The sequence below is a fragment of the Pollicipes pollicipes genome, unplaced genomic scaffold, assembly GCF_011947565.3.
Source record: "Pollicipes pollicipes isolate AB1234 unplaced genomic scaffold, Ppol_2.1 Scaffold_1693;HRSCAF=1982_pilon_pilon_pilon, whole genome shotgun sequence".
Classification (NCBI taxonomy): domain Eukaryota; kingdom Metazoa; phylum Arthropoda; class Thecostraca; order Pollicipedomorpha; family Pollicipedidae; genus Pollicipes; species Pollicipes pollicipes.
The window spans coordinates 1-112,879 of record NW_023595978.1 but is presented as its reverse complement, the minus strand read 5'-3'; the positions used below and the strand labels follow the sequence as shown (position 1 = coordinate 112,879).

The window sequence follows — 112,879 nt, the reverse complement described above, 5'->3', positions numbered from 1 at the left end:
TCGAAAGGTGCGTTGTTCCTTCCAGTTTTGGACGATCGTGTCACGGGAGATCGTGTCCGAAACACAGGACTCGGCAGGCACCGAAACATCGGACTCGGCTGGCGTGGAAACATCGGACTCGGCTCGTGTTGAAACATCGGACTCGGCAGACACCGAACATCGGACTCTGCTGGTATCGCAGCATCGGACTCGGTTGGCGGCGTGCATGTCTTTGTAATGACCCCAGACGGCATAGTGCTGACCGCAGGGAGATCGGAGCGTGTCGAAGCAAAACTACAACAGAGTTTTACACACATATAGTCGCGTAGGATATTATTCATATCTACTCACCTGGAGCATTCAAAGCCGCCTGTAAATATAGGGAGTTGGATCGATCGCGTTTAGCAGTATTGATGGAATACATTCAAACGAACCCAAGCATTGAGATTCATCGTCGGCGTTGTTTAGTGAAAACGACCTGTTGGCGGAGTTTACTGAATGTGGGCTGTCACCAGGCGTGTGGGGAGAAACACGTCACACAAAACATATATGATCGCGCGAAGGGTGGAACCATGCACTTTCGATAACACTGGCTCAGAACTATCGAGCGTCATCAAAATATTGACGTTGTTTGGCGTAGCCTGTTTGTTGGTTATGAGGCACTGCTGTTACATTACTGTGTAACTGCTACTGCCCGAGACAAAGATTCAACACTTTTAAATAAATAAAAAAAAATGTTTCTCCCCTATTCTGGAGGGTGGAACTTGGCGCCACTCAGAGCGCGCCTTCCAGCACATCAAACGATATGCATTGACCCAAGCATTGAGATCGGCTGAAACCTCCAGTCAACTTATATGACTACCTGACCTGGTGCGACTGTATGCAGTCGGCTGTTCGGCGCGTGGAGACGAAGTTAATACAGCGCTTTAAAGACGTCTTAAATCGTGCGCAGCGGACGGCCCCGCGTTGGATGGCGCTGGCGCAGGACTTTCGAACAAAACCGAACCATCGAAATCGGCCGTTCTTTGTCGAAGAACGAAGGACGCTGAAGCATCGAGATCAATTGGCGACGCCTGTTTGTGTGACCCTCTTACATGGCAGGCGGTCGCAATGCTCAATGGACCACACCAAGGCTACAGAAAATATTGAAAGGACGGAACTATGGACGAAACCACGATTACTTAATCAATAGATCATGAGAACCTGGCGTCCAGTGGCGTACTCGCAGTGGATTAAGCTTCCTACTGGATACGGCGACTCAAAGGCCAGGTTGCTGTGGTAATGCAGCTTTCTCAATAATATGACATCCTATGAAAATATAATCTCATAATGTGTGACATCTTAGCATATGTTTATATATATATATATATATATATATATATATATATATATATATATATATATATATAAGCCGCGTACGAGCCAAGCCATTTAGTATATTGCTGTTTGATGCCAGGCATTTTAGTAAGGCTGAATGAGATATTTGTGCAAAGCTGCTGTCGTTGTAGTGGTTACGAGTCTCCACAAATTTGTGGCACGACACAAGTTCACGGAATGATATTCAGGCGTATAAAACACCAGTTTGATCTGATTCTCTTTGCTTAAAATTTGCAGCACAGAATCGTGCCACGGTGCCCCGTCGAAAGAGAATATGGCGGCCATCGCTCATTATCATTTTTTGCAATAAAATCAGACGACGCGCAGGACGGCGTGGTTTCGTGCCTTCCGTTCGTCACACAGGGAATGCGTCGCCTGGATTGCATTAATTTTTCATTGGAGCAGTTTTACTGGCGCTAGCTCAACGTGTTCGATGTGTGCTGCTCAGTCCGTTCTTCGTTTCGGGTATTCTGCGCGTAGAATGTCACGGTGGTAATTTTTCTTCCGAAAAGAGGGGCATACCTTGCAGAAGACCATGTAGAGAGCATGTTCAAGATTTCTCAGGCATTTTATGGCAAACAGGCTATGAGCGCGATTTAAAGTTTGAACTACTCCTTACCGCGAAGGATTCAGATTCATTCCACGCACGTAAGCCCGACGTGAAAACGCGAAGGGAGCAGTTCTAGTGGCGGCGCCAGCCCCTGGGCAACTTAGGCGCTGAAGCGAAAGCTGGCTATCCAGTAAGATGCATGGCTATGGCCTATGTATGTTTTTTCTTCCATGGACTCTCATGCTAATTAGGCCTTCCCTGATAGTAGGGTAGATGACATGGAGAATATCGTCGATGCGCCCTCCCCTCTAAGGCCTTCTGGGGATATATTCCCGATATGTCAAGCAATCGTGCCCAAGTTTTCTGTGTTATCTGGGGCATCCATTACCCCCGCAGTGGCACACGGCTTCTCGGTCGGTGTAGGGGACTAGCGCCCCTCGGGTCCCAGCTCCGGTAACGGGTGGACAGCGCAAGCTGTTGCTCTCAGGGCGTAGCGACCCTGCCGGTACGTGAGCTCCCGCTCCCTGTCCCGCCCGCTCCCTCCACATTACCCGCACTCCCGCATCGGGCCCTATCACCACTCCTCATCCTCGTTTTATCGGGGTCGCCGTGCCCCCTCGCCCACGTCCCCGAGCTGACCGGTCATGGTAGCTAAGGGGCGCATCGTGCGGGTCAGTCGCGGCGCGTCCCAACACTTCCACCTGGGCCAGGATATCCGGGGGCGTGGGGGGCCCATGGGGCCCCACACGGATCTAGCGGCTTGTCGCTCGCGTTGCGGCTGGGTTCTCCTTGTGAGTTTCCGCTTGAGGCGCCTGGCCGCGCGCAGCGGCTTCAGGAGTCGAGGGGAGGCGGCGATAAACCACGGTCAGGACGGGGAGGGGTCTCTCGGTTACACCTAGCCGTGTGGGAAGCGTCGTTCGCCCCGTATAGCACCGGGGTAGCCCTGACGGCACTACCACTACCTGGGTGAGTGGGCCGTCCCCCAGTTGGGCTCCGAGGTGGGTGGGGACGCCGGTGCCGAAATAAACAATTAAACTGCATGACATCTATAAACCCGAAAAACACCCGCCTCCCGAGAGGGGAACGGACTGCTATGAACTTAGGGCGCAGCTAGGAGTCAGTTTCAACCTGCCCCACGCGTTCTTGTCTTCCGGAGTGATGTGAGAACTCAGCATCGCTTTCACCGTTTCAGCGCCGGAAACGGATTGCGACAGGTATGGCAAAAGGTCACCCGCTGTGATGAGCTGAGGGATGGCGCGACCGAGGTGGAGTTCGCAAACGGCACCGATGCGACTCGGGCTATGACAGCCACTGAATTTGTGTGTGCCGCGAGAACCGATGGTGGAAAACGAGACGTAAGCGTGCCAATACGGTCACACCTTACCACACGAAAGTTTTTTTTCTCAAAAGGCATCCTAAACTGCTGTGACCTTCGTGACGTCAGCGAGGGGAAGTCGTACAAGAGTTTCGAATCTTTGGGGTTACCGCAGCGCGCAGGATCACGTCCAAGAGGTCGGAAGACCAAATCCCTACAAACAACATTATATTGACATTTAACCGGCCTGATCTACCTTCAGATATCCCCATTGGCTACGCCGTTGTCCAAGTCAGAGTCTTCGTTCCGAATCCGATGCGATGTTTTCAATGCCAGCGCTTTGGTCATACAAAACCACGCTGCGGCAATCGAGCTGTAGGTGGGAAGTGTGCATCTTTCGAGCATTCGGGAGACCAGTGTGCTTCTGTGCAGCCCTGGTGCGTGAACTGTGGCACGGGGCAGGTACCGCACACAACTTTCCATCGAAGTTGTTCAGCCCTCATGAAGGAAAAGGAATTATGTCACTCAAACTTCAAAGAACATCTCTTTCAGCGAGGCGCGTGAACAGTACGAGGCTAATCACCCCAAAGTATCTTTTCGCCGCAAAATCCCAAACCTCTGTACTACAGTCCATCTAGCGTCAATCACGTGTCAGCGGTCCATTCATAGCGCTCCTACGATCCTTCGTTTTGTCTGTGGTGCCGGCGGGACGGGTGACGCCAAGCCCAGTCGGATCCTCCGGGGTCTTCCAGCTGCGTCTGCTCTTCGACCAACGCTGTACCCGCCGGGCCATCAGGTGTCGTCGGGGTCGCTAGCAGGGGAGGAGGAGGGATGGACAGTGGTCAAGCGCGGCCATGGTCCGCAGGCTCGGCCGTCCTCGTCTTTTGGCGCTCCGCTGCCCTTGTCGCCTCCGGCAACACTGGCGAGTGCGTGTGGACGGGCAGTGGAAACGATGGAACGGCACGAGGCAGACAGGCGCACCCGCGACGCCAAGCGGGCCCGCTTGGCCGAGTTGGAGAGGGCTAAGGCGGCCATTTGTGTGTCCGGTGCAAGAAAGGAGCCCGCCCCTCGCAATGGTACACCACTGCCGAGAAGGCCAGTGGAGGCCCCCGCTTACCCCCGCACGCCCGGTAGAGGCCCTCCGATGGGTCCTCCCCTGCCGCCACCCTGGACTGGGTACGCTGGCGTGAAGCGTGCCCCGGCCGGTCCCCCGTCTCCATCTAACGGAGGGAGCCCCAGGATTCGTCCCAGAGTGGGGCGCGTTGCTGCAGAATCGAGCCGTGGCTCTCAGTCTGAAACGTCTGCTCCTGCAACTGGCGCAGCCTAGTTCTTTAGGACGTGTCCGGTTTTAGTATGTGACCTCCAACCGCCTTTTCGACACGCTCCCTTTACAGGCCTCTTACAGTGGAACTGTAGAGGAATGAGGGCGAATGCCCTCGACCTCCAGGCTGTCGTCAGCAAGCACTGTCCTGCAGCCGTAGCGCTGCGAGAGACCAAACTGGCTTCTAGTCACCACTGCGCGCTGAAGGGCTACGCCCTGTTTCGCACGATATGTTAACCGACGGTTATCGCACACGGCGGCGTCCTCCTTGCAGTCCACCACAGCGTGCCAGCCAGGAGGTTGAACCTGCGGTCTGTGCTACAGGCTGTAGCAGCACGCCTACATTTTAATCACCGTTACATCGCTGGTGTGTTCCTTATATTTTCCCCCTGGCGTCGCTTTTTCCATTGGAAGAGATGAGACGTTTAGTGCATGAGTTGCCTTCACCATTTCTTCTTTTAGGCGACTTCAACGCTCATCACACTGTGTGGGGCTGTGATAGCACGAACACCCGTGGAAGGATTTGCAAACGTTTTATCCATGACTTGTCACTGTGTATTTTAAACACAGGGACTCGTACTCATTTTACACTTCCGTCTGGTCAGACTTCCGCGCTTGACTTGAGTCTTTCTAGTCCTGGGCTGGTGGAGAGCCTCGAGTGGTCCGTGGCAGAGGATCCAATGGGCAGTGATCACTTCCCATTGTGGCTTCGATTCCAGATAAGGAAAACGTTGGGTGTAAGACCACGACGTTGGAATTTAAAAAAGGCTGACTGGAGTGAGTTTGAGTCTCGACTAAAGACGTTCAAACCGGAGGTGAGGGGGCGGCACCCTCTATTGAGGATTTTACTCACCGACTTCTAGACTGCGCTGGCGATTACATCCCGCGCAGTTCTGGATTTCCCCGTCGTACTTCTGTGCTGTGGTGGACAGAGAAGTGTCGTGACGCAGTTCGCGTTCGCAAACGTGCTTTCCGAGCTTTTGACGCCAGAAGTACCCTGGAGAATTTAGTAGCTTTTAAGAAGGCAAAAGCTTTCGCCCGTCGCGCAATAAGAACGTGAAACGTGAATCCTGGCGTGTGTATGCAAGCACGCTTAACCGGTTCACGCCAACTTCGCAGGTTTGGCCTCGGACCAAACGCATCTCTGGGCAGCTGTCATCCGTGCCACTTCCTGCGCTACATTTTAACGGCCAGGTGGTGACTCATCCGTTGGATGTGGCTAGCGATATCGCCCGAGCACTCTCCCACTGTAGCGAAGGTGCAAACACGAGCCCACAGTCCTTGCAGCAAATAGCACGATGCGGAAAAATCGTGGTGGACTTTTTCACAAGGCAACCACAGGCGTACAATGAGCCTATCACTTTGGTGGAATTGGAGTCGGCAATCGCAAACCTTCGTAGTGTATCGTAAGGTCCTGATGACATCCACAATGAGATGCTCCGACATCTGCCACCGTGTGCACGTCGTGTACCATTGGCGGCCTTCAACAGGATGTGGTCAGGTGGTGAATTCCCTCCAGTCTGGCGGGAAGCTGTTGTGGTGCCTATTCTAAAACCGGGAAGATGTGGGATGGACCTTCTTCATTACCGACCCATTTCACTGACGTCATCACTGTCCAGGCTCATGAAAAGGATGGCAAACGCTCGACTCACTTGGTTTTTGGAGAAAAACGATATTTTTAGTAACTCGCAGTGCGGGTTTAGGAAAAGCTGTAGTACGGTGGACCACCTTATAACTTTGGACACTACGATTCGTAAGGCTTTTCAAGAGAAAGCACATATGGGGACAGTGTTCTTTGATATTGAAGCCGCCTATGACACCACATGGCGCCATGGTATTTCTCAAAAGTTTTTTTTAAATTATGGTATACGTGGCCATATGGGTACTTTTTCCAAAGGTTTATAGTCAAACGATATTTCCGTGTTCGGGTCGGCAACGTCCTCTCCGATAGGTACCAACAAATAAACGGCGTGCCCCATGGCGGCGTGTTAAGTGTAGCGCTGTTGGCAGTTATGATAAATTATATTTGTGATGTGCTCCTCCAGTCGATCGGACGTGCCCTTTTCGTTGACGATTTTACTATTTGGACCAGTGCAGCGAGGGTACCAGCGATCGAGCGATGTCTCCAGCTGGATGTGGACCGCGTTGAAAGATGGGGCGACATAAACGAGTTTCGTTTTTTTCAGGCGACAAGACCGTTGCGATGCATTTTTGTCGTCTCCAGCGATGTGATGATCTGAGTATCCGTCTTTTCCAAAAAGGGCCGTGGCCAGGTACCTTGGGATGCACTTTGACCGCCGTCTTACATATGCACAGCTTAAAATGTTACACGGTCGCTGCTTTAAATCTCTCAACATGCTAAAGTGTGTGTCGCGCACATCATATTGTGCAGACAGAAGCACGGTTATGCTTTTATGTCGTTGCCTTGAAGGTGCGGCAGTTCCCACTTCATGCGCATATTCTGCAGTATTTTCTCGGTTTACCATAAGTTCCCATCGTCATGGGCCACAGCAGCACGCTTTAACTTTTGGTTTCCGGATGCGAGCCTTATTGCTCGAGGGCAGAATTCCTCTCAGAGCTGTAAAGCAAGTAAGCCACCTGGCTTTTCCTCCCTGGCAAGTGACCATACCCTTCATTGACACCTCGCTTACAGAAATCAGGAAAAAAATACGTCACACCACACCTAGTGTGTGTGTTCACAGCATCTGGCTGCTGAAAAGGAACCGCTTTTTAGGAACTCTGCACGGCAATCTTCGACCGGCCCGGGGGTTGCACGGGGGTAGCCGACAAAGCCGCCTGTCGTGGGCGTCAGGACGTCAACTATTATTTCAACAAAACCCACCAAACTGCATACCAATATGCTGATATTGAAACAGGCAACACTTCTGTGTAACATCCATGGCAGGGCGGGTCGCATCAACTCTCTCCTCCCCATCAGCTCACGTAATGGAAAACAACGAATCGTTGCCAGGGTTGAACCCTCAACTGGCGTTCAGACCAGGATTTTATTTTCCTTTTTAGTTCGGAGGTCTTCAGCTCCCCAAGCCCTGGCAGTAGAGCAGGGAGCTAGAATCGCTTTTGAACTAGGGTGGGAGTGAACAATTCCATCGCAAAAAGACTGTGCGGGAGTGAAAAAAATCAATTAACAAAAGATGGAACTTGTGAGCTCGTGCCTGATGCTTCAGCAAACAAAGACATCTATTTCAAGTTGGCATGGGCGTTATATCACAAACCTGACAAAACTTTCTGGTTTTAACATCTTAGGCCATTAAAGTGAAACAGAATATATTAACACGCGTTTGGATGGGGGGGCAAACTGCTCCCCACCCCGAGGGCTTTTCCGGATGGTTTCTGAACGGCACGGCGTAGCCGCGCCGAATTTGCATAGCATAGCTGCACGGCGGATCATTTGACACACAAATTTTAGATGTACCTTGCAACGCCGCTGACCTATGACAGGTCAAAGGCATCCATGGTTTCAGAGAAGGCAATTTCTAGGGAATCGTTCAATCTGATACAATAACAGAGTGTTTGACGAAGACATACATCTATGAGATGCTTTCTTAGGCACCACAAATTTTGAATAAGCAAACTGCATTGACCTAAGGTTAGGTCTAAAGGCCGGCCCAAGGTTTGAACCAACCTGATCTGTTACTATATGGCTTGCTGTATGGGATAGTTTCTGGTGCTCATTTCGAACTTGTTGACAGCAGGAACCGCCTTATACTTCCTCAATTGACTTCTTAGAGGTCAGAACAGGCTATTGGCCTAAGATGACCCAGGTCGAACGCTTTGTTTTAGGAGCATGCTTGTCGCATATTCAAATGCAAAACGCAGAGCAGTCTTGTATCATTTTGGTCACCATGACCTTCAAAGGGTCAAACAAGGTCAATGACCTCCCATGGGCTTGTTGCCTTTTGCTTAGAGACAGTTACCTAGGTTCTAGGGGCCCTGCAGGGGCACCGGCTTTGGCCAGTGTGGGGGACTAGCGCCCCCTCGGGTCCCACCTCCGGTAACGGGTGGACAGCGCAAGCTGTTCCTCCCAGGGCGTAGCGACCATGCCGGCACGTGAGCCGCTGCTCCTTGTCCCGCCCGCTACCTCCACATTACCCGCACTCTCGCATCCGGCCCTATCACCACTCCTCATCCTCGTTTTATCAGAGTGCCGTGCCCCCTCGCCCACGTCTCCGGGTTGATCGGATCCTGGTGGCTGAGGGGCGCGTCGTGCGGGTCAGTCACGGCGCGTTCCAACGCTCCACTTTGGCCAGGATATCCGGGGGAGTGGGGGCCCGTGGGGCCCCACACGGGTCTAGTGGCTTGTCGCTCGCGTCGCGGTTGGGTGCTCTTTGCGGGTTTCCGCTTGGGACGTCTGGCCGCGCGCAGCGGCTTAAGTGGTCAAGGGGCGGCGGCGCTGAACCACGGTGAGGACGGGGAGGGGTCTGCCGGTTACACCTGGCCGTGTGGGAGGCATTGTTCGCCCCGTATAGCACCGGGGTGGCTCTGGCGGTGACCACCTCTCGAGGGAGTGTTTGGCCGTCCCCCAGTTGGGCTGCGTGGTGGGTGGGGAGCCCCGGTGCGGAATGCTCCAAAAACTCGCATGGGTTTTCACTCAATCAACCCCAACGGAAATGACGCGCCAGCTCAGACGGCTCGGCTGACGACGATGGACGACCGTCGCTCTGCTTCGGCGGAGGGGCGAAGCGGTCCTTCCGACACGGGTGAAATACCGCTACCGCGGACTGATTCCCGTTCCACCCCGTTGGAGCGGACTAGAGGTGGGAGAGTGGGAGTACCGGGGACCGCCGGGCAGGCTGCTCGGTCTTGCCCTCGGGTTCTTGTGCTTGCTAGTGGTGAAAATGATTTGTGTAGTCTGTTGCCCTTTCAGCGGCGTAGCGGATGTGATCGGCTTGGCAAGGTGACGCGCTGTGACAAGCTTTGAAATGGGGCGATCGAGGTGGAGTTTTTGAATGCAGCGGAAGCGGAAAATACAATGCAGGCAACCTCATTCACATGCACGGTCAGGGATACAGATGGAAGGCGAGACGTCACTTTACCCATCACGGTGACGGCTCACAAAGCGAAAAACTGTTCTCGCGGGATCATTAACTGTTTTGACCTGGAGGGTGTCAGCGAGGAGGATACCGTGGATGGTCTGTCTGGTTTCGGTGTCACAGAAGCTCGTCGGATCAGAGTCAGGAGAGGAGAGCACCTGGTCCCAACAAACAATATTATCCTTACTTTCAACCGTGTGGATCTTCCTTCAGAAATAATAGTCGGTTACGTAAAAGTGAAAGTTCGTTTGTACATTCCCAACCTTTGCGCTGTTTTCGGTGACTTCGTTTTGACCATACAAAAGATTACTGCACGAACGAGCCGTCTCGTGTGAAATGTGCGGAGGCTGACCACACTAGCGAGACCTGCAGCGCTGTGCGACACACGACACATGATCGTGCTTGTCCGGCGTACTCCCGACAGAAAGAGATTATCTCCATCAAGTGTTCCCGGCGCATCTCTTTCCGAGAGGCACGGGAGATTTACCATAACTCGCATCCCAAAGCATCTTACGCGAGTGGAATGACTAGCTCCCACTCAAACGTGGTTCATCGTGAGGTCAGCTCGGACCGTATGAACTTGACGTAGTTTATCGTAATTTTCCAGTCATTTGGGTTGACTTGCAGACCGGCAGCGGGTTCGCATGCTTCGCCGGCGTCCGCGGCGCCCGCCGCACCGCCGGTAGCTGCGGCGCCGGCGGCCCCCGTGCCGCCGGCCTCCCCGGTCGGAGAAACAGTGGAGGGGAGGGGTGGACTCTGGTTGGTCGGGGTCGGGAGGGGCGCCCCTCCCGAGCAAAAGCGGACACATTCTGGGAAAGAGGCGCCGACCACGGCACCTCCCCCAACTTCGAACCGAACTTCACCTAGCGAGACAGTGATGGAGGTCTTGCGGCGCGGTGAGGTGGAGAGGAGGGCCCGCGAGGCCAGGCGAGAGCGTCTGGTCGAGCAGGCGAGGGTGGCCAGGTGGTCCCCGGGGGCTACCGATTCCTCGGCCCCGGCGGGGGACGGCGAAAAGTCTCCTCCCTTGGGGTTTGCCGGGGCGTCGGTGCCGGCGATGCCTGGCGGCACGCCATCCTCTGCGGTGGCTAATGAGGTGCCGTCCTCCATGGGAGGGACCGCTTCCACGCCTAGCAAGCGCGTTGAGCCGCCGCTTGTTCCGTCCCGAATGGGTGCCCCGCCGCCTCCTCCACCTTCCGCTGCGCCTGCTCAGTCCCTGCCGCCTCCGGCAACCCCGCTGTCGTCCCCGAGGCGGTTGGATCCTCCTACCACCCCGGGCCACCCCGCTAAGCGCGGATTGCCCTGGACAGGCTCGCCGACGGACGAGGGAAGTCAGCGAGCGTGGCTGAAGCTTCAGTCAGGCTCGAATGTAGGTCGTTCGAGTTCTGCGGACGGGAGGTTGCGCCGAAGTGAAGGGATGCACCCCCGGGTACACTTCAGGGAGTTGGACCATTCGTCCGGTGCAATGGAACACTTCTAGCCAGCTTAGTCATTTTTACCGTCTGTAACAGTTTTATGCCACCTTTTTACGCAGCCCAGGTTTTTCTTAGCTTCATAGTTTTAAATTTCATTTTTTACCAGGTTTTATGCAGGTTATTCTGCAATGGAACTGTAGAGGCTTACGAACCAGTGCCCAGGATTCACACGCCGTGCTAAATCACCGCTGTCCGGTTGCTGTCTGCCTCCAGGAGACGGAGCTGTCGCCGGATTCTCACTGCACCATCAAAGGTTGCTCAATATTTAGAAAAGATGTGCTACCAGACACTGTGGCGCACGGTGGTGTGCTGTTGGCAGTGCACCACAGTGTGCCTGCGCAGCAGCTGGGGCCGCAAACCTCGCTCCAAGCTGTTGCTGCACGTGTACACTTTAATCATCGTCTTGTAACCCTGTGCTCAGTGTATTTGCCACCGGGGCTCAGTTTTCCATTGGTGCAGCTCAGACAGTTGATCGCAGAACTCCCTCCGCCTTTGGTTATCTTGGGAGATTTTAACGCACACCATACCGTTTGGGGTTGTGATGACAGCAACGCGCGGGGACGTTCTTTAGAGCAATTTATTCACGAGGAGTCGCTCTGTGTTTTGAATACGGGATCTCGGACGCATTTTACGTTACCGTCAGGTCAGACGTCGGCCTTGGACCTAAGCCTGGTGAGTCCGCAGCTCGCGCAGCTTTTTAGGTGGACTATAGCCGACGACCCTATGGGGAGCCACCACTTCCCAGTGTGGTCGGAGTACTGTGGCGGGGAGGTCCTCGGCCCTCGGCCACGACGATGGAATCTTAAAAAAGCAGATTGAAGTGAGTTTCAGTCTCAGGTAGAGATGGACTTTGGTGCACAGGCCGTGGATGGTGCAAACTACTCGATCAAACATTTCACGTCCGCGCTTTTACGTAAGCGAACGCAAGCATCCCAAAGACATCTGGAGCTCCTCGTCGCACCCCAGTGCTGTGGTGGACCGACGAGTGCCGAGCTGTTGTCCGGGCACGTAGGCGGGCCTTTCGGACCTTCGACCGTCACGCCACAACCGATAATTTAATCGCATTTAGGAAGGCGTGAGCTTAGGCCCGGCGCACCATGCGGGAGGCAAAGCGCGTCTCCTAGCAAGAGTACGTGGGACGCCTAAATCATTTCACGCTTATGTCGCAAGTATGGTCGCAGATGAAACGTATCTCTGGCCAGTTTTCCGCGGCTCCGATACCGGTTCTTGCGGTTGGTGGGCGGGACATTTTACATCCTGCTGACGTTGCCAACGAGATCGGTCGTGCGCTTGCCGAACGATGTGGAGACGGCAACGTTGACCCCAGTTACTGCGTCATAAGGCGCGTTGTGATGCCAGTCCAGTGGACTTTTCCACTTCTGTGCACCCTGCCCTCAACGAACCATTTACAATGGTGGATCTGAGGGCTGCTGTTAACAGGCTTCGGAGCGTATCAGAAGGTCCTGACGAGATACATAACGACATGATTCGACATCTACCCATCTGCGTACTGGACGTTCTTTTGGCCGTTTTTAATCGTCTTTGGGAGCGAGGGGAATTTCCGATCCTTTGGCGAGAAGCTGTTGTTGTACCCCTTTTAAAGCCAGGTAAGAGCGGCAAAGATCCGCTTCACTACAGGCCCATCTCTCCTACATCTTCACTGTGCAAGCTGATGGAGAGACTCGTCAATGGCCGTCTTTCATGGTCTTTAGAGAAACATGCCATTTTGACTGATTCCCAGTGTGGTCTTAGGTAACACCGTAGCACGCTGGACCATCTTCTTAGCTTGGACACTTTTATCCGTGCTGCTTTTAAACAGCGTCGCCATGTGGGAGATGTCTTTTTTGACATAGAACGCGCTTACGATACCACATGGTGACATGGTGTACTTATGAAGGCTTTTAAGCACGGTATACGTGGTAACATGGGCTCTTTTTTACAGAACTTCTTATCGGAACGTTTCTACCGCGTCCGTGTTGGTTATCAGTTTTTTATCGTTTCTTACAACGGAGCGGTGTGCCCCAGGGTGGCGTTTTAAGTGTCGCGCTTTTTGCGTTCACGATCAATGACGTTGGAAATGCATTGCCTCAGTCTATTGGTCGCTCGTTGTTCGTCGACGATCTTGCATTCTGATGCAGCTCTTCTCTGACCTCAGCGATGGAACGTCAGTTGTAACTAGCTGTAGCACGTCTGGAGAGGTGGGCCACGCTGAGTGGTTTTCGTTTCTCCACATTGATAACGGCGGGTGTGCACTTTTGTCGCCGTCGTGGTCACTGCCAAGATGTAGCGATCCTACTGTATGGCGAAGCTATCCCATTTGAGCCCGTGGTCAGTTTTCTAGGCGTGCAATTGGATCGCCGCCTTACTTACAAAGACCATATAAAGGCGTTGCGAGCCAAGTGTTTTAAACCCTGAATGTCCTGAAGTGCATTGCTCGCACGCCATATGGTGCGGACAGAAAAACGCTCTTGCTCTTCTATCGCTCTCTTGTCAGATCCAAGCTCGACTATGCTTCTTTTGTTTATGACGGCGCTTGTGAGTCAGTAAAGCGCTCATTGGACACGACACATCATACTGCCTTACGTATTACAACAGGTGCATTTAGGACCTCTCCGGCAGCGAGCCTCCTTGTTGGGGCCCACGAGCCCCCTTTGTCCGCTAGAAGATAGATATTGGGCGTGAGATACGCCTGTAAGTTGGCACAGTTCCCCGATCACCCAACACCCAAGTGGGTCTTCTCCCGCCGCACAATACGCATGTTTCTGACTGGGACAGTACATCGGATCGCACCTTTCTGTGTGAGGATGTTCATAATTTTACAGGAGTGTGGTATTCGCACACGGCATGCGATACGTTGGGAAATTCATGAGATCCCTCCTTGGAAGCTCTACCCACCAGCGGTGGATGTCTCACTTTCCCATTTCGCGAAGGGGCGGATATTTCCGGATGAGTTTCGGCTGAGGTCTTTGGAGCTTATCACGTCGTAACCGGATCACAAGAAGACCTACACGGACGGTTCGAAAGTGGATGCCAGTGTCGGATGTGCTTTTGTACATGGTCCTGTCACACGGTCTTTTGCTTTGCCTGGTCACGCATCGGTCTTTACATCCAAGCTAATAGTCGTTCTCAAAGCACTCTATTTCATAGAAGTTGACAGTGACGATCAGCACCTAGTTTTATCGGACTCTTTTAGTAGCCTTTTGGCACTGCAGGATTCGGATTCATCGCATCCCATCGTTCAGAACATTTTAACTCTTACTATACTGTCCCAATTCGGGAAGCAGGTGTTGTTCTGCTGGATACCGAGCCACGTTGGTATATCGGGCAATGAAGTAGCTGATGCCGCAGGAACGCGTGTCACACATGCAACTGGCATCCCTACTGCGGCAGTCTCAGTTAACGACCTTTGTGCGGTAGTATCTGCATTCATGTTGAGGCAGTGGCAAGCGAACTGGGATGCGCGTGCTGCCAATAAACTAAAAGAGGTAAAGTCCCGGTTGGGACCAAGTCCCAGTTGGGTTGGGCGTCCAGTTGTAAAGTGAGGCAGGATGAAGTGACGTTATGCCGCCTGAGAATAGGACACACACACGCAACTCACCGATACCTGTTATGTGGGGAAGACCAACCGTGATGTCCTCGCTGCGGGGATCATTATACCGTAAAATATGTGCTAATAGATTGTGCCCACCTCGCATCGGAAAGCATGCGCCATTTTGGATCGGGGTCCGTGTGCCAAACGCTCTACCCTATGTTGGGAGGCCACTCGAGTTTAGTAAATGACGGCCATGTTTTTAGTTATCTTGAAGACGCAGAATTCCATGCAATATATCGGACGTAGCCTTACCTCCTCGCTTTTTCACGCATCTGTTAAATAAAAAGTAGGTTATGGGCGCCATATGCCCAACGTAGTCGGTGCGCCCGAAAGCCCAAATCATCATCATCATAGGTTGTAGGGGCGCTTTGGAGACCAACCTGGAATTTGACCTTGTCTGACATCATTCGACCTGAAGATCAAGACCTAGGAAGCTGAAACCTTATCCCAAGTGAGTTCACGTATAGGTCAAGACATCCTGCAAATTTGGTTTACCTAGCTTTCTTAGTTCCCGAGATTTCAGAGGGGGGCGGGTGTCAAATTGACCCCCCACCCGAGCGAAGGGTACCTAGCCAGCCAATCGGGTGCATTATGTTTAAGCATAGTAATTTCATGACAGCATTATGACCATAATAAATAATTACACCAATAATTTGATGCCACACTTTTCAATTCCCTTCCAGAGCACTTTTAAAACAAATCAAAGCAAAGGAATTCGATAACAAAATAACAACAGAAAATTCAGCAAGCATAAAACACTCAAGCAAAAAACCTCGTACTCCTACACATCAGGTCATCACCAAGTCAAACAGAATAGACATAATTCTGGCTTCTATTGGGATGGGTTCAGGGAAAACAAACATTTTGTCACTGTTTCTTACAAAATACCAATGCTTATTTCCATGAAAGTAGCCTATGCCTAACCTAAAGAGGCCTTACATCATCTCATCCTGTATAACCTGTTTGTATCACAGCAGCAGTCGTGAGTTACAGATTCTTGCACAATTCCTATTGCCACTTGCCATGCACTTGACCAACTTTACCTGACTTAGGGTAGCCCACATGATGAACATCAACTCAACTCACCTATCTGTTGACAGAAGCACTTATGATAAAAATAGGATATTTAAAGCTAGTTTTGGCTAGTTTCAACTTGCATTTTTATTCAGTTCAGTTGTGTAGGCTTGTTGACATCAGACAAAGTTGACAACACACAAATCAAAGCACTTTAAATCACTTTGAACAACTTATTTTAACTGCCATGGTTGACCTAATGTCAAGGGCAATAATGGGTATGCTGCACAAAACAATTTATCTTCTCCAAAAATAGCATAACTTTAAGATGATCATGTCAGTATTGCTGCTTGCCTTTTCAGCTGCAGCAAATGCATCCATTTTGGCTCCTTTATTCATTTTTAATGACAAAGTTTGAGCTATTGGCTTCACGTTTTAAAGGGTGGTCTGACTATCTGTTACATACCAACGTTTAACTCATATTATCATTGCTATGCAGGTAAGACTGTGTTCAAAATTTAGTGGGTATATACAGTACAGTCATATGCCGGTCAGCAAACCGTGACAACTATAGAAAACATCTTATTAAAGTAGCAATGAGGGACCACTTAAAGAAATTTGGGGCAAATAACCAAGAACATGGAACAACATAAGCCCCTTGCATGCCTTGAGGCATTATAATTTGTCTTATGGCAAAACCTGATGCATTGAAACAGAAAATAGCCAACTCCGGTTACCAATCATCTGTTGAAAGCAGGTAAGGTAAGCAATTACTTGGTCCACAGGAGACTTACTGGCTTCTTCTTGTTTCCCCAGAAACAAAAAATCGGTACATTTTGCATGGTCTGCTGGCAGACAGAGTCCTCCGACTAACCCCCAAATATAAATATCAATCATGCCTACCAACCTTCGAGATTAAAATGAGAAACAAGTAAGAGGTGTGCATGATTAACGTTTCCAGACGGCAGAAATTTGCCATCAAACGCCTCTGTATCAGCTGTGTCAGGTCTGGCCCAAGGCTCTATATGGCAGGATTAGAATAGCTTTGCCAAGTAGCTTAGTGGATCAGACACTCGAAAGGCTTGGAGTTATCGTTATTGAGCACCGCTATGAACGAAGAAAACGTTTAACCGAAGGTTCAAGAGGGCAAAAATGGCGGTAAAAATAAGTACCGTGCTTCAAATCGCCTCCTACATTCCCTGTGAATTGTACACGTTTGGGTGCGTATCAAACATGTTTGGGCGACTGGCAAATTAATCCAAATTATGTATTAAATACGTACAAGTTTGCAGTTGGAGAATCTTGCAGAGAAGTTGGTCACAATTTTAAGCAGCAGATGGTACCTCTAAAGACAATCGAAAGGGAAGGAAAGATAAAGCGGTATCACACTGGCATGATACTAATAAAAACAAAAGTAGCTTAACAGATATAAAGACTGGTACTTTTCCCGCCAAATTTTGAAATAAGCTGTTTTGACTTGAAATCTGTTCATATAAGTGCTCAAATAGTGACATTCATCTTGTAAGTTTAATTTAGAAGACATTTCTTGCACTTTTCATTCATGCATTTCGGGAGTGATGCACGCAGTGGTGAAGTTTCTTTGGGAAAAAAGAAATACGTGGAGTAAAATTTTCTACCAGGCCTTGTTTGTGTTTGCATCAGACTCTGCTCATGTAGTGTGGTGGTGAGATAAAAAAAAATGGTGGATGCGTGAAAATCTTGCATTTGGCGCACAGCTGCAGACTGTGACGCATTTTGTAAACAAACCAAACTTAATGCGTGCGGCTGGAGTCGCTGGGGTTCTTGAACTTGGAGGCACCTGGCGCCCTTGCTCTGTGCAAACATAGACATGATTCAGATGTAGGTGAGGCAGGACATAGCCAGTGGTGTCCAGATTCTGCGGAGGCTCGTTTATGTATGGTGGTTTCAAGTGAGCTCGGTTTTGGATGACATCCTAAGAACTCAGAAAGCGAAATAGGGGCTTGGCATGTGCGATTAGACGTCGGAGAGGGGCGTTTACATGGGCGAAAGCGGCTTTACGCCGGATTAACGGTCGGTAGTTCGATCCCGCTTAGTTCGAATCAAGGAACGGATTATGGGCGAAAACTGCGCTTTCGAGGCGAACTGAACAAAACAAGAAGAAAAAAAGCCGGTACTCTGCGTATGGATGGCGAATGTCACGAGCCATGGTGGGCGCGAGACAGCTTTGAGGGCGAGGAGAAAGGTGGACTCCGTTGGAAAAATGATATGTGCGGGCCCCCTAGGCTTTATAGCTACAGCACAAGCCATAGCACTTGAAACACAAGAGTTGCGCAGTCAGCACTGCCAAATCTGTCACATAAGCAGTGTTATATGCAAATTTTTACTAGCGGGAAACTTTGGCTAGCAGGAAATCAGTATTTTCTTGCATTGGCCAATGACACTCACAAACTTACCACACTCATATCAGTATGCCAACCAGCATCATGCCATCTACTTTGCACAGCTCAAGAAACACATTACCTACTCCCACACTAATGCATTTATGAGCAGCCTGCAACAGTGAGCTAAGCTACAGAAATGACTCATGAATGCTACATAGTTAGTGGCAAAAATTGTGTGACTATGTTGTCTTTCCCCATCCAATGCATCATCAGTACCTGAGGGCAGGATTGCCATTTAGACTTGGCACGCACTGGCAAGTCAGCATGCAGCTATTTGCTTTCTTGACATACTAGGGTTGAAATACTGCTTTGATATCCTTGCAGTCAACAGCATTGGCTGATATGGACTGATGGCTAGGTGGCACAAACAGCTGTGTCTGCACAGTCCAAAGATCATAACATGTGAACCAGCCCCAGAGCTGTCATGACAAAAGCAATCTGGGCTCAAAATTCATAACAAATGATTAATTATAACAACAGCTCAATTATCCACCTCATGGTTTGCAAAGATACATGTCACAAAAAAGCACCAAGGAAACATATTTACTCGCCAGTACAAAAAAAGGTAATTATGTGCACCACAGATGTTCTCTGCACATCATGCGACATTATGTTAGGTTTACTTAGTTTATGCAGTTTTCTTCCACATGAAATGCACAAACCTGGATTTGACAGAGTACTGATGACAGCTGTTTTCATCCAGCGCTCACAGTTGCTTTCTTGACATTCTGGAACCATCACTGGGCAATTTTGGTCCCATCATTAAAAATAGTTCACATTCTGCACTGACTGCAATGATCTATTGCCCATATTTGTTGATCCTTTGCATCATGCAGGAATTATTGAGTTACCTATCTCACACACCTTAAACTGACAAGCAGCAAACAGCTTAATCACATCAAAAACAAATATTCCAGCCCCCGCTTCCTTGCCAGTTGGTCTACCAGTGTGATGTAACTTCATATTTCCTTGATGAGCCAGTCACCAATATCCAGCACATCCCTCCTGCCGATAGGTGGCCAACCAAATGTTCAGGTCACAGGAGGGATGTCTGCAAGATCAATCCTGGGACATTTATGTATTCACTTAATGAAAGAAACTATTGGTACTCCCTGCAAGAATTGTTGGACAGTTGAATTACCTACCTCATGGCCTACAAAGACACCTGTCACAAAAAAGCACCTAGGTGACATATTTAATCACCAGTACAAAAACAGGTGATGATATGCAACACAGACGTGTTCTCCATGCAGTATGTGACATCGTGTTAGGTGTTAGTTTATGCACTGTTTTCCCGCACATGAAACACACAAACTTGGATTTGGCAGAGTAATGATGACAACTATTTTCATCCAGTGTTCACATTTGCTTTCTTGCCGTTTTGACCCCATCATTGGGCAATTTCGGTCCTACCATTAAAAAAGTTCACATTCCGAGCTGACTGCAATGATCTATATTTGTTCATCCATCATATCATGCAGCAATTTTTAAGCTAGCTTTCTCACACAAATTAAACTGACAAGCAAACAGCATCCTAATTTAAGGAACATCTTCAAAAACACTCCTGGGGCCTTTAGGTATTAACTTAATGAAAGAAACTTCGAGGCATTCTCTGCAAGAATTTTGAGCAATCCAAAAATTAAAGTGAGAACAAGTCAAAGCTATATAAAATGACCATATTACCTCCGTCCGGCTTCCGGAAGCATGGAGCCTGCCCCAGATGTAAATTAATCTAACCTTTAGGCGGAAAGATAACACCAAACACCGCCGACGCCCGCTGTCTGCATAGAGCAAGCGCCTAGCAAGGCTGAATTACGTGAGCATTTCTGTGCTGCTAGCCACTCAAGGCCCTCAATAATAAGAGTAGTTTTAGCACCATGGTGTCAACTTCACCTTCTTTCTCTTTTCCTTTACCATCTTGGTCTTGGACCGTCTCGAGCAATAGCTAAAAACCCGTGGAAAAGCGGCAACACCAAACAAAGCTGAAATGGCCATGAACGGAACTGCGTGCGCCAGGCATTTTTCTTTTTTTTTGTTTAGACAGCTGACGGCCGATAATTCGGACGAAATCCCTTCCTGAACGGATGATCCTCTCACGGGAAGGGATTTCCTCCGGCGCACGATTCGAATCAGCGGAACGGTGCGTGAATAGTGTGTACAATGTCAGGCAGGAGTGAAGAATCCACATAAAATATGGTAAAAAGAAAGCGAAATAGGGGCTTGGCATGTGCGATTAGACAATGTCAGGCAGGAGTGAAGAATTCACATAAAATATGGGGGAAAGGAGTGAAAAATTCCTCCTCATAGGGTGTTACTTTACACCCAAAGTCGGCAATTCTAGGACACTGCAGTAGAGTGAGCAAAATCTGGGAGAGATCGGTTGGTTGGAATATGTTGGTTATGGAGAGGACGGCTATTTTTACTGTTCAGCTCTGCTCGAACTTATGTTGCGAAATCTGTCTCTGGTTCAGACCTGTGACTGGCGTACCCTGCTCACTCGTATAGATGCCAAAAGTTTGGCGTGCGCCCGTTGCAGACGCAGGTTATAATGCCAAATAGATAGGCTTAAAACAGCAGCCGTTCGCCAAAATGTTTGTGGAATCTTGGTCCTAGCCAATACTTTTAGCACCAAAACTCCGTCCGTGAACTTAGCAGCTTTCTATTTCAAGCTGTCGATAGATACTTCGGACTGCCAGAATTTAGCTGAAAATTGACAGGTCAATAAAATTTGACAAATGCATCTTAAAATTCAAGACAGTGAGCTGGATATGCAAAAGCTTGCGAGATGAGGTATGCCCAAAACTTAAAAATTTCAAAGACTTGGGCCGTGATCTACGGGAACACATTTTAAACTCCGTCAAAAGGGTCCGCTCTAGCTGACCTTGAACTTCGACCTGTAGAATCTCGGGAAGTTACTGACCACCTGCCCAGTAAGGTTGCTTCCCACCTTACGCTTTCAGGATGTGAGATTATAGTCCCAATGCTATTAGCATACCAACTTTTAGCCAGATCGCCAGAGCTTTGAACATCAATGTACAGCTTGATATAAAACTGCTGCTTGTTCGACAGCCGTCCCAAAGCTTGGCTTCGGCCGGGTCAGGCATGCCATAGTGCCCAAGTTCCCGGCGCTCCCAGGCCGTGCTTCTAATGGAGTTAATCAAAGTAAAATGCCACCGAAATAGCATTTTGCATACGCATGCCATCGTGAAAAATTCAGCGCAAATTCCGACCATTGCAAGGGTGATTGTAGGTCTAGATGAGTTCAGGCTATTAGATGCATTGAAAATATGTCGTAAGAAGCAACGTTTGATCACTATTTGAAATAATGATAAAAGGCTTTCGAAAAGATGCTGCAGCGGCTCTAAAATTTGGTTATCTAGTACCCAAGGAAACTTAACACGCACTCGTGAGTGAATCAATTTGTCCCCCCCCCCCCCTCCCCGCGAATGCTGATTCGTTTCCGGACGGCGCGGCGTAGCTGCGCCAAATTTGTCATAACTCAAGATAATTAAATAGCAGATCGATTGGCATGATATATTTAGATGTTCCTTGTAAGGTCGCTGATCTTCGGCAGGTCAAAGTCAGACCATAGATTCGGCGAAATCAATTTCGAAGGAATCGTGCAATGTGATGCAAGAACGGAGCGTGAGACAAAGCCATACATGATTGAGACACTTTCTTAGGCAGCAAAACGACTGAATGAACAAATCCCATTCACCTAGAGTCAGTTATAAAAGTCAAACCAAGGGCAGGGCCAGCCACTTTAATTACCCTACGGTTTGCTGTATGGGGTAGTTTCTGGTGGTCATTACAAATTGATTGATGACAGGAACCGCATTATAATCTTTCACGAGCTTCCTTAAGTTGAGAATAGGTCACTGACCTAAAATAACCGGGTCATCATTTTGTTTTAAGAACATATTGCATAGAGAATGTTTGTCTCTCATTCAAACGCAAGACTCAAAGCGGGCTTGTATGATTTTGGTCATCATGATCTCCGAAAGGTCGAACAAGGTCGCAGACCTTAGATGAGAATGTGGCCAAACGTGGGTTTAGAACAGGTGTCTAAATTTTGGGTCACTTTAGACACATACGTGAAATTTGACCTTGTTTGAACTTATTTCACCCAAATATCATGACGTAGGAACCTCAAACTTGAACGTAAGTGAATTCATGTGCAGGCCTATACACCCTGTAAATTTGGTATGTCTAGCTCTCTTAGTTTCTGAGATCTTAGAGGGGTTAAATTGACTCCCTTCTGAGCGAAGAGTATTCAACTGGACACCCATGTGCGTTTTAATAAAAGCGCCGCCACAGACTAGCCACTGAGCAATTAATGCACACCTATTTGACTGGCAGTGAAAGCTTTGCGCCGACCGACATAATTATTCACTGTTTCGCGAGTTAGACGGAGGCGGGGAGGGGTTATCAGTTTTCGTGTCCTAGCAAGCTTCCTGGAGATGGTGACCATGTTTGTGGGACGCGCGGTTATGGTGCGTAGACGGCAGGCAAAGCCTCACGACTACATGTGGGGCACAGTTGACCTGGACGCAAAGGTTCCGGGGCAGCTCTGTGGGCCTCGATGCGGACAACATAACGCATTGCTTGTGCACTGCTATCGACCCCTTTGATATATTGCTGTTCCTCCACCTCCGGCATTTTGTAGGCACGTTATGGTATGACATCGTGTTGCAAATCTCCATCGTATTTATATTGATCTAACTTCTATTTTTACATGCATCTGATGTATTGCAACAAATGCGCCGAAATTATTAGTTTTCTCGGGGTTTAAACTTTGCATATGGCTCGCATCTCATATACGCAAGGTAGCTTATGTAGCTTGTATTCAAACACGTAGATCGCTTCGGGAGGCAAGATGTTTATATCTACCAAAGCTGGTTAAGTGTCATAAGCCCATGAGCAGCACTAGCGCCATCTTTAACGCAGGTGTTGGTACCAGTGCGTCACCTACGTTAGCGTTGCAACGCCCCTGCAAAAAGAACTTGCAATTTGGAGGCAAGCTTTAAATTCCAGAAACCACACCCAGCGTGGAAAAGACCAGAAAAGAAAAGACGTTTGGCCTGGCACAGAAAGCTTTTAGCCGCCTGTACCTTCTTAATCTGCCCAAAAATTGGGACCCTTATCCTTCGGACTTACAATACTGTGGGTTGCCAAGGAGCCCTGCGGTGACGTCACGACGTCGTTGCCAGATAGCTCTTTTGTTGGGGGGGGGGGGGAGGGGGCGAAGCGGGACGAAACCATGTTGCTATTTAATAATTAAAATTAATCGCATACATAGTTCCGGGCCGTGCCTTTTGGCCCTAGCTAGATTCGTCAAGCTGGAGAAGCCCCAGTCAACAGTGGATTCAGAACGTTGCGTGTAGAGGGTGGGGTGCTGGGGTGCCAAAGTTCAGATAGGTGGCCTGATTTAGAAACTTATAGGTGTTTCTGCTGTTACTCGTGTTTTCGAACAAGCCGCTCCTGGTGAAAGACGCTTAGATTTTTCGTCAACGTCCAGAATGTCGTGTTTTTGCACAACTTGGGACATCTCCAATGGGTTCGCCCTTGGTTTCAGCCACCAGCTTTGCCAGCCGCCCGCGCATCTTCGGAAGGGAAGGGGGAAAACCCAAGGACAGGGCATGGTGCGCAACTTGTTGAAATATATAAAGCCGACATACATCGCAGCTGGCACATGCCGACTCCAGAGCGATTCCAAAACTTCCCTTCCTCTTATCGGAAAAGCAGCACATGAGCTCGCCTTGTGACAGTTAAATGTGTTCATTTACTCTCTTAGATGATTTCCAGGTGCGAAAAAGAAGCTTAAAATGCAGACTCAAGCGCCATTATAGATGTGGGTGCGTGCGTGCGTGCGTGCGTGCGTGCGTGCGTGCGTGCGTGCGTGCGTGCGTGTGTGTGTGCGTGTGTGTGTGTGTGTGTGTGTGTGTGTGTGTGTGTGTGTGTGTGTGTGTGTGTGTGTGTGTTACTTCCCGTTCTTGTACGAAGAGGTCACTTCCCACTGCGTGCCGCCACCAAACAGCAATAAAATAACGATAAGTTTATTGTTCTCGTGGTCAGAAGCCAAAAACATCGGTATCATAGCATTGCCTGGAGTGGTAAAGTACCGACAACATCCACGGAATGGGGAGGTCACGTTCAATGGGCACAATAATATATGTTTATACAAGTGACCACAGGGCATACACCCTACTACAGCCGCGCCGGGCTGCATGCACCAGTGAGCCCGGACCGAGCGCGCCATCATGGGCTCCAGGCCGTCATGGGCTCCGGCGCCGGTCGGCGGGCGCGCTCACAGCGGTCGGCCCCGCGACGGTGTCTTGCAGACGGCGCCACCATCGCCCCCGCCCACCCCCGGGCACTCTGGCCGACGACGCGCCGCACCCCGGGCAGCCGCCCGCTCTACTGATTAAAGCTTAAACCAAACGGCTCCCTAGTACTGGGAGGGCCACGACAGGCAACACCAATGGAGAAATTACCTTCTCACCGGTCAACAGGGCGACGGGGCGGACGCCGGCGGAGGCTGGCGTCCGCGCTCGGCCGATATTGCATTTCAATACAGGGGGTTCGCACACCACTGCAGGCACACAACCAGGCCCCAAACCGGTGCGAGATGAATAACCGGGCCCCGAATCGGTGCGAGGAGGATAACCAGGCCCCGAACCGGTGCGAGGAGGAGAACACAGTGCTCACACGCTGGGGGCGCGACTGGGGGGCTTGTGTGATGTCAGGATCACGCGGTCGGGGTGGGACCTGTGTCGGGCGACTACGCACTGGGGGCAGGACCGGTGTCGGAGGTGCACTGGGCACACATTGGGTGGGGGCGGGAGTTGTGTCGGGTACGCTCGCGCTTGAGGACAGGGCCACCGATGAGGCTCCCTGGGCACACTCTAACGCATGACTCTCGCCGTGCACACGCACACGGACACGCACACACACGCAAACGCACATGCTCAGGACGGGCCGCGCGCATGCAGTCATGTACATAACAAGGACCCACGCATGCGTGCGTCGGGAACGCGCACTCATGGGGACTGGAACGCCGGCGCGGTGTCGACAACACGGTCCCGTGAGCACGCCAAGGCGGGTGGGCGGGGACGCCCGGTCCCGGCTGCTGCCACGCCGCCGCCGCCAGCCTGCCGGACGTCACCCTCACCACGTAGCCGCGGGCCGTCGGCGGACCGCGCCGCGCACCGTATCACGTGGCTGTTGACAAGCCCGGGCCGCGGCCTCAGGGGCAGGGGCACACGCGGGTACAAAGATGAAGGCATTCTGAAAGGCAGGGTTTACTGAACACCATCCCCTACGTTCGTCCGCCAATACATACCAAGGTGTGATAACGGGCTAGGAAAACACGTAAAAAGTAGGAAGCGGTACGTCCTCCCTCTAAAAATACAAACTTCATTGTTGGTGATTACAGGCTGTACACTAAATCCGGCCTGGCGTTGTGTGGAGAGCACGCTGATGCCGGTGACACGGCTCGGCGCCGGCGCCGGCCGGCCGCCTCTCTGGTATTGCTATGCCGTGAGCAGCCGCGGCCGAGGCGGGGCCGCCGGCCGACGAACGCCGCCGGCAGAGGTCACACGGCTGTCTCGTGGTCGTCCGGCACCACCAGCTGGAAGTGCTCCTGACCTGGAACCGGAGGTCAAGCCGTGGGAGCGTGCGATCCATCAGCGCCGGCACACGGCGGTTGGGGCGCGCCGCCTGTAGCTGACACCGATTTACGGGCTGTGACAGCTGGAGGCGTGACATTATATCCAGGCCAGTTTAAATCCGGCAGTGTTGGCGACTTATGGCAGCTTTGATCAAATCCGCCCGCGAATTTGTCTGTTATGTGCGCGCACGCTCTGTGAGCAAACCCGAGTCCGAAATCAGAGCATCCAGACGAGTGCCACAACTTCTCCATCGGTCGTCACCACACACGGAGAACCACCGACGGCTGGTTGGAAACGGTGTCAGGCAGGCATGCCAAGTTTGCGCAGCTGGCTAATAATTAATCAATTGTGATTCGAAACTCACATGCGACCCTAATGCATACTGTAAGTCCTATGACAAAGAGTTTCAAACTCCTCAGAACACAGACGCTTAAGCGCTCACGAAGTTAGCGTCCTTGGCGTTATTTCTTATCCGGTTATACGAATAAAGGAGCACATTCCGGGGTGCTGACGTCCACAGCCAAGTGACAGAGCCACTTCGTAACAGTGAACGGTTTGAGCGGGTATCCTAAACTTACTCACATAATGCCATACGCGACAAATTATTCTTGCCGGGGCCAGGCTTGCCCTCACTCCCCACGACCTTCCTTCAGGCTAGGGCTCCTCAGAGGCAGCCAGCTGGCGCCACTCGGCATCCGCCTCGCCCGGCGCCCACTCACTCTCGAGGTAGTCGGCCAGTTCGCGGTCGTCGGCCTGCAGCGCCAGCAGCCGGGGCGTGTTGCCCTCGCTGTCGGCCAGGGTCAGCAGCGCGCCGGACGCCACCAGCATCGAGCAGATGGTGCGGCGGCCGTGTAGGGCCGCGCAGTGCAGTGCTGTGTGACCCCTGCCGCAGGAGGATGCGTCACGGACAGGGTCACGCAGCAGGTGGTACGCAAGGCCATCCGGCAGAGAAACACAGCGTAGTGTGTGGAGGCGGAGCCAACACATAGCACCTCACAATAGCGCGTGCACAACAACAGGAAGACAAAAAAGACAGCAGTTTACACGAGATGACCAGCGGAGGACCGTGCGGACCCTGGATGGGATCTTGGACATCACCGCAGCGCGGACGCCACTCCCCAAACAACATCACGCTGTTTCCACACCGCCACACGGCGGCTTAAATGACGTCACAAATCAACTTTGACGTCGTCACGCAGCCCTGAACAGCATCACACGTCAGCTCCGGTCAGTCACGCAGTGGCCCTGAACGCCACAACAAAGCAGCTGCAGCAGCGCCACCCAGCGGCGTCTGGTGGCCGCGCGGTACGCCTGGGCCGCGCCACAGCGGCGTCCGGCGCAGCCGCCGCCAGCCGCTGCCCGCTCACTTGTCGTTGTCGCGCATGTTGACGACCGACGAGGGCGCGTTGGCCAGCAGGTAGCGCACCACGTCCTTGTGGCCGGCGGCGCTGGACAGGTGCAGCGCCGTCTGGCCCATGGCGCTGATGGAGAACAGCGACACGCCGGCCGTATGCAGCTCCTTCACCTATGGAGACGGCGCAGCGTCAGCTCCGCGGCGCGGCGCGGCGCGGAAGGATGGACCGCGCCGCTCGCGTCCACGCAGCGGCCGCCAGTGCAGCAGCCGGCAGCGGCCACACAACCGCCACTTTCACATCCTGGTTTAGCTCCCAGCTGCGGCGGCTTCCCAGCGCCACTCAAGCGCCAAACGCTCGCTTCCGGGATCAGGTGGGACGCCTTAAAATGGCGGCCACGGTGCGGTGGACCGGGACGACCGCTGGGTGTGCGTCAGATGAGTGTCCTGCCCTTCTCAGGCGGATGGCTAGCCCGTGTCAGGTCACTCACGTCGTTACATCGTTATGGGGCACACGCATTTCAGGTTATCACTGGTAACAACCGTGGTATTGGCTTGATTGCCGCGAAACGCCGCGAATGAGTGGTTTGATGCATCTCTTTTTCGCGTATTTCCAGAACGGCACTGTCAGGGAGACAGCAGAAAAATATCAATAATGTAGTCGCCATGCATGACGGGCACGCACTTGGCACGCTAGTTTGTCAGACGGCTTCCAGGTGGCGCCACTATGCAGTCGTAGGCCACGCGCTGCTGAGCGCGCTTCTGGCAGCACAATTGTTTTCATTTCATTGTTTTGACCCAGATAAAAAACGTAGTTGGAAGATGGGGTGTTTTGGTCACGTGGTCCGGGATTTAATAACATCACCGGACGAGTACTGTTTGCATCTGTGTGTCCGCTGCGAGAAGAGAACGTGGAAAGCAGGGTTATTTGGTTACATCGACCGGTCACTAAATCGTAAAATTCGAGCCGAGCGCGCAAACAAAGACACATAAAAACACATGCTGTACAGAATCGCGCACGCGCAACATCAGATCAATGCGTGTATGATCTGTAAGGACGCTATCGTGTTACCAGTGCCAGGTCGCCGATGTGTAAACAGCGTCTCTCACTGCCATCGCATGCCAGCGGCAACCGTCGTTCGCCCCTCCTTCACTTCGCTATTATTCGTGATGGAGTCCGCGATAAGGTACGGCACAGCCGGCTAGTTGCATCTCAGGTAATCACACGACAGTCTCAAGTAATCACATGACGGTCTCAGGCAATCACACGACAGCCTCAGGTAACTACATGACAGCCTCAAGCAATCACATGACAGTCGCAAGCAATCACAGACGTCGCGTCTGCACACCGGTCAGCACCAAACCCTTCAGACCGACTGAACGACACAGGCGCCAAGACCCACGTGAGCCACCCCCGGCAAGCCATGTCCGTGGACCCCAAGGACCACCCTGGCCGCTGCACCTAGCAATTCGCACTCTCCTGCAGCAGGTCTGACGCCCGCAACCAAGACCGACGATCGCAGCTGACAAGAACATGCAATGACCTCCGGAGCTGCGAGAGGCGAAATGGTAGGGTCCGCAGCGCGCGTGTCGGGTCGGCGTGTCCGGGGGGGGGGGGGGGGGAGGGGGCCTCGTAACTCCGGGCCCGATCGGTCAAGTTCTGCCGGCATGGATGGAGCGGCAGCCCGGGCCGGGATAGAATGGCCGAGGAGACCGTGACAGCCGGTTGTGACCGGCGTCGGGTCGCGACTCTCGGCGATCATCAGCCCCGCTCGCCTCCCCACCGGGCGGAGGTCGCACGCTCTCTCGCCCTCTACCCCCCCCCCCCCCCCCTCTCTCTCTCTCGACTCTCTCTCTCTCTCTCTCTCTCTCTCTCTCTCTCTCTCTCTCTCTCTCTCTCTCTCTCTCTCTCTCTCTCTCTCTATCTCTCTCTCTCTCTCCCCCTCTCTTACCCGGGCCAGGTCGCCATTCTGAGCGGCGTGGAGAATCTCCTCCGATGACCTCTCCAGAAGGTGACTGTAACCGGAACGATACATGTTAGCGGTTTACAAAGTGGCATGCGACTGTTAAGACTCCACTGGGGTGGTGCGCAGACAATTCTACCAACAATGTGTTGTTCGTACCACGTATCTGCCATGTGAGGCATCTGCGCAATTTTATTGGCTGTTCATCTGCAAGCCAGACGATGGACATAACTCTTTGAATCCCGAGACGGAAATCTTCAGCCGCATTCAGTGCTGAGCTGTTCAACAGATAGGGCCAACACACGGCAATAAATATATCCGTGATGGCAGGCTTAGCGCGGCGGAGCGGCCCGAAACAGTGCCGTCTTCGCGTCCGGCCGCTCCGTCTCAACCCGCGCATCTTACAAGAGGGCCGCAGACTCTCCGGGGTCACGTGGCCCACACCGGATGTAGGTAGAACTCCCCGCAGTCACGTGGCCCACACCGGGTGTAAGTAGAACTCCCCGTTGTTACGTGACCCACACCGGATGTGGGTGTAACGGGTAGAGCTGGCCCCGTTCTGGACCACGGCCTTAGTCCATGCACATCCCCTGTCCCCGCACATGCATCGCAGCCAACTCTTCACCAGGCGGACAACGAGTTACCGGCAAGTTACCAACGGCCCGAGCCAACGGCCAACGGAGAGAGCCAACGGCCCGAGCAGGAATCGTTCCTTGAGGGTCAAAGTATTCCAGACGGGAGGAAAACGTATCTAAACGACTGCACGATATCAAAGGAACACAACCCCCGACACATTTCGGTGTTTACGTGCCGCTCCTGGACACTTCGTGCGTCGTCCGCGCGCGATTTAGCTTCCAAAGACCGGGCGCAGTGCTGACCCGCCACAGACAAACCATCCTGGTCCGTCCTGCTGGTAAGCGCGGGGAAGGGACAGGGACATGGACCGAGGCAGGGCCAGGGCCAGTAACAGGGACAGAAACAGGGGCTGGAACAGGGACCGGACCCGGGCCAGTAAGAGGAACAGAAACAGAGACAGGGACAGGGACAAGGACAGGGACAGGGACAGTGCAGCGGACGCCCGACCTCCGACCGCTGGCGTTTTGTCACCGCTAAGGCCAAGGTCACGCTCAGACGCCCCAGCACTCAACAGTCCACCCCTCCCACCCAGCACCAGGTCAGCCCCAACTGTAGAGCGTCACACACAGAAGACTACTCGGAGAGTGCGGACTCAGACTGTGCTGGGCGACAGGCAGCCACGCTCGACATGCGAGAGGCGATCGACGCGGCGCCCGCTTACTTTCCTCCAGACGCCCACATCCATTTGAGCGTTGTCAGTTTCGCAGTCCGCCGAGACCTCCACACAAACACACTCAAAGCCAGCCCCGCCGGGCGGGGCGCCGCCGCCGCCCGCCGACACGACGTGCAGCTTGGCCGCGCCGGGGGCGTCGGCGCGAGCTCGTTCTGCCAGGCCGGCCCGGCGCCATCAGGCCGGCCGAGCACGAACTAACGCAACGAGCCAATCCCAGTTTCAATCATGATTAATGCCGGCCGGCAGCGGCTAACTGGGCCAACTCTTTATTTGAAGGTAACGCAAATGCGCCGCCTGATTGATATGGGTGAGCGAAATTCGTGTCCGAGATTGGGGATTAAGGGAGCGGAGCCGGCGGCGTGGAATGAGCGGAGCGGCTCACCTCGGGGGGCTGAAGGTGGCGCCGAACAGGCGCTCACGCAGCCTGCAACAGAGCGGCGCCGTCAGCCGACGCGTGCTGCGCCGGGGCCACTGGGGAGCGCGGGCCGACAAACAACCCACCGCCGCCTACGAGCAGCGGACAGCGCGCGGTCGCTCCAGAGAGCGCGAACACGCGAGAGGCGCCGTCGTCCCGCCCCGGGCGTCGGGGGCCGCTGAAACGGGCGGCGCCTGCCAGTCCCTCAGCAACGATCATCGGCCGTCAGCGTTCGAATGACAAGCGCTCGTGGGCCGACCGTGGCCGCTTCATCCGGCAACAGAGCTGCTACGGACACCCAGGAGGCGGAGAGGAGCGCCTGAGGACAGCGGGCTGAGGAGGCTGGGGTGGATGGCTGAGGAGGCCGCGAGGAACGTCTGAGGACAGCAGGTGCGTCGAGCGCCTCTCAAGGCGTCGGGAACACTGGGAGGGAAAGCGAGACAAGAACACATGGGAGTGGAAACCTCGCGTACACTCAGAATGGAGCACGAAATGCCACAACACGCCGCTGTGCAACGGAAGTGATCTTGACTACAGTGGAGGGGAATGAGGATATGCCGTGCCATAATGGCGAGTGTCAGCGAACAGGATGAAATGTTTCCCGCGAAGGCACGCTTGCGAAAGGAGTCAGTCGAAAGTACGTGGAGCAGCCCCGTTTGGTGGGTCGACTGCACCTGCTTTAAACAACTGCAGGGACCAGCTTCTCCATACGATAGAGAAATATTACAGCGTGGAACAAGGCTAGTACCGTAAACATTAAGGGGCTACCTGGACTATCACTATTCAGATCGTGACCTTTGGTACAGCAATGTAACCCGCGTCTTGGAGATTTATGCCACGCTAAGTACTCGGCAGCATCGCAGCAACAGCGAGGGAACTACAGCCAACTGCACCAACTGGTTGAAATGCTCTCACACGACTTCCGACCCGGAACTACACGCGAAGGCAACATCTAAGCTGAAGGTCACGTGACTTTAGTCCTGTCACCATGTGACCGGGCCGGTCAGGACGCCACCCACGCGGTAAGATCCAGCTGTCCGGAGAGGGCGCTGGAGCGACGGCGCCGGGTCAGCCGTGACGAGCCCGTCATTGAGGGCGTGCTGTGCCGGCGGGCAGAGACGATCGACGGCCGAGGCGTGCCGGCACGCCCGCCCTCCGGCGACGGCCCGCCCGGGCTCCATTGCTCGCCGTCGTCCCTAGGTGGCGGTGCGACGCGTGGCCCGGTCAGCGGTGCGCTCGCTTCCTTGTGTCCCGGTTTAGCGCACCAGGGCTGGACATGTCCAAATGCGTCGTGGTCCAGTGATGCGGAAGTCAGCACGTAAGGCGCGTGTGCTTCTCAAATCGCCAGAGACGCGCGACGGCATACAGCGCGACATGCCCGCGCCTCGCCAAATTTGAGAACGCCGCACGGTTTGCGCGCCAACTTCTGCACTAGCCGACTTACGCCCACCGGGACCCCTCCAGCCCGGGAATCGTCGGCGGCCCTCGGCGCTGACGTCAGCCCGTGCCGATCGGCGAGCGGACCGGCCTACCGGTTACCCTTGCGAACCAGCGAGGCGAGCTGGCGGCCGTCTGAGACCAGCGCCGGTCCGCATCCCTACTCACCAGCGCCGCGACCGCACCCCTACCCACCAGCGCCGCGGCCGCACCCCTACCGACCAGCGCCTCGGCCGCAGCCCCACCCACCAGCGCCACGGTCACACCCCCACCGACCAGCGGCTTACTTGTTGTTGGCCGAGGCCACCGGCTGCGGCGTGACGGCCATCGGGTCCAGGATGAACAGGTCCTCCGAGCTGATGTCCGTCACGAAGTGCAGGTGCTCCTGCGCCCGGTCGATCCGGAAGAAGCGTTCCGCCGTGCACGCTGTCGGAGAACGGGGTCAGGCGGTGAGGCGAGCTGTCATCTGGAGGTCTCTCTAGTGAGTGGTCTCTGGTGAGATCTCTCTCTAGTGAGAGATCTCTCTGGTGAGAGATTTCTCTGGTTAGGGATCTCTGGTGACTGGTTTCTGGTAAGTGGTGAGAGGCCATCTGGTTATGCAAGAGGGGTCGACCGGTGAGGGCCGGGGGGTCTCTGGTGGGGGGGGGGGGGGGTGAGGGGTCTCTAGCGAGCGCTCTCTGGCGAGGGATGAAGGGATCTCTGATGAGGGGCGAGGGGTCTCTGCTGAGGGGTGATGAGGCTCTGATGAGCAGTCCCTGGTGACGGCTGAGGGGTCAACGGTGAAGGGTGGGCGCCTCTGGTGAGGGGTAAGGGGTCTCTGGTGAAAAGTCTCTGGCGAAGAGTGAATGGTCTATGGTTAGCCTCTGTTGAAGCGTGAGGGGTCTCTGGTGAGGGGTGATGGAACTCTCGCGAGCGGTCTTTGGTGAGAAGTGAAGGGCCTCTGGTGAGCGGTTTCTGGTGATGGGTGAGGGGTCCCTGGTGAGGTGTCTCTGGCGATGTGTGAGGGGCACTTCGTGAGTGCCAACGGGTCTCCTGGTGGAGGTCAGCACAGCGGCGAGAGGACAGCCCACCCACAACCTGACGATGACATGTGCCACCACAGAAAAGCTGGCACGCCGGTAAACGACAACAGAGGTCGCATCATCGGGCTATGATGTGACCTCCACGCTCTCTGATGTTTTATACAATACTTACCAGGTGCGAACACACACCCGGGTCGGAGACAAGAAGGCTTATCTAATATGAACTCGAGAAATAGACTGTTGCTGTTGGAAGGTGGGTTTTCACCTAGCGGCCATCACAAGGTGGGCTGCGTTGAAAATCGAAATACGAGGCGAACTTGTCTATATCATCCAGCGAATAAACCCGGGACCAAATTACTTATTCCAACGAGCTCACGCCCTGTCTATCTCAGTGCACAGCTGTTTGCATCACTCTAGTTCAGCCGACTAGTGGGCTTAAGCTGATTAGCCACGCAGCAGTGTTCGGCTGCAACAATATTGGCCTGGCCCGATCTCAGCACCAGCTTCACAACCAGCTGACATCTAACCACGATGATGACGGACCGATTCAAGGCTGCGCCCTTTGAGATTCAACGCACACATTCAGTCAAATATTGGGTAGTTCAGTCCAATATACATTTTTATATGGGTCACACGTGACTAATCGGCTGGGGCTGCCCTGCCATTCTGCAGGGAGAGCGCCGTCGTGTCACACGCGGCCGCGTGACGCGGCAGCGGTGGGCGTGGGTCAGGGGTGGGGTGGCGTTGGCAGCCGTATGGGCCGTCAGATCATGCCGGCGCTCCAGATACCCTGACATCGCGGTCCAGGGTCAAAGACGCCGAGTGCTGGCGGGGCACTGCGCCCGCGACGAGGGATGAGCACTTCAGCTAACACGGGAGGCAGGCAGCGGCGTGTATCCAGTACAAGGCAGCGTGTATAGCGAAGACAAGTCCGCTGTGTGCATACCAAACGCAAAAGCACCCACTTCACTGTAGGGACAGCGGCAGGCGACGACAGTGACCCGCGAGATGGATTCCACCGGGCGCTTACAGCCCTTGGACCCCAGAAACGTCCCGGGACATGCTCACCCGCCCCCGCCCGCCGAGGTGAGCATTTGCTCCGCTCGAGACAGCAAACGGTCGACTGACTCACAGTCGACGAAGCACCACTCGGGGCTGAGTGGCGGGCTCTGCTGGCTTTCCTCCTCCAGCCGGTTGATGTGGCGCCGCACCTGCTCCAGGTCCGAGTCGTGGTCCACCATGATGACGCCCAGAGGCGTCGCTGCGTGGCAGAGCGCCAGGTCAGCGGGTGCGGCCCGCGCGACCGTGGCCGCACCTCGGCGCCGGCGGAAGGCTGCGCAAGACCCGCGCAGGGAGGACGGCGGTGCCACAAGGCCCGCGCAGGGAGGACGGCGGTGCCACAAGGCCCGCGCAGGGAGGACGGCGGTGCCACAAGGCCCGCGCAGGGAGGACGGCGGTGCCACAAGGCCCGCGCAGGGAGGGCGGCGGTGCCACAAGGCCCGCGCAGGGCGGACGGCGGTGCCAAGATACGCGCAACGCGCCTAGTTCAGCACTTCGCACCGATATAAGGGCGCATTCTCGACATACATTATTTTAGACTGCTTGCAAGAGCCGGCTGCCTAAAACGCGGTTCGTTTCGACCCCCATGTCATTCCGATGCAATGTACATGACACACATAACCTGATCACGTGGTTATCACGTGGACCAAATTAAACAGAGTGCTCTTTGGCTGACCACGAACATCAAGTCTCCGGACTTCGCCCGTGCCTGATGACGACGGGTCAACACCACCTTATTCTGGCCCGTATATAACCCTTGAACGAGCGCCGCAGGCCCCGGCAGCCACAAACAAACACAGCGCCACGTCAAAGTCAGTGTCAGCGTCAACGTCAGTTTCAGCGTCAACATCAGTGTCAGAGTCAACGTCAGTGTCAGCGTCAGCGTCAGTGTCAGCGTCAACGTCAGTGTCAGCGTCAACATCAGTGTCAGAGTCAACGTCAGTGTCAGCGTCAGCGTCAGTGTCAGCGTCAACGTCAGTGTCTGCGTCAACGTCAGCGAGCTTCCGATGACGTGCGGCGGAAAAGCGGACGGGCGAGGCTTACAGTGCTGCATGAGAGTCTCCTTGTCGTAGTGGTACTGCTCGTAGTCGGACATGGTGATGCGGTTGATACGCATCCGAAGCTGATCCTGTTGCGTATTCCTGCAAAGGCCGAAGGGCGTCAAGGTGGTCTGACACCGCCAGCGCTCTTCGGCAAGTGACACCATATCGGGACGGCTGCAGAATAAGGAGTGGTTTGGAATTTGGAACCATCTTTGAATGCATGGCACGAGCTTCTGTAACAATCAGTGTTTGTTGAATGTTTCTGAGGGCTATGCAATACATTATACATGCAGTTGGTCATTTCATGCAGTGGTGGTGCCACCCGCTTCAACGTTTCCATAATTTCTTCAAAGAGAGATCAGTTTCATTGGATCATTTCATTCCAGATGTGAAGGCAGGTCAGAAGCGCCAAGAACCAGCCCGATTGGCGCGTCGCGTCGTCAGCTCGCACATTCCAAATGCCGCTCAAAACAGAGCACCTCCACCTTCACTCACATATGACACAGAGCACCTCCACCTTCACCCACATATGACACAGAGCACCTCCACCTTCACCCACATATGACACCGAATGGCGCCACCTCGGTATGCCTTTCAGCTCGGAAAAGGCTGCGTGTCGACTCAGTGTCTGCGCGCCGGAAACTCTTTTGATTCGAAAAAGCCCGGCTGAATATTCCGACTAGACGCTTGACTCGACCTCGGCCTCATCTTGCGGTATCCAAAAACTTTGCGTAATGCAGCGGCACGGAGAGAGCGTCACCCGAGGAGAAGCGAGGGCGCGTAGTCAGAATGGCGGCGCCGATGCTCCCTCCCCCAGTGCGCAGCAGACGTCCGCAAGCCAGTCCAACGCACGTTCTGGCGTCGCCAGGCCGCTGCTGTCCATTATTACTGTATCGTTCTTATGGACTGCTGAGCTTCAAATACGACGTTGGCGGAGGTTCGGAAGTCCAGAATAGTTTAAAAACCAACCAAACGTGCGCCCGTAGATGTGAAAACCGTTCGGAAACCATTCGGACAGACGTCCAGGGCCTCTCACCGGGCGTCCAGGGCCATATCGACGGGTGACTGAGGTCACCCCAAGGGGCCACATTATCAAGTCCAACGACTGCTTGCTTGTCCGGTTGCCGGGCGTTCAGAGACATCGAGCCGGCCGTTAGCGCATGCAGCATGAGATATCTCCGCAACATTTACAACGCATTTCGATATCCCAAGCGTCCGATCCAGGTATTGCCTTAGCGGACTGCCCCCCCCCCCCCCCCTCCAACAATGCCCCGGCCGTGCCGCTGAGCGGCGTGAGTCAAACTTCCAACGTAATTGGCGGGAATCGAACCTCGCCTAAACTTTAAATTGGCGCCTATGGATGCTGCGTAGACAGCATCGACGTCCAATCCCAATGTGCTCCCTAACCACACTGAAGAAGTTTGACGTCTGCTGGGCAGACAGCAAATAAGACAAGAGGGACAGTGCACTGAGAGCAGAGGGATCAGCGGCTTGCGAGCGGTCCGTGCGCAGACAAACGGAGCCGAAGCCCGAGGTGGGGGTCTCGGACCCAGGGTCTGAAGACGCGTCAGATATCGGCAGACAACCACGTACATGGTGTGTTGACAGAGAGGTCACTGTCCGCCACATATCCACCTGTACAGCTCCGCGCTGGAGCGTATAGCCGTCTACTTCGGCCCCGCCGTGAACAGCGCAACAGTCCGGTTCAGCTCCGTGATGGAGCATGCTAGTCTGGTTCAGCTCCGTGATGGAGCATGCTAGTCTGGTTCAGCCCTGTGACAGGCAGCACGCTAGTCTGGTTCAGCCCCGTGACAGGCAGCATGCACGTCTGGTTCGGTTCGGCGGGGTTCCACATGCACGTTCGGTTTAGTTCGGCGGAGTTCCGCACGCACGTCTGGTTTAGTTCCGCGTGGTTCAGCGGAGACGTCTGGTTTAGTTCGGCAGGGTTCAGCATGCACGTTTGGTTTACGCGGGCACGGTTCAGCACACACATATCGTTTAGTTCGGCGTGGTTCAGCGCACACGTCTGGTTTGGTTCGGCGTGGTTCAGCATGCCGGCTGCTTCAGCTACGGACAGTGAAATGGTGGTCCGTATGCACAACGGACAGCATGCCAGTCCGGCTCAGAACCGCGGGGACAATATCGCGCCCGACTCAAAGCCGCGGCCCATCCTCTACATCCGCCACCAGATGACAAGTTCACTGAACTCAGCTTACAGCTGCCCGACAGCCGGCAAATAATGGGCCTTATCAGATGCCATTTCTCAGCTAGATGCCCATAAACACTGAAGGACTGCCCCGACTGAAACGAGCAACTGTTGAACGAAGGCCTGACGTCAGCAGTCTTTTTAATTCATTAGGGCTCATTAGATAGGCTGAATCCCATGATGTAATACCACGGTACTAAAATAACACTACAATCAAGCCAGTCAGACGACCCGTTCCCGGACCTCCAGTGCACACTTGCCCTAAGTGCGGAATGAGACTAGCGCCCATGAAAAGTCCTAGCACAAACACTGAAAGACCGAACCCGGGGGATCGGCTTGGAGCTCGCAAAAGGCCACAGTACTGTACTGCCCCACTAGCCGACTTATTTGCCGCGTTCTCCTGCGGCGCCACAAATCGGTAGTTAGGGACGTGGTTTCCTATTCGTTCTTTTTATCTCCATCACGAGGCGTTCACCATTCCCGACGTCCGTGTCACATTGTGTTGAAACTTAAGCAAACAGTGAGTATAGTGGCAGGGCAACAGAAGTTCCCCCAAATTTAACGGGTCCGAAATGCACTTCGTTCCAGTCAACGATCATACGGTAATGCCACATTTTCAGAAAGTTGGGGCTCAGTTCCTCTTCCTATTCTCGCGTCCCGCATGGTTGCCAATGCTCCTTTACGAAGCATTACGCATCGCACACTTCATACGAGAAAGGTTCTACAATGTTATGAACCACGATGCATCCATCACGCCTCGGATCACTGGAAAATTCCGCAGCGATACTTAAAATCGACACTTCATCAATATCTGTACCACGCACCTCAACAAATTATACCCTCCATGGACCCAAGCACATCGGGTCGGCGAAACCCAGCGGGCCCAAGCCATCCCGCTGGAGCATGTGAACAGGTCCATGGCTGCCGGGTTTCCTTGATGATATGTACTGAAAGCCATCCGATGGCTTGGTTTTGGCCGAGTCCTGGCAGTGGCGGCGGCAGGCGCTCTGGACACCTCAGCCGATATATGGATCCACCGCGTCTGACGTGCAGCTGCAGCCGCTCGCCGCCGATAGGAGATCGCCACACTCCGAGCTCTTCATCACACTAAACACATCCGACGGCCCGATGGGCTCCTCAAGTGGACACGAAATACGGACCATCCGGACGGCGCCACCCAGATGGAAGGGACGGAGGCGCGGCCCAGTTTCGACGTGAGGCTCGGCGGATCTGCCACTCTCCTGTTGGGCCATTTCTTTATACATTGCATCGGCGGGCCCCTGAGTCCCATACAGCCTCGGCCGTATCGACGGAGCTTATGCAGAGTAGGATCCCGAAGTGGGCAACGCTTGGGCGGCCGCATCCTACTCCGCCGCACCCCCACGCCGGGCCGGCGCGGACAGACCGGTCCGACACAGGGCCGCACGCTGATGCATAGATCCATGAACAGAGTATGTGACAGCTCCAACAGAATGCTGGACAGGGCACGTGACAGCTCCAGGGCAGTCCCAGACGGAGCACGCGACAGCTCCAGTGCAGTCCCTGACAGAGCAGATGGCAGCTCCAACGCAGCCCCGGACAGAGCACATGGCGATACCGTCCCTGGCGTGTGTCCTAGCTCCTGTCCGACGGACGACGAAAACCAGCCTGAGCCGGCAGCACACCACGGAGACCAACCTGAGCCGGCGGCGGACCACGGAGACCAGCCTGAGCCGGTGGCAGACCACGGAGACCAGCCTGAGCCGGCGGCGGACCACGGAGACCAGCCTGAGCCGGCGGCGGCCCGCGAGCCCTGACCACCGGCCGATCGGACCTCCCGCCAGTCGGTGACCTCTGACGGACCTCGGAGCGTCGCAGCCGCGTTAGTGAGCTGCGCTGCCAGGCGGCTTTCGTGTCCACCTCCGGGTCGAGACCATAATAAGAAGCCGCGGGTCGGGGCGCCGCCGCGGAGCGCCGTCGGCCGCGCGGCGTCGTCAGTCGCTTTCGGCGAGCCGTGGGATGGTATTACTCACGTCACGTCGGTGGTGAACTGTGTCCAATGCAGGAGCCCTTAGTGAAGGGTGGTCCTCACGCCTCCGTGAGACGTGTCAGCGACGGCTGCGTTTTTTGGATAGATTTGGTCAAGCACGCTTTGGAGAGAGCGCTTTTTACCAGAAGATGATATGTTCCAGAAAACATTCTATCAGTTCGGTAAAAGACAGGTTTCGTTCACTTAGAGTCAAGATTCAAGGGCCATCTTTTCAATAACAGCAAACTCAGCCAGGCGCTCCAAGAAAGTAAATACAACTCAAGAGTAAAATAAACTAACATCGCCGTAGTTTGCAACGGGAGCAACATTGCAGCAGAGTCATGCAATGGCTGCGCTGTGACGAGCTCGCTGGGCCCGAGCCGGCGCGGAGCTCGCTGTGGAGGACCGGGCGTCATCCGGGTGCCGTCCCACGCAGCTCGGCCCGCCGCCCGGCAACGTCGCAATCCACACCGCCGCGCATCGCTCCAGCCAAATCGAACGGCCGCGGTCGTAAGTTAGCCCACTCGGAATTGGAGCTGTCGACAACTTGAACGCCGCTCTACGGTATAGAAACTGTTGACGGATGCGGAAGGCCCAGACGGGTCCTGATAAATTGGTGACTTAGAATGGGCGGGGAAGTGGAAGGAGAATAGGGAGTTCTGCTAATATGGACACTGGGGGTAAATGCAGGCAATACGGAGTGCATTAGAAGCAAAGATGACGCGGCAGCATCGGAAAGGTAGCCTCGTGAAACGAGGGACGGGGAACTCAGTGAGCACGAACGCTTAAAAAACGATTCCGATATAAGCCTGAGCTGAGCGCCTGACGACTCCAGCAGACTGCGTGCCTGGTGCGCCTGCTACCGACTCTTTCGAAAGCCAATACCGCATTTGCGGCAGCCTCATCGACCACGCCGACGTGACCATCTAGCTGGCACAGCTGTCAGGTCAGTCGGGTCGGGAGCTGGCAATGCTGGCACCGGGTCCATTCCGTCACACACATACACACACACACAGCCCAGCAGCCGGGCGTGGGTACCCGTGTCCGGTGCCAGCCCAGTAGCCGGGCGTGTGTACCCGTGTCCACTGTCAGCCCAGTAGTCGTGCGTGCGTGCGTGCGTGCGTGCGTGCGTGCGTGTGTGTGAGTGTGCGTGTGCGTGGTGCCGGTGCTATGTCCGAGCCAGCCGCCGGCCGGGCGGCGCAGGCGGCGGAACTCACGCGGAGCTGGACTTCTCGCCCCGTCGCTTGCAGATCATGCGGGCGCGGTTGAGGTGGCTGACGGTGATGATGGACGGGTTGACACGACACGCCTCGCCGTCCACCTGCATGGGGATCGTCTTGGCCGTGGTGATGACCGCCTTCTGGCAGCGGCCCAGGCTGGTGCCGTGGCCACCCGCGTGCAGCAGCGGCTGCCGGCAGGCATGGACGTCAACCCTGGTGCTGCACGCGAGGAGGTCGTCAATAACTGTGCTGAGGCGAGGAGGTCGCCAATAACTGTACTGACGTCAGGAGGTCGCCAATAACTGTGCTGAGGCACGCCCAACGGACAGACACGTGCAACACACGTAAGCCACCACCGGTGGCGCGGCATCGGACAGCATACACAGCGGAGGTCGTCAGTACCGGCAGCACAGCCTCCAGATAAGGAGACCCGCACCACAAGCACCGAAGCCTCACGCCAACACACAAACGGCGGCCGGCGCCAGTGGTGCTGGAGGCGGCGTCTCTTCCGTTCCATCGGCGCGTCTCCCCTCCCCTCCCCTCCCCCCTCCCCCTGCCCTCAGGGCTCACGAGACGCCAGCATTGATGCGGATGCGGCGCAAACGCCGCCACCATTCGCGCCGCCGCCGTCACGGACGGCAGCTGAGCCCCGGCATAACAGAATGACGAACAGCGCGATTTGGCGCACAGCCGGCAAATCCGGCTGGGCCGTACGGCGGCCATGCGCACCGCCGTCCCTTCCTCCCAAACTGCCGCGATATTACCCAGGAGGCTGTGCTGTCGTATTTCATGGTCGGCCATGCCTGCAATAACCTGATGATGACCGATGACACGTGGTGTTTCCATCATCCCGCCGGGAATGACAGCGGTGCTACGGAGATATAAGGCGGTACACACGCGTCACACGGGAGGAGGGCCTGCTCGTATGCCGCTAAGCGATGTGACGAACCAGCGGATGCATTAACGCGACGGGACATCAAAGCGGTCGGGGATCCGTGGGGATTCGGTGCATCCACGCTTACACGCCGAACGGAAACAAGCCGGCGGAGGGGAATATATCGCGGCGATGCGGTCTAGTCCAATAGGCGGAGACCACCGAGCCAGCCACTAGACAACGACAGCTAGCGATCGACAATAATCCGTTTGAATGTCATTGGTACGGTTGATACAAAATAAGTCAAAACGCCGATAATAGCAACTGTTCTATCGGGAAAACTTAGCAAGCCGCCACCATTTCTCCCGCGGATATTTTCGACAATGGAATTGCAAAATGAACTCAGCAATGCAATGGCCAGCCTAGCAGTGTGGTCACGACACCCCGAGAATGGTATCGGTGGCGGTCAACGCACACACCAGCCAGAGATAGAGACTCTACCGGAGCGGGTTTAAGCATCAAAAGTGAGACCGACAATCTTTGGCTCGAGTGGAGCAGCATAGCAGGCGGCGAGAGCCCTCCGAGGGATGTTGGCTCGAGCTGGGCAGCGCAGCAGGCGGTAAAAGCAGCTGACAGTGTCCACGGCTACCGGGCAGGGACCAATCCCATTTTGTCTGCACACGCTTCTGCTGGCCAGTGCAGGTGGTCCCGAATCAGCCCGGGCGGCGTGGCACAGCCACGCTGGCTGACCGGCGCCTGGCCGTCCTGGCCACCTGCCGGACACGTCCTCCTCGCTCCAAGCCGCAGCGCTATCCGCAGGCGACGCCACGGTAAATTCGACGTCCAGCGAGCTCGTCAGTCCGTGCCGGGACGCTCCGCCGGCCGCGCGGGGCGCGGATGGGCGCACCGGCGCCGCTCCGGTGACATCGACGGCAGCGCCTGCGCGGCGCTCGTCGGGGCTCCTCGGCGATCTCGGTCTCGGCTCGACCAGCGAGGGCCGGCGAGGCCGTACGACGCGCTGGGCGCCAGCGGCCCGTCCCGAGTCGTCCGTGAGACCGGACGGATTGGTGGACGGCAGGTCCGATCGGCCGATCCGAACTGGGAGGAGCGCGGTGGCCCGGATTCTCTGACGTATGGCGGCGTGGGCAGGACCCCAGCGCCAGACTGACGCGTGTCTTGTAAATTCTCTGCCCGGCTCGATCCCACGCGAGCGACCGCCCGCCCCTCCCAGCTGACGCACCGCTGCAACGTGTGCCGCGCAGGGGAACGAGATTACTCTGCCTCAGCAGTCGACCACTCACGCATGAGACCGTCTGTGGACTCCACGACGTTTGCTGACTCGGACCGAAGTCTGGCCACCGCATCCCCGAACGCAGCGAGACAGTGAGCGAGACGCAGCGGCATGTAGTGATAGACACAGCGGCATGTAGTGACAGCGCTCCTCCTCCCAGACGCATAGTCAGCTGGATGGGACCCCATTGTAAACTTTAGCAATACCCCAACATCTGGAACTGTTTCAGAAAACCGGATCGCCAAATGAATGGGGTATTTTTACGAGACAATTTCTCAGGCCAACTGGCCATTACTGGTCGACAGGCACAGCCACCGACGCCGTTCGCAGCAGGAATCCCCTAGCAGTATACGCAGGGGCGATAAGGCGCGAATGACAGGCTTATTTATAGTGCCGGCAGCCAACCGAACCACCGTCGCAGCAGCGGACGGTACCAAGGGCACATTTCAGAGCGCATGTCACGCGCTGTTTTACACAAAACATAAAAGAAGCATTTTACCACGCTGCTTTACTAGGCGCCTTTCACACTTTCCGTTATCTAAAATCAACCCACCAATCAACCATGTCTCTCAGGCCAAAGCTCGTAAAGAGCATGGGTCGCCATAGCTACCAGGCTATGGCGGCCAACATAAGTAACTGAACCTGCACAGTACGCAACTGAAAACGATATCAATTTCAACGTGCGACATTAAGCAATGCGATTTCGTCCAGCCGATTGCGGGGCGGCGGTGTACAAACGAGTGCTACACATGGATACACTATTATCGACAAGTAGCAAGCCATGGGAATGATCCAAAGGGATCAATGCGGAACAGTCACCTGACATCTAATAGGTCATAATCACAAACAAATCAATAAAGTTCACAACCCTGGGACCAGGAGCTGTTGTTGCTTTGAACGGAGGGACCGTCGGCGCCCATAGATTTCAGTCTGGCGTTCCCTCGTTCAACACAGGGCACGATAATATCATTTTGCGGCTGACAACCGCAAGACAATCCTGTTATTCCTCCGCCTGAGTGGTAAAATCTAGTACTAATAGTGCGCTTTCCATCCGTGTCTATTCAAAATAACAACGGTGGCAGCCCGCAAAGTTTTTCCTCTTAAAAAAGCAGGCGCACCAGATGTGTGCGGCTAACACCACGAACGCCGTACCTGGTCTTTGTTGTGCGGTTAGGCATCCAATGAATGAAGGAGCATAAATGAGAAAGGAAAACAATATGCCATCATTGTCGAAGAAGACGAAACGTTCCTTGGCAAGACGGCCTTCGTTTTGTCAAGGTGGTGTACCAATGAACTGTTGTTGAGGTTTCACCAAATATATAAATGTCTATGTAAAACATGTCCGTGGTCTGCCATCCCTAACTCACCGGAACTTATTACTAGTTTTATTTCACTTACTTACCGTACATCATTACTAGTTTTATTTTCAGGTGTGAAAAAGTGGCAGGCCTTTCTTGTCAGGGTAGCAGCATTTATCAGGTTTGGGTCGCGGATGACATTCCAAAAACTGTGTCCGGCTTGGCCGCGAGTCGAACTTCAAACCCGACACGTACCTCTCAGTCTGCCCATCTGTGCATTTGTGTTGTCTTACGTGGCTGGAACACTTGCCGTAGTCATTAAGTGCTTCGCAAAAGTCGGAGGAAGCGCGAAAGTACAAACAGAATCAAACCTGGAGGATCGAAGGTGATTCCCAGTGGCCCAGTGGTCACCATGGTAACCATGGCAACAGTGGTCACCATGGTCACCTGGTAACTATCAGAATATGAATTTCAGTTAATACGTAAATTGTCAAATGCGAGTATTTCCGTTGAACTTCATCAAAGTGATCGAAATCGGCGAGCGTGTACACATGGTGACCATTTAAATATGCAATTAGCATCAAAAGCTCTCGAAGAGTCTCGAATTAGTCAAGCTAAATCAACAACTTTTGGAATCACGTTAGATTCAAGAAGCAAAGCCAACGACAGCAACTTTGACACATGATGACTTTTCCACTGCTTGAAGTAGAAGTTCCCATCAATTAAAACGACTGTTTACGCAGGGCGAACATGGATGACGTGCGTAAGGGCACGTCAAATCAGTCAATTAGAGAGCACTGCGTCAGCTGCACAGATAAATGAAAACTCGTGTCTAAAGTGGAGCCAGATGCAGCGTGGACGGTCGCTGGGTCCTTCATGTATCAACTTGCCGCCGGGGGGTGACAAGAAATATGACTGATTGAACCTTGGTGGGTGAAATACGACTAGGCTGACCTCGGTCGGGTGAAATATGACTTGTCTGATCTCGGCAGGTGAAATATGATTAGTCTGATCTTAGAGGGTGAAATGTGACTAGTTTGACCTGGGCCGGGGAAATATAACTAGTCTGACCTCGATCGGGTGAAATATGGCTATTCTGACCTCGGTCGGGTAAAATGGTCCTGGCCAGTTCTGAGGACCGGACTCCAGCAAACAAGTACCATCCAAAGCGATCAAAGCGGTTCACTTTGTCCCCGGCTGGTCTACCGTCACCTAGATGGGCAAGATAGAATACCTGACACAGTTCCCTGCACCTTCAGCGATCCTTGATCCGATAGTTCGACTGGTAACGGGGCGGACCTCTCGGAGAGCCATCTCTCCACCATCTCGACGCGCCACCATCCGGCAGCTACATATCCCCGATAGCCGAGCCGATCTGCCCAACACCGTACCGCGTCCGAGATGATTCATTTGATGACCGCTTTACGGCGTCCTCATCCCGCGGCGCGGCGAAAAGCGCTCTCCAAACGGCATCGGCGGTCCCCCTCATTTCAGCCGCCGCGGCGCGTGCCAGAGTGGCGAAAGCCCCGCCATCGTCCACACATATTTCATGACCAATCACCGGCGACGATGCGCAGCTCCAGCCACGCCGCCCCGACCTGGGCGCCCCGGGCGCGGTGCGGCGGCCGCGGCGGCTGCGACCGACGGCGCTCTCGCCTGATACCGGGCGCCGGCCGCGGCGCCGGTCGAGCTGGCCGGGGCGCCATCGCGAGCAGCGCGAAGCGCGGCCGGCGCCGCGCACCACCGGGCGGCGCACGGGCCATTGGGCGCGCTCGGAGGTTCGTCGCCAGCGGCGCGCCGGACAGGCCGAGCCGCAGCCTGGACGAGGCGGATCGTGCCGTCTCTGGCCGGAGGGTGGTGGGCAGCAGCCGCTGACGCCTGCTGCTCCACTGGCTGACACTCAGTCTGATACGTTTCCAGCAAACTGGATATGGAATGCACCATTCGCTACCCACATGGGTTATCTACAATCATTCAAGCAACTGTGGATCCCGTGTGCTCCAGTCAATAAGCGAGTCTCACAAAACAGTCTCGAGATGTTTGGTACGACCAACCACGCCGTCCGGGCATTCTCATCAACTCTCTAAGCGAAGCATCGCGAAAATTGTACCGGGCAAACGTGGTACAATACTTTTCGCAATACCTTTTCCAACACTTTGCTTACAGGCCACACTATAGAGCAAGCCAATCGCTGTAAGTTGGCCGTGCTAGGCGGCACTGGGAGGTCGCCAACCCACGGTGGCCGCGAGACCGCGGAGGCTGACCATGATCAAGGTCAACCGGCCTGGGGCGCGCCCAACCGACACGCCTTCAATCTAATAGGCGTCAGCGAACGGCACAGCCATGCGAAATTACCCGGATGAGGCAGGTTTGGGGTCGGTGCCGTTCACTGCCACCACTGATGGCACGTCCCTGTCCCAATGTGACGGTACCGTCCCAGATACGGGAACAACTCTACAGACACGCATAATGAAGTTTTACACCAACAGGGCCGCGTGGACTCTGCGGACTGCAAACGACGGCCATCTCCTTTTCAGCAACGGGAAATGAAGGGAACACGTTCGAGGGTATTAAATGTGTCGATCCATGGGTGTCGGACACGCAATGACCTGCGTGCGAGCCACTGACCAGCTGGTAGGTGGTGAGGCCGATCACCTCCATCTGACCGTCGGAAGTCGACTGGTCCCGGCCGGCCCACGGGTGCGTGCCGCCCCCGTAGCTGAAACACGGCGGACGGCACACGGTCACTGGACATCGCAACCTAAACACGGCGGACGCCACACGGTCACTGGACATCGCAACCTAAAGACGACCGACACCACACAGCCACTGAACATCGCAACCTAAACACGGCGGACGCCACACAGCCACTGAACATCGCAACCTAAACACGGCGGACACCACACCGTCACTGAACATCGCAACCTAAACACGGCGGACACCACACCGTCACTGAACATCGCAACCTAAACACGGCGGACGCCACACAGCCACTGAACATCGCAACCTAAACACGGCGGACGGCACACCGTCACTGGACATCGCAACCTAAACACGGCGGACGCCACACAGCCACTGAACATCGCAACCTAAACACGCGGACGCCACACCGTCACTGGACATCGCAACCTAAACACGGCGGACGCCCACACCGTCACTGGACATCGCAACCTAAACACGGCGGACGCCACACCGTCACTGGACATCGCAACCTAAACACGGCGGACGCCACACAGCCACTGAACATCGCAACCTAAACACGGCGGACGGCACACCGTCACTGGACATCGCAACCTAAACACGGCGGACGGCACACCGACACTGGACATCGCAACCTAAACACGGCGGACGCCACACCGTCACTGGACATCGCAACCTAAACACGGCGGACGCCACACCGTCACTGAACATCGCAACCTAAACACGGCGGACGCCACACCGTCACTGGACATCGCAACCTAAACACGGCGGACGGCACACCGTCACTGGACATCGCAACCTAAACACGGCGGACGCCACACAGCACTGAACATCGCAACCTAAACACGGCGGACGGCACACCGTCACTGGACATCGCAACCTAAACACGGCGGACGCCACACCGTCACTGGACATCGCAACCTAAACACGGCGGACGCCACACCGTCACTGGACATCGCAACCTAAACACGGCGGACGCCACACAGCCACTGGACATCGCAACCTAAACACGGCGGACGCCACACCGTCACTGGACATCGCAACCTAAACACGGCGGACGCCACACCGTCACTGGACATCGCAACCTAAACACGGCGGACGTCACACCGCCACTGGACATCGCAACCTAAACACGGCGGACGTCACACCGTCACTGGACATCGCAACCTAAACACGGCGGACGTCACACCGTCACTGGACATCGCAACCTAAACACGGCGGACGTCACACCGTCACTGGACATCGCAACCTAAACACGGCGGACGTCACACCGTCACTGGACATCGCAACCTAAACACGACAGGTGTCACACCGTCACTGGACGTTGCAACCTAAACACGGCGGACGTCACACCGCCACTGGACATCGCAACCTAAACACGGCGGACGTCACACCGCCACTGAACATCGCAACCTAAACACGACAGGTGTCACACCGTCACTGGACGTTGCAACCTAGACGCGACAGTCGGCTGTCGCCGCCAGCTGACAATTGAACGCGGCAAATCCAATGTCACTGAAATACGTCAGCCTCACATCGCCACGCACATTAATGTACCCGCGCCATGAGAGGCATTTCATTGTACACATCAGCATTGTGACTGAAACACAACGAGGTGCCTCATGTATTAAAAAGACCTTTACGTGAGGCCCGGTATATCCTTTTAACTATATTCCTGCCCAGGCAACTGGACCACATGACCCCACATAAAACACTACCCATTGCAAACACTGAAACTGCCCCTGCATCTTTTTCAAATCGCAATGTGTAAGCGCACGGGTCTGGAACTACTTAATTTCACTAATCCAGCCTTCTTCTCTCCCATCACTGACCTAAAAGCGATCACGAATAAAATGAACCATCTGTAGCCACGTAACAGCAAATTGTAGCCTAAAAAGGGTGCAATTTATAGAAGTACCTTATCGATCTCGTTACAAACATTCACCAATGACGTCACAGCAGTAACCAGGCGAACCGGCCACCAACCCAGCCGCTGCCTATTCTCGGAGCATCCAAGAGCAGCACAGCCTTCCCAGCTGGCGCACCAGAATCCGCAGCCTTATGGGTAAGCACAAACGCTATTAATAACGGGCTTGATCTACAGATTTCTCGGCATAATTGCGCGCATCCTACCGGCTGTGTGAGCAGGTGCGACAGACTGGCCAAGACGCAGGGGAGGCGCCCCGATCCGGTCCGTGCTCGCTCGGCAACAGGCGAGAGGACGAGCCGGCGCCGACACACAGAGCCCCGCGCGAGGGGTAAGCCGTGGTGCAGATCACAGCACGGGGGCCGGCAACACATGAGGGGACGAGCCGGCGCCGACACACAGAGCCCCGCGCGAGGGGTAAGCCGTGGTGAAGATCACAGAGAGGAGGCCGGCAAACACATGGGAGGACGAGCCGGCGCCGACACGCAGAGCCCCGCGCACGGGGTAGGCCGTGGTGAAGATCACAGCACGGGGGTCAGTCCACCTGGCTGACAGCAGGCGGAGAAGACAGACGTTGTAGCTCACACCAGGTAGCAGTAAGCTCCGTGGCACTGCGTGGGAAGAATGGATCAAGAACCACCCCCGTACCCAGTCTATTGGAAGTTCTTACGCCTCTACCAGCAAGAACCGCCGTCCACCAAGCAAACAAAAACTTTTGCCGAGTGTAGCGAAATTACATTACATTGTGGCGATACGACATCCATATAACACCGTCAAAACTGTGGCATGCCATGCAATGTCGCTGATGAATGAAAAGCAAAAACAGTAATCACATTAGTGTAGCAGCGCAAAGCAAGGCTGCAAATTGACGTTTTCGCATACAAGTCATCTTTGTATTGCTACCTGACACCGTCACTGAATATAAGCTTCGTAAGGCAGTACTGTACAGAGTCCAGCCGGGACACTTTTCCTTATTAGATGCGTCACTCCAAATATGCACAGCGAAGCTCCGCTCCAAACGGTCAGCGTCGCCTTCTGACCAGCCGCTGGCGGCTCCTGACTGATCATCCGCCCCCCTCCCTCCCCTCCACCCCGGTTAGGGGGGGGGCTCAGAAGGGACGGAAGGTCGTCTTTGCCCGCACAGGCAAAACGAGGAATGTTCGACACCTTCCGGTCATTGGTATCGATATTGACTGAGGAATCCAGAATACAAACCAAGAATGCCGAGTACGCATGTTGTGATTATACAATCACTAATAGCCGCAAGCTTATTTGACAGAGCTTCACATCTCTCCAGTTCATTCTGCATGCTTGTAATCACGCTCAACTTGCAACGGCTGTTACAGCCATCTTTGCCACCATCTTTAACTGGCATTGCCCACGGGATCAGGAGCTTCATCAGCGTTTCACCGACTACTTCAGCAGCTCTTCCGCAAAACCACAAGCTACCGGTATGAAGGGCGGCAGGGCAGCACCTGTCCCCGACCCGCTCGTCTCAATAGCATGTGCAACGAGTCCGGACCTCAGCCTCTGGAACCGAACGGATCTCAGCCGACGCGGCCACCTTCTGTGGCGACTACGCGCGCCCGCGGCACCCTCACATCACCTGCGCCGCGACCGCGGGCCGGTCCGCCGCCTCCGCCGGGCGGCCGGCTGAACGGCACCGGTGCGCAAGACATGCGGTGCATCCAAGCGTCTGCAGATCCGGCGCCAGATCCGCCGCGGACGGCGGCGAGTCGCGACGGCGCCGCGCGGTCGATACGCCGAACTATTCATAGCCGGACGAGCGGGCGGCGCGTCCAATCAGTGTCCTCACATCATCCACGCACGCACAGGAATGGTCGTCCGGCGGCCGAAGGAGCGGCTCCCACGGCCGAGACGGCCGCGCCGCCCCGTCCGCCGGCGCGGCTGCCCTGACCCCCATCCGGCCGTGCACGGCAGCTGATGGACGGACGCGGCCGGCCGTGCGTCAGGCGCTGGCTGCTAAACCCCGCTAATGCGGCTGCCGGGACGGGATCAGGCGGCGCCGGGCGCTGGCGCAGGCGGGCTCAGGACCCGCCGCCGAGCCGCGCAGCCAGCGGCGCCCGACTTTAACAGCCAGCGGCAGGCTTTGTTACGCCGCCGGTGTTCTAAGCGGGTGCGCTTTCGCACGCGCGCTGCTCGGGTGCAGGCAACGCGCCGCCGCTAACATCAACACGCCTTTTCGCCGGGGGAGACCGCCGGGCAAACAACTCTGTTAGCCCCAATGCATACATTCATATCGCTCAGGCAGACGAGACTGTCGCGTAACCAGCCAGGAGAGCACCGCGGAAAATGTGCCTCAGCGGGAGCTGATGCGGGCGGACGGGGCGGCCCGGCGGCTGCAGAGCAACCGCAGGTGGAGTCAACAGGCCACCCGTCACCACGCGCTGCACGGCCGCTGTGCCACCCACCTGGGGATGTTGAGGAAGAGTATGGCGTGCACCTTGTGCTCGCGAAGCTTCGGCGTGATGTCGTGGTCGTCGCAGACGATGGTTACGTGCTCCGAGAGGTCCTTCCACCGGCGCTGCAGCAGGTCCTTGCCGCCCGCCTGGCCGTAGAACATCTTGTTCCGGAGCCGGGAGCTGAACTTGTCGGGTCGAGCCTCTGTGTGAGCAGACGGGGCACGCCGTCAGCACGGGCCATCAAGAGGACGGACGCCGACGCCATCAACGAAGAACCAGCGGGGCGATCACACGATCGCTGCCAGTCGGCGGGGCTGATCAGGCGCACAAACACCAGCCAGCGGCGCGACCGAACGGACAAACACCGGCCAGCGGCGTGACCGAACGGACAAACACCAGCCAGCGGCGCGACCGAACGGACAAACACCGGCCAGCGGCGTGACCGAACGGGCAAACACCAGCCAGCGGCGTGACCGAACGGACAGACACCAGCCAGCGGAGTGACCGAACGGACAAACACCGGCCAGCGGCGTGACCGAACGAACAAACACCAGCCAGCGGCGTGACCGAACGAACAAACACCACCCAGCGGCGCGACCGAACGGACAAACACCAGCCAGCGGCGTGACCGAACGGACAAACACCAGCCAGCGGCGTGACCGAACGAACAAACACCAGCCAGCGGCGCGACCGAGCGGACAAATACAGATTGCCGACGACGGTCGCACCAGCGAAGCCGATGCACCAAAATTAGCGGCGCGAACACCGGTCATCGAGAGCGCAGTAGCGACGCACCAACAAAACACTTCTGTCGAAGCTCGCGAGCATTTCAAACGCCTTGCACATTGGGTCGTATAAAGCGAGGGTAAGAAGCTGCAGGCGTACTATGCGCTCCACTCCACTAAATCACCCAGCAGCGTTCTGCCGCGCACTGCCGCGCATCGAGGGCGGGCCGCGGCTTTACGCTCGCGGCCGCACGCACGCCGCTTCCGCCAGCCAACGGCTGAGTGCGCCGTACGCATTCAACTCAGCCAACGCCGGCAAGCCTGAGCCGTCCAGACGCAACAGCATTGCTGTCTACCAATTATTTAGGTACGAGACCACAAATCAATACCGACTGTCAATTACCCGCCCTCCGTGAAAGTGTCCTTTGCGGACGCTTTGCAGGCAAAAAACACCGGCTATTGGATTACGGAAAGAGCACAGCCGCCATGAAAGGAACAACGAGACGAGGTAGAAATATACGACTGAATTATGACCGCGGGTCTAACGGATGCCCCTGCGCAGCACACAATGAACACAAATGAGCGCAACACATAAAAGCAAAGTCCGTCTCGATGAATTCAGCCTTCTCATTGTCCGCCTGTCGATAGGCTGACGCTCCATGCTCTAACGAGGCATCACACTGAACGCAGCCAGCGTCGGCGCTGCATTCGTCATAATCTTGGTCACGCGTACAGCACCCTGGAAAGGTAGCCGTCCCTGGCATTCCAAGCCAGGCCTGCGACCGGTCGCGGCCTTTGCCGCCGCCCCCGCGCTGACGCCAGCACGCAGATCATATCCACCTCTCGCTGGCGCCATCTGGCTGATCGGCGGACTGTGCAGCGGATGTTCGTTCCCGCGGCGCCGGCGACGGACGCTGTCGGCCATTCCAGTACGCTGCGGACACGGAGACAGCTTCGCGAGCGGCCTCCCGGCGCGTCCCGCTCACGCGTAGTGGGCACGGGGCCCCTCCCACTGGACCTCTAATGCCCCCCCCCCCCCCAGCCCCTGATACCGTCTGCTGACATCAGCTGCTGACAATTTCACCAGATGTCCGTGCGTGGGCTCTGTACGCACGCAAATTTCACGCCATATCAAGACGTGCCCCCGCTTGCGTTCGTGTCCAGAATATCTCCCGTGAATGTATGCCGGGCGCCACGCTTTCGCGCGTGAGGCCTGAAACGGATACGCTCCGAGGTGCTATAACCTGAACCGGATATCCTCCGCGATGGGCGTAGTTCCCGCTGCCGAGTCCGCCGGCAGCTGATACCTGCGGGCCTGCGTGCGTGGCTGGCTGTCACGACCGAGCCGTCGGCCGGCGGGAGATGATGGCATTCTGAGATGAGATGAGGCGTTCTGTGCGCGCCTGCGTTTTCGTCGCCCCGCAATGAGGCAGGGAGCCGGGTCCAAACAGCACCGGGAGTGCCGCACCGTTCTCGGCTGGCCCGGCGCGGCTGCGGTGGGACGCTCAGCGCCAGCGGCGGCCCTCAGGCTGACCGTGTACCTGTCACATGGCCTGCAGCTGCCGCGGAAGAGCGCACCTCAATGCTGGGAGTTCGCCCAAGCCGTGCGCAGAGGCGTGGGGTCGAGCCTGGCTGGTAAACTGGAGCTCCCCCCCCCCGCTCCTGTCGGTGGGGGAGAGTGCAACGCCAATGAAGCTAGAGCAGAGGTAATAGTCACTGTAGCACTGAAGCAGTCCTGCGCGCCGTCAAATATCACACTTTACAGAGAGTGTCCAACATTTCGGTAGGGTTCTAAACTGAAATAGTCATCTTGAGGATCATTCGGTGCAGTTCACAGCCCTACCCTTCTTAAGACCTAATCTAGTTTCTGACATACACGCCCGCGAAAATGAAGAAAGTATATCGGGGAGAGTATTTCCAAGTCACATGACATTTATGACGTCATAATAAGGCCACTCAATTTCTGCCATCTCATAAGCCATGTGGCGATCAAGGCTGAAAAATTACAATGGTCGAAACGCTTATGTCTGGCGTTTCGTGAGCACGATTTCCAGATACAACGGCCGTCAATCGGCTCTCAATCAATGATGTCTAATGCATGATGGCGTAGTCAAACAATGACGCATCGAGAAACACTTTCACTAAACAAAGACTTTGTGTTGTCTTGAGCAATCGTTTCTACTTAAAAGGTATACCGATAGTTGTATGTGAGCATGTTGCATCGTATCCGATGCTTGTCTCAATATCTTCAAATGTGAAACACTCCCTTTAGCGACCGAGTCAGGCGTTTGGGGGCAGGCGGGAGCCAGCCGGCACGTGCACCTAAGCGCCTGAACGCTGCACGGTGGTCAGGCCGTCTCAGGTGCGCCGCACCCGCGGCAGACGCGGACTCTGGCCAGCCTTCCTCCGGCCGCGTCCCATCTCAACGAGACCAGAGTATTGCGTCGCCGCCCGTCGCCCCACCTCGTCCGGCGACAGATCAACGAGTGTTGGTCGTCACGCGCGACGCAAATAACGCTACACAAGCTGGTCTGGCCGCCCCCAGCCACGGGCCACACTTCCTCCTCTTCAGTGGTCATAACGCCGTGCCAGGCAGCGGCTGCCTACGGCCGTAGCGGCGGCCAGCACAGGCGCCTGGTCTCGCTGTCATGCAAATGTCATTCGCATTCGCACTCCTTGGGTCCGGAGAAGTCGCGTCGATAGTTATAAGTTACATAGTTTCGTATCCGTTGAAGACGTGACCAAATCGTCCAATGAATAACGGCGAAAACCACGTATGCTATGTTACGTTAATTTAAAAGTACGGGATGTACGTTAGCGCATGTGCGACTCACAGAATGTCAGATGGGCCATCAGATGCCAGAGCTACGCACGGAGTTCTCGCATGATTCCTTCCAGCAATATCGCTATGGACGGCGACAGATAACTCACACTGGGCTTGAGCATCAGTCAGGCTCATGGAAACCTCGGCATTCCACAAAGGTTTTCTCTTCCCGGATTCATCCAGATTTCCGAGCTATTCTAATAAACCGCCATTCTCGTATCCGACGTTCTGGCTACGAGAAATAGAGCAAAAGGGATAAGGAAAGAACGCGAAATGGTTCCTTCGCTAAGCTCGGGCCATATATTCCTCTCCATAATGTGGGCGTCACGGCATTTCCGCAGCCGAGAGCATGGAGCCAGGGAAACTCGGTGTTTATGTTACAGATGCTCCCCCCCCCCCCCCAAGCCCTCGTTGATACTCACTAAAACAACTTTGATGCATTTAATCGAGTCGACGTGCTTGAGCTGAATGCTCGGAGGCATTTCCTAACAGGAGGCCCCAGGGACAATCAGGCTCGCCCGTACTTAAACGAGAGCCGTCAGCCGCGGTAAAACACCGTCCCACACACTGCCCCGGGTCCTAGAACCCTAGCTCGTACCAAAGCACAAACTTGCAGAGCTGTAGAGTGCTTCCCTCGGGCCCATCGGAACGCTTTCGGGACTGCATAATCGTTCGGCTCACCCCCTCGCCTGAGCATGCATATGGCTGCACGGCTGTTCCAGTCTACGGGCCTATGGGCGCCATATGACCAACGTAGTCGGTGCGCCCAAGGCCCAAATCATCATCATCATCATCATCATCATCATCATCATCATCATCATCATCATCATCATCAGTCCACGGACCGGCGATTTCAACACCGCGCCTCCCGCAATCGGTTAACGTTGCAATGCAGGAGCCCCGTGACCCCTGACTCACGAGGCAGTCACACATCCGTGCCGAGGCAGTGTCAGCCGAGCCGCGATCCTTACTTGCCTGTGTTTTATACGTCTGGCCATCACGTAGGTGCAAAATATTTGTTTTTCATCTTCAGCAAGCACAGCCGCCGGCTAAACCCGAATGGAACAGCCGCCCGAATAGGATAGCAAGGCTGCCTTGAGCGCAGAACACCCTCCGGCACAGATACGGAGGTGAGTGGATCCCATCCGTAAACGGCACCCGCCTACAGCCGCCAGCCCAGCCGCGGGGAGTTTGTCTCGAGCGAAGCTCCACATCCCAGCCACGTGATGACGTCACGGGTCACCGAGCGCCGGCGGCGGGCCGTGTCGACGCGGAGGCGGCGGCGCTGGCGCTGATTGGCCGCCTGCCGCGCCCCGAGCTTTCGGAGCGCGCCGACCACCGCAGCCGCGCCAGAAATAGCCATCCGGCAGCGGCAGACGCGACACCTCGGCGGCGACCAGGACGGACGCGACCTTAGCTCTGCAGTTGGGGCCTGCGCCGCCACCTGGCCCCGGCAGATCGCGCGGGCCGTCGGGCCGGGGACGGACTACGCTGGCGCCCGGCGCGTCGAGGCGACGGCGCGGCGAGCGGCGCGGGTCTCGGCCACGCCACTGCCGAGCGCTGCCGCGGCAGCGCGGTGCCATCCCTCTCGGATGGCGTCGCGCCCAGCCAGCCAGGCGCTGCGTCGGCCCGTCCCAGCACACGGTCCAGCGCGCGCTGCCGCCGCGGTCGCCGCGACGCAGACGGCGATCAATCGGAAACCTCATTGAACAACGCCCCAAACCGGCACGAATAGCCGGACCGCCGGCAATGAATGAAAGATCCGACCTGGTGCTAGCCCCGCCACGCCAGAGGGCTGGAGGGGGAGCCCGGGTGTGGGGAGGAACTGAGAGCCAGGGTGCGAGGAGGAAGGGGATCTAGGGCGTGAGAGGTAGGGGATCTAGGGTGTAGGGGAGGCAGTGACAGTCAGGATGTAAGGAGGTGGTAGTGCGAGCCAGGGGATGTGAGGAGGAAGCGGGGAGCCAGGGTGGAGGAGGCGGGAGAGACCGGGTGTGAGCAGGCAGTGCAGCGAGAGACCGGGATGGGGAGGCGATAAGAGCAGGAGGATATAAGCCGGGGGAGACGATAAGCCGGTGGAGACCGGGTATGGGAAGGTAGTGAGAGGCAGGGCGTGTGGAGGCAGTGAGAGCCCGGGTGTGAGAAGGCGGGGGTAGCCGGGGTGTGGGGAGGCACAAGGGTCGTGCGTGGACAGGACGGTAGTGAACGACCCGGGAACGCGGCCGAGGCTGGGACCTGGGTAGCGATGGTGACGTCAAGTAGCCGTGGCGTGTTCGACAGCCGCAGACGTGGGAGCGCCGGTCGTCGGACGTGGGAGCGCCGGTCGAGCCCACCGCGCACCGATTATCTCCCACGCACATTCCTGACACGTAGAACGCGCTCACAAGATGGGATATCAGCACAGACACTCTCGGCCGCATTTAACTCCGAGCACATATCCCCATCGGCCCGTGAACGCCCCTCGGCACACGCGACTCCATACGCTTCATCCGCGGGGGTTCACTGACCTCTGGCCTCGTGGAACTCGAGCGCAATATGGGCGTCCACGCCGAGCGAGAAGTAGTTGTTGATGACATTGAGCGGCAGGTTGTCCTTGCCCTCCTCGCTGGGCTCAGCGCGCTCGTTCTTCTGCACGGCTGCCTCCCACCGGTCCAGCTCCTGCGACTCGCCGTCGCTAATGTTGCACAGTATCTTGGAGATGGGCTCGTCCGTGTAGCCCTGCGGACAGCGAGCGGGCGTCAGAGCGAGCAGAAGCCAGAGAACGGGGCAGAGGTGGGTCGACTCCGGCGGCAGGGCTCACACTGGAAGCATCGCCGAGCAGCTTCCCCGACTAGCGGAATGAGCAGAGTCCATGTGCTACTTGGACACGGTGGCGGATCACGGATGACGGGTGACAGATCACGGATCACAGATCACGGCCAGAGATAGCAGCCGCATTGGCGGAATGATCTGTGGCAGGTTTGGGTTCACACGACCGCTACCGAAATACACGGCTTCCTGGAACAGCGCAGGAGCCGGGCGGAGCCTCGCAGTCGCTCTGCAGCTTCCGGATAACTCGACGCTCCAAGACGAAGGCAAAGGGTACCCCGGTGGGCGGGCGGGGGGCGCCTCATCACGCCACGCCCGGGCGGAACCCGAGACAGGCAGGCGGGCCCGCCTCAAGCGGGGACCCGTCAGCACTAGCACTAGCACCAGCACCAGCACCAGCACCAGCACCAGCGCCAGTACCAACACCAGCTTCCCCACAGCCCACCCCAGTCGGCACACAGAATGAGTCCACGTCCATCGACACGTCACCAGCTAGCCGCCGAGCGGGGAGCGGGGGAGGGGGAGGGGGGGGGGGCATGCCGACAGACTGACATCGAGGAAACCCGCCAAGCCGAACAAGTCGTCCTGCATTGACCGTGACCCATCCATCAGAGATAAAACCACCTCCCAACCGACGCAGCACCGAAACTAAGCTTCTCCCTCAAGCACAAAAGTCTACCGAGAGCATCTCCGTTCACCCCTCCCCCTCCCCCTTTCCGTCAGCTGCAGACTGCTCTCTCGCCCCTCCCCTCTCCTTTCCCAGGCCGAGGAGCTATGTCGCGGAGGAGTTCGGCTCGGAAAACGGCTAATCGTCGGGGGCGTCACGCCCCGCCGCTCTCACCGGCCGTGGCAGCTATCTAGTAAATTATAGCCTAATGACACACATTGCATGGCGCTCATTTCCTCGTTTGGACCATTCGATGAGAGCGCATTAAATTTCCATCCAAACTGCACAAAATGTGGCTCGTGCAGGACAAATGGCCTCGATCACGCGCCAAGTAAGACCATAAATAAGACTGCAAAATGCTGCCTTGAGTGAGAATACCTGTACAATGCGCCGTTCCCTGCAGTTGGTGCGCGCCGTCTTTAGGCCGCGGGCGGAATCGTGACACCGCTGCGAGCGGGCTTGCTGTCTCGCCATCGCTCAACTTTTGCCCTGAGCATGGCTGCCGGCAGCTACAATCGCGGATTTCCCCCCTCTAGCCTCGGCAGAGGTTAAACCCCGCTCACCTCGCTGACGCAAGGCGTCGAAACAACGACACGTGACCAGGCCTGCGTCCTCTAGCAGCTTCCCATCTCATTCGGCCAGATCAATACACATTACATAATGCGACGGAGCGCGCGATGTTACAGCTGGCTGGCATCGCACCCGTTGTTGATATGGTGGTAATGAGCCATAATATAATGTACCAATTGCCAATTTCGCGTCTGCGTGCAACGATCACAAATGTCTTGCGCCTACTGACTGAGGCACGCACAACATTAGCGGACTTACGACAGATTATGACCGGAAATTAACACAAATTCATCAGCTGGGCCGGGCGTCGCTGGAGCTAGCTTTTGTCAAGGAAGCCTGCCTAACTGCGGGAATATCTCGTTTGCGGCCCAGTAAGGGCGCCAGTAACCTGTTAACCACAATTCTGCTCTCAACGTGCCTCTCCCACCCACTCACACGACACCCATACACACCCTGATGACATTTGCAGGCGTCGGTCTCATTTTGCCCGGCCGGGCCTCGGCGGGCAATCGGCTGCGGTGAAGCCCCGAATTCTGTCCTCGCGCCGCCGTTCTGAGGCACCTAGCACTCAAAGTAAACAGCAGCGGCCCCGCCCCACGGGCTATGTGTTCCATCAACCAGTTCTAGCATCTCGGCCGCAGGCCCGATGTCCCGCCGTCGTCCCGGAACCGGTGGCCTGTACCGGCGTGCCGGCGGCCTTGACCTGCCGAGGTAGTGCGGATGCGGTCTCCTACCACACGTCAGCGGCTCTCATTGGCAGTGGCGGACCCCGCTCGCCTCGGTCGTGTCCGCCGGTCTCACCGACCAGCACGCCACGGCTCCCACTGGCAGCCGGCGGACACGCTTGCCGTATCTGCCGGTCTCTCCGACCAGCACGCCAGCGGCTCCCATTGGCAGCCGGCGGACACCGCTCGCCTCGGCCCGTATCTGCCGGTCTCTCCGACCAGCACGTCAACGGCTCCCATTGGCAGCCGGCGGACCCCACTCGCCTCGGCCGTATCTGCCGGTCTCTGACCAGCACGTCAACGGCTCCCATTGGCAGCCGGCGGACCCCGCTCGCCTCGGCGTATCTGCCGGTCTCTCCGACCAGCACGTCAGCGGCTCCCACTGGCAGCCGGCGACCCGCTCGCCTCGGTCGTTGTCTGCCGGTCTCTCCGACCAGCACGCCAGCGGCTCCCATTGGCAGCCGGCGGACCCCACTCGCCTCGGCCGTGTCCGCCGGTCTCTGCGGCGAGCACCCTGGCCTGGCGCCTGTGGCGGCCCGCGCCAGGGATGCTGATATCCGGCACAACCACGTGACCGGCATCTCGGCAAACAGGTCCACGGAGCGACCAAATGGATGGCGCATATTGCGCGGCTCGCATTACTGCCCGGCCTTTGATCTGCATAATGGTGCTGATCAAAGGTGGCGCGGGGTGTGCAGCCGCTGGCCGTTCATGTGGGAGACATGTGTGGCTATTGGATGACATCCGCGCCAACGACGGCGAGGAACGCACTTCAGATGAAAGCCAGTGGAAGTTCTGACAGTTCACCTGGCATAAAAAGCCCAGAGCGCGTTGCGCAGCCATTCACTCGATTGCTGGAACAGCTGCATACCCCCGCCGCTACGCAGTTGAAAACGGCAGACTGATGTATCCATGGTTACTGCCGGTGCAGCGCGTGCGAGACTGAAACGCTGCCGACGGAAGCGGCCCGCACGCGGCCATCGACCGTCACCCGCCGGCAACAGCCGCTGGGACGTCTGCAGCACACCGCACTGGCGGCATAAGGTCTGGAACACGCAAACAGAGTCGCACCGGCCTCACCCAGCGCACGCCGATGGGCGGCGGTCCTCACAGACTGGCCGGACGCTGCGGGAGCGGCGGCGGCGGCACACCCCAGCGCGGGCCGCTGGGAACGGGCGCGAACTGGCCGCAGCCGGCGCCGAGGGCGCTCCGGCGGCCACCGAGTCAGAGGGGGCGGTCTTAACGGCTGGCCCGCTGTATCTGCATGGGCTGCGATAGCGGTGGAACGGCCGCTGACGGTCGCTGACGGCGTCCGACGGCCATCGACGGCCACTCGGCAGATGGCGGCCGCGGGAGCGGGTCAGCCGGTCCGGACGGACGAGCCGACACCGCGCCGCAGAGGTCAGTGCGGGCACGGAGGATGATGGAAGACGGGCACGGGACGGGGCCAGCACGCGACGGGCACGGGCTTGGGGTCGGGGTCGGGACGGGGACGGAATATCAGCGTAAGACAGCAACAGCGTGAGCAAGGGGGCGAGAAAGCGATAGCGAGAAAGAGAGAAACAGGGTGCGGAGAGGAGAGGAAAATGAAGAGAAGAGAGGAAAAGATGAAAGAAGGATACGGAGCTGACAAGAAAGGAGGGAAAAGGAAGAAAGGAGAAAGAGAAGAAGGGAAAGACAGTATGCATACATACACACACACACACACACACACACACACACACACACACACACACACACACACACACACACGCACACGCACACGCACACGCACACGCACACGCACACGCACACGCACACGCACACGCACACGCACACGCACACGCACTCGCACACACGCGCACACACACACACACACACACACACACACACACACATATATATATATATATATATATATATATATATATATGTACAGAGAAGACAAAAAACATACAAGACGACTGGAAGAGCAAGACCACGGAGAGGAAAAGCGCGACAGACCGATCGCAGAAGATGTCAGAGCAAGTCCACGACCAAGCGACGAGGCGAGCGGCCCCAACAGCCCTTTGGACTGACGTGGATCCAATATCGAGCCGTGATTGCCGCGACCAGGGACCGGCGGAGAACACGGGAAGTAACTTGGATGGCGCGCGTCCCCGCACGCCTCCGCGGCCCAACTGCGCCGCCAGCAATCACGGCGCAAATGGTTCTGCTGTGCACCACGTCCGGAGCCTTGTCTCGACCGGAAGGATCTCCAGATTGGCCCGGTGGCCGATCGATGGCCGGCCGGGAGAGGGCCGTCGGTCGGGAGGAGGCGGCGTGTGAGGGCGCGGCCCACCGGCCGGACGGCACGCCGAGCCGGCGCCGAACGGCCGGCCTGAGGGCGACGCTGGGGCGTTAAAGCGCGCCCGGTTGTGGTGCAGATCGCTGGGAGGGCGCCCGGCTGCCGTGGCGAGACGCCGGCCCGCGGGGCGGCGGCCGACGATGCCAGCTGGCGGTGCTGATTGTCAGGGCGACAGAGAATCGCTTGAGGTGTTACTGGGAGTTGTGTATCAAACTCGGCGTAACAGACGCATTGGTGCGCGGTATGCAATCAACTTCTGCAGACTATTGCAGGACTTTAAATCCTCGACGGCCATTGTAAGCTTTCATTTCACAGCAACGAGTCGCACAAAATGGCTGAGACGCGACAGCTGGCTTTGCCCGAGCCAAACGCCAAAACAGCACCAGGGTCATTTTGCAACTAAACTCTGCCCGTGTCCTCTGAAGAACCACTTAGACTGTAGGATCATCCTCGGAAGAATGAGTGTCGGGCAGCTTCGGATCTCCCCGGAGGTCCGCGAGTGAGGCCTGATTTGGGGAGAGAGGGGATCCGGACCGGGGACAAGGGATGCGGCCCGTCTGCGCTACAGTCAGCTCGTCGAACACTATAACATCCAAAGTTCCCCACGTGGTGATCGGCTGAGGGTGCACTGGCCACGGCCGTGTCAAAACTTTGGCGTCTCTCTGCAGTATGAGTACCGCGGCCGGAGCTTAGTAAGTGGCCGACAAGGCGGCACGGACCGTGTGCGGAGCTTCCCCTGCCGCTTGGTACCGGGTTAACCCCACTCCCGAAACGAAACTGACGGGGCGGGACTCAGGGCCGACCAGCGCTGCCACTGGTGCCGGGCTCCCGCCCCGACACTCCCCCAGCCCCAGCCGACACCCACACTCATCTCGGCCTCAGCCGAACGGCCCGACACTCCCCCCACCCAAGCAGAGCACCCGGACACTCACAGTGCTCCAGCCGAACGGCCCGACACTCCCCCCACCCAAAGCAGAGCACCCGGACACTCACAGTGCTCCAGCCGAACGGCCCGACACTCCCCCCACCCAAGCAGAGCACCCGGACACTCACAGTGCTCCAGCCGAACGGCCCGACACTCCCCCCACCCAAGCAGAGCACCCGGACACTCACAGTGCTCCAGCCGAACGGCCCGACACTCCCCCCACCCAAGCAGAGCACCCGGACACTCACAGTGCTCCAGCCGAACGTCCCGACACTCCCCCCACCCAAGCAGAGCACCCCGGACACTCACCCCGCCCCCGCTAACATCCAACGCTCACCTCACCCCAACCGACAGCTGGCATTCACCTCGCCCCCGCCAAGCCACTCCGGCACTAACCTGACCCAAACGAGCGCGCCGACCTCAACCCGCCGCAGCCGAGGGCTCCGACACTCACCCCGCTCCAGCCGAACGGACCGACACTCACCCCGCCCCAGTCCAGCGGACCGGCACTCACCCCGCCCCAGTCGAGCGGACCGACACTCACCCCGCTCCAGCCGAACAGATCGACACTCACCCCGCCCCAGTCCAGCGGACCGGCACTCACCCCGCCCCAGCCGAGCGCGCGCGCCAAGTCGTTGCCTGTGCCGAGCGGCAGGACCGCGATAGCGGGCGGCGGGCTGAAGTTCATCTGGTCCAGCACGGAGAGCACCCAGCCGACCGTGCCGTCGCCACCACACGCCAGCACGCGAAGGTTCGGCACCTTGCGGTACATCTCCAGCCTGCGGCGAACAGACGCACACTTTCAGGATACGAGCGCGCTGTGGTGCTGTGGTGCTGTGGTGCTGTGGTGATGCGCTGTGCTGATCCCCAGACCGGGGCGTGGCGCGGTACATTTCAGGATACGAGCGCGCTGTGGTGCTGTGGTGCTGTGGTGCTGTGGTGATGCGCTGTGCTGATCCCCAGACCGGGGCGTGGCGCGGTACATTTCAGGATACGAGCGCGCTGTGGTGCTGTGGTGCTGTGGTGCTGTGGTGATGCGCTGTGCTGATCCCCAGACCGGGGCGTGGCGCGGTACATTTCCACATTGGGGCAGGCAGGGCAAGACACGTTCGGACAGCGGTCACTGTGTGGTGCATCCTCATACCAGGGCCACAAAGCAGAACATTTTCGGATAGGCGGCTCGTGGTGATGCATTCCCAAGCTGAACGGGCAGCAGCCTGCGCTGGAGATGACACCAAGCGACATGACTGAAAACAGTGCATGTGGCACATCTTCAGGACAGTACAGGTTCAGAAAAAGGCAATAAGGACGAAACGTAGGTACATTGTAATCTCTGGAAACAGGATCAAAAAGTACCCGTCGTTTGCCTAAGGTCTTGTCTACTCGCGATTTGTCCAGGAGAACAGGACCACGCATGAGCCCACTCGTTGGCTTGCCTCAGCCTTCATGCATCACCTATCGGGGATTTAGCCAGGGTTTTCCTTAGGGGGGGGGGGGCGAAGCTCGGTGAGCACGCATCTCATTGATTGCCGACCTGTCAGGAAAATGTGTACTAAAAATACACTATAGGCAGAAGAGAAATGGCCCTCTGGACTGCGCCCCTGCTACACAGTCATTAAGAAGGATTCAGCCCTTTTGATTTCATCCATTTCTGGCTGAACGTCCACGCTGAATAGTGATTATTGCGTGAGCCTTACCCCCCCACCACCTCATTACGACACTCCAGGTCGACGGTACAATTTTGCGGCGGATGATTGGCGTACCGTAGTGCTCGGCACAGTCTGTCCTCCTCCTCGTCCCCTTATGCCACGTTACCTTTCGCACGGCCGCTGCCACCGGCCGTAGGCAATCTCAACTAGAGCCGAGCAGCGAGCGCCTAAAGCGACTCGAACCCAGCCCGGCACGGGCTGATAATTACAAGGGCATGCGCTCTAACCAACTGGGGTACCGGAACGAACAGCCTGACATGCTATGTTGCGTTTCATCCAAGACGCTCGTCCCGATGTAAAACACACACACACACGCACGCACGCACGCACGCACGCACGAACGCACGCACGCACGCACGCACGCACGCACGCACGCACGCACACACACACACACACAAGAAGCATACCACTCACGCTTCCCCGACATGTTTTCTTTAGCAACAGCCAAGATAACGCAAGAGAGCGACGCAAACACCCACACAACCACGACATTAGCGGTTAGAGTCACGTATGCCATTTGAAAGTTCAACGCCAGATAATGGGACCACGCGAGAGCCACACGTGGTGGCAAATAACCGTGTGAAGAAATGAGCCATAAAATAGTCCTGACTTTGTCAGCTGAAAAGAACTATTGCACGCTGGGGACGTCACCGCTCATGCCGTCGATAGGCAGCGTAAGCAGCATTACACAATTCAACCATGCCGGAAAATTGCACCTCTTTTATATATTGCGAGGATGCCAATATATGTCAGTTATGTACGAAGCTTACAGAAAGCAACGACTACGCATAATGCACAAAATCCTAAAAGTTATATATATATTTTGGGTTTCTACCAAATTCGATATATTCAATTCCATTTTTATACTCAATGCCGTCATTCCAAAAATCCTACCGCTTTTTTGTCGTGAGGATACTGATATGTATCACTTATTTGCAAAAGTGCCATGAAAGCGGCAGCTGCATAACACGAATTTGTTAAAATTGCATGTCATTTGCCATTCATGGTCTAGCTTTTGCAGGCGTTAATATGAACACCGCGGCTAATCGGTAACCCAAGAACAATATCTTAATGACTTAAGGTTCGACAAATTTGGTAACAGAGCACAAATTCACTTGAATCCTTTAGTGATAACCAAATCATGCCTTGAACAACATTGACTGAGAGTCAATTGGCGGCCACTATATCTGGAAATCGTGCCCACGAACGCCAGATATCACTCGACAATGATGTGTTGTTCGGCCCTTGATTGCCGAGTGGCCAGTGGAATGGCAGGATTTGGATGACGTTATTATGACATCATAAATGCCTGGGTGAGCTCGAAATAGTCTGGGCATCTTCGCGGGCGCATGGCTCAAAAACTGGAGGAGTTTAGGTCATACAAAGGGTAGGGCTGTGAACTGCACCAGCTGATCTTAAAGATGGCCATTTCAGTTCAAAGCCCCATACCAATGTGGAAAACTCCCTTCAACAAAACACCTACTCAAGCTTCCTGATGCACTTCACTACATGACCCAGTCAAAATACATGACGCAAAAAGCGATTACCGTACCTTTCAATGAGCAATGTTCTTACTGCTCCCTCCTCCAGATCAAGGGGGAGAGAGACAGCGACTTAAGCCGAATACCACCGTACGAACAGGACGCTACATCCCGCGGCTGTGGCACAATCGCGTCTGACTGGGACGAAACTCACGCCGGCCTCTAGACGGGATCGCGAGGGCGTGCCGCCCACGTCCGTCATCACGTGACCGTCTGCCGGCACGGCGGCTGTGACTGCGCAGCTCGCCAGCAGCGGGCACTGGAGCGGCCGCTGCCGTCCGCGACACCACCGGAGCGGCGCCGGCCGATGCCGCCGCACGGCAGCGCCGGCGCTCCGCGGCCGATCCGGGGCCGACCATCGGCCGCGGTCGGCGGACGACGCCGGCGGCCACAGAAAGCAGGCAGGTCAGCTCCCGACGGCCGCTGGATCGTCGGAGCCCCATTCACCCCAGAGGGCCCATGAGGCCGACGAGTTCCTGGATACCAGGGCAAAAACATCCTGATAGGGCCGCAGGGAAATTGTGTTCCTGAGGAGCGAGCGTATACGGTAAACAAGGCGATGCAGCTTACTTGCTCACTCACATTATTCTTGATGGTGTCATTAGTTGTTATGCCGAGATGCACACAGCCAAAACCTTTAAAGACCTGAAAAGGTGCCTTTCAATCTGAATAAGTGTCATTCATTTCACAACCGTTGAGACCCTAATGACCACAAGTTGGAAGTGCTGCTCGCATTTACACCCCTTTTGGGAATGAATACTGCAATCGCCGAAGTGGTCCTCTGATGTGATGCCTCCCTGGGTGAATGAGTGCTTCAGCGATACTGGTGCGATAACTCAGGGAGCAGGAAACGTCGCGGGCCGGGCGAGTCGCACCTCGGGTGGCGGCCGTTCTAAGAAAGGGCCTTACCCCCGACAGTGCGTCGAGTCGTCTGCGCAGGCGCCGGCCCTACGTGCCGAGTCCATTTCATTTGCAGTGGGCCCGGCCGGTCGTGCGGCCGCCGGCCGGGCGTGCAAACGGTAACGAGCGGCCGCCTCTGCCTAATTCATGACCCAGCCGAGCCGGCGCACCCGGATCTGGCGCCGGCCGAGGCCGGTCAGGGGACGGCTGGGACGGCCCGCTCCGGCGTCAGGTCGATCGCGGCTCGCGGCTCGCGGCGCGGCGCGGCCAGGTCGCGCGCGTCGACGCGAGCCGGGTCACCCGGACGGCCGTGCCGGCGCCGGACGCCAGGGCAGGGCGAGGCACTCCGGCGGGATTTGCGTCACCACTGTTGTCCACTGTGAGCCGGTGGAGTCCGCGAGCGATGCCCTGTAGTCGCCGTGGACGGGCCGAGCACCCGCAGGACGCTCGCGCCGCTCGGTCTTGCTTTCTCCGGCCAATACCGACGGGCCAAACGGCAAAGCTCAAAAGCAGTACAAGTTGTAGAATCATTGTCCAAGCAATGGCGCCCCGTTCGCCACCTAAGCGTGGCACCGTCAACAATGGTGCATCGGGCGATCGCCGTTTACATTCACACGCGAAGAACTGCTCGGCGCGATGTGCCAATCGCTGTGAGTGTCGCACGGAACGTCAATTTGGAAAATACCTAATTTTCGAAACGTCCCGGGGAAGATACAATTGCCGCCGTGAGGCCCCAGGGGCAGTCGAGTCACAAATGGGACGTCACGGACGAGGACGCGGGACACCATCCCGGCACTGCTCGCAAGCGCCCAGCCAAAAGGCGAGACAATCATCCGGAGGCGACAGCTGGCTGCTCCACGGTGACGCAGCCGCGTGGCGATCGCGCTCCGCGTCGCAGTGCCGCGCGTTCACCGGTTTGCTGGTGCCGGCTGCGACGCCCGAGATGCTCCGCTCAGCAGCGACAATCAGCCAGCTAAGGTGTCCTGATCCCGGCCGGCACGTGCGGCGCCCACGCTCGGCCGGCTGCCTCCCGCCGGCACGCACCGCCGTCAAGCAACTGATTGGACACACGATCCCGTTCGACGGGCCGGATTAGCCGGTCGCGTCGCGCGTCCGGTCGCGCGGCACGCCCGTAAGGATCGGGCGCGGAGGACAGGCGGCGGCAGTGTACACGAGCGGAGTGCCCCTCCGCCTCCCACGGCACCGGCGCGCCCGGGGGTCGGCGGTGCTCGCGTGCTCCGCTGCTCACCCAGCCTGAACTTCGTCGCTGATAGTCCGTAACGGCGAAATAGGATTACATCGATTTCGAATTTTTGGTACACGCACTGCTTGCTAGGATCTATTATGAAGTTTTTCAAGAGCGGGCCATCGCATCTTTACCACTAGGTTTTAACAAGCGCTCATGAAGCATAAGGTGCATGCATCACCTTGTTTTTATACTGCCGTTTGGAGTTGGCAGTGAAAAATCGCTACAAGAGAGTCGCAGAAAACGTGTCTACACGTGGGCTTGTTCATGACGCATTAAACCATGCAAAATATCGCGTGAGCCAGCGGTGTTCGGAGCGGTGGAAACATGTTATGGAAAAGACGGCCTGCTACGAAAAGCGGCCTACATGTCCCAAAGTGGCCATATAGGCCGCTGACAGCGGCGGAAGGGTTTCTGAAGCGTCGGCCTGAGGGGTGTACACAGCAAAGGACATTTTGTCACCGCATTGGACCACAGCAACCAACGTTCATAATAGTCGTACCTATGGCCATAAATCGTCTAACCAAAGCTAATGGATGTTGTGTTGCATGCGAAAGGCTACAGCTCGTGTCACTGGCGGACAAGAAATCGCCCAATGCAAAAACAGGCGGCTGCATCCCCGGAGCCAATTATGCTAGATAATGACGCCAGCCCATCAGCACCACTCGACTCCGATCCGCTGACCACTGCTGGCTGGCCAAAGACGACGTTTCCGCTGACCTACCCACCGACCAATGAGGCCAGTTATCGATATTGTTGCCGACCATCACCGTTGCTCAATTATCAAGCCGGTGCAAACGCACACTGTCAAACGTCCCGGCTTAATGGCGTTGAACACGAATGAAGACGTCGAGACATAGCAAAAAGCAGCCGAAGGCAGCCACAGCTTACTTTCACAGGTGTGTTGGGATAGCCGACACAGGTTAGCTCCTTTTGTGCTATATGAGCAAATGTCCTAAAAACATACATTTTCCACCAATGACAATTTTATTAAGAACTGCTTAGCTTTCTTTCATCCATAGGCCAGCAGTGTCACTGGGACTTAACGAAGCACTCAGCCACTGATGCTCTATGCGTCCCCTGCCTCTCACTAGGCAGGACGGGCAAAACAGAACCTCTTACCTCTGGCTTCCCATACCCGCGGCTTAACCACCATACTACCAGTACCTATCCGGAGACGGCCCTGCCCAACAGTGGTAGTCCCTTAAAGGCTGTTCTTTCCCTGGGATGGCACTAAAGCTTCTAGACAGCGTCAGTTCGCCAGCAGTCCCTGAAAGAGCTAGGGACTCTGCGTATTCACGAGCCCATCCGGGACGTCTTTTCATTCAACCAAAACACCGGGATACTTACTTTGCGTTTCAGATTCCCACCCAGACAACCGTCTATTGTCAGTAAGGAGAGCCTATTGATCACCTTTCAGGCTAATCTGCAGCACTAGCTTCTTCACTTGAGGCAAAACCTGCTCGTTTCACTAGGCTCGCTTCAGTCTGCAGTCCAACATGACTGCCACATTCCGCCCGTGCTATCAACTCAGCGAGCCCCTCGTCGTGCGGCACACCCCACCTAGCCCCCTTGTGGTGCGGCACACCCCACTGAGCCCCCTTGTGGTGCGGCACACCCCACTGAGCCCCCTTGTGGTGCGGCACACCCCACTGAGCCCCTCGTGGTGCAGCACACCCCACTGAGCCCTCTCGTGGTGCGGCACATCCCACTGAGCCCCCTTGCGGTGCGGCATACCCCACTGAGCCCCCTTATGGTGCGGCACACCCCACTGAGCAGCGTGCCACACCACCAGCAGATATCTGAGGCTTACAGCTTTCGGTAGTTCAAATTTAACATTTCTCACTTTATTTTCCATCAATTTCTTGGCAAGCGGGCACCCCAGGCAATTTCTAACGGTATTCATGAGCTTTCAAAACCCACTACCGAAAGCGCAGACAGAGCTGAAGCAGAGGGATGAAAGCAGCATATCGCTTACAGGTCATTGCAACTGCCATGACCCACCGGAAGCTCACTTCTGCGTTTCAGCATTACGGAAAGGAGGAGCCTCGCGGTGACGTCATTACGGCCCAGCTCCCCGGAACGCAACAAATGGATACAAACCCCGACCATCATTGTAGCGTCCGTTGTGGGCAATGGCTGGCGGTAATTGCGAACTTCTTAAGATTGCTTGAAAGACAATTAAATTTTGGTGTGCACGCAGACGTTTTTTATGAGCATTACAGTGCGACGGTTAACATAAATCTTAAAAGTTTCCTAGCGTCTATATCTTAGCGGCACGACTTTGGTGGCTTATTTTTGGTTAGAAACGCTTTGCAGATCATTAAAATAAGGTTTTTAAATAACTATATGTTAAAAAATTGCGGTCTGTGTGTACACAAAAGAGCATGCTTATACGAGTAGGCATCATGCCAGACCTACTCCTACCACAACTTGCCGATTTGTTTACACTATTGTAGTGTATGGCAGTTGTTTAGAGCGCCTACGCGCCAGGCACTTGCAGTTGCGCGAGAGAGTTGGCCTTGGGTGGTGGCGTGTGGAAGGGGCGCGAAGTGTTCGGACGCCTCGGACGTTATTGTTGTTATTACTTTTTTTATTACTTTTTACTTTTGTTATTTATTGTTATATTGTTTTACTTTTGTTATTACTTTTTATTGCTGTTATTGTTGTTATTACCGAGGCATTGGGCAAATACTCAAGGTAACACCTGACTTAGTGTTTGGTCGGGCTGTGAGAGCGGACGACACTACAACTATTCCGTGGCATATCTGGAGTAGACGCGACAAAATAAACTTTATATCCTATCAGCCTCCTGTTCATATATATATATATATATATATATATATATATATATATATATATATATATATATATATATATATATATATATATATATGTGGTACCTACAGACCTCACATGCCGAAAAATGGTACACTGTAAGTGCTCCTTGAATTAAATGATTCTCAAAGTCCGCACTGCTCCACACGACATCAGTGTAAACAATAATGGCGTGGCCAGCATCCGACGCCCTCGACCGATCTCCACCGTTTCCAAGCCTGGTATGATCCTGGACTTTGGGTGAAGTTAAGGCATTGGCTGAAAAAGCGTATGTCTAAAAATGTATGTCATACAAAGTCCTCGTTCGTGTTATCAACTTACTTGGAGCGAATTTATGCATCGCGAAAACACTAGTATCCTATTCTCAACTATGTTTTGACATTTTTGCCGAAGTTTGTGTACTTCATACGTAATTAGTTCATATGCACGGGGATATTACAGCGTGTGGGCTACCATGACGTAATTCTTGGAAATAGCTCCGATGCCGGGCAACCTCATGTTTTTGGTTGCCTGACAGCTATTGAATGCGGCGCCGGCTTCCTGCTGGATCGCACGCTTCACTAGCGACGCGGCAGTGCGCGGCCTGAAGATGCTTGGTTCGATTGTCCGGCCACCGAGACGACGTTCCAGGTTAGCGTACCAAAATACTCCATGCCTCCGATGGGAGCAAAGCGCTTTCCTCCGTGACGGTGCCGGACTCACCCTTCTCGCGGTCCGCCCTGAGTGAGGTCGAACACTTGACGAGGGTTGAGCAGCCACTGGAACTTCTGCATCAGCTTGGCGCCCTGGTTACCGCCACTCTTGGGGTTGAGGAACACGATGACAGGGTGCACGTTGGCCGTTGGAATGGGCTTGATGGCGAACGCCCGCGTCTGGTCCTTATCGATCTGCGGTAGGAATGCAGTCGCACGCTGTGACATAAAATGGCCTCAGATGTCCGGTGCTCCGCCATTACATTGGAGTACGTGACACGGGCTATATCCGGGCTCACGCTTCAAAACCAGACGCATTCGTACGCACGGAGTTGCGCAGCAAGTTCGCTGTTACTTTTGATAGCGCAAAGCAACAAACATGCAGAGACATCTAAAAAAAATCGTCGACCTGTCAAGGACGAGCGGGCACAAAAGGTAGCTGGCTGGTCCAGGGTAAGCATTTAATACATCCAGTGAAGCGTATGCCTTTCATTTGGGCTAAGGGAGCCCGAGACTAACACAATCACCAGCATCATGGTCGCGAACACCACGCATCGATTGAGTGCGTGGTGGCGGAGCAGAGCTCACGCTCGTGGCGGAGCGTATTACATTGATCACTAATGAGATGACCCTTGTTGCTGATGTGATTACCACCCACCCGCCTGCCATGGTCGGATGACGAGAAAATGACAGCGCTGGCTTCAGCCGACATTAATACCGAGTTTGATGACGCAAATTACTGAGTGCGATCGATGGCTGAGTGTAATACGATGTGGTGTAAGATGATAAGTGCAGCAGACACGATAGCGTAGTAGCAAGACGTCGAGCTGGAAGAAAGAAGCTAACGTTGATGAAAATGTGCTTATAATTTTGGATAGCATTCGGATTTACACGCCTCAACATTAGCTCTATTGATGTGGATAGAAAATACGCGTCTTAGGTATTTTATATTTCATGTCATGCCCCAACGCCACGCATTGGTGATGTGGGTGGAGGTTGGAGCATCCTAAAACTTGAAACCAAAAAAGCAAGCCTCTGGCATGTAACAGTCTTGGTTTCTTCATCTTACATGAGCCCCTGACATAATAAGACCAGCCTGCTCCAGCCGTGGCTGCTTCCGCATCCGCCATCTTTACAGCTGATTTTCAAAACAATGGAATTCGCTTCGATACAACGATACTAGCGCATCCCCGCAATGCAAATTTACATCCGTGCATACACTGGCAGTTCGTCGCACGAAACGGAAAAAAACTCATAATTTTGATTGCACCGTATATGTGCATGTGACGGGGACCACTCAAGGGGATCTTTAATCTGATTAGAAAAAATGAGAATGATTAAATACCTGAACAGTTCACAGGCAGCACCTACACTAACAATGGGTCACTGAAAAGAGCGTAAGTCGTAGTTGTATTTTATGAAGTCGGGCTGTCGTCGGTTCTAGATCAGAAGGGGGTAGGCCACCTTTCGTGTACCTTTCGTTTATTAGATCAGACGCGTCCGATTTGATCAGTAATGCGGTTTTCTGGAAATTCTTCTGAATAGCTCAAAACTTTGATTTGAGGCAATGCTTTCGGCAGAAGAAATCTGACTGGGCCCCCTACTCATCACCGTGAAAGTAAACTTTTCATTTGCCTTGCTTTTTGCGTGTGCTTTCCGCAATGTTTGCAATGCACTAATTTGCCAAAATATCTTTGTGCTTTAAATGCCACGGAAGCTTGAAAAAGTAATTTGGAAAAACAACATAAACACATGAAGCTATAATCACAACAAACTAGCAAACCGTTACACTATGGCTTTGATTTCCCACTACCGCGTTTAGCGCAGTGGGTCTTTTCGAAGCACACTTTGAATTTGGGAGACAGCAGAGTATCACATGGTTTACAGTGACGCACTGTCCCAAACGTCAACCAATGCGCTTGTCAGTAAGTAGCCCTCGTCACCCACCGAACCATTTGCAAACGTTCATTTGCGCTGACGTCATTCTTACTAGCACAGGTGCCACTTTTAACCGCCTAACCCACAATGTACGGGTTAGAACACCTCAAGGACGGTAACTCTAGCTGCTGAGTTGCTGCAACTGCCGTCGCCATGATGGCGACAGTTGTCATGACGACGGCGGTCGTGACAACTCCAGTTGTCGCGGACCAGACCTTCACTCTGGATCCACCAAGAAAAAAGTGTAGTGCTGTGACTCGACGTTCGGACTTGTCAAGCGTAAGCATGAACGACAGCGTGATTTGGATTCTAAGAACACAAATTAACCTTCCCATTATATCTTGATAGTGCCACAGCGGCACTACCCAGTGTCACCATTATATGTAATTGGTTCTGAGGTTTCACCGGACTATGCTTTTTAAACGCGCCCCAAATGTGGGGCAATCTTTTAAAACTATTCTAAAACCTGGCAATGACCTCATGGCGACAGGTTCCTACCCCACCCGATGTGCGGGCACCAAACTGGCAACGTGGGCTGCACCGACTTGCAACGCCTTCCATGCATGTCAACATTTCCTGATGCTGGCAAAGCGCCGGCGCTATTCGCTCAATTGTCGCTCCGGTGCCACCGACATTCAGTGTCGGCTTGCACCGCACTACTGCATCTCAAGTTCTCACCCATTCCCGGCTTTTCCGACGACTAGAGGACCTCTTCTTGGGCGACTTGCGGAGGCTGGACTTGAAGCTTCCTCTGCGGGGCAGCTTGACGATCCATGACGGCGGCACAATGATGTCCTCGTGAATGCCTGAAACACAGCAGCGAAACACACGTCACGTAACCCCCCACGAGCGAGCGATTTTATTTGCCCAGCGCGGTTGGCTTCCTTTCACGCTTTTCCCCCTGAGCCAGGGTTGCCGCTTGTGGCGGGCCGCGCGCGCCCCACCTGCCCTGCCACCGGATCATTTTCCGTTCCTGTTGAAGCACCGCTCGCTGCAGCCCGTCCATCTGGATCTGACGGCAGCCCCAGGGGGCGGCCAGGCGGGCTGAGCCACGTAATCCTCTCAGTCCACTCGCCTCGATTGTTCCCCGGGGACGAAAAAAGTGCGGTCGCTTTAGTAATGGCTTCGGTGGTGCCGTCTCCTTTCACCCGTGGGAGGAGTATCATCCCTGGACTAGGGACGGCGTCATTTCATTCGAAGTCCCAAAGAGAGCTGGTCCATTGACTTAGACAATATATTCCTAGTTCAAAAGACTAACGGTCCAGCGCAAAATCTATTTGGGGCAAATTTCCTAACCGCAATGTGTGCCTGGGCTATTCCTGAATACGCCAGCCATATAAGCTGCAGTTTGGGCATCTAGAGAAACTGCAACGCAACTAGGCAAATCGTACAATCAGGATAACCAACGCACCACCTTTACTGGGATTATACGAGAGAAACGTTGTGAGCGTGAATGACACAGATACAAGACGCACAGATTACTTGCGCAATTAACATGACTTTGAATTTACCGTTCACTGGTCACACAGACGACCCTTACAAGCAGTGAGTGCAAAACGTCCCAAATATGTGTGTTTCGTGGAGCATGTACGAAGAGACTCGTAACAAATGCTCACTTTCCTGGTATGCAGTCGCATTGCAGCAAAAGCAAACCATCAAATGGCGTGACCAGGACATCTCATGAAAATTCAAAGCTCCCCGCGTGCGCAGCACTACCCCTCAAAACACCACGCAATGCCCAACAGCCGCCTCTGCAAGAGCTGTGCCGCACGGGCCGGCGCCCGAACAAGGGGCGGGGCAGGGGAAGGGGAGCGGCCATTTTGGACGGGCGGCGTGCACCCCACCCCACCAGGCCCCCCCCCCCCTGATGTGTCCAGCACAGGCTTCAGCACACGATCACGTGAACTGTGGACCAACGCCGCCGAAGCCGCCGCGAAAGGGATCTGCACTGGCCCTGGAGATACGGGACATAGCTGACACCCCTGCCCGCCCCCAGTAACTGCAGCAACGTGGACACCCTGCGGGGGGTCAACGGAGCCGGGTTGGGATAATGCCAGAGTAGGGCCATGACTTGGGATTGGCTCCAGCCTGCGATGTCAGAGATTCCAGATAGCATAATGCATAAGTAAGACAGAACGCGGAAGGGAGGGTGCCAGCGAACAGGGTTTGGCTGAGAAATGGGTCAGATGGAGTCAGTCGTCCATCGACTGTTTCGAGGCCAGTTTCAACCCTTATGCCGTATTCGAAATAATTGGGGGCGTCCGTGCTTATCATCCTATTTCTTTGACGACCGATCCACGACCAACAGCAAATGAGGGGCCGAAATGACAGGGAACAGCAAAAACAAGCTACCCACAGACTAGCCCACAGTAGATATTTACTGTTGCAAGTTCTCCGCGATCACGCCCAATGATGCCCAATATCTGACGCGAAATTTACATGAACTACTACACACCGACCTCACGACAGACCCTTCATCTACTGACATCCACCAGTGGAGGCGGTCACCAACCACAGACCCTTCACATACTGGCAGTTACCAGTGGCGGTGGTCACCAACGACAGACCCTTCACATGCTGACAGCCACCAATGAGAGGTGAGGGCGGTCACCAACGACAAACCCGTCACGTACTGACAGTTACCAGTGGAGGCGGTCACCAACGACAGACCCTTCACATACTGACGGTCACCAGTGGAGGCGGTCACCAACGACAGACCCTTCACATACTGACGGTCACCAGTGGAGGCGGTCACCAACGACCGACCCTTTACGTACTGACAGCCAGCACTGGAGGCGATCACCAACGAAAGACCCTTCACGTACTGACAGCCACCAGTGGAGGCGGTCACCAACGATAGACCCTCTACACACTGATCATTGGAGGCAGCCGGTAACGACAGACCCTCCGCACACTGACCAGTGGAGGCGGCCGATAGCGACAGACCATACATTGACAGTCATCAGTGACGGCGGCGGGCAGCCTTTTCCTTCGAGCACATCCCCATCCCCACGACGCAGGGCGAAACGACACAACTTGCCAGCAACGACCGGCAGCGAGCGGGCAAGTTCGGACCTAATTCGCGCCGCCGGACTTCGCCGGCGCACCGAGCCACCGGCCCCATGACACACTGGAGCCTTCAGCGCACCCCGCCGCGACCGGGCTTCGGCATGAGCCGGTGCTCGCGGGCTGGAGGTGGGCGCAGGAAGGTTGGTGAGCGCCGACGGTCAGACAACCAGAGTTTCAATGCAAGCACTTAGTGGGAGCATTGACACATTTGGACATTTCGTAGCCGTTGGTAAGAGTTCATGGAATGGCAACATACTGTCGATGTCTGGTAACATAGGTACATATGTAGATGTATATATATATATATATATATATATATATATATATATATATATATATATATATATTGTATTACTGACCATGTCAGACAGCGTAATGTTCTTGTTTGCTCACATATGTTCACGCAAACATAGGCACTCGGCAGCTGCCCATTGTTGCCCAAATGGCAGCCACAAATTTCAAGCCCGCTCCAGAGCACATGGGCAGTCGGGGGTACATTTTCCTTGCTTACGACGCGCATAGGCAGGCTGGTAGTGTACCAGATTGACAGGCAAAGCTGGCAGATGCCTTCGAACATCACGTCACGTCATGCCACTCACCTAGACTACATTGTTCCTCTAATCGCTGGATGTTGAAGCAGGGCTCCTTGTTGTGGTAGGCAGTCCGGCACCACGAACAACTTATTGCTACAATTTCTTTGGTAGAAAACGAAAGTTTTCGACATAAAGCTCTGCAAAAGAAGGCAGCACACAAAAGTTACATCCCGGTAGAGGGTGATGGTAGAGTAGCAGAGTCGCACACATCGGTAAACAAGCAAAACTACGCGCCGCAGTGGCATTGTATGGAGCTTCTCGCAGCGGGGGGAAGGTGTCGCCGTTGCTCGAAACCCAAACCTTTCAAAATGTCAAACAGAGAACACACAACTCACGCTGACGAATGAATTTTAAGAACCCGCGGGAGCCAGTGCTATGGCTGTGGTGTGAGCGTTGTTCAGCGAGGAAACGACGTCCAAACATAGCCTGACGCTCAGCACGTCAACAGGACTTTAGCGCGAGGTGGCGGGCCACGCTGCTCCAACTGGTCCGACAACACCAGCACCGACGTCAAAGGAACGAGGCGCACGGGCCCACGCCACCACTGTTCCGGCGCGTGCATGCGAGGATCTCGTAGCCGTCGGCGACAAACGCGCGGATGTCACGCAAGGTCGTAACGATCGCCGGCGACAATCGGGCCGGACGGCTGCACGCCGCGCCCTCCGTCACGGAGGCAGCCGCCCCGCCTCACGCTCGTCGCAGGCGGCGGCCCGCCCGCCCTGTGATCAGTCACCGCACGGCTGATGGGCGGCCGCAGGCGATACGCTGTTGCAGGAGCGGCGACAAAGCCGGCGGCCGTGAGCCTGACCGGGCAGATTGTCATCTGCCAGCGATGACGAGCCTGAGTCACCTGAGAAGCAGGCTCAGCGCGTCACCGTGTTTGGCTAACTTGGGCATTCTCCGCATTGCGATTTTGCAGTTCGGTCCTCCGCCATACGGGAATGCGATATTTGGAGGCGACGGACTGTCTCAAAACTGTCGGCTTTTCCAAAGCCCCGAAGCGAATCATTTCACCAGCATTTTCCTCCGGCTGTCATCTGAAGCAGGACCTTGATTAAGGCTCGGCCTGACTGCTCAGCTGAGCTCAACCAGAGCTCGAGTGGAATCGGCGCCGGACGGGAAATCGACCGGCAGCGCGCCTCTGGCTCGCCCTGCTTCAGCCGCGACCCGTGGACCGTAAGCCCGCAGCAACAGCCTGGCGGAGCTGGCGCTCTAAGCGAAAGAAAAAAAGATCAAATGCTGATTTGTTTCGGTTTGCCGTATAGAAAGTAGCGATCAGTTAACATGCAATCAGCTGTCACAAATTCATCTTATTGATTGACACAGCAGGCTGGCTGGCAAAGGAACGCCAGGAAGGAATTCTCGTAACTATCCGCCCATAAATCTTTGACTCCTTACGAGTGTCAAAGAATCCGGCTGCGCCAAGGTGCGTTTGACCGGCCGCGCCCTGCGATTGGTGCGGCCGGCGCCGGGCGGAGGCTGCTCGGTGCCGCCGCCGGCGCAGGGGGACGCCGCCGATGTAGGGGACGCCGCCGCGTCAGGTGCGAGTGCCGGGGACGGCGTCATCACTCAGTTGAAGCGATGGCGACCGGCGAGGCGACGGACAGGCGCCGGCCGCCGCGGCCCGGCCATGGGGAGCAGGCGGACTTTCCCAGCGCCCCGCCGCGGCCATATTTCAGCGGCCGCACTGGCCGGCCGGCGCCGCCGGTGCCACAGGTGAAATGGTCCGGACGCGGCGCAGATGGGCCGCCCCGAGCCGGCACCGCCGCCGAAGCTCCGCTCCCAGAGGCTGAACGCGAAGGGCTCGACGGAGGGGCGGGAGGCGACAGGGGACGGAGAACGGATGGCTGGGAGCGAGGGGGAGGTCATCTCTCCCGTGTCATCACTCCATCCATCATGACCAGTGATGGATGTAATAGAAACGGGCGCTTTGGATGGATGATACGCGTGGAGTAGGATAAACTGAGGCTTGAATGAGGCAAAAGAATGCAGTTCAAAACCGGGAGAATGGACGAGCTCAGATTACGAAGACCCATCGATCGGCGATGGAGCTGAGCAGCAGGGTCAGGGTCTGAGCTCCTGCACACAGCTGAGGGAGGGAGCACCAATGCCGGAGCCACGTACGCACCACCCAGTTTCGGAACACCACAACCTCAGACGCCACGCCGGACAGGGGAACAAAGCGCCCACAATATTCTAACGTTTGTTTTACGCGGGCACAGGGTGACGTGTCGGTGTGCCTCAGACGCAGCGCGGAATAAATACAGAATATCAGTCAGTTCCAAACAGAACTCGAAGAACAATCGCAGCGCAAGTCCCACCGACTGCATCGATTGATAAGCCACACATGAACCCTAATTCGCGAGCACGGATGCTCTACTAACGCACCACTTCGACCCCCCGCATACACGCGGGTCTCGTGACCCCCGTATGACATACGAGCTTTTATTGTGCATTATCAGCATAAAGGGCTGATACCGACGTACCGACGGGACGAGCACGGGATCCACAGACCGCGAATAAAACAAACAGCCGATATGGAGACGGACGACAGGCCTGACTCAGCCACTGACCTTTCCACAGTGTTTACATTTGCCCTTCTGATTCCGGCGATGCACCCAGTGGTGAGCTGTGGCCGTGTTGTCCCGGTACTGCCGGATCCCCACGTCCCTGCAACAGACCGGACACGTGGTGAGCCTCCGCTGCCGCCACTGGCACGCGGCCCTGCCGCCCAGGCCATGCCAGACACGTGGCGCGAGCTGTCCGATCGCGAGCCACGTGGTGACCCTCCGTGCCCCACGCCAGACGAGCGGTAGGCCGCGCGGCGTCTGTACTGACGTGTGGTGAGTCGGCCCCCGGTGCGGACTCGGGGCCGGCTGCCCGGCCCTGTCCGTCAGCCGCGTGGTTAGTTGTCCGGGACAGGGCACGGAGACGTGACGTCGGGGCGGATTCGGGGCCGGCTGCCCGGCCCTGTCCGTCAGCCGCGTGGTTAGTTGTCCGGGACAGGGCACGGAGACGTGACGTCGGGGCTGCGGCCTGCGCGCTCCCGTCTCCGGCGGGCCGTGACAACAGTCAGTTACCAAATACCATTGCATGTCGTTTCTACGCGTTGTCATGTCTACGTCATGTTTGTTTAGAGTAAGGATTAATCATATCCAACAGATTGGGATGGGAATCCACTCGGGTTCTGGGGACTGAACCAGAGGGAGAAACTGATCTTAACTCGTGCTTTGGCACTGATCATGAGAATAAAGTACTTTTCACGACCAAAAGTTGTGGAAACACATCACGGCAAAGCCGCGGGCACGTCCCAACTCCGCCGCGCCAGTTCCGCCAATGTAGCAACAGATGGCAGCACACGATAATCGCTTGCTTCACAAGAGGGAAGGTCAAACACGACCAACAGATGGCAGCACGGGAATGTCAAGCAGTTCACTGTTCGCACAGAGGGCGCTGGTGCTGCGACTGCTCGCGAGACGACCTCTGCCCAGCATCCACATCGCCCACGTGCCACTGTTGTCGGGATTCCCCATTGGCTCCCCTCCCCTCTCCTCCCACAGCCGATCACTGCCACGCGCCTTAAACGCCTCCCGTTACAGACTATGGGAACGGACAGCTGCCCGGACATCCGCCCCGGTGCCGTCCGCAGAAACTACTCCAGAAACTATCGCGACGCATCTCGCCCGATCGATACGCTGGCACAAGGTGTTCGGTGTGGCCAGCGGCCGTCAGTGACGGACTTCCGAATGAAATGCAACACGCGGTGCGCCGGAGCCGTCTCTGAACGGCATCGGTTCCCACCGAAAGTTGGCCAGCGAGTTGTTGGCCATGTTGGCCATGTTGGCCAGCGAGGTCAGCCGCACGCTTAGCCTTCGGGGCGGCGGCGGAGCGGCGTTTCCGATGACCCGTGACGGTCAGAGTGTAGTGAGCAAACACAGCAGCCGACGCTATGAAATCATCCGCCTACAGCCCGGCACTGGGACCTGACTATACTGGACACCTCGGTCGCCAGTGCCCAGCGACTGCAGACCAACCAACCGACCGCCGGAAGACCGCCGTCCCGGTTGCAGTCCCGAGCGCCGTCTCTGATGAGCTTCGGCTCCTCTCGCGCCGCTCACTGCACCAGCTGCCGCCGAGCCGGAGGTCCTCCGGTCCCAGCACCGGCGGGGGTCGCTCTGGGTTCCCGGGGGTGTCATCCGCTGTCACGGAGTTGCGCGCCATCCCCCCCCCCCCCCTCCCCACCCAGGCTGCACGAGCGTGGGCGCCAGCAGACGGCGGCGGTCCGCTGTCGACCGGCACCGCCCACTGCACGGCCATCACTCACGACAAACAGCGTGCGGCCTGCACCATCAGCTGCACGCGCAGACCACCGCCGCCGATCGCCGCTCACAGCACGCGGCCTGCACCATACTGCCGCTGGCCGCCGACAGCATGCAGGCTGCACCGCCTACTGCACACGGCGGGCAGACACCACCGCTCACTGCACACCGCGTGCGGCCTGCACTATCTGCGCTACAGAGTTGCGCGCGTTGAGCCTGTTTTAGAGAGTTGGTCCAAGCCTTGTGACGGGACGACTTTCTGTGGTATGCCTCCACACTAGATCGTGATTGCTGCGCGAGCCCTGACCCCAACGTCTGGACATTCAAATCGGGTTAGCGGCTTAATTTTAGCAGCCAAAGCGTTACGTGCCGCAATACTCCGCACGGTGCGTCCTGCCCTTCGTCAGCTGAACTTTAGCGCGGCTGCATCATCCGGCCGAAGGCCATCTTATTTCTGTTTAAATAGCGAACGCCTGGAGCGAGTCGAACCCAGCCGTCACACGTAAGTGAATCGGCAGGCAGACGCTTTAACCAGCTGGGGTATCGAGAAGAGCCCCCCCCCCCCACGCACACACACACCAATCGAGAGGCAGACGCTCTAACCAGCTGGGCTATCGGGACGAACCCCCTACCCCAGTCCCCCCCCCACCCCCCACCCCCTCCCCCCCCCCAACCCCGCTCAACAATCGAGAGGCAGACGCTCTAACCAGCTGGGTTATCAAGACGACCCCCCCCCCACCCCCACCCCCGCATACCAATAGGGAGGCAGACGCTCTAACCAGCTGGGCTATCGGGACGAACCCCCTACCCCAGTCCCCCCCCCCCCCCACCCCCACCCCCTCCCCCCCCCCAACCCCGCTCAACAATCGAGAGGCAGACGCTCTAACCAGCTGGGTTATCAAGACGACCCCCCCCCCCCCCCACCCCCACCCCCGCATACCAATAGGGAGGCAGACGCTCTAACCAGCTGGGCTATCGGGGCGAGCCTCCCCCTCCTGCCCACCAATCACCAGTACAATATGGAGACAGCCGGAGTACACAAACGGCGTCATCCACAACTAACAGCATAAGTGACGTTCGACAGTCTGTGTGGCGATGGGTATTAGCAGCGCCAGGCGGTCCATCAATTAAGATTAACGAGCATACTACACGCAACGCACACCGGGGAAGAGCCGCCACCTTCCCGCGTACGTCTGGCGCTGTACGCCGCTGTCATTTGCTGCCCCCGGGCGCCTCCCCGCCACCTTCCCGCGTACGTCTGGTGCTCTACGTCGCTGTCATTTACTGCCCCCGGGCGCCTCCCCGCCACCTTCCCGCGTACGTCTGGCGCTGTACGTCGCTGTCATTTGCTGCCCCCGGGCGCCTCCCAGAGCGAGCGTCACTGCCCGGCGGCTGGGCCCACCGCCGACTCCACACCGCCGCACGCCGCTGCAGTCGCAAACATGGCCGAAAACATTCCGGGATTCACCGCTGACGCAGGCAGCATCCATAACACGGCGGCAAACACCGCGGACGAGCCAGCCACGATATGGGAGGGGGGGGGGGGGGGGGGAGCGGCGGCGAGTGCCGGGGGTTCGGCGCCAGCGGTAAGCTTGGTCGGCACAGCCGCCGCCGCCCACAGCCGCCCCCGACCGGCGTTCGCCGTGCAGCAGCACGCACACTTTGAAGAGTTGCAAGTGCTGTGCGCACGCATTTTAAAGGTGCGGGACGTGGGTGTCACTTCATTACTTTGCAAGGGGAGGGTACACCCTCTGAAGTTCACTTGAGCCCCCAATACTCCTTTGAGCCCCCTCAATGCACATGATCAAGAACATAGTACTAGGCGAAAGAAATGCAGACAAACTATCTTAACTATCAGCACACTCAGTACCTAAACATATCATTAATAGTGTCGTCGACTGCAAGGTATGGCAGCTATAAAAGGGAGTACAGGGTAACCAAGATAAAAGGTAACTCGTGTTACCCTCAGCAGTGGCAGGCGTATTTACCGCCAAATTAAGATCAGCGACGGCGGCAGTCATCTGGGATTCCATAGCCGTTAAATATTGACGGTACGATGTGCTCCAGATGGCTCCTAGGCGGTCCGGAATGCGCAACAACAGAACCTACTAAAAGAAGTTGATTGTCCGGTCGATGGATATATATATATATATATATATATATATATATATATATATATATATATATATATATACTATCAATGAGGATCAGCGAGCACACTACACGTCTTGTTCGTACTTGTTCTTTTTCTGTGGCCAACGTTGTTCACTCAGCCCCCTCCCCAAAGCCCCCTCCCCATATTTTAGAAAAGGATACCCCTGTTACGGCGCAGAGGTGCAATCAGGTACAGAGGTACAATCAGGTACAGACAATATATGGCGAGGTACATGTACAGTATAGAACAGTCACGGCTAACCGACAGCGCACCGCTGCTGCCATGATGAATAAGGAGCATTTACGCGATAAGAACAGGACACAATAAGATCCCGTTATGGTTGACGAGCACTGTTGGGTGCTCCTCGGACTCCAATCTGTACAGTGCTCGCACCGACGGAGCCCTGAACGTTCAGCGGGTGAGGTGTATCCGCGCTCGTACTTGTTCTGTCTCGATGGCCAACACACACCGGACGGCCAACTCGTTCACTTTCCGACGCCCACGAGAACCCGGCAACTCCAAAGCGCGGGTGGGTATCTGAGCATTCCGCGCGCACACAAACAGGTGAGGCACTTCTGCGTGAAATGGTGGCCGACGCCTCGCTACGCCTGCGGATAGGGTCAAACGAGCTGCCTTCGACCCTCCAGCAGTAACGAGAGACTGCGCCAGCTCGCGCACTGAGCTCGCAGCATATTGCCACGCATTCCCACCCATCAGCAACATTAATTTCATACATTTGGGCGTGGCGTTCGTTAAGATGTCAGATGTTTAACATTAGATTGGGCTTCGTGCTGCAAAGCACATTATTTAACGTCCGCCCCGCCCATCAAAAAGTCCACGGTCGCCGGCTGCCATTGATCAAGCGGGTTAATCACCAAATTAGTGTGCCAGTGGCCACGATTACGTGAGGCGAAACGTGCCGGCTGCACGACAGGAGTTCGCACCAGACCATCCATGTGAACAGATTGGCAACGTTGACCGCAGTGCGGTCACTGTCACCGAGTCCAACAGATGGCCTCTAGGGCGCGTCGATACAGAAGGGGCGACCTACTTATGGGTGGCACGCGCATGCAAGCCTACAAATCATCTTATCCACAAAAACTAAAACACCACGCTTGTTTTAGAAGAAGACAATTTCCCTTATACAGCTATATATATATATATATATATATATATATATATATATATATATATATATATATGCGTTTGGGTGTGCATTTTTGTGTGAATAGCATTATCACACCCAACATTCCCAGCACATTTGTTAAACAGATTTTCGGACACACGTCTTTGTGAAGTCACGCAGGCAGCAGTAGCATCCCCAACAGCAAAAGGTGACGCCACCATTCGCTAAACCTTTGTCACGAACACATGCATCGCTCGATCAGCAAACACGTTTATTGTCTGACAGGCCGGCAACGCACGCACCAGGGAACTTTCAAGGTAGGTGAATAAAACAAGAAGCCGAATAATCGACGACTTTTCCACTTCAGTAAAGTCCGCGAACTCCATCGAGAAGTTCAACCGAGCGTCCCAAACTTACGCCCGTCGCGGTGATTACCTACAGGAGGAGCTTTGCGTAAACCTCCACTGGATGTACACATACGTGTACACCATGAATACAGAGCACAGCGCACTTGGCATGAGGTGGAGCCCAACGTCCAACAATACGCTCATACGCATAATTTTCATGCAGGCATGGCATAGCTACCACCTACGTTCATACAAATTTCACGCAATAGGGGACGAAAAAAATTATTGATGCAACATTGGTCAGACAGAACGAGCTTCTTTCAGGAACGCTTAGATGAAAAATGCGAGGACGAAAAAACAGCCATGCATAAAAACAGGTGATTATTCCACGCCTTGAGGGGAGCGAAGACCACAGGGCTGAAGAGACCGCCTGCCTGAGAGGCCGGCATAGGACGAAGCACAGAACCGCCGCCTCTCACCTGAACGTGGGCTTGCAGGCGAACTTCACCTTGTCGATCAGGTTAGCTATGCACCCTGTGTGGCAGATGATCTTGCAGGCGGTGCACTTCATCCGGGAGCCAGTCCTCTGCAACGGCAGCAGGGCGGACATCAGACTCTACCCACGCCAGGAGAGTGCCTCCTGCCCCCTCTGCCGGCAGACTGCACCCCGCGGCAGGGTGCTCCTTCGGCCGGCAGACTGCACCCCCGCGGCAGGGTGCTCCTTCGGCCGGCAGACTGCACCCCCGCGGCAGGGTGCTCCTTCGGCCGGCAGACTGCATCCCCGCAGCAGTGTCTGTCGGCCGGCAGACTGCACCCCCGCAGCAGTGTCTGTCGGCCGGCAGACTGCACCCCCACAGCAGTGTCTGTCGGCCGGCAGACTGCACCCCCGCGGCAGGCAGCAGTCCGACACCCAGCCAGCGTGGCAGTGGTAGCCTGTCACATCATCACGCTGGATCAAGCACGCCCCACGCACCGGCCGCGGCCAGGCAGCCGACGCCATGCCCGCGATGTTTTCAACCGTAACAGCACGACCGCAAGGGAAACAACCGCTTACGCTATCGACCGGGCGGCCGCCACAGCGCGTGGCCGATCCACCGTGGGTGCGTGTCGTCGCGGCAGCACCGGGAGACGCCCTCCACCGCGGCACGTCCCGAATCGATGTGCCGAGCGGTGGCCAACTGCGGCCGGTTCAGCCAGAGCAGCGGCGGGCACGATCCCGCCGACCCGGCGCAGCACCCACGCTGGTGGGAGCGCCCTCGCCGGGGGTGGGTGAGTGTTTGCTCCTGGGTAGAGGGCGGCGGCCACGAGCCCGAAGCCCGGGGCATTACCCGCTTGGTTTAGGCCTGGGTATTTGCCCCCGTCCTCTAAGGTCAACGGACAAGTTTCCTAATGGCCTCATAAGGCCACCCTTGAGCCCATCTGCACACAATGTTCGGACTCTTGGAGCCGGGATTTCACGGAGTATTTGGCATCTCCCTCATCGTGGACTAATGGGTCACCCACGTTACCCTGTTTTCCACGACCAGCTGCTGCTCCACATTGGTCACGAGCTTCGGGCGTAAAACCACGTGTGTTTGAAATACCAAGCAGCCTTAGTTACTGTCCCCTGAGACACTAAGCAGACCTTGCGCGGGTTGCCGAGGCACATACACTTGCAAATGCTAGCCCGCGTCAAGCACGCCCCAGAACGCAGCTGGGACCTCAACCCAGGGCCAAACTTGCGCACATTTGATGCCAGCCTAAATGAAGTCCGCCACCAGTCCGGGACCCGGACCTGGCGCCGGAGCTAAGCCCACGCCAGACCAGGACCTGGACCTGGCGCCGGAGCTAAGCCCATGCCAGATCAGGACCTGGACCTGGCGCCGGAGCTAAGCCCATGCCAGATCAGGACCTGGACCTGGCGCCGGAGCTAAGCCCACGTCAGACCAGGACCTGGACCTGGCGCCGGAGCTAAGCCCACGCCAGACCGGGACCTGGACCTGGCGCCGAAGCTAAGCCCACGCCAGACCGGGACCTGGACCTGGTGCCGGAGCTAAGCCCACGCCAGACCAGGACCTGGACCTGGCGCCTGAGTTAACCCCGCGCCAGACGGGCCGGCGCCGCCGTGACGGGCCGCGTTCCTGCCGGCGTCGTCAGCGCCGCCGCTAATGACGTCGAATTACAGCCGGCCGGCTCGTGCCGTCGTGCCGGTGGCCGTGGCGCGCGCCGCACGCCACGGCCACCGGCCGCATCGATTCGCACGCCGTCGGGACACGTGCGACCACCGGGCGAGCGCGGGCCGACGCCGGCGACGTTCGAGCGACGACACCGGCTGGGAGGCGGCGCGGGAGCAGGCGACTGACATCTCTCGGCGACAGAGGCGAGCGCGGGCCGACGCCGGCGACGTTCGGGCGGCGGCGCCGGCTGGGAGGCGGCGCCGGCTGGGAGGCGGCGCGGGAGCAGGCGACTGACACCTCTCGGCGACAGGCGAGCGCGGGCCGACGCCGGCGACGTTCGGGCGACGACGCCGGCTGGGAGGCGGTGCCGGAGCAGGCGACTGACACCTCTCGACGACACAGGCGAGCGCGGGCCGACGCCTGCGACATTCGGGGCGGCGGCGCCGGCTGGGAGCGGCGCGGGGCAGGCGGCTGACGCCTCTCGGCGACAGAGGCGAGCGCGGGGCGACGCCGGCTGGGAGGCGGCGCGGGAGCAGGCACTGACACCTCTCGGCGACAGAGGCGAGCGGCGCTAGGATCCAGTCCGAGCCGCTGGCAGATTAGTTGTGGTCTATGGGGAGGGGGATTTGGAACAGGGTCGAAGTCAAAGGCCATGGCGTGCTCGTTTGCCTGTGTGTCGTTCATTCCGAAGCGTGAGGCGGAAGAAATTGGGGCGAAGATTACCGTCAGGTGAAATGCAATGCACAGGCTTTAACACCTTTTTCACAGGCCTTAACGTGAGCGCACCGTCCCAAGCTGCGTCCATACACGGAGTTCCTAAGACAAGCAGCCGGCTCACGGGTGGTGTTGAACAGTGGATGACCTTTAGCTGGAGCTAACAGGCAAGTGTTATCCTTAGCGCTGATGTGAGCAATATTCGTATCTAACAAGATTACTAATTTTACTTTCGTTCAAATACGTCTTACTCCATGACTTTCAAAACCCTGTCCGTGGCAAAATGAAACCACACCAGTTATTTTAATCGACTAAACTGGTGAATGTACATTCTTTTTTGGATTTTCAGCATTACAAGGGGCTACAACCTGTCTAGGATTCCAAGATGAAAAACTTTTACAAATCACAATGCATAGCAGCATGGCGATGAAGTTCTAGCATGATCTGTGGAGGCATTGAACGCTTCTGCAATATGCGCGTAGGTAACTTTTCAGGGTACACCAATACAAAAATACAAAGTCATTTTAAAATGGAATGCAATTTCCATGAGCAAAACCCAGTTAAAACCACTTCACGACAAACTGTGCTTAACTTTTTCTTATGGCAGCGAGCCAGTACCACGGCAATAAATGTGCCATCTTAAGATAACATGACACATTTGTTCACGTCACCAATCTTGCAAATTCGTTTAAACATAAGATTGTGCGATTTCTTGGTAGGTTCGAGAGCATCTCTACGGCAGAAAGGTTCGTTTACGCTACGGCGTTCCCGGGTTGGCGATCGGCAGGTAATTCACGCCCCAGGATGCCGCTCAGCAATAACCCTTCCTGGGGGGGGGGGGGGGGGGGGGGGATACCGAGCAGTGATCCCTGCTCGAAGGGTGCCACCGAAGGGTGATGCATGTCCGGGAGACGCTGCGAGACGTTCATGCCTGTACGGGAGACGCTACGAGACGCTGATGCTCGTCTAGGAGACGCCACGAGACGCTGGTGCCGGCCTGGCGCCGGCCGAGTGACGGCACCATAGCGGCCACCTGCCCCCCAGAATAATTCAGCCCGCTGAGGCGCCGACCGCGTCGCAGAGCAGGCACACAGCCGCGCCATCACTAATGCACGGTGTTCAATACGGCGGCGGCGGCGGCCGTGCGGTACGCCGCCGCCGGACCGGCCGGTCGGTCAGCAGCCCGAGCCGCCACGCCCAGCGGCGGCGCGTGACGCCGGCCGCCGCCGCCGCAGCGGAGGCGATCGCGGCACGCGTCACAGCCGCCGCCGCCCGGGCCGCCCGTCCGCGGGCCGCCAGGCACCAGGCCGGGAAGAGGCCGCTGTCTGCTGGCGCACGGGCTCCTCACGACGCACCACCAGTGGCACGTCTATTGCGGGATCAATATCGCGGCGCCAGAGCGCATTACACCACAGCAATTGAGGACTGCTCGCATAGGACAATAGTGCACTTAACGGCCAACTTTGCGACGTTCCGAAGTCCCAGGAAGCCGTACGTCACTGAAGGGTGAGGTGTCCACTGAGGCCGGCAGCCGAGGAATGAGTGGCGGCATTCATAGACAATATCTGTGGCCACTAAATGTCATCCAGAGCGTGACTGGGTCAGCAATATTTAACTCGCGGGGGTAAGGTGGAGTGGTGGGGTTGACGGCCATTCGCCTATTCACAACGCTGCACAGTTTAACGGCTACCCGTCGGAACTAGCCTGCAAACTTCTCAGTCAGGGCTTGCCGGTCTTTGAAATCCTCTTCACACTGCTTAAAGTGAGGCAACAAACATTCGAAGCACGCGGCCAGGCACAGAGCAATTCGGGAGGAGGAGAGCGGCACTAGCCACCTCCCTGGGGCGTCAGCGCCACAACCATGGCCCCAGGAGGTCGGAGGGCCATCCAGCTCGCGGGCCACAAGGCGGATGCGTCCTAATGCGTGGCTGCGGCACCGCCACATTTCACGACGCAGCAATATAGGACAAATTTCCGAAGGAAGACTGAAGCATAAAGTGGTGTGTTTTTATCACCTTACGAACGTCATTGCGAAAAAAAACATTTAGTCGCACGGTTACTCAACACCACTCCTTGTTCAGTCACAAAACAGGATTGTCCGCTGGTAACAAAGACATGCTTTTCTGTCTGGGAAAAGCATTCTGCTTGGACAGACAGTCGCCGGCCTAAGTACCTCATACCATACCCGACTCGTTATGTTACGCTGAGCAACGGGCATAAAACGCGGCATTTGGTGCCATACGTTCTAAACTGCCGATACCAATCGTACTCAGCATATTTCCTCCATGATATTTTCGGGCAGCGAAAAACGCGTATTTATATTCCTGGTCAGCTTATTAAGCACGGCCCAGCATGTTAACGCAGCAGCCAGCGCATTCTTTACGTGAGCATTCGCGACATTTCGGCATTGCTTAGCACCGCACCTGGAACAACGCGCCGTAGATCACTGGCATCTCGATTCCCAACGTTCTGCACCGGTCACGCGCCTGACATGCTGACTGAGGTCATGACAGCGCGGCGGAGCACTACGGGATCAGACGTCGCCAAAAGTCGCTGCCGGTGGCCGAGGCGCCGGCCATTTCAGCGCCAAGGTGTGCCGCGCTGGTGTACGGCTCACAGGACGCCGTTCGATTTCCCTCACGTCATCACGGCACCAGACACGCCGAGCAAACAGCTATACCGCAGGTTCAAACCGCGTCCTGGTCCGCAGCCGTTGGCGGCAAAGGGGTCGTGACGAAAGTGCCCACATTGGGCCATGTCCACCAATGCTTCAAAGTAAGCGAAAGCAAGCGATTATATCTAACCAGGAATTTCGTCGCTGTTTTTCTTCTCCCCTCACTTGACATTTTTTTGCTGCGAAAACACAAAGCCCCTTGTTTTTTAAGCAGACCTTTACCGCAAAATCTTCGCAAATTTTGACTACATCGCGTTAGCCGCCCGCGCCACACGCAATCGATAGGGCCATGCTAGCCGCCGGGAATCTATAGCGGACGGGCCGCAGCGCTAACGACACATTGATCTGGTGGGCGGGCCGAGGTGGATTAAAAGCCGGGCTCAGCGTCCCTGATCGGCAGCTGATAGTCGTGTGCTTCCCGTCATCGGAATCCCTTGTGATCCTGCGATGTCAAGTCTAACGGATCACAATCACGCTAGCTTCCGATAGGCATGGCCTTAACTGATACCAGATGTTCCCCCTATTATTATTTTTAGTTTTTTCTTTTCGCGCTCTGTTGGCGCACTGTTCACATTGGCTGAAGCTGCAGGACCGCGGCCAGTGACCCCACTCATCCTTGATCGACCTGCTTTTCAACATTGGGGAAATAATTACACGCACGCGGATAACGAGAGCGCTCCCGACGACTGACGACATATAATTTCGGACGAAAGTTCAATGAAAGGCAGGATGTAATTACAGAGCTACAAACAATGAAAGGCAGGACGTCATTACAAAGTTATATTGCAACGTGACAGTTTGCGTCGCTCTGCAACGGAAGTACGGGATTGACATTTTGTTGATTCAGGCGCTCACTACAATGCCCCGCGAACTTGTGATGTATTGCAGCATTTCAAATGAAATCGATGCGAAAACGACGAAAAGAGCACAAAATGCATTCTATTCACTGATGGCGCCATACAGCAAGGCTTCACGTCACTTTTCCAGCTGACAAACCTTTCCAATCGTGTAATTAGGTGCGAGCGATATGCAAAACTGAACACTCATCAGGTTAGAGACTACATGGGTTGCCGAATCCCTGTTTTGCCATTTGCGAGCTGCCTGCCACATAAGATATGTTACTTTTACATAATCAGACATTGTAATTATTGCATCAACATAACGCCAAGAAAAAAACATCTAAATAGACATCTCAGCCCACTTGCATATTATCAGACACTGTGGCAGGCAATCCGAAACTATTCATAGCCAGGATCACCCCCAGCCCAAAGTGCGCTCTTGATCAGGCCTGTAGTCGGCCCAGCTGTTTCTTCGCTATCTTACCTAAGCACGCAGCAAGTGATCGGCCAAATGATGCAATAATGTATAATAAGCATGTCTGCGTCACCCGCTTGTTGAGATTGCACTGTGAGATCTGTACTAGTGCTGTTCGCTTTCATTAATGGCGTTAGCAAAATTCAAAGGTGACATATGCATTTTAATGGGTACCATACTGTTTAAATACCAAATTTTAAAACTTTAAAAAGCAAACCTTCAATATCTTTAATTAGAGAGCTCATGAACAATAACCAGCAAACAATATTTATGATATGCCTACGTCATCCAGTACACTACAAACCTTAGTCTAAGTGACTCGGTGGTTGTAAACAATATAGGATTTAAGCGATCGCTAGTAGATTTGTTTTGATGCGTCCATTTCGATAATCACGCTCATTTCGTGCAGAAAGCTCAGGCAAGCCTAAGCTCCTGTGGAAACCTATCACAAGAGTTTACGTTTTGCAACTGTATTGGTGTATACTGATGAACATGGCCGGGTATAGCCAACCCAATGTGTGTCTCAGCCAGGGCACATTAGGTGGTGTTTTGGGTTAACAGGTTCCCATCGCAAGCCTTATCAATTAGCATATTAAAATCATAATGGTGCCTAGCCGCACAAAATTAACATTTGACACGGTTTGAAAGGCGAAGCCCTTCTAATTTCTGAGGTACATGCCTGTGAAAATGGGGAAAGGTATATCGGGGAAAGCATTTCCAGGTCTAAGTGGTATTCATGACGTCATAATGACGTCATTCAACTCCTGCCATTCCATAACCCATACGGTGATCAAGGCCGAAGAAAATATAAGCGTCGAGGTGTTCATATTTGGCGTTAGTGAACGCGATTTCCAGATATAAGGGCCGTCAATTGGCTCTCAATCAATGTTGCTCAAGGCACAATGACGTAATCAAACCATAACGCATTACGGAGCATATTCATTAAACAGAGAATTGTGATGCCTAGAACAATTTTTTCCACTTGATAAGCATACCAATAGTTACACGTGAGTTCGTTCTTTCAAATATAATGCTCGCTTGAACATCTTCGAATGTGAAACATCCCCTTTAACTGACATATGGGCATAACGTAGGCGTTATATAAAATAATACCCATGTTATTTTACTTCAATATCTTCAAATGCGAAACATCCCCTTAAACTCATATATGGGCAAAACACAGGTATTATCGTTCTGAGTTCGGGGATGGTCGCCGCTAATTTCAGCGTATGCAGAACCAGTGTTTCAGGAGTAGACATGCTGTATTGCAAATTCACATTACAAAGTCACCAGAACACTTATAATTATGGTGCCAATGTGCCGATTTTTTGGCGAATTTTGCTACAACCTAGAAATATCAAGCGTAACATGCAATTGCAGTCTTGGGTTTTAAGGGAGGGGGTTCTGCGCTGAATTTTTAGGCGAAATTTGCCGCAGCCTTAAGATGTTTAACGCAACATGCATTTTGCAGTCTCGGGTGCTAAGGAAGTGTGTTTTTCTAGCCTTGTTTTTTCTTTAACTAGATAAACCAGTCAGCTTCTTTCGAGTCCTGCAACTTGTCAACCACAACTCTATTTAAATGATACAGGTGTGACTGAAATGTGGTAGCTTGGCCTGCAGAGCTGTCATCGCTGTTCCTTTTTCATGCTTGGCTTTCTTGAGCTCAAATGCGAAGCCTTTTTCTTAAGCCACGCCTTGGCATGGCCTATTTTGCCTCAGGGTCCGGTTTTCATACGCCGTACTCAAGTGTAAGTATAGCGTCTTGCCTGCGGTGTGAAAATATAGCATGATTGACGTCTAATTTATTATAATATTATTCATCGCAACCTCACCCATTGAACGCTCTAATTATGATATATTGGTTTTTAGAAATATACATGAACTTGATTGAACAGTACTTTATTGAGACATGAGTTGCCTTATATATGCATATATATATATATATATATATGCAGTTTTATATATATATATATATATATATATATATATATATATGCAATATAATTACATTACACTACAATTACAATACAATTACAATACTATATATATATATATATATATATATATATATATATATATATACATATATATGCAATATTATTACATCACACTACAATTACAATACAATATATATATATATATATATATATATATATATATATATATATTGTTTAAGATCTAGGATGTGTCGCTTATCCATTCTCAAAAGTAATCTATGGTTACTCAGTTTATGACGGCAAATGACACACTTAAAATCTGAGCGCAAAACACTAACAAATAACAAAAACTTGCCATTGCATTGGCCAGTACTATCCTGTCCCGAAAAAACAAATATTTCTTTATCAACACAGAACACATGAGCATTACACAACGTGTTTGCATATTCAACCTAGCAAATCACACTACTAAATTCTAATGACCCATTCCCGCGTGGTTTTGTCAGTGCCAAGCTCATCGTCTCCGTGATTTGTTTGCGATGCTGCCCCAGAGATGATGCAAAAGTTTGATTGATTTGCAAGCCTAGTGCTGGTGTGTAGTCATGGATGAGTAATTCTTTCAAGATGCTGAGTTTCTGGTCCAGATTCGGAATCGATTTCACTCGAGGGAAGAGAGCACAAGAATGCATGCACGCATTCCGAAAACCAGGACTCCTCGCCGTCAATCAGCTGAACAGTGTGTCCGACATTTACAACTACATTCAGACCAGCGGGTGCGCTTCGGCAAAAAAGGACGACACAACTATGCGGGGTCGTGTGGCGTAACGCCACACACATGCCGTCCGCGTCCGCTACGTGTTATACATAATGTATAACATATATATATGTATATATATATATATATATATATATATATATATATAAAGTTTTCATCACTTCCAGGCATGTGTCCATGTACCCACTATGTCCAGCGGGTACATGAGGCACATCGCGCCGGCTGCTCGTGGGTCCTACTCATCCCGACAGGCAGGATTCCAAGAGGCCATCCTTCTCCCAAAATCGAAGCCAAGCAAAGCCATGGACATCGCGGCTTTTTATAGTGCCAAACGGCGTACTTCAGACCCGTTAGGTCGTCCCCGGTACGCCCATTACGTTCCATTCAAGTGCCCCGAGCGCATAAAACGTGCATTGGGTATTACGCTCTAAGCTGAGAGACCATCTAATGCTGCAATTCGGACTCGTGGTTTAGCCAACCGTGCTCAAAACAGTCTCAAAATAACCACCGCGGACTTGGCATGCCAATAACCGGGTCGGGCCATGCCTCCCACTGATTGAGTGTGTAAAGTGATCGGTAAGACCGCGATGCTAGGCTACCGGCATGCATCACGTCATCGCCAAGATCGCAGTCACATATGAATTTCGAGTAGTCAGCTGCATGAAGCGAAGACTTTTCACCACTTTCTGGCCGCACGGTGTATGCAGCGTGCGTTTGTATTTACAATCCACCATTTGTATACTACATTTGTGCATACAATCCGAGTTAGCGTTTGTATTTACAATCCACATTTCAAGCAATCGATAAACACCAGGAATCGGTGCGTTAGGTAATTTCCAGCCTACATACCCACACGGTAAGCACGGTTTGAAAGCCGCGTCGGTTGTACCTACTTTCGCTTCATGAAACAGGACGCTGGTGGGGCAGGCAGAATTCTGGCATGCTGATCAGTGGGAACTGGTGGGCAGAGGGGAAGGGGGAATACTTACGCAACAGTCCTGCTCGGGCACGTAGCAGAAATCGCCCGAGGCCGAGGTGGGCATCCAGAGATGTTCGCCAATGACGGCTGCCTCGCTCCAGTCACACGTGCTGCGCAGCGTGCGCCGGCCGCCCTCCGCCTCGATCTCGATCTCGCCGGTGGCCGCCTTTCTGCGGAGCACAGCGGGGGCCGCGGCGTCAGCGCCGCCGCTTCGCTGGGCCCCAACACGCCACGCGGCAGGCGGCGGCCGGGGAACGGACGGCAGCGCCGCCCTGGCCACCGGTCTGTCGTCGTCGCCGTCACATTTACGTCCGGGGCCACCCGCGACACGTCACGGGCACGCGGCGGCATGGGCGTCGATGAGATGGGCGCCGACGTGAGGCACCGCAGCATTTCTGTGTGGGCACCCGGCCTTTGTCTTGTGCACATCACACATGCGCCGGGCTGTAACAGCTGGCACGGCTGCTCGCAGCTGCGCGAGCCGGGCGCGCCGGATAATGGACAACAAAAAGCCCCAATACACTATTCAGCGCAGGGGTAATATATTCAGCACGGCGCCGACGATGTCCCACGTCACGTGCCAATGTCTGGACAATACAACGCTCACAGTACACACGAACAATTAATTATATAACTATCATTATATAATTGGGTACTGTTCATGAGGAAGTTGCGAAAATAGCATTGGGGCATAATGCTCGCGAACAAACGAACTTAGCCAGGTCTGGAGCTGCGGAACAATTCATGGTAGTTGGGTACCAGGGTGGTTCGAGACCGAACTCGGTTGGCGTGCCGCACTCACACCAGTGACTCACACTCAGGACTACCAGTCAGTGACTATTAGTCAGGGGACATCAGAGGTGAACGTTACTTAACGCTGCTCGTCGACGAGTTCTGTCCAATGACTGTTCCACGGACGCTAGACCCCGCGGACAGACCACGTGCAGTGGGAGCGGAGAAAATTGGATTCGACTCGCGGTCTCTTGAAATAGTTTTACTCACCTCACTGGTTGAAAACTGCAGGAGCGTTCTCGCTGTTCCGTTTACGAGCTCTCGCAGAACAATTCCAATCCCTCGAGAACTCTGTTTCTCGACTAAACGGCGGCACTATAAATAGACCCCGACATCCGGCAGTGTCATGCTCTGCTCCCAGAGCCATAGCGAACTCGCACGACATACTTGAACAAATTGCAACAAAATGGCTCCGCTTCGCCTCACCCAGCCACAGGAAGTCTCTTTAACTAGCTGCCGGAGTGCACCTTGACACGGCGGAAGCAATTCCGCCACAAGCGAGGACAGAATATGCTTCGTGTGGATCGTTGTGAAGTTCGGACGATATAGCAGTTAGAATCACATTGAGGAGATATAATGCAGGCATAAAGTGAATGCAAATGATGGTGACGGCTGGTCTGGGTTCAGATAGAATGTCACTAGGAGGTTTAGGTTGGATGTCGTCACGAGCCATTTGCGAGAAACAGCCAAATAAGTGTGAATACCAGAACCGAGATTATTCGCGTGAGTTATGCAGACGCACACAGAAGCAGGAAAGGCATCTTGCCGCATGGAAGACATCAATAGCGTCATTTCTTCCAATGTCCAGTGAGCGAGGCCTCTGGACAGCGAGCACACCCAGCATTCGTAGCATTTAAGGGGCGCGTCCCCAGATCGATAAAACCTTTCCCCGGTCGGGAGAAAGCGGCAGACCGAATAGCCGCACGACTAGGCAGCTGAGCGCGGCCGTATCGTTAGGTTCCGGAGCAGACGTGCAAGTCAGGTGTTGAATGAGAAACATTCCCGACGATAGCTTATCTGGCGGTGACACAGAGCGGAAATATGGGTCAGGAATCGGGGATGGGATGGGCCTCGCTCGACACAACTGAACACCATCCCGATGGACTAAATACGTGGAAAGACAAGCAACGCGTCAAGGTCTCCTTTCCGCACCCTAGCCCTCAAACAGAAAAATGCTGGATGACCTGATTTGCGTCTGATACAAGTCAATGCATCTAACTCCGCTGGCACCTATGGTCATCGCTTCATAGGGCTGCAGGCATCTCAATATTCTGAGACCAGCGGGTGGTCCGCAATTTCAGTGCAGGCTACGACTACGGAAAACACGACCAACTTCAAGAACCTTCGAATAAAACTTCAATTGACTTTATTACATTGCCGCTTGACGTCTTGGAAGATTTGCACTTCCAACGGCGCGAATTACGTACTATGAAAGGGGCGCTTTCCATTCTCAAGCTTGACAACGTTCATTGAAACCAAGTTATCTGCATTTTGTTAACCCCTGACATACAGGGGAGGCTTTCCTTTATGGCATGCCAAGATATAGCCAATCACCTCAACTAAATGCAATCGCACACATTCATATTGTTCAACAATATTTTTCACAGGCATATTCGTGGCGCAAAAGGACGACTGACTTAGATGCTGAGAAAAGAGGAAAAGATGTAGACTAGTACTGTTGCTGCTATTTGGGGCTCGAGATCCCATTTAAATGCATCAGGGGCCCACTTCTCATGTTTTTGAAAGCTTCATGACTTTTTAAACTGCTAAAAAGCACTTAAACCTTCGGCTCCAATAGGAACCTCCACCACCTCCTAGATGTTAGCTAAATTATTTAAAAGGATGCATTGTACGCGACGGGGTTTGACAAACTTTGAAGGCCTGTGGAAGAAGCGAGGAGGTAAGCCTAAGCACATGACTACCATCAATTAAATGCCAACCAGGATGAATAGCCACAAAAAGCTTTGGAGCTTTCCGCCTACAACGAGGGACACGCAAGAGGTTCTTTCCGAAGCCCGTTGTTAAGAGACCAATGGACGTGTTAACTGATCTGTTAAAGGCATTACTTTCACGTGACACACCGCACGACAAAAGATGCTCCAACGAAGCTCGCAGATACCAACTAGTTCACCTGAGCCTGGACGCAGGTGTATTCCGAAGATTAGCAGCGTTGAGAGCAACGACGCCCGCGGCACAAGTTCACAGTCTCTCCATACGCGGCAGCAAACTCGGCCCACCCATCACCGCACCGGCGGGATTCCGCGCTGACCGCACAGCTCGTGCGAGCGCGTGCACAGCACACCTCCCGTGCGAAAGGTACACAACGCATACGTGGTGCGAGCGCGTGCGCAGCACACCTCCCGTGTGAAGGGAACATACCACACACGTGGTGCGAACGGGTGCGTAGCGCCCTTCCCCATGGGGAGGACACCCCACGCACAGGCGGAGTGGTCAATGACCAACTACGCCTTCTTTGTCCGGCACCAGCAAGCGACGGCGCGGCCGGCTCGGGCGAACGCGCCCGCGCCCGCCGAAACCTGCTTCACCGCTCGCATCGCCCCAGTCGCGTCAAGCGAGCAGTGGCAGCCACTCCCTCGCCGGGCACGGGCCGCCGGCGGCCGCGGCGTTCCACGTACTTCGCTCGGCCGGCGCTCTGCTGCCTGGTGTCGCCTCCGCCGGCACCTGTTCCCGCTGGCGGTCCGGGCGGCGGCAGCGAGCGCAGACCGCACTCCGGCCAGCAGCGGACGCTCAGCAGCTGTACAGCGACCGTGTCCGACGGCGGCCAGCACAGCACCCGGCTCAGCCAGCACAGCACCGCCCTGAGCCAGCGGCACACCAGCACCAGCACGGACCAGCCGCCGAACAGCATGCGCGGTGCCGCGGACGCTGCCGCCTCGGCCGCGGCGCCGGCCGCACCGCAAATGTCGCGACCGGGCGGCCGGCGCCGCGGGACGGCAGCGGATGCCTATCAGTGCCGGACGTCGCGCGAGCTTGACCGGACGCGCGCCGCTCTGTTGACACCACCGCGTCAGCCCACACCGCCGGCGGCCGGCGGCAGCGGCGTCACAGTCGACACATTGCGCTCCGCGGCGGCGGCCGGCGCCCCACGACAGGGAGGGCAGCAGGTGACAGGCGGCACAACGTGTCCCGTGAGGACTGACAGCCGGCTCCAAGCGGCTCAGGGGCCCAGTACTGGCCGGCACACGTGCCCACGGGAGTCCGCTGGCGCCTGACACCAGCTGCCCCGAGCAACTGGGCTGCAGGCGACAGGACCGAGCGGTGGCGAGGCCCGGGTCGCAGACCGTGGTCGCGAGGCCCGGGTCACCGACCGCCAGTGACCTGCAGATAGAGCACGCGCCGACAGAGCGGGATAGGCGGAGCGTGGCCGGCCGCGTGCGCGGGCGCAAAGGAGACCCAGATCCTGCCCAGGGCCGCTCGTACATTTCGGTCTCCTCTTTTTAGAGCCTCCGAAGATCCCCTTTTTGCAGGATTCCAACCACCGTTTTGGGCCTGCGCAGTGGCCCTGTGCTCCGACCTCTCGCTTGGGGAACTCCCAGTGGCACTGACAGCCGGCACTCCGACTCAAAGATCGTACCATCGGGCCGCACATTTAAGCGGAATCTTTCTTTTTCCTCTTTCTGGCTTAATTTTCAAGTAGAAGTCGCGTTCTTTTAAGCACAGAGTGCACTCCTTTCAGACCACAGCTTTCAGAGCACATCTCGATAAATCAAATCAAACCTTCCAGACCACACCTTCTACCCCAGCCCTTCACCTGTCGCACCTTTCAGACCACACCTTAATATGTCATACATTTCAGGTCACACCTTAACCTGTCACACGTTTCACACCACACCTCCACCTATCACTCTTTTCAGACCACACCCTCACATGCCACACTTCTAAGACCACACTTTCACCCGCCACACCCTTCAGACAACACCTGCGCGCCCCACCCGTTCGGGATACCGCCCGGACCACCCAACCCATCCTGCCGTTAAGGCCCCCCTCCTCGCCGAACCGCCCTGAGTTAACACATCACGGACCGGGGCTCCTACGAAGCTGAGCGGACGCGACCGCTCCCTGCCGCGGAGATGTCACCGCACCGGGACGGACACGGAGAGCGGGGCGGCGACAGCGGCCCAGCGCAATTACCGCACCGGGACGGACACGGAGAGCGGGGCGGCGACAGCGGTGCAGCGCAATTACCGCACCGGGACGGACGCGGAGAGCGGGGCGGCGACAGCGGCGCAGCGCAGTTATCGCACCGGGACGGACGCGGAGAGCGGGGCGGCGACAGCGGCCCAGCGCAATTACCGCACCGGGACGGACACGGAGAGCGGGGCGGCGACAGCGGTGCAGCGCAGTTATCGCACCGGGACGGACGCGGAGAGCGGGGCGGCGACAGCGGTGCAGCGCAATTACCGCACCGGGACGGACGCGGAGAGCGGGGCGGCGACAGCGGCGCGGTGCAGTTACCGCACCGGGGCGGACGCGGAGAGCGGGGCGGCGACAGCGGCGCGGCGCAGTTACCGCACCGGGGCGGACGCGGAGAGCGGGGCGGCGACAGCGGCGCGGTGCAGTTACCGCACCGGGGCGGACGCGGAGAGCGGGGGCGGCGACAGCGGCGCGGTGCAGTTACCGCACCGGGGCGGACGCGGAGAGCGGGGCGGCGACAGCGGCGCGGTGCAGTTACCGCACCGGGACGGACGCGGAGAGCGGGGCGGCGACAGCGGCCCAGCGCAGTTACCGCACCGACAGGATCAAAGCGCGGGCGGAACGGGCCCCGACAGGCTCCGTCCAGTCAACGGGAGGACAGCGCTGTCGCTCGCCGGTGCTGAGACATCAAAGGCTGCTACGGCGGCCGGTGGGTGGGCCCGTCCTGACGACGGCCGGCGCCGATAGCACGACGGCGGAGACGCGCCAGATTGTTGAGGTCTGACAGAAAGCTCCGATGTGCACATGCTCTGTGACAACCTTTGGAACGGAGGGAGTGCAATGAGATCGAACCAAGAACTAGCATCCAGACGCTCCGTTCAAGCACAAAAATTCCGCTGTCCCAGCACGAGGACATGGGGACGAACGGTTGAAAACATGAAAGGCCTGTGGCTGATAATATCTTCTCTGCCTCACAAGGCTTACTTGTGTGCCGGCTTCCAGACGGGCCAGCTATAATATGAATGCAGGATATAAGAGATGTTTGATATGTGAGAGGCCTCCTCTGAGTAAAATAAGTGTCAAAACGTGTCCGTCGGCAAGTCTGAATCTCAAAACAGGAGGGAGAAGGACGCTCAGCACAACACCTCACATGCTCGGCTACGGCCGAAAGCTTCAAACGCTACGAACCGTCGTCGGAGAGTGCTCTCACGCCAGCAGCAGCTCATTCAACCAGGAGACATTCCACGCACCCAGCAGACAACCTTTCACGCGCCGACACCGCAGCACCTGCCGCAGCGGCAGCGAGGGCGCCACCAGCAGCCCTGTTTATCTCCGCGAGCGTGCTCCACTCCCGAATTAAGCCCGTTCCGCTGCGGCGGCGTACCGGGCACGGCGGCCCTCGAGCCGCCGCCGCGGGCCTGGCCTCGTTACCGCACCTGCTCGCTGCCTGCGGCGGCTAATTGTCTGCAGCCGCCGGGTCACGGAGGCGGTTGATTGTGTCATTAGGTGGCGGTCCGGCCGGGGCGAACGGCGGCACAATCCCGTCGCTGACGAGGGTGGCGCGTCGCAGGACCCCACTGTCGCTGCAGCGGCCGGTTAGCGAGACGGAATAGCGCCGCTGACTCGTAGTCGGCACATAAAGGGACCGCCCTGCCACTCAGCCTCGACAGCAGTCGGTTAACACCGCCAAGCTGACGGGCTGACAGGGCACGATCGTCCTGCCACTCCGGGTACAGCGCCACCGCCCCGCCACTCCGGGTACAGCGCAACCGCCCCGCCACTCCGGATACAGCGCCACCATCCTGCCACTCCGGGTACAGCGCCACCGTCCCGCCACTCCGGGTACAGCGCCACCGCCCCGCCACTCCGGGCACAGCGCAACCGTCCCGCCACTCCGGGTACAGTGCCACCGCACCGCCACTCCGGGTACAGCGCAGCAACCCTACCGAGGGCGCATGACACCGACAGGCCAGACTTGGATTGTGATTGTGATTGTGATTATCGTCGTGTCGCGATCGTAGTCGTGATCGTGATCGTGATCGTGATCGTGATCGTGATTGCGATTGTGATTGTGATTGTGATTATGGTTGTGATTGTGATTGTGATTGTGGTTGTGATTCGTGGGCGTGGTCGTGGGCGTGGTCGTGGTCGTGGTCGTGGTCGTGGTCGTGGTCGTGGTCGTGGTCGTGGTCGTGGTCGTGGTTGTGATCGTGGTCGCGTTGTCCAAGCACGAGTCGGCATCGGTGGCCTTATGCGCTGCCCTCCATTTGCCCTCCAAATGCCAGGGGAGAATCTAATCATCCCGCAGTTCTCTCCAGAGCGCCACATTTCCAGGACGCGAGCCGAATGGCAATGTCGTGTTTTGTTAACCGCGGCTGCTTTTCTACAAAAGAAGAGACGATCACCCCGAAAAATGACACAAATTCGAGCGGAACAGGTCGCATTGTTCACCATCCAGCGCGTCCGCGAACTTCGCACCTGTTCCCGTCGGCAAAACGGACGGGCAGAGCTCTGCGAAACGCTTCCAACAAAGGGAGATCTATTAGGGTGAGGCACGACAGCATCCAGCCTTTTAAGAACTCAGATTTCCGGTCACATGCTTCACACAGACCGGCTGGATGTTGCGGCGACCGGGCCGATAGCCAGCCTATACACGGCGGACACGGAGTGGCGCCATCCACACTGCCAGGCCGCCAGCGCCAGTCGACTGCCGTGGGGATGACTGCGGGCCTTCGCCCAGCTGTAGGTCGGGCATAGGCCCGACCGGCATCACCAGCACGCAACAGGCCGCACCCGCGCGGTGGGGGGCGCACCACACGTCATGTCATCATAAATAAACAGTCAGCGTGCAAGACTGGGGGACAAGGGATGACGACCGAACGGCGTTCGGCAGCGGCGTATGCATCACGTGCGTTCGCCAGGCGCCGAAGATTGGTGGTCGCGCCAGATATTCCTGCCGTGTACGCAAACAGCCGTCCTTGAGCCCGAACACGCAGCGACGTCGCGGACCGTCGGCACACCTATCAGCGTGGACAGGCCGCGCTGACGGGCTGAAGGAGCCACAGTCCGGCCCAGATAGGGTCAGGTCAGGTCATGTCATGTCAGGTCAGGTCAGGTCAGGTCAGGGGAGGGCAGGGCACATCAGCGCGAGAGTGAAAGAGCGTCATGCTGCGGCTCAGTCAGGTCAGGTCAGGTCAGGGCAGGGCAGGTCAGGGCAGGTCAGGTCAGGTCAGGGCAGGGCAGGGCAGGGCAGGGCAGGGCAGATCAGGGCAGGGCAGGGCAGGGCAGGGCAGGGCAGATCAGCGCGGGAGTGAAAGAGCGTCATGCTGCGGCTCAGTCAGGTCAGGAGAATGCGAATTACGCTACGACCCAGGACAGTGTTTCTGGACAGACGGTCTCTACGCCCGTGCGAATGCGTACAATCCTTCAACTTGGTGTTGCTGTAACATTCGCGAAATTCGCATCGGATCCGCGAAACTTCGCTGCAATCGTATTTCAGAGGCGGGAGTGCCATTCTGGCGAGGGTAGGTCACGCGACGAACGTCGGCCATCGACCCGAGCGGCGCCGCGGCGCGGCTCGCCGGGCGCGGCTCGCCGGGCGCGGCGTGGCGATGTCAGGGGCGCCCCGGCTCGCCACGCCCGATCGATGTCAGGGACCGCGCGCGTGGCGGCCGACCTGTTGCCGGCCGGCCCACTGACCTGCTGCGCCGACGGAACGGCAGGTAGGCCGTGTACGCGCACTGTTCCTCGGTTGGGAAGCCGATGTCGACCGAGGTGGAGCGCACCGGCCGGTCGGCCACCTCCAGCAGCAGGCCGGTCTCCAGGCTCTGCGTGTGGCGCGGCGTCAGGCTCGGTTCTGCAGAGGCGCACCGGCGCACCGGCCCGCCGACGGCGCGCTCCGACAGCTCGGGCACCTCCAGCCAGATCTCGGTGTAGTCGCCGATGTCGCTGCTCGAGCCCAGGAACCAGGAGCGCTCGCTGCCGTCGGCAATCGAGTCGCGCGACAGCTGCGACGCCGTGGTGCCGAGCGACACCTGGCGCGAGCTCTGCCGCGACGGCGGCGCCGAGCGGGCCGCCAGCGACGTTTGTCGCGTCGGCGGGTGCGTCACCAGCGAGGTCTGGCGGCTGGGCGGCGCCGACGATACGACCATCGAGCTCTGACGCGGCAGGTAGTGCGGCGGCGGCGGCGGCTCGTCCGAGTAGCCCGAGCTCTGGCGCGAGAAGGACGAATAGAGCGAACTGTTCCAGGAAAGGCAGGACGACTGTCGCGAGTAGGTGGAGCCGACGGAGCGGCCTGAGCTGGCGCCGGCCGACGGCAGAGAGCCCTGGCGCGACGGGCCCTCCCAGTCATCCTCCTCATCGTCCGGGTCGATGTCAGCGCGCTGCAGCGCCTGCTGCCGCTCCAGCTTCGGCGACGGCGAGCGGCAGATGCGCGACGCCGGCTGCGGCGACGCCGACGGCGAGGCGGCCCAGCTCGACGCTGACGCCGACGAGCACGACGAGTGGCGCAGGTCGAGCGACGACGAGGTCGAGTTGCGGCTGAGCGTGACGCGGATGGGGCAGGCGACGCCGCGTGGCGGTTCCGGCGGGCTGCCCGTGCCGCCGCTATCCTGCGAGCTCTCGCCGCCGCCAGCGCGCCGGCCCATCTCCTCCAGGCAGACGCAGTGCCAGCAGGCGTGCGCCGGGTCGCGGCCGCCGCCGCGCTCCGAGAATAGGTAGCGGCGCCGGCGCGTGCGCACCGTCTCTTCGCACTCGTCCAGGCTCTTGCTCTTCTTGGCACCCGACTGCGGCACGCGCAGGAACGAGGTCACCTTGACGCCGCAGGCGGGCGTCTTGTCCGACAACTGCATCTCGTCGAAGCTGGCCGAGCGGATTTGCTTCGGCACCTCCAGGCTGCTCTGCGCCTTCAGCTCGTTGCCGCTGGGCGTCTTGGAGCGCGTGAAGGGGATGCGCAGGCGCTGCATGTCGCGGCCGGTGCCGGGCGGGACCTGGTGTCACGGCGGCGGCCGCCTCAGCTGGCGTCCCCTGTCGGCCGCCGCGCGCTGCAGGCCGGCCATGCCGCCTGGCGGGACGTCGCTATAAGTCGCCGGCCGCCCGAGCTCAGACAGTCACCCGGTCACCAGGATCCCTCCCCCTCCCCAAGGAGGTCAGCAAATCCCGGGGCTACCTCACTCCACGTGTTTTGCACAACAGCACCGCACCTGCTATGCCTATCAGTCTCTGTTCACGGTGGCTTTCCAGAAGGTTTATGTTAAGTGAAGACTGAGATGTTGATGCAGCCAGCAGCGTGGCCCACTGCCCTAGTTCGACCAGCGGTCACGGTGGCCGATGACGCTGACAGGAAGCAATCTAAAAAAAATACTATATGTGTATATTGTGCATGTTAAGGCCAGATCCACTGGACCTGAACATGTAGCCGTTGCAACGGCTGCTGACAGCACTTCGCAACTGTAAAAATGGCCAGGCAGACATAAATATTTGACAAGTGGGTTGTGAATATAGATATAGATATAGATATAGATAATAGGTGAGTTTTTGTGCCCTTGTCAATGTCAATGTGCCCCAGTCAGCGAGTCAGTATCGCCACTTCGGGGCCGGCCGTTGCATCAGTCCCAGACCGGTAACCCAGAGACGATTCATCTTACGTGACACTAACCTCCGCGTGGTGGCGACCGTGTTTAGACATTGGCCCCATTTGGTTGCACATAAACCGTCCGTCATGTCTCGGCCAGCCGCCCGGCGGGCACGGACGGCATGCCGAATCAGCTGACCCCGCAACCGCGAACGTCACCAACCGGCCCCTCGACGACGGGCGCGTGCCGCGCCGTCCGTGCGCCCCAGCCTGGCATCCCCTGAGCGCTGTCCGCAGACGGACGTCGCCTGTGATACGACACAGGCACGCCGCCGCGTGCATACCGACGGGGGCTGGGGCGGGGCGGGGCGGGGCGGGCGGGACGGAGTCGGGCTGCCGGGAGGCGTCCCCCGCCGGTGGGGGCGGACGGGAGACGAGGCGCTGGTGCTACGGCCAGTCACCAAACCGCGCTACGACACCTGTCTCGCCCTACTAAGGTGATACAACTACTCAGGGACATCTCGTCCGGAGTGTAGCTGCGTGGGTACAGCTTTGTTAACGCAATCCTGTTAGTTCTTAATTCATTTCCACCGACATTGTGGTTAAGGTATTATTTTATTGGTCGTTTTAGCTACAACTAAGCCAACTGAATTAGATTAATGACCGACGGCCACATGTTTGATAAGCTATATACGCTGACCACCAGCAGCCCTTTTCAGAAAGTTTCCGTAAATTATGTGGCCGCTGCAGCATTAGCACGGCGGCGTCTTCCCGCATTTATCTTTGTTTACAATTCGCACCCAGCATAACAGGCCATCTGTCGGTGACACCAACAAATGTCTCCACCGTCCCGGCACTGCTTGGCGGCCGGCGTGCCGGAGTGCCTTCTGAAAGCTGATCGATGCTCGGTGTCGCCAGGCCAAAGTGCCTGAGTGCTCCTCCATCGGCTCCCGCTCGCTCCTGCCCAGACAGGTCCGGAGGCCGTCCGTCCGGCCGCGCGGCGCCGTCGAGCCCGCCATCCGCCCTCCGACAGGTCATTGTCATGCCTGCGCTGGCGCGCGGGCGACCTCCTCACCCGGCGACACCGGCCGACCGGCACCGGCCGCCGCCACCGATGCCATAAAGATCGACGGCGACGCGGCCTCCGTCCGTCAGCAGCGGCTCTGTATTCAGCCGGAACACCGCGGCGATCCGAATCACGGCGAGGACGGGGCCGAGCGAGGGCGAGCGCCGAGCGGAGGGAGAGACACGTACACGGCTTTCCCAGGCAGAGGGGCGCGCGCTGTTTTCCAGGTCACAGGGGAATCCAGGATGGGTGAGCTCACTGGAAACGACAGGTTCAAGTGTTTGCCAGTTACTAGGACTGTGAGATGACGCTCTGTCTTTACCCCTCCCGATTTCTCTGCGCTGGTGGCGGCGGGTTTACCCCTCCTCATTCCCACACCCGGAGAGAAACACGGCCTACGCTGAGCACCAGCGTTGACATAGATACAGCAATCAACAACAACGAGCCCCAGCAAACAGCAATAACCCCTGAAGGCAATAATGCTTAGTAATAACACCCGACTCTGCAGATGAGCTGCTCCAACTTCCATTGCTTTACAGATAAAACGGACGGCATGGCATCTTAACAGCCCGGAACAAAATCTGTAACCACAAACTGACGCTGGCGTCTCTCCTCACACGCAGGAATACCGTCAAAGCAGCAGGCCTGCGACATTAACCGTCATGTTCAGGAAGAGTTGACACGTTCCAGGATGAATGTTCCGCATTATTAGTCTGCCAATGTTACGGACTATGGCGTTAGCTGTATCTAAGACGCTCCCAATGGGACTGGCGTTTGTAGCCGGACACGTGGCGCCGAAGCACATGCACACGGACAGGCCGCGTTCGTCGCAGCTCTGGCGGCAGAGCGGCGCAGCTGATCCAACGCGCGGACACGGTCCGAGCTGCGGCCGCCGCTCCAGAGCTCTGAACCGGCCGCATCCAGTGCAAACCGGAGGGCAGACCGCGCCGGTTTACGGCACTGTGGCGAGTAGGACCCTAAGATGGGTGAAAAACGTACCCGCCACGCGCCATGGGGTCGCACAGCACGTCTGAGCGACAGGACTGTGGGCAGCGCAATGCAGCTGCCCTTCAGAAACGTAGAAGGCTAGGGCGCAGGCCCGGGCGCTTGATTCACTCATTAAAGGAATTCGGGATGGCAAAGCTAGGAGTGCCACCCAATAGACGAGTGCCCTTCAGTGGACCTACAGGGGGCTCACTTTAAGAAGGCGGGAACAAGCAGGCCTTTATCTCAGCCGGACACGCATGCCAACAGGAGCGCACCGAGCGCATCACGAGGGAGCGTGCTGAGCGTATCACGAGGGAGCGTGCTGAGCGTATCACGAGGGTGCCCGTCAGACACATACGTATACGTTGGGCGCAAAGATCTCAGCAACAGGACATCATTAATACCCATGAGGCACTCCGGAGGGGCCAGCGCGCCCATTAACTGGCGTGATAGCTGCCGGGCCTGCAGTCGGGCCTCGCGCGACACTGCCCGTGGGACCGGCGGCGGGAGCAGTCTTTCCGCGGGACGGCACACCGCCCCGCATACAGCTCGCGTCCGGCGCGGGCGCTTCGGCGAACGGCTCGTTTCGCAACCGCAGCCGCTCTGCCGATCGTAGTCCGCCCACAATCTGCGGAGGTCATCTGATAACGAGGCCCGGCCACCGAGCAAAGCGCTCCGACAAGCGGCTCGCTCACCGATAAGGGGAGCTAATTTGGACATTGTTGGTTTAATTAGCAACTTTGACAGGCCGGCAGGGGCGCGGCGGATGACAACAGCCGGTGGGGACCAGTCGCCGTTCATCAGGCCTCCAAAGTTGCCGACCGATCGCGGCGATGGGACAGGACCGACATCGCCTTGATCAGGCTAATTCCGGACCGTGCACGGCCCAGTCGACATTGCTGGCCGAGAGGGCACCCGGTCGTCAGAGGAGGTGAAGCCAGACGGGGCGGGAGCGTCCAGCCCGGCAACCGGGCCGCATTCACTTGCGGCACTTGCCGGCCACAAAGGAGGGTGCAGGCTGACGCGGCCGTCGCGTGGGTAGGACGGGCGTGGAGGGCGGGCCGGCCGACCGGTTCAGCCCGCTCACCGGCGCCGGGCCCGTTACACCGATCACTGGCATCCATCTGCACGCCTGCACGAGGGACACGCGCATCTGCACGTGATCAGCGCCCCTGGCGGCCACGGTCGCCAACCTCGATCGCCGCAGGCCGTGACCAGATGTAGGACGGCTGCGTTGGTCAAACTGGCCCGTATGCGCCCGTCGGATCCACGCATCCATTCGGAATGATGCGTCCGCCGCGCTATAGCTTCCTGGCGTCTTCTACATACCGCCGATGCCCCTACTAGCATAGCCCGCAGCGGCCCGTCCTGCAGCACCCAGGGCTGGGGCGGATCGCCAGGCCGCTGGCAGCGCCTGCGACCGCCCGGCAGACGGGGCGGGGCCGTTACCTCTGAGCTCGCGCGCCTTGCGCCGCTCGTCGTAAGCCATGCCGTACCAGCCGCCGCCGATCATGGTCAGCCCGGCGGATGGCAGCAACAGAAGCGCCGAGCCCGAGCAGCAGCAGTCCCGCATCGGGGCAACAAGCCGGCACGGCGGGCGGACACCTCGCTCGCGGGCCGACCCGGCGCGGCCGCGAGGTCACCGTGGTGTGGAGGGGCTCGGGCGGACACCGCAGGCACAGCGACACAGAGGACACCGCAGAACCAGTGGACACCGCGAACACAGCGGACGACGCACGGGCGGGCGGAACCACGTGGCCGGCGGCCGGCTGAAGACTGGCGCGGCGCGGCGGACGCCTCCCGCGCGGCGCCTCCGCCACAGCTGAGCGCCGATCCCAGTGTAAATATTGACTGAGCGCGGCTCACGAGCGCGACCGGCGCCGCCGGCGGACGTCACCCAAGCCGGATCTTGGACCATACGCCGGGTCCGTGAGGTCACGGCGGCTCACGGGGCGTCGTGAGTCGGCGCAGAGCTCGTGAAACAACGGCAGGTCGAGCGGCGGCGTCCGACGAGGGCTGTCTGCGCGCCACACATCTCGACGGGCTGGCCCCTGGCGCCGGGGATCGGCCGGCTACCCTGGCGCCGGGGATCGGCCGGCTACCCTGGTGCCGGAATCGGTCGGCCACCCCGGCGCCGGGGATCGGCCGGCTACCCTGGCAGCCTGCTGGCCATCAGCCCACGGATAACGTAAGGACGGTATCGGAAAACACGCGAATGATGCGTACGGACCCGAACCCCGAACGATGCTAGCGGGGGAACAGATCCGCGGATGCTGACGACACCCTGACGTCCCTGACAGCCGCGGGTCCAGGAACACTAGCGAGTCCATGACGTCCCCCGATGGCCTCAGGCACTGACCACGTGCTGGAGCTGCGCAATGTTGGTCAGGGTGGATGCACCAGGTGGTCCATGGGTGGGCCCAAGCATGAGTATGAGCCACTATGGAAACATACACGCAGATTGACAACGAACTACCAAATTTGAGATGTGTGCTCGCGGTGTAAAGCGACGATGAGACCGCGTCGAACGTGTGGGTACAGCAAACGTGCCGGTGACGATTCCACGTGGGTCAACGGTCGCAAAATACCCTCAACATATTCCCTCAAACGCCTCGAATACCTTAGCCTCCTCAACACCTCAATACTTCAACTTAAAATACCTCAATACCACCGCAGGCTTTAGCCTTTCCCATCTAAGCACCATCGCTATTTTGGACCAACGACTCCGAGCGTACGTGAACCGTTCCAACACGATCAAAGGCGTCGCCGATGGTACTCCAGCACGGACCCGACCTCTATCTCCCGACCGTACAGCGGCAGTGGGGCGCCAGCGACAAGCTGTCCAGGACCAGGCGCGTGCTCGTCTTTTCGCAGTTACGAGCGTCGCGTAGAGTTTATATCGTCTGAGCATTTGACGCCCCAGATTAGACGCCACACGGCACATCATCGCGACTAATGGTGACAATTAGGCTTAACAGCGGCTGCGAATGGGAGTAAGGCCCCTCGGCTTATCAGTAGGTCATCCGTCGCCGAGGCGTGGCGAGGGCGGCCGGCGCGCGCGCAGGAGATGGCGGCCCGCGTGATAGCCTCTCAGAGGCGAACGTCGCGCGGCCGGACAGCGCCCGGCGCGGGATACGCTGGCGTACAAACAGCCCACACGCCGCTGTCGTAGCCAGGCGCGCACCGGAGCGTAGGCCCGCTCTCGGCGTCTGCCGCCGCCCAGAACCGCAGGCGCGTGAGTGGCACATCAGGGACGACGATAGGCTGACACAGAAGGCAGGATTTCTAGCTTGACAAAGCCGGCGTTTGCCGAGCCGGTGTTTGCCGAAGATGGAAGGATGGTTAGCGGGGGTTTTGGCGTTTGAGGGTGTTGTGCTTAAATGGCATCATGCACGCAGCAGTGGGAGAGTAATGACGGCAGAAAGGGTTTCGAATGAGGCACGCAACTGTCAGCGTAATCAATATCTTGAGTGAATATGGGAATATCCTGTACGCAGAACAAATTGTGATGGATGAACTACGCCGCTAGAAATGTCAGAGACATCGCCCTGCAATTCTACTTGCTGAGCATAAAGAATGAACCGTAACTAGGTACAAAGCAAGTGATCCTCAAAATTGAGGATTTATCATTCTTTTAATATCTGTCGCCCTTTATGTTCTAATAGCAGGTATACAAATTTACTTTAATTTAACTGAGCATATTCTCAACAACACTGAGGTTTGACTACTCCCCAGTGCAGCTCCTTGCAACTCCTCAAAATCCAGCATCACTGATCACGCATTTCAATATTCCCCCGTCTAGGACGTCTAGGACGTCTAGGACGTCTAGGACTACGTCTAGGACGTCTAGACGTCTAGGGACGTCTGAGGACGTCTAGGACGCGCGCAGAACGTCACGCCAAGCCTCTTAGACGAGTCCGCGAAGGACATTACAACACCTTATGGACTCGAAAGTACAGCCAAATGCATTGCGGTCGATATAATCCGCGACCAAAGTAAACAACCAATTCTATGCTTGGGTCTTCATTTGACCAATTGGTCAGCCAGCGGCCCGCCAGCCACTGGCTGGCGTCTGGCTGGCCGGGTACCGCGGGAGGAAGTGAGCCTTAGAATGGTAGCGCGCGGGCTCGGCAGCCGGAGAACCGACCCGGACCCGCACCGGCGCCAATTCAGCCGGTCCCGCCGCCCCGCTCGAAGTTGGAACCCCGGGAGACCAGCGTCACTCACGTGCAAACAAAACACGAAGTGGGACTTAGCACTCCCGCGGGGTTCGGCGGCAAACACAACGGGTTAGCGCCCTGTGGTGCAGCAACCACTCTGGTCGATGCTTTCCGCCATTTGTGGCGCTCGAGCCAGATGTTACGTTGGTGGTGTCGGCGCTCGACTGGGGTATGTAAACTGCCACGA

The 112,879-nt window shown here is 56.3% G+C and overlaps 1 protein-coding gene across 1 annotated transcript; it reads right to left on the bottom strand.

The window, feature by feature from the left end:
- Positions 1-24,149: 24,149 nt before the first annotated feature.
- On the bottom strand, positions 24,150-104,736 carry LOC119095546 (eye-specific diacylglycerol kinase). Its single transcript, XM_037218401.1, has 19 exons — positions 104,547-104,736; positions 95,911-96,070; positions 85,831-85,937; positions 79,974-80,074; positions 77,411-77,539; positions 74,421-74,548; positions 71,815-71,999; positions 63,483-63,657; positions 57,365-57,575; positions 51,321-51,513; positions 46,890-46,980; positions 40,796-40,986; positions 35,366-35,463; positions 34,395-34,523; positions 32,528-32,666; positions 29,068-29,131; positions 27,132-27,289; positions 26,484-26,647; positions 24,150-25,741 (listed from the first exon to the last, which is right to left on the bottom strand). The coding sequence occupies exons 2-19, from the start codon at positions 95,962-95,964 to the stop codon at positions 25,689-25,691; spliced, it is 2,370 nt and encodes a 789-aa protein (XP_037074296.1). The 5' UTR covers positions 95,965-96,070; positions 104,547-104,736; the 3' UTR covers positions 24,150-25,688.
- Between the last annotated feature and the right edge of the window lie 8,143 nt (positions 104,737-112,879).

Bases quoted from the DNA above. Each gene is read 5' to 3' on its own strand.
- LOC119095546 (XM_037218401.1), bottom strand. From the start codon at position 95,964: ATGCCCACCTCGGCCTCGGGCGATTTCTGCTACGTGCCCGAGCAGGAC. The intron at 85,938-95,910 runs GTAAGTATTCCC...CTGCCGTTGCAG, and splicing joins TGCCCGAGCAGGACTGTTGC to AGGACTGGCTCCCGGATGAA. The intron at 26,648-27,131 runs GTGAGCGGGCAG...CTCCTGCGGCAG, and splicing joins AACATGCGCGACAACGACAA to GGGTCACACAGCACTGCACT.